This window comes from Hibiscus syriacus, unplaced genomic scaffold, assembly GCF_006381635.1.
Source record: "Hibiscus syriacus cultivar Baekdansim isolate YM2019G1 unplaced genomic scaffold, ASM638163v2 tig00110556_pilon, whole genome shotgun sequence".
Classification (NCBI taxonomy): domain Eukaryota; kingdom Viridiplantae; phylum Streptophyta; class Magnoliopsida; order Malvales; family Malvaceae; genus Hibiscus; species Hibiscus syriacus.
Window position 1 is genome coordinate 845,895 of NW_024062779.1, and position 127,011 is coordinate 972,905.

Here is a 127,011-nt window from a genome sequence, read left to right on the forward strand (position 1 = left end):
ATAAAATTAAATTTATAAATAGAATTTTAATAAAAAAACAAATAAAATAAATAAATGAATGAATATGACTAAATAATAATAATAACAATAATGATCAAAGTAATAATTTAAACATATTGAAATTGAAATGATAATAATATAAATTAAATTGCAATTAAACATATAAATAAATAAAACAATGACAAAATAAAGAAAACTAAAATTATAGGATTAAAATATAAGATATATAAATTAATAGACAAAATGAAAATTAAAAAAAAATGACAAACATATAAAATATAAAATCTAAAGATCCTAATTTGAATTATTAAAAAAGATATGTACTAACAATGTAATTTAGCCCAAATATTAATTATCCGGGTTAAAATAAATTTTATTAAAATTACCAGGGACTAAATAAAGTATTTACCATAAATATGTAAGTATAATAATAGTGACTAAATTATAAATTAAATAAAACTATAAAGCCGGATTGAAATAATTAGAAGTTGATTTTAGTGACTGAAATAGAAAGTTACAAAACTAGGATGGCTACACACGTGATTTTTCCCAGATGGAAATTACAAAGAAGTCCCTCCCCAAAACGACGTAGTTTTGAGGAGGGTATAAATAGACCTTAAATAGCCTAAAATTCCCAAAATTCATCGTTTCTTCATATAAGATATATAAATTAATAGACAAAATGAAAATTAAAAAAAACAATGACAAATATATAAAATACAAAACCTAAAGATCCTAATTTGAATTATTAAAAAAGATATGTACTAACAATGTAATTTAGCCTAAATATTAATTATTCGGGTTAAAATAAATTTTATTAAAATTACCAGGGACTAAATAAAGTATTTACCATAAATATGTAAGTATAATAATAGTGACTAAATTATGAATTAAATAAAACTATAAAGCCGAATTGAAATAATTAGAAGTTGATTTTAGTGAATGAAATAAAAAGTTACAAAACTAGGATGGCTACACACGTGATTTTTCCCAGATGAAAATTACACAGAAGTCCCTCCCCAAAACGACGTAGTTTTGAGGAGGGTATAAATAGACCTTAAATAGCCTAAAATTCCCAAAATTCCTCATTTATTCATTTTGCTTCTCTCTCTAAAGAGAGAGAAGCTCTCACTTCTCTCTAAACTTAACCACCGGTCGGCCACCGCCGATTACTATTCTGACCACCGCCGATCACTATTCCAACCACCGGTCACTATTCACGGTGGTTGAAAAATATAAAAATACCCCCAAATCGTAGATCAAAACACCCTAAAGCCGAATTCGACCTCCGTTTTTCCTAAAAACTCCTAGAATTTTCTAGATCTAAATTTATACCTTCGATATTTTGGTTTTCCGATGACTATGGTAAGCTCTCTCCTTCATTTTCCTTTCGATTTTTTACTGCTGGTGGTAGATTGGTTCTCTTGCTTCTTCTCTCTCTTTTTTTCTTTTTTGCATGTTAAATGGCCTTTTATAGGCCTTCAAAACACTGTTTGTTCGGTGAGTCACCGGATCTACGATGGTGACTCACCTTAGCTTCAATATGTGTGCGACCGTCTTCATCTCTTCTGGAATCTTCATTGTAGCTGTGGTGATGTGGCAGCAACTGATTGGGGAACATGACGGCGGAGCAGCTGGAGTAGAGGCGACGGAGCAGTTGGAGTAGAGGCGGCAGAGAAGATGCTAAAAATCCTAGATGGGTGTTGGGTCAGGTCTAGATCTGGGCCTTCGGGTTCTGGATCTGGGCCTCCGGGTTCTAGATCTAGGCCTCATTTGTAATTTGGGCTCTGGATTATTGTATTTGGCCTGTAATAATATTATTATTTATAGTAATAATAATAATAATAATAATAATTATTATAAAATAATTATAATAATAATAAAATGAAAAATTATTGTCTACACTACTATCGTTTTCCCTTTGACTTTGTACTACGTCCTTCGTTTTTATTTCGCTTTACTCTTGGTTACTGTAACACCCTACACCTGATTGGGGCTAAAGTGCCACATTAGGTTACTGAAGCAACCCTTGATTTTTGAAACATGTTCATTTTTTTTCCAAATCTACTTAATTGTATCATATTTAAAATATAAATAATTGTATTAAAACATTTTACAAAATTGAAGCTCAGTGACATATAATTTAAAACCAAAATAATACAGACTCTGAGTTTAAATAACTGAGTACATGAGTAAGGTTCTATTAATACATATGCCCACTAAGCTATAGTACAATACTTTGAAGGAGATGCTGGAAATCCTGTTGCGATGGTGCTCCACGAACTGCTTATGCTACAATCCTACCAACAGAAAACATCTGAAAGCTGATCTTACAAAGCCCAACAATATTGTTAGGATTTACGAAGCTCAATTGACAACCGAAAATATGCCAATATGGGTGAATTGACAAATTGTGTTTAGGAAGTGAGGAGAGAGAAAGGATTGACACTTTTGCACAATGATTTATAGTGGTTCGACTTCTCAACTAAGTCTACATCTACTACCTAATCTCCTCACTTAGGATTTCATTTTTAACACCTACAACGTGATTTGATCTTGAAATCAAGTTTAAAGCTTAATATGTTCAATTACTCAAATCTTTAGCAAAAACTTGTAATTTATGAAATCTAAATACTCCAAATGATTAGAAATACACTACCTTGTTGGTTGAATCCCGAAATTGAGCTCCTTTAGCTAGAAATCATTCCCCACCATGGATAATAAAACCCTCAACTTTCTCTTGCAAACAAAGAACCCATGGCTTGAATGGTTAAATCCATGTTGCTTGAGGGGTTAAGAACGAAAATAAAACTTGAAATGGGCTCAAGAGCTTACCCTTGCTAAGAAACTTGGAGAGTAGGGAAGAAGAGAAAATTAGAAGATAAGAAAATGAAGAGAAAATGGAGATGGAAAAGATAAAAAGTCTCCATCTTTCTAAAATGGGAAAATTATACTAAAAGTCCTTCCTCATATTTATGAAATTCACAAATCTTCTTTGTATGATTAATTAGGCTCAACTCTAACACAATTAAGCCCAACGACTTGATTTATAAATTATGCGGAGTCTACTTACCTCTCTACTCGAAACTAGTAGTCTGAAATTTGAGACATTACAATTACGATCATGATCTACACGTCAATCAATTTCCCATTTCAACAAAATCAGCATAAATTTAACAATAAAGGATTCAAATTTCATATACCACACCATTCTCATGGTTGCCATATCGTGAACTATGGGAGGTCTTATCATATCAACATATTATCATCAAAAGCAACTCCTTGAAACAACCAAATTAATTATAGTAAAAAAACGAATCCGGTTAGCCATACTACTAATGTCTAAATGCATCGAAATTAATTAATGCGCTCCAAACGAAGCAGGCTCACAACACTTGTTCACAATTAGAAACTTGAACGGTTGGAACACAAGTTTTATTTCAGAGACTAGCACGAAATGGAACAAAACAAAGTTAATAAATAGGATAACATTTACGCATATGTTAAACTGCAAACCACTACACCCCTATGGCCGAATCAAAAATATTTATTCATATTAAAACCACATTTCATGGTAAAACCACTACACCACATTTAAGCACATGTCTAAACAAATGAATTGGACTCGTGTTAAACTGCAACCCACTAAAGCCAAACTTAAAATTTCCAACTTCACCATTACCTTCATGTAATCCCTTGGCTGAATCACTAAACCAATCCCTCCAATAATTTTTATTGAACTTTATTGCTTAATTATAATTCCACAACACCCCTAACATCTTAATTCAACCTTATTTCTTTGAATTCTCATTTCCCCTTCATCTACTAAAATCACAACTTTCACAAATCAAGCATGAAATAATGAAATAATTATACCATCTTATAGAGAAAATAGTGTAGAATAATTTCCTATTTCTTAGTCCTAAATCTTACTAAAATTGATCAAAAAATGAAAAAGAAAAATTTGACTCACCTTAACTATGGGTTTCGGCAGCTTGCCGGAGGAGAGAGAAAAATTCTTGAGAATTCTAACAAAGTATCTCCCAACTTTGACTTTTAAAAGTTAATTAAAATGAATTTTTTAATTCAATTTAATTCAAAAGTCTAAATTTCCCTACCTCCATGTCACTCCTTTAATTCTATTTTAATATTCTTAAATAGTTGTAAAAATCTCATCTCTCAATTTCCCTTTTTGAACATCCAACTTTTTAAAATTTTATTTTAGTCACTAAATTGTACTATTTCACTTTATAGTGCATTTTTTTCAAATTTCACCATCCAACTTAAATTCCACTAATTAAAAATATCCATATAATTTTTCTACCCAAAAATACCTTCCTTCAAATTTTTGGATACTTCTGATTTGATCCGACTATTCAAGTACCCTACAGATCTTTATTTTTTAATAAATTATTATGCGAACTCCAAATTAAAATTCTGAACCCACTAAAATAAGTGTCTTGGGCTGAACTACTCGTTTACAACACAAAATATAACTTTTTAAAATTTATATTTTAGTCCCTAAACTTTTACAACTTTACACTTTAGTCCCAAACTTTCAAATTTTTACATTCCAGTCACTAGTCCAAAAATTGGGATATTACAACATTACTCTGGGAATATTGTATTAGCTTGTTTGGTTTGCTTAGCAAGCATATAAGATTACAGTGTTTGATTCGAGGAATATATGATTATTTGGATGCATATTTTACCAAATTATCCTTGTGATATATAGTTTTTAACAAATAAAACTTTAATATTAAATTATAAATATTTGAATGAAAATTTATAAAAATATTTTAATTATTGCACTATATAAGTTTAAATAAAAAATACATTTAACATATAATTAATACAATTAGTATTCCAAATTTATAATTATAAATAATTTTCATAAGTATCATATTTATTTATATAAAATACAATAAAACATGAAAAATAATATTGTGATCTTGAGTAGACAAACATTTTATTTTTTTAATGTATAAGAACTATTTTTTAAAAACTCAAAATTAAAAATTATTTTAAATATTTACATTTTTACGATAATAAAATTTTTATCTCATAAAATTATAAAATAATTAGTATATAAAATATTAAAATATAAAATAATTTTAAATACTCTAATTTATTAATATTTTATTAAATTAAACTCTTTGTATAATATTATTATTAAGTTTATAATTTAGAGGAAAACACGAAGAATAAAAATTGAGAATGATCCATATGAAAAAAGTTATTATTTCAAGGATATTTTTGTCCAAAATGGTAGGAATTGTTCATCACCTAAGAAATTGGAGATAATGGCATTCCCACCATTTTAACCAAAAAATGCTACTATTGGTAATTAGTTATGAGAAGTATAATGATCTTTTTCATGAACCAAACGCTCCCTTAAGATTTGCCGTTAAGGCAATTGAATTTTAATTTTAAAATAAAAAAATTAAAATCGCCAAAAGGTAGTTTCAATGCACGAAAAACAAATCAACGTAAAAAAGGTTGATATTTGGGAGGCACGTCGAAAAGGAATTGAGGTTCATCCATCCAACCTTTTTTTCTTCTTGAACAGAAACAAGTAGTTAATCTACCCAAAGTGGAAGCTGTCGTGTATTTACAGTCGTCATAATGGTGGGAACATATTTTTTTTAGAATATCAATCTGGGTACGATACTTTTGGAAATAGGTAAACCAACATGGAAGGAACTCTAGTCTCCAGCTGCTGGTTTTTTCCACATACGAGCTACTTATTCATAATATATCATGTTTAAGGTTACCTGCATTGTCAGATAATTAGGCTTCTTTGTATCATTGGATTTGTTTTATACTTGAAATACATGCATATATAACAAAATATTACTTGAAACGTTCTCTATGTAGTTAATATCGTAAAAATGTCTTTATTGCATAAATAAATAAATTTATGTTCGATATACAAATGCAATTACAAAACAGATTATATTTCTGTTTGATATAAAAATGCAATTACAAAACAGAATATAAGCATTCATAACAAATTATTTTCTAATCCCACAGAAACAGATATTTTTTTCTTCCAATTAGAGCTTGGGAATCCTAAAATCATTCCATTTTCTTTCCTAGCTTCAACTTAGCTTCATCATCTCCACTGTATGGGTTAACATGGTATGCATACTGCTGGAGAACAGCGAAAAAAACCATCTCCAGACACACCAATATGTTTTGAAAAGCTTCCTCAAGGTGCTCCACATCCAACCAGAAATGATGCGGCTTTATGATGCCCACCGCAACTAGTATGTCAAGCACCACTCCCTGCATGCAGTCAATTGATGCCATTAAATATAAGATAAAAACAGAATAATATTAGTTCAACAACAAACAACAGCAAACGAGGGCAAGGAAACATTGAGTTGGTTGTACTCCAGGATGCTATCCACAGCTTGCAATACAAAGCAATGTTTAGAATTTGACAACATTTATATCTAGTACCCCAGAACAGTCAAAATCTCCGCTTTAGCTTTAAATAATTGAATAATTCATAGTGCTCAAAGAAGAAAGTTCCACTCAACCAGCAATCCTGCAAACTTCTTCGAAGGAAGAAACAAAAGACATCCAGCCAGAGGACGGAAGAAAATTAATAAGAAACTGTCGTAACCGGTTTTCGTCCGGGCACGAAATATTACTTGGCGGGAAAATTTATGTGAATAAATGATTTTTAAAAATAATTTGGGAGTCGCCATCGGCCTTTTGGGTCAGGTAGGTCGAATACCTAAAAATTATTTTTTTTTTTAAAAGAGTTTTAAGAAAACATCAAAAAAAAATGAACTGATCTGCGTTTATAACCAAAAATTCGTTCTTTTTAATAATAAAAAGGGGATTCGTGGTCGGTTACGTTTAGGGAATGATTAGCACCCCTACAACGCCCAAAATTGGTACTTTTTAATTATAAATTGTCTCTATTATTAAAAATTCAAAATATATTTAATTTATAATCCTATTATTTCAAAATTATATATAAAAAATATTTAAAAATATCGGAAAAGGACTTCTAGGTGCCTTAAGACAGCTCTTTTCTTTCATATTAATAAATATTAATTTGAATAAAATTAAATAATAATTTTTTATAATATTTAATTTTAAAATACTAGAATAGGACATCCAGTTGTATTAAGACTGCCCTTTTCTTCGATTAAAATAATTTATTGAAAAAAATAAATTATTATTTATTATATATATATTTATGACTACATAATAATAATAAAAATATTTAAATATATAAACAAATAAAATTAAAACAATAAAAATATAATTATAACTATATGAAAATATTAAAAATTGGTGACTAGATTATAGTAAAATTAAAATTAAATATCCAATTCATAATTAATCAAAATTATAGGGATTAAACATGCTATTTTCTTATTTATTAATTCAGTGACTAAAATAAAATTTATCTAAAATTCGAATATCAGATTAAAATAAATTAAAAATATAAACTCGGGATTAAAATATTAATTATTAAAATTAAGGGATTAAATCTGTTATTTACCCTAAATATATTATTTTAATATAAAGGACTAAAATAAATAAAACTAAAATTTAAAGATCAGATTAAAAGGATTATAAATTGATTTAGTGACTAAAATGTAAAGTATACAAATTTGAGGGATGGCGGACGGGATTTAACAATTAAAAAATTACAAACAGATCCCTCCCCAAAACGGCGTCGTTTGGGGAGGGCTATTTAAGCCCCTTCATAGCTGGCCCTTCGGGCCAGCAGCTCATTCTTCTCCTTTCTTCTTCTCTCTCACAAACGAGAGAAGAAAAAACTCTCTCGGCTCTCTCTAGCTTCCCTCATCGGAGGGAAGCCGGTCACCGGGCGGCAGCTGTCTGCCGCCGTGATTCTCACCGCCGGCCACCGCATCCGGTGGCCGGAGAAAATTTTTTTTACACCATCATGTAGATCGGACCGTCCTAATGACGGTTCCGTTGTTCTTTTCTTTTAAAAAGCTCCCAATCGGAGCAAATCTAGGAAAATACCTTCGGTTTTTGAAGGTAGTTGGTGACGTTTGGAGGGGTCCGGTGGTCGTGGCTTCCTCGGTAAGCTTCTCTCCTCCCTTTTCTTCTGTTTTTGGTTGCTGGTTGTTGTGATTTGGTCTCTATTTTTGTATCTTTTGCTCTCGGTTTTGTCTCTCTGGGGTCTGTTGTTCTCTGTTTTGTTCGCAGATGGATAGCCATCACCGGTGTGGCCATCGGACCGGGTAAAAGAATACCCTTCGGTGAGTCACCGGACTCCCAATGGTGACTCACCCCATAGCCATAGCGTGGACGGCTGGCGTTGGAGCTTCTGGAGCCTTCGGTTGGGGCATGGCAGCGGTTGGAGCAACGTGGAGCGGCGGCAGCTGGTGTAGTCCCTAGGGTATCATAACCCTAGGGTTTTGTCTGGCGCCATCTGGACCGTTGGATCTTGCCAGATCCAACGGTGGCAAGCTGAGGCGGCTGGGAGAAGAGGGAAACCCTAATCTGGTTTAGGGTTTCCATTGGGCTTCTGGATTTGGGCCACCATTTGTAATTGGGCCTCCATTTTGGGTTTTGTAATATTAAATAATATATATTAATAATAATAATTATTATAAATATAATAATAATTATTATTATATAAATAACATTAAAATGAAAAAAATGAATATCTTCAGCTGCCCCTCTTTGCTTATTCTTAATAAGAATAGAGCAAAGACGAAAAGATAATAAGTTTTTTTTCATTTGACTTTACTTGATTAATATGGAGATGTTGAATAAATTCTTCTCTTTCTTCAGATGAGTTCTTCTTATTATGAACTTTCCATTGGGGATGATGTTGACCTCTTTCCTTCTATGATAGAGTCATTTAAAAGGTTGAATAAGCTCTTCTTATTATGAACTTTCTCTTCTTCAGATGAGTTCTTCTCATTATGAACTTTCTCTGGAAAAGCTGATCAATCGAGTGATGGATTTGAGCAAAAGGTTGAACAAGCTCTTCTCATTATGAACTTCTTCTTCCTTCTTCAGATGAGTTCTTCTTATTATGAACTTCTATGGAAAAGCTGATCCATCGAGTGATGGATTTGAGCAAAAGGTTGAACAAGCTCTTCTCATTATGAACTTCTTCTTTCTTCTTCAGATGAGTTCTTCTTATTATGAACTTCTCTGGAAAAGTTGATCCATCAAGTGATGGATTTGAGCAAAAGGTTGAACAAGCTCTTCTCATTATGAACTTCTTCTTCCTTCTTCAGATGAGTTCTTCTTATTATGAATTTCTCTGGAAAAGCTGATCCATCAAGTGATGGATTTGAGCAAAAGGTTGAACAAGCTCTTCTCATTATGAACTTCTTCTTCTTTCTTCAGATGAGTTCTTCTTATTATGAACTTCTCTGGAAAAGCTGATCCATCAAGTGATGGATTTGAGCAAAAGGTTGAACAAGCTCTTCTCATTACGAACTTCTTCTTCCTTCTTCAGGTAATGAGTTCTTCTTATTATGAACTTCTCTGGAAAATTTTAATCCATCACATGATGAATTCAAACAAAAGGTTAAACAAATTCTTCTCATTATGAACTTCTTCTTCCTTTTTCAGATGAATTCTTCTCATTATGAACTTTCTCTGGAAAATCTGATCCATCAAGTGATGGATTTAAATCTTTGCTAAAATCTTTGAAATTCCTGTCAAAATTCAACATGGATGAGAATGAATGAAAATGCACCTATTTTTGCAAACGCCTAAAATATGATGCATGAATGTTTATTTGATTTCAGATTGGTGAATTGAGTATTTCTTCAATTGTAAAAACCCAATAAATCTTTCTTCTTCAAATCAGAGAATCTATCATCTTTGACAAATGTAGATGTAGATATAATGTCACAAAACCTCTTGAGAATAAAACTCAATAGTATAGGCTCTTGAAAAGCTTGCATTCATGCAACATGTTGATTCTGATAACAACTCATCTGATTATGAAGTGACCTTTTCAGATGATTTCACATTCTGATAACAACTCATCTGATTATGAAGTGATCTTTCAAGATGATTTCACATTCTGATAACAACTCATCTGATTATGAAGTGATCTTTCAAGATGATTTCACAGATATCGATAGTTCTTTCAATACTGAGAAATCTTGAATTCTGATTCTGATGATGAGAATAAACTGTTTATACTTGACAAAAATGGGATTCTCAGAGGCTGAAGCTTCAATAGCTATGGAGAGATGTGGTCCAGATTCATCAATTGCAAAATTGACAAATTTTATATGTGTTGCTCAAATGGCTAAGGTTACTGACACATTTCTTCCGATAAAAGATGGGAAGCCATTATGCAATGATCCTAATTACAAGAAAAGGCGAAACCTGGCTATGATTTTTGGGAAAGAAATAAGCAAAAGAAGCTTTAAAAGAAACTTCTTAATGAAGACGATCATGCAATTCATCTTTTAATTCCAATGATTGTTTCTGGGTTTTATATCAAACCAAATCAGATAACTCAAAGAATACTTCCAGAAGATGCTATTGGGTCTCCTTATTTCTACTATGAGCAAATTCATCTTTCAAATTTAATGATTGGTTCTGTGGTTTCATATCAAACCAGATCAGATAACTCAAAGAACACTTCCAGAAGATGCTATTAGCACATTCCTCTTCCAAATTCAATAATTGGTTTTACCAAACCAGATCAGATAACTCAAAGAACACTTCTAGAAGATGCTATGAGCACATTCATCTTTCAAATTCAATGATTGGTTTTACCAAACCATATCAAATAACTCAAAGAACACTTCCAGAAGATGCTATGAGCACATTCATCTTTCAAATTCAATGATTGGTTTTACCAAACCAGATCAGATAACTCAAAGAACACTTCCAGAAGATGCTATGAGCACATTCATCTTTCAAATTCAATGATTGGTTTTACCAAACCAGATCAGATAACTCAAAGAACACTTCCAGAAGATGCTATGAGCACATTCATCTTTCAAATTCAATGATTGGTTTTACCAAACCAGATCAGATAACTCAAAGAACACTTCCAGAAGATGCTATGAGCACATTCATCTTTCCAGCTAATGTTTGGACTGGGATATCACAGTACTTATTAGATGTAAAGCCAGAATTTGTAGATTCGAAGCATTTTCATACTGCTACACTGAAAAGGGCTATATTCATAATTCTTCCAATTAAGAACATATTTTCTCTTTATTCTGCTTCCTCCATGTGCTGATGCTTTTCCATTGACAAAGAAATGATGGCCTTCATGAGATTCAAGAACAAAGTTGAACTGTTTATAAACATGTACAGGAAGTGCCAAATTGATAGAAAGGATCTGTAAGGCTCTTGAAGCTTATGACAATGAATCACATTCGAATGTCCAAAAGTATGTTCTCGATGAGTGCTGAAAATGGAATCTAGTATGGGTTGGAAGGAATAAAGTTGCTCCACTTGGATTTGATGAGGTGGAAATGCTTCTAGGTTTCTCTAAAAACCATACACAATAATCTGTATAGAGACATGTTCCATGGTGGTATCAATGTCCTGTCTCTTTTCTCTGGGATTAATCATGCAGAAGTTGCCTTTTACTGTCTTGGCATACTTTTGAAAGCATATGTGCAAGAACTGAATGATGATCGATTGGAGCAATTGATGAGTAGATTTGTCGAATTCGACCTTGTTGTCGGTTGTATCTAGCATAACAACCTTATTTTTCATGGCTTTAAGATGGTGATGATTTGCTTACTTTGTATTCCATGTATTTAAAAGTATTAACATAAAGTGATATTCAGAAATCTTTAACTTATTTCAAAATTATGTTAATTCATAGAAGAATAAATTGAATTTTCGAAAATAAATTGAATCTCAAATAAATTGAACTTGAAATAAATAGAATTGTATTCAAAGTTATGGCAAGCATAAGAATGATAAAAATTCAAATGTCTCAACAAATTATTAGCATAAGTATTTCTAAATTAATCAAGTTTACACAATTTAGAGAAATGATGTAAGCTTTTGTCTGGAAGATCTCAAACGTTGTCAAAATGCTTGTAGATGTGAAGTTTCTCCCAAACTGTCAAAATCTTAAGAGGGTTCAATTGCCAGATGCCTAATATCAACCTGCATTTGAGCCGCCTTTTCAGGTTTTCAACTCAAATCCTTCCTTTGGTTACAAGATGCCCTTTGCGGGTTTTCACCTTGACCCTTTTTTTTTCTTTTTCTTTTCTTTTTCTCTTTTTTTTCAAGCATAATATTTCTTGATAGAATATGAGTTTATTGGATTTCTCAGAATTTTTCCATCCATTTCTGCCAAGATCAACGCTCCTCCGGAAAAGGCCTTTTTCACAACGTATGGCCCTTCCCAATTAGGCATCCATTTCCCACGGAAATCTTTATGTATAGGCAAAATCTTTTTAGTACTAGATCACCCTCTTGGAATTCTCTTGGATGTACTTTTTTGTCATGAGACTTCATCATCCGTTTCTGATACATCTGTCCATGGCAAATAGCTTTCAATCTTTTCTCCTCAATAAGGTTCAATTGATCAAATCTAGCTTGGATCCATTCAGATTCATCCAATTTTATTTCTCTCAATATTCGAAGCGATGGAATCTCAACTTCAATTGGTAAGACTGCTTCCATCCCGTAGACTAAAGAAAAAGGCGTTGCCCCAGTAGATGTTCGAACAGTAGTTCGGTATGCATATAGAGCAAAAGGTAACTTCTCGTGCCAATCTTTGTAAGTTTCAGTGGTCTTTGTAATGATTCTCTTGATGTTCTTATTTGCTGCTTCAACTGCCCCATTCATCTTTGGACGATACGCCACTGAGTTTGCATGTTTGATCTTAAACTGTGCACAAAGTTCGGTCATCATTTTGTTGTTCAGGTTCAGAGCATTATCTGTAATGATCCTTTCTGGTAGGCCATACCGGCAAACTATCTCTTTCTTTATGAATTTGCAGACTGTGGACCTCTTAATATTGGCATATGAAGCAGCTTCAACCCATTTGGTAAAATAATCAATTGCCACAAGGATGAAACAATGTCCATTCGATGCTTTTGGTGTGATTGCACCAATGACATCTATTCCCCACATAGAAAATGGCCAGGGTGCTGTCATTACATGTAAAGGAGATGGGGGTACATGAATCTTGTCTGCATATATCTGGCATTTATGACATTTCCTTGCATAATCAATGCAATCAGTGTGCATGGTAGCCCAATAGTATCCATATCTCATTATTTTTCTGACCATGGAAAGACCATTTGCATGTGTTCCACATATTCCACTGTGTACTTCTTCAATGATGCTTCTAGCTTCGCTGGAATTTAAACATCTCAATAGCATTTGATCATTGCTTCTTTTATACATAATCTCTCCATCAAGAAAATATCCAGCAGCCATTCTTCTCAAGGTTCTTTTATCAATTTCCGATGCATTTGGTGGATAACTTTGATTTTTGATATATTGCAGAATATCATGATACCATGGTTTACCATCTACCTCTTCTTCCACACTATAACAATGTGCAGGAATTTCATATACTTGTATTTGGATTAGCATCATATCAACTTTCTTAGTTGCTTGAAACATAGCAGCTAATGTAGCCAAAGCATCTGCCATTTGATTTTCTTCTCGAGGGAGATAATTGAAGGTAACTCTCTCAAATTCTTTCACTAATTCGAGGGTAAAATTTTGATATTCTAACAATTTGGGATCTTTTGTTTCCCATTCTCCTCTCAATTGATACACCACTAACGATGAATCTCCATATATTTTGAGACATTTGATTTTTCTTTCTATAGCTGCTTTCAATCCCATGACACAAGCTTCATATTCCGCCATGTTATTGGTGCAAAAGAACTCCAGTCTACTTGTAAAGGGATAATAAATATTTTCTGGAGAAATTAACATTACCCCGATTCCTCGTCCCAAAGCATTAGATGCTCCGTCAAAGTAAAGCTTCCAAGTTGCAAATTCATCATTTGTTCTGACTTCTTCATTCATGGATATGCACAACAAATCTTCATCGGGAAAATTGAAACTCAAAGGCTGATAATCATTTGATACACGACTGGCCAGAAAATCAGCTATGACACTTCCTTTTATCGCTTTTTGGTTGACATATACAATATCAAACTCAGATAATAACATCTGCCATCTAGCCATTCTGCCTGTCAAAGCTGGTGATTCCATTAAGAATTTTAAAGGATCAAGTTTTGATATCAACCAAGTAGTATGGTATAACATATATTGTCTGAGTCTTCGAGTAGTCCACACCAAGGCACAACATAATTTTTGTATTGGTGGATATCGAATTTCACAATCAGTAAATTTCTTACTCAGATAATAAATAGCTTTTTCTTTCCTTCCAGATTCATCATGCTGTCCTAGTACACATCCCATCGAATTTTCGAAGACCGTCAAGTAGAGAATTAATGGTCTATCAGGCATTGGTGATACTAAAATGGGGGCATTGGATAAATATTTCTTAATAATATCCAAAGTTTCTTGACATTCTTCATTCCAAACCTCAGGATTGTTCTTTCGAAGTAATTTGAACACTGGATCACATTTGTCAGTTAATTGAGAAATGAACCGAGATATATAATTTAATCTTCCCAAAAAGCCTCGAACTTCTTTTTTTGTATTGGGTGGTGGAAGATCTTGAATTGCTTTTACTTTATCTGGATCAATCTCGATTCCTTTTTTACTGACCACAAATCCCAAAAGTTTCCCGGAAGTTACCCCAAAAGTGCATTTAGCGGGGTTAAGCTTTAATTGATACTTCCTCAATATCTGGAAAAGCTTTCTCAGATTTTGAATATGTTCTTCTTCAGTTCGGGATTTGGCAATCATGTCATCCACATATACTTCAATCTCTTTGTGCATCATGTCATGAAACAAAGTTACCATGGCTCTTTGATATGTTGCCCCTGCATTTTTCAATCCAAATGGCATCACTTTATAGCAGAATGTGCCCCACATAGTTACAAATGTTGTTTTTTCCATGTCTTCAGGATTCATTTTTATCTGATTATATCCTGAAAAGCTATCCATAAATGAAAACCATGCGTGTCCTGCAGTATTGTCTACCAATGTGTCTATGTGGGGTAATGGAAAGCTATCTTTTGGACTAGCTTTGTTGAGATCTCTGTAATCCACACACATTCGAACTTTCCCATTTTTCTTTGGTACGGGAACAATGTTGGCTACCCATTCTGGGTATTTAGATGCCTGTAGGAAACCTGCGTTGATCTGTTTCATCACTTCTTCTTTGATTTGCAACAACATTTCTGGCCTCATTCGTCTGAGCTTTTGTTGGACCGGTTTATATTCTGGATTAATTGGAAGCTTGTGTATCACTATATCTGTGCTTAAACCAGGCATATCTTGATAAGACCAGTCAAAGATATCTTTGAACTCTTGAAGGAGATTTATCAATTCTTGTTTTATCTGGATTGTCAGAGTAGTACCAATTTTCACCTCTTTCATTTCTTCATCTGTTCCCAAATTCACAGTCTCAATCTCTTCTTTGTGGGGTAGAATTTGTTTGTCTTCTTTTTTTACCAATCTTAATAGTTCAGTAGGAACATCACATTCCAGTTCATCCTCACACCCATTGATTTCTTCCAGACATATGGGTTGCTCTAAATTAATCTCTTGATTAAATTTAGGAATAAATATGCTATTATCATGGTGACATCTGCAAATTTAAGTCGGACATATTTCCGAAAGAATATAGTAAATTTATGAAATAAATGTAAAAATGTAGGAAAATGTAAAGAATGATTGCCATCTGAAAATTTTAAAGAAAATTTCTTATAATTAACATAATTTCCTTTACAAGATAACAAAAAGTTTTCATATTTTTGAGCTAAACATAAAGATTAGTTTTGAATATTACTCTGCGTTAATATTAAAAACTATAGGAAGATCTTCAGTAGTCCAATTGTTGAGTGTTTCTCCAGGAAAACATGGGCGAATCCTATCCAAGTATTTGCCAGTCTTGTTGTCATTCATGATCATGTTGATAAATAATCCATTCATAGCTTCTTCAACTATGTTTTGATCTTTCGTCAACTTTTCTTCTTTAAAGGCTTCAACAAGCTGCTGTTCTACATTAATTGTTCCCCCTGATCTGAAAGTGGTCTTCAACTGTGGGAAAAACATGTGTTCCCAAAAGATTTCTTTCCCTTTCAACCTTGCCTTTCTGTCCTCACATCTTCTTTTCATCTCTTTGTTCTTTTACTGAAAATTGGGCTTAAATCCAAGCCCAAAACGATCTTTCTTCATCTGTATATTTACAGGAACCGAAATCCCTTGAAGATTCTTTCCTAAACCTTTCCCAGCTTTAGCTCCGATGCCTAAAGTTTGTCGTACCGTCATCTTGGTGCAATCAGATAATCTGGGATATGGAATTTTGCTTCCTTCTGCAATAAAGGTTGCATTGACAAATTCAAGAGCTCGGAAAGAGCATTCAAGTGCATCATCATTGGTTTCAATATATGGAACATCACTTGTTATAGACGCAATGATTTCTTCTTCAGCTCCTACGCATATTAGTTGTCCATCAACAACAAATTTCAATTTCTGATGTAATGAAGAAGGAACGACTCCTGCTGAATGAATCCATGGCCTCCCTAATAAACAATTATATGTAGGGTGGATGTCCATCACCACAAAGTCAATATTGTACACAACTGGTCCAATTAACAACGATATTTCCATTTTCTCGAGCACCTCTTTTTGAGTACCATCAAAGGCTCGCACTACATTCTGATAACTCTTCATGTATGATTGATCCACAGGCATTCTTTGAAGTGTGACTAGAGGCATCAAGTTGAGAGCGGATCCATTGTCAATCAATACTCCTGGCAACACATGACCATGACAATGTGTCGTGATGTTCAAAGCTTTTACTGACCCCATTCCTCCTTCCGGTATTTCATCATCCGTGAACGTTATGTAATTGTCAGCGGCTATATGTCCCACAATTCTGTCAAGTTTATTGAGGGATATATCCTCAGGGATAAATGTTTGATTGAGCATTTTCATCAAAGCATTTCTATGTGCTTCTGAATTCATCAATAGATCAAGAATAGAAATTCTCGCTTGTTGTTTGTGTAGTTGTTCAACCACACTATACTCACTATGTTTCAGGAATTTCAAAAATTCTTGGGCTTGTTTTTCTGTCACAGGCTCATTGAATGCTGGAGGGGATTCATCATCAAATACCTTCTGAGGTATTGCCATGACTTTTCCTTTTGCTTTCACTTGTTCAGAAGCATTGGATGTTTCGGGAGAGTAACATCTCCCACTTCTTGTAAAGAAGCCGACTTCGCTTACTGCTTCAGACGTCGATGTTGTACTCAAACTCTGTATTTTCTCTTCTGTTTTTTCTAGAGAAACAGATTCTCCTACCATTGAAACATTGGTAGTATAATTCCAAGGTACCCTGCGAGTATCTTTGTATGGAAATGGTAGAGGAGTGGTGATAACTACTTTCGGCTTTATTGGTGCAGGAATCACCGTAGATGATTTCACATTAATGATCACAGGATCATTTATTCTTTGACTAGGTTTAGAATCCTCTGATGAGCAAACATCATCTTCTTTTTTCCCTGGTTCTTCTTCAAAGAATTCTATTTCTCTGTTGTTCATCAATTTTTGCACCAAATCCCTAAACTCAGGACATAGTTGAATTTTATGCCCCTTCTCTTGATGATATTCACAATAATTCTTGCCTTCATTCTGCTTTGGCCTAAATTGTTGTGGAATTATACCGGCTAAAGAGAGTTGTTGAAATACCCAAACAAAAGGAGATTTAATTTCAGAAATGTCAGTTTTTGCTTTCTTTCTGTTCTCTTCCTGAATTGCATTCACGTTTTTATCTCTATGATTTGGCAATGGATGATTTGATGTAGATGGTGTATTGAATTCCAACTTTCCAGTGTTGATCAAATTTTGAACCACCCTTTTGAATGCCAAACAGTTTTCAATAGAATGACCTGTAATTCCTTCATGGTAAACACAGTGTGCCTTTGTATCATACCAAGGAGGGAATGGTGGTTGCATGGGAACCAAAGGATAGGGCCGTATGACATCTGCTTTTTACAGCGAATCATAGATCTCCGCATATGGTACTGGTAAAGGTGTAAAAGACAACCTTTCATTTTCCTTTCGAGATCCTCTGGACTCTGCTCGATTAGTGTTTGTTTCCTCTTTCTTAACCCTTGGCTGGGTTATTGTAACACTTTTTGATGAATCCTTGTTGTAAGAATTTGCATTGTTGACTTCATTCTCTTTTTTCCGGTACATAGGTCTTTTGGAACTAGACCCCTCATTTGATTCAATTTTGCCACTTTTCAAGACATTTTCAATGAGTTCTCCAGAAATGACCAAATCTGCAAAATTTCTGGTTGCATTCCCCATTAGATGATTTAAATAAGGAGCTTTCAATGTATGGACAAATATTACTGTGGCCTCTTTTTCTGACAAAGGTGGTTGAACTTGGGCTGCTGTGTCACGCCATCTCTGAGCATACTGTCTGAATGTTTCATTATTCTTTTTCTCCAAATTTTGGAGAGTCCATCTATCAGGGACCATGTCTGTTACGTGGCGGTACTGCTCTAAGAATGCTTTAGCCAGATCTTTCCAGGATCTAATGTTGGCTTTGGTCAATTGAGTATACCATTTTAAAGCTGGTCCTGTCAAACTATCCTGAAAGCAGTGAATTAACAATTTCTCGTCTTTCACATATCCTGCCATTCTGCGACAAAACATAGTAATGTGGGATGAAGGGCATGTAGTACCGTCATATTTATCAAATTCGGGAGCTTTGAACTTGATGGGGAGGATTAGGTCTGGAACCAAACTCAACTCACTAGCGTCAAACCCATAAAATGATTCAGTTATTTCCACGGATTTCATTCGTTCTTCTAAGCTCTTGATCTGTCTGGTCAATTCTTCATTTACTTTTTCTTTCTCATTCAGCTCATTCAAATCTGGGATTAAATGCTCAGTATTAAAATCCCCTATTTTCACATCTGATATAAGCGGATTTTTGCTTGAAGATGCAGGATCCACTTGTCTATTTTCATGTGGTTTGGCTTCTTGAAATGCTGATGTACGAGCATTGATTTGTATAGGTGTAGTACCAGAGTGATAAATTGGTTCTGGTGGAAAACCTAGAGGATACATAGGTTCTTGGTCGAAAGATACAGGATTTTCATGCATTTTTCCAATGATAGCCTGCCTTTTAAACATGTCCTCTATTTTCTGCATCATGCTGTCTTGTGAATTTGCAATATTGGCTTCAATTTTTTCCAGCTTTATTCTCATTTCTTCTTGTTCTTTATGATGCTGTTCCTCAATACGTTGTATTTTATCCTCCATAATTCTCTTAGTAGCTTGTCTAGTACCGTAGTGATGTTGTATTTCTCTTTTGGCCAGAATAACTGCGATTGAAAAATCTTTTAATATTATTTTTTCCAAATTTTAATTAATGAATTTTATCTTAATAATAAAAATTATACATAAAGAAAATCATGAAATGAATAATGAATGTATGCATGTATGCAAAAAGGTATTGATCCCAAAAAGTTAACTATCATAGAACAACTTTCATCGGCATACAAAAATTTCTTTATAATAGTTCATAACTACAGATAAGGCATAGCTTTCCTATTAAGCTCTATAATTTCTTTCATTAACCATGACACCTTCTTTCCGTACTTAGAAACTGGATCAACGTGATGCTCAATTATTTTGGCTTCAACAGCTAGTTCCCCAACATATCTAGCAACTTCGCTCATTTGTACCATGGCCTCGAACACCATATTACTTCTTTCTTCACTTCTTTCAACATAGAAATCAGTTGACTTTTGCCAGTGTTCATTCGTTCCTTCAAGAGTTTGCTCTAACTCAGTGATTCTGACTTGACAATTGTGCAGAATTTTTTCAAGATCTAAAATGCGTCTTCGCAGTGAAGATCTTTCCTCATTACTTTCTTTTAGATCATTAGGTCCTAGACGAACCTTTTCTTGAAATAATGATTCTTCAAGTTGCAAAATGTAAGCGTTAAACTCTGAGTTTTTGTTTCTAGACTGATCCAGATCTTCTTCAAGTTTTGTTCGTGCTTCTTGCGTTCTTTGATTAATCTTCTGGATTTGAACATTCTTGTTTCTGCATCTTTGCATCCAATTGCTAGCCACTTCTTGCTCTACCTCAATTTTGGTGTTGAAATTCTTTCTTTCCAACTCCCATTTTTCTCTTTCAATATTGAACTCTTCAATCTTTTGGCCCCTGACTTCAAATTCAGCAATCAGCTGGTTCATTTCAGATTCAAATCCCTTGAACATGATATTTTTCTCACCTTCAAATTTATCAAAGATGTCATTCTTCATTTCTTCTAAATCTTTGGCTCGATCCCTTTCTCTTTGCATTTCATTCATGATCTCGCGGTGTTCAGCCTTGTGTTTTATAATTCGCTCTCTTCTGTCGACCTCAAAATCTTCCATTTTTTGCTTTCCTTTCTCAAGGCTTTTGAGTAGACGGCTATTCTTTCCTTTCGGATCTTCAACTCGACTTTTCTCGATGTTCAATTCTCTGCTTATCTGTATTGTTGATTGGCTTGGTCCTGATGCTTTCCGGGATTTATATAACTCTTGGTAATTTTTCTTTAATGCTCTAAATTCACCATCAACTTTTTCTTTGTTTTCTCTCAACATTGCACATTGTGATGAATGAAAGTCAATATCAACACCCAACATAGCTTTATCTCGTCTCACTTGCTCTAATTCTCTTGACCAGCCTTCTCTTTCTGCTTCAAACTCAACTCTCAGGATTTCAATCTCTGATGGAACCACTTTAATGCGATCTTCCATAGAGATATCCTCATTTTGATCTGGTAGAGGAATATTTTCATTTTTCCTGACATATCTCCATTCCTCATAATCAGGAGTTAGCATTTCTTTTGCTGCTTTAGCTCGGATACAAAAAGTTGTTTTCCAAGCTGTAACGGCTTCCATGATATTTCTTTTATAATTTTTGCTGTGGAATGTGAACTCAGATGAATGTAATCCAGCAATGACAGGTACAAATTGACGACCTTCATACTGTCTTATGACCAGAAGTGGTGCATATCCAATTCCTCCCCATAATCCGAGCAGCATTATCCAATTGTAATCACCACATTTGTAAAAGAATTCCCTTTGGATTTGCCACGGGGCTCGCCAAACAACGTCATTACTTTGCAGATTTCGAAAAGCATTAATCCACATATCTTTCTTAATTTCTTTTGGCCATTCTTGCTCCAGAAATTCTTTTAATGGTGAGTAATCCGTGTTAAAGCGTCGGTATGAAACCTTTTCTGTCTTCCAGAAATGGCTACGGACCCAAACATATAACAACTGGGTACACCCTGAGAATCGTCCACCTCCTAGCTTTCTACAAGCATTTAACGATCTGAAGGTCTCTGCTAGAATTGCAGAAGCAGGATTAATCTTTTTCGGTAGCTGTTCAAACAAATCTACCACTGCAGCTTCAACATATCCCAATACTTTTGGGAAGATGACCATACCATATATACCCAAAGCAAATAGATCGAATCGTACTTTAGTGTCTGGATGACTCTGAATAAGTTCTTTAATGTTGGTCCAAGCAATGCCTTTGCTTTCGCCTTTTTGTTTTGTACGGGATGTCACCCATTCTTCTCTTACCCTGGCAATCTTTGCTAATTTAACTCGAAAGGGTTGAGTTTTAATTGACTTTGAATAGATTCGATTCTCCAAAGCCCCTTCGATATGTAGCAAAGTTGTGTACTCTTCAATAGTAGGGACCAAGTCCTCCTTATTGAGAGTGAAGCAATTGTACCTTGGATTCCAGAATTGAATTAGGGCTCTGAGTAATTCATCATCAACTTCGACATAGAGCAAATATGGGATGTCTCCGTAAGTCTGATAAAACTGTAATTTTTTGTTTGAATCCCAACTTTCCCAAATGCTTCGCAAATCTTGCATATCATTTCTTTTTAGCGAAACTGGAGCATAACTGGCCAAGTCAGATACATAATCATCCTGCAAACTGTTTCCTTCTTGTTTTTGTAAGTCCTCAGCCCACTATCTTACTTCTGAGTTTAGAATTATTTGATTTGAACATTTTTTATTCATGGATGAAGGCTTTCCAATGAGACAATTAACACGAGGATCAATTCCTTTTTATCATGTATGATGCTATGCAAACAGAAAAGATAAAGAACACACAAAAAGAAATGAATTAGTTTACATAATAAAGAAATTTAATAATAACATTTACCTAAATATTTTTATTTAAACATGCTTTTTCATAATTTAAATAATTTAAATATACATGTAATTTAATCAGAAAAAAATAAATTAACAGGAAAATTAGAATTCATTTCTCCTGTGTGTATACCTATTTTGGACAAAATTTCGGCATGACTTCGGATCAGAAGAGTTTCTAAGGTTTATTATATGCAGGGTTTCAGATCTAAGAATAAAGATACCCGAATTGTCCTTGTTAGTGCCCCCTTGGGTTGCTAACCCTCAATCCTAGTCCATTACAGACTAAAATGGATCGAGTTCAATTCGAAGGGATACATTTCTCTATGCCTGACACGGAGAATAAATTCTCACGAAGACGTAGAGCATATGAACCCCGAAAGTTACTTGCTAGGTCTGACACGGAGAATAAATTCTCACGAAGACGTCACTTTCACTCCCACTTAAAAGGGACAAACTCAATTATAGAGCTTTATGTTATGCAATGCAAGTGTTGTGTGTGAGGAGAAATGTTCAAACCTTTGACAGAAAAATAAATAATGAAATAAAATACTTGCAAATAAAAATGAAATATTAATAAGAAAATATATACATACTATATAAAAAAAATTTTGAAAAGGAAAAATCATAAATTAAATATATAAATTTTAATTTATAATTAATAGAGACAATTTATAATTGATTTTAAAAGTTTGACCAGTCCCCAGCAGAGTCGCCAAGCTGTCGTAACCGGTTTTCGTCCGGGCACGAAATATTACTTGGCGGGAAAATTGATGTGAATAAATGGTTTTTAAAAATAATTTGGGAGTCGCCATCGGCCTTTTGGGTCAGGTAGGTCGAATACCTAAAAATTATTTTTTTTTAAAAGAGTTTTAAGAAAACATCAAAAAAAATGAACTGATCTGCGTTTATAACCAAAAATTCGTTCTTTTTAATAATAAAAAGGGATTCGTGGTCGGTTACGTTTAGGGAAGGATTAGCACCCCTACAACGCCCAAAATTGGTACTTTTTAATTATAAATTGTCTCTATTATTAAAAATTCAAAATATATTTAATTTATAATCCTATTATTTCAAAATTATATATAAAAAATATTTAAAAATATCGGAAAATGACTTCTAGGTGCCTTAAGACAGCTCTTTTCTTTCATATTAATAAATATTAATTTGAATAAAATTAAATAATAATTTTTTATAATATTTAATTTTAAAATACCAGAATAGGACATCCAGTTGTATTAAGACTGCCCTTTTCTTTGATTAAAATAATTTATTGAAAAAAATAAATTATTATTTATTATATATATATTTATGACTACATAATAATAATAAAAATATTTAAATATATATAAACAAATAAAATTAAAACAATAAAAATATAATTAGAACTATATGAAAATATTTAAAATTGGTGACTAGATTATAGTAAAATTAAAATTAAATATCCAATTCATAATTAATCAAAATTATAGGGATTAAACATGCTATTTTCTTATTTATTAATTCAGTGACTAAAATAAAACTTATCTAAAATTCGAATATCAGATTAAAATAAATTAAAAATATAAACTCAGGATTAAAATATTAATTATTAAAATTAAGGGATTAAATCTGTTATTTACCCTAAATATATTATTTTAATATAAAGGACTAAAATAAATAAAACTAAAATTTAAAGATCAGATTAAAAGGATTATAAATTGATTTAGTGACTAAAATGTAAAGTTTACAAATTTGAGGGATGGCGGACGGGATTTAACAATTAAAAATTACAAACAGATCCCTCCCCAAAATGGCGTCGTTTGGGGAGGGCTATTTAAGCCCCTTCATAGCTGGCCCTTCGGGCCAGCAGCTCATTCTTCTCCTTTCTTCTACTCTCTCGGCTCTCTCTAGCTTCCCTCATCGGAGGGAAGCCAGTCACCGGGCGGCAGCCGTCTGCCGCCGTGATTCTCACCGCCGGCCACCGCATCCGGTGGCCGGAGAAATTTTTTTTTACACCATCATGTAGATCGGACCGTCCTAATGACGGTTCCGTTGTTCTTTTCTTTTAAAAAGCTCCCAATCGGAGCAAATCTAGGAAAATACCTTCGGTTTTCGAAGGTAGTTGGTGACGTTTGGAGGGGTCCGGTGGTCGTGGCTTCCTCGGTAAGCTTCTCTCCTCCCTTTTCTTCTGTTTTTGGTTGCTGGTTGTTGTGATTTGGTCTCTATTTTTGTATCTTTTGCTCTCGGTTTTGTCTCTCTGGGGTCTGTTGTTCTCTGTTTTGTTCGCAGATGGGGTGATGGCTTTATAGCCATCACCGGTGTGGCCATCGGACCGGGTAAAAGAATACCCTTCGGTGAGTCACCGGACTCCCAGTGGTGACTCACCCCATAGCCATAGCGTGGACGGCTGGCGTTGGAGCTTCTGGAGCCTTCGGTTGGGGCATGGCAGCGGCTGGAGCAACGTGGAGCGGCGGCAGCTGGTGTAGTCCCTAGGGTATCATAACCCTAGGGTTTTGTCTGGCGCCATCTGGACCGTTGGATCTTGCCAGATCCAACGGTGGCAAGCTGAGGCGGCTGGGAGAAGAGGGAAACCCTAATCTGGTTTAGGGTTTCCATTGGGCTTCTGGATTTGGTCCACCATTTGTAATTGGGCCTCCATTTTGGGTTTTGTAATATTAAATAATATATATTAATAATAATTATTATTATAAATATAATAATAATTATTATTATATAAATAACATTAAAATGAAAAAAAAAATGAATATCTTCAGAAACCATATGGTTTATTATTCTCTGATGAGTTTCAATCTGATTTTCTATTCAGAGCAAGCATTTGATGTATATAGCCTTACCTAAATTAGGTTTAATCCTTACCTAGATTAGGCTTAATCATAAGATATATTTTCCCATACCCAGAGTGAGCTATGTTTCCTTAAAGGAGACAATGATTTTCTAGTTTCAAGTTACGGAAATATGTGTTAGCCAACCATCACACGAGTTAAGGGCCTATGTAACAGGCTTGGTTAGTTTTCCTATGGGCCATCACTGTTTATCCTCAAGGGTTTAGAGAAAACAAATGTATATTCCTTCATGATTCTATTGAGTGTAAACTAACGAGTGCTCCATAAAAAACTAAAGAATTAAGAAGGTTTTATTACCTGCAAAAAGCAGAAGAAAAAAATTCCCTTAATGCACATGAACTTTGCAAGTGGCTTGTGAGGTTCCAACTCTTTTGCAAAGACATGGTAAAAGGCTACCAAAGAGTATAATGCTAATGAAACAGACACAAAGAGGATGATTGTGAATGTCCAGCTCAACCAAGAAGGATAAAACTGAAGAAGTTGCAAAGTTATCATCAAGACAGAACACACTGGGCGGATGACAACAAATTGCCATGTCCAATACTTGAGAAGCTTTTAGTGTATTGTGGTTCAGCCTAACTGTTCGAGGCTGTAGTTTGAGCAACCACAATGCATCAAGAGATTTAATTAATAGTGCAACTACTAACTACGATTTCTTTTTAATTGAGATATATTGGTTTAAAATTCCATACCTGAAAAAGGGTCATTGGAAAGGAATGATGAATCTCTCTTCCTTTGATCTCATCAGGTACAACATTTTTGCTAACCGATATATTCAAATAACTATACATCAAAGCCATGAACTTAGCAATCACCCAGAACCAAAAACATCAAAAACCAGCAGTGAATAGCATTTAACATAGATAAACACAGCAAAGCCAAATCCAAAGATTGAGGAAAAGGGGCACTCACTAGTGCCTCATAACATTCCTTGATTGATTCCAGAAACATGAAGAACGTTTTGCTTCCTTTAACATCCAATAAACCCACGAAGGAGACAACAGCATAAGTAGGAGCCATAAGGATAATGAATAGTATAGCTTTCTGCTCCTTCGGTTTTTTTTCAGTAAAAAAGATGCTGTGACACAAGTTGCAGTGTGAAATGCAATGAAAGCACCACACAAAACGCCGATCCCAGCAGAGTCATCTGCGGACGATTTAAATTGCTAAAATCCATGATTTCTTTCCGCTAAGATATGAGAAAACCCAAAGCACGAATCTGCAAAAGACGCAACAAACATAAAATGAACAACAAATTCTCAAACATTAAAGCAAAATTTAAGAGCTACCCAGTTTGCAGTAACACAGATTTAAGGAAACGACCGCGAAAACGAACCTGATTAGTGATTAGTGAAATCTATGAGGGGAGTTCGCTGATCATGACAGTGATTTTAATAATAAAATCACAAGTTTCAGTATTTTTCCGACTACTGATTGACACGTTTCCAATTGAATCACAGAAAGAGGGCCTTGATTTTGCCGCTTGAGAGTTGTCTCCACAACGTGAAACAGGCGATATTTATTATATCTGCAGATCCGATGTCAATAATTTTTTAAAATCTTTAATCATGAATCTCTGCCCTTATTCTACTATAAAATTGAGATCTTAATTCTTATATCTTGTAAAAATTGAGAAGTATAAATTTTTTGTGATAATTATGTAATTAGTACCGAGGGAGAAGGACCAAAGCTATGGTTTGTCTTAGGCATCGCGGTTAAAATGAGATTAACGATAGATGAAGCGAATATATGTATAATATATTTTATATATATACATACATGAAGTGATTTTTTTTGGATCAATGGAATCAAAGGTATTCAATGATAATTAACTCTAAAGATACGAACAGGGTAATAACACATAAAAGTTATGGTTCCAAATTATTGTCAGAATAAAATTGCAGCTGCAAAGATTATGGAATGAGAAGAATTTTGCCAATGTGATTGCCACTTTCCATAAGCCGGTGAGCTTCCGCTGCCTCTCCGAGTGGGAATTGTTGGTAAATCACTGGCTTCACTTTACCTGATATGATTGCAGGCCAAACATTCTTCTCCACTTCGTTCACAATTGCTGCCTTCTCTTCTACACTTGTTCCCAAGGCAGTTCCTGCATCATGTTTGAGCTTCCAACCTTCTGTTGTCTTACAACATTATTATACAGTAAAGGGTCTGGCCTGGTCTGCTGGTGTTGAGGACATAATACCTTGGATTGAAAGCCGTTTTGCCAACATAGCTCCCATGTTTAATTCTGCCACAAATCCATTCATGGCGTCAGCCTGTCATCGAAGTTTAAGCTGTCAAGGTCTCGATGAAGGTAGGCTGCTCCGACAGTCTAGAATTACATTCACGCCTACCGTTAATGATGGCAAACAAAAGTTCAGCTCTTTTCAGTGTTGAACAACTCTAACAAGCTGATGATAAGTACATTTTGTTTATACCTTTGCCTCCTGATTCCTCCTTACTCGTGCTACAAAGTCGTTGGTCTTGTAATTGATGCAGACATCGGCTCCAAGATCCTTGCAAAAGGCTGATTTTACCTCATTCCCTGGTAGACCAGACTCAAATGAGTCCAAAGCTTACATTAATGGATGAATAATTGAAAACGACATTTCATACCTTAGACTATTACTGGTGCAAATGAATAATTAATCTGCTGTAACAAAAAACTTTTGCTCCTTTGCAATCTGAATGGCAAATGTACCAATTCCACTAGATCCCCCATGGATCTGTATCCAATCAATTCTTATCATTTATCAGCATAGATTATCATGCGTCATGACAACAAAAGGAAATTAAGTGATAATTTGTTACCAAAAGCGTTTCACCGGGACATAGCATAAAAACATTTGACCAGACTGTGCAAGCAACCTCTGGGAGAGAGGCAGTATCTGACAATGAAACTCATGATGGAATAGGCAGAACTTGTGCTGCTGGAACAGCCACTTTCTCGGCGTAGACTCGTCCACTTAGAAGAATACATACCTTTACCAAAATAACAGAAAATTAGAACAAAAAACCATTGAAGACAGTTGACTTTTGTGTTTCTTGCAGATCGATTTCAGAATTCTCCTTATCTCCTACTTTCCATCTAGAAACATTTTCTCCGACAGATTTGATGATGCCTGAGCATTCAAGACCTGGATAAGTACCGACACCTTCAGGTGGAGAGTAAAAACCTTGTCTTTGATAGATGTCACCCCGGTTCAGGGCCGCTGCCTCAATTTGTACAAGGACTTCATCATCTTTGAATTCGAGTTCTTCCACTTCTTGTACCTCCAATACTCCTGGATCACCTGGATTCGTTATCACTACAGCTTTCATAGCTGAGTTTCGAGTCTTTCAACAGTTATCGCTGTTCTGTGTGTCACAACTTATCGGTCGTGGATATTGGAAGTCTGAATTATATATATTTTTGTATTTATGATTGCCTGAAATGATTCTCCTAGCATGTGATTTCAAAAGAACAGCTGCTTGAACATTATAGCCCAGTATTATATTTTATTTGTACAACTTCCGGTGGGTCTGATCTCATATTTCATTAACTTTGTTTGATTCTGTTATATAGGCCTTAGGCCTTTCAAACAAAATATCAAATGCCACTGGCAAGTACTTGTTTATCTTTTCATCCAATACTAGCATTGGCAAGTATCAGAGATCTTTGACAACATATCAGTTTTGCACCATTTTCACTTGGTACAATGATTAAATCAGGTCACAAGGTACATCACAAAGCAAATTATTTATACACTGTCGCGAGTGTCTCCTTTGTGTCGTCAAAGGACACACCATTGTTATAATAAAAGATAAAAAAATCATTAGAAGTATCATGGAACAAGCAGTATCTTCCCAATATGCTCATTACTTTCCATCAGCTTATGACCCTCCCCAGCCTCGGATAAGGGAAAGGATTTGTAGACGATAGGCTTCAATTTGCCTGCCACAACTTCTGGCCAAACATTCTTCTCCACTTCATTAACAACCATTGCTTTGTTTTCTGGTTTCCTGCTCGCATCCCGGTCCCTAAATAAAAAAAATATCAAATTACAACTATATACTGGTTTATGATTTCCCACTAGCCCACTACAGAAGTAAGTTTTAAACTTTTTGACAAGAGATGCAAGATATGTGAATGTTCCAATTTAAGGAAAGCCAAAGCTTGTTGAAAGGTGGGTGCATAGGCTTGACGGTTTTTCTAAACAATGTGATGCTATATTCTATGTTATTTATGTACTATATTACGTTGCACTGTGAGGCGCCTTGGAAGTAAGGTATTGAGTTTAATTTCAGCGACTGCTCCACTCTGCAAGCCGATAATACAAAGCCTTACATCAAAATTTAAGCTGTCCACGTTTCGCTGAAGGTAGGCTGCCCCGATACAATCCAGAATTACATCAACACCTGCCGTTAAACATTTAAGAATTTAGATTGGTTGGTGGATTGCTGAAAAAAAGTGGGTACCCAGTACAAGAGCAAATATCCCTAGGATGTGAACCAAAGATGCAACAATTAAAACTAGAGAACATACCCTTCCCTCCGGTTTCTTCCTTAACACGTGCAACAAAGTCCTCTGTCTTGTAATTGATGCACACATCCGCTCCAAGTTTATCGCAGACGGCAAACTTTTCTTCAATCCCTGGATATCATCACTAGTTACACTACCACATCTAATATAAGAATAAATGAAAAAAAAAATACAAATTCTACAATGCAATCATTGTTGCAGGTAGACTTGCTGTAACAAACACTTGCACCTATACTATGGTATGCAATTGTTGTTTGCAAATTAGAACAGTAAGATATCTAATGGATATAATCTACTTTGACACGACAATTAACTTTAGGCTCTTCAGTTAAAGGGTGTGTTGAGGGTTATGGTTTAACTTAAATCATCTGAAGCATGAGTATGTATATATATATATCTGTGTATACATACAACTTGAAAACTGCTGCCACTTATTACAGCTTTTGTCAATGTGGTGAAAGGCTTTACTTCCTATTAATGCCTTCTCTGTTCGTTTACTAAAGATTCCATCTACTTCTATGTCCTTGGAACTGCAGAGGCTTCTGTAACTTTCTTCCATCAATAGTATCTCTTAGTACATACCAATGAAATATTGGGATTAATTCACCTGCTTACATATCCTTGGAATTATTTCTTAAATGTTCTTCTATTTGGAATGAACTTTCTTAAATTACTGTGATTCTAAACGCCATATGATTCATTTTCTCAAAAAAAAAAAAAAGGATTATTACTAGCAAAAAAAAAACCTGGTGTTTCTAACACCGTTGCTCCTTTGGCCTTGGCTTCCACTTGAACCACCATGAACCTGAAATTTTAATAGCAGTCATATTCGTTTCAAGCAATGGATCAGATATTCCGAGTAATGCTCTCTGCTGACGAATAGCAGGACAAATAACTCCTATAGTAACTTGAAAGATAACTTATTAAACAATGAAGAGGCCATACATATGTTATATTCACTAAGATAGACACGTAATCCCAATAATAACATGAACATGTAATAAAAATTGAAGTACTTGAATATAAACATGACACTTAAAGTGTACTGTAAGTCTAGGATGGAACTTCATATATGTAAGATCAGTCAACAGAGTAAATATTAGAGGAGAAAATTGGCACAAACAGCTCGATCGATAATGTCCAAAGATAATCAAGAAATTTCACACTAAAATTTAAACCATTTAATCATTTTTGTTAAATTGAGCTATACCCTAGCAACCCAAAGATTATGCAGAATCAAACTAGGTCAAAATTGGATGATACATAGAAAACATAGTGGAAATAGAGGTTACCAAGAACGTCTCCCCAACAGATAATCAAATCATAAAAACAGTGGACCAAACGGTACAAGCTACTTCAGGTAAACTAGCAGCGTCTTTAAGCGAAACCCCAAGTTGGACTGAAAGAACTTGACCAGCTGGAACTGCCACTTTCTCGGCATATCCACCTCCACTAAGAATACACACCTGCATATAACAAACAACAAGGCACAAACTACTCATTCAAGTTGCACCCCCCATGATCCAAAACCATCTAAAAATCTTACCTTTAGACCCGAGACCATCAAAAACAATGAATCGTTCATAAAAAGTTCACACCTTTTCGATCAAACCCATATGAAGTATACCTCCGAGAAGTTGAATTATCAATTACCTGATCACCAACCCTCCAACGAGAAACATTCTTGCCAACGGCTTGGACGGTACCAGAACATTCAAGACCAGGGTAAGGTCTAGCACCCTTTGGAGGATGGTGGGCACCTTTCCTTTGTAGAGTATCGGCCCGGTTAAGAGCGGTGACTTCTACCTTGATGAGAACCTCATCCTCTTTGAGCTCTGGGTCTTCCACCTGTTGCAATTGCAACACCTCCGGGCCTCTTGCAGTTGTTATAACTACTACCTTCATTTCTTTAGGTATTTCTGGCTCTATAGTCTGCAGTCTGATTGATAAAGAAGAATTTGGGCTATACCCCTTTGATTAAGATAGAGATAGACCTTCACCAATCTTCACATTCTACCTTCTTCAAAAAAGTGCCAAAATTTGCCACGGCATTGTTCGTTTGTTGACCCTCCAACTAAAAAAGGAGTTTAATCTTTTATATTTCTTTCCGTTGTCTTAGTGTCAAACTTTTATTTTATTATCTAACTAAACCGAATGACAAAAAAATGAAAGAGCTTAAAATATTGAAGTAAACTGAGCAGATCAATAATATGGTTTTATGTTCATGTCCTTTGAGTGTCTTGAATAATTCAGTATTTTTATTCAATTGGAACTTCTGACAAAGCACTCTGGTTTCATGTAATTAGGAATTTCCCGCCCCCACCCCTTCTTTCTCTCTCCCTTTTCCGGCTGTTTTGGGCTTTTCCACACTGTTTTGTGTATAGAGTTGTATGTACGTTTAAAACGGCCCGTGCAATTGCCATAAGTGTGATACTTGTGTTTCATATATAGGATGTTTGGTCCAACGATATATCATCATGGGAGAAATGTGTACATAATCAAACTGCTTTTCCTAATCTGCAGGTATTTATTGCACGACTTATTCTTTCAACTCTTTCTGATGCATATGCAGGGCTGCTTCAACTGTATTTACGATGATGTAAATTAATCTATTCACTTATATCAAATGTGATCCAGACAATATTTCGGTTTTTCATGCATGTCTAAGAGAGATGTCTCTCTTACTTTGCCACCGCATCAATGAATTGAATCAACAAGGCGAGGCTAGTCGAAGCTAAATTAAAGAATTTGGGTGAAAATGAATGGGAGGAGTTGAACTTAAATTTGTCCATTGATCTCAATTTGTGTTTTTAAACTTGAAGATCGCCTTCTTCGATCAAGAATCAAAACTAGGTACTGGGAAATGGTAGGTTATCAATCAGATGATAAGAAAAAACCAGAATGAAAATACATTCATCAACTCAGGAAGCCATTAAAACAAGCTCTGTACAAAACTGGTATGAACAACAAAAAAACAGCTCACATCTTGCCTAGAACAGGCAATATGCTCTTCCATTTGGTTCTTCAACTTTCTGGGAGAAATTAAACAAACTAGGACAAGTGAGAAGCAGCTGCTCTGCGACTACTTGGAGGAAAAATAGAAGCAAAAGAATGGGCAATCCCCAGCAATATAGCAACTTTGACTTGGCCCCTCCTTGGGATCGGACGTCCAGAAATCTTGGGCGAAAAGTTCCCACCGTTGATCATTTCCCTCCTTGCACCTGCCATTTCTTCTTAGCTTTCTTGCAAAGATCTAAAGGTTTTAAGAGAGTAGAAAATAAAAAAGAAACAGAGAGAATGCTTTTGTCGAAGAACTTGGGTTTGAGTTTTGCTGCTTTTGAACTTGATTTAGTTGTGTGATCCGCAGTCGCAGCTTGTCCCTCAGTATATATTAAGGACAAAACAAATGATTGCCCTTTGACTTTGCCTTATATTACAAGCTATTTGATATAACTGACACTATTTTTTTAAATTTTCCTTTTCTGACATCGTTTGACCAATATTTTCAGAAGTAGCACCCTTTCTGCTGAGTTGGCAAAGGCACGTCCCCGGGGACGCGCTTTACCCGTGTTTTCGCTGAGTTGGATGCCACGTGTGGAAGGCGCATCCCCGGGAACGCGCCTTTGCCAACTCAGCAGACACGTGTATTGTTTAATAATAAATAGTTTATTTTTATTATTATTATAAATTAATAATATATTATGTAAAATGTTTCGATTATAATGTAAGAATTATCAAATGTATTTTGTTAATGTGTGTTATAGGAAAAATGTATGAAATTATAATATTACACATATGGTTATATTATTATTTTTGATTTTGATTATCGATCTATTAATTTTATCAATTAATTATTTAAATGTAATCAATCTAGTCATATCATATCAATATTTAACGAAAATATTGATGTATAAGTTAATAAATTAGTATAATTACATATTTAATCTTCAAGACTTACATATTTTATAAAATTAGTCTTATTGAAAATTTAATTTAATAAATTTAATCCTCCAATCAGAACATGAAATGTGTCATCGTATACATAAATTTTTTAATAACTTTTAATTTGTTTAATTTAATATTTTTCTCTACTTAGAATGTGGAATTATTATTATATTTTTAAAAAAATTATAACTAATAATATTAATTATTATATTAAATAAATATATTAAATATATTTATGTATTTAAAAGTTAAAAAAATTATTTAGGTGTACATACATTGACAAATTATATAAATGCAATAACATTAAATTATTAGAAACAAAAACATTCATTTAAATACAATATTAATTACATAAGAGTTAACGGTTATATGATGATAACAGAGCTGTACATTTTTTTCTATTGTGCCCGATGTTTCTACAATGCCCACATCGTTTTTGTTCTGTTGACTTCTCCCGAATATCCATATCACAATGTATTCTAGTAGATTTTGGACGACCTGAGTCCCTCAATAGCAATGGATCTGGCACAATTGTAAGCCAAGTTTGAATCTCATTTGGGTCTCTTTCGTTTCCTATGGGCGGAAACTCAAATTCATATACCTTGAATACTTGTGAAAGTTGGTATACGGGGTCAACATAATTTTTGTAGTCCAAATGCGAATGTGAGCAAGCAGCAATGACATGAGAGCATGGATATTTGAGTGCTTGAAAGAAACCACAATCGCACCACCTCTCTTGCAGATTAACTCTGAAAGAGTTAGCTTCAATCCCTTGCAGGGGACGTGGCATTTCGGTTACACGAAACAATTCACGGGTGCGAGAAAAATTTGTAACTAACATCCCATTTGATGCAGCCACTTTTTTCTGTAAATCAACTACTAGTCTTGGGTGGTAAATATGTCCGTTTTGCATCCAAGTAAGAGCTTGTCCACCGAGCTTTGCAAAGAGTTGACCCAAACGAAAATAAGTCGTTTTAACCAACGCCGTGACTGGTAAATGACGCGCCCCCTTTAAGGTTGAATTTATTGCTTCAGCCAAGTTTGTTGTCATATGACCATAGCGATACCCCTCGTCATATGCATTTGTCCACATTTCTTTGCTGATGTCCATAATGTACTCGCACCCCTTCTTATTTTTGCCAAACAGCTCTTGTAGCATCGACTCAAACCTTTGAGGTAAGAGTTCGTAACCTAAGCCATTAGGAATATGTAATAGTTAATATGAAGTATAAATAAGTAATAATAAATTGATAGAAAAATTGGGAAAAAGTAACATACCCATCCGCATGACTAACTGACGTTCATCGTTCTTCTTGTATTTTCCGTAATAGTTTGCAGCAATATGACGGACACAATAACGATGTTGAACATGTGGAGGTCTATACATTGTACCCAAAGAGTCCATTGCTGCTTTTATCCCGGCTCCTCGGTCTGAAATAATGCATACTCGTTCCCTGGTGACAACATGTAAACGTAAATTTTTAAGGAAAAAAGCCCAAGACTCAGTGTCTTCTCCTTGAACGAGGGCAAACGCAACAGGAAGAATATTGCGGTTTCCATCTTGGACCACAGCCAATAATAAACTTGCTTGTATTTCCCATACAAGAAAGTACCATCAATTTGGAAAATTGGTTTACAGTACTTGACTGCATTAATACACTGAGGGTAAGTCCAAAAGACTCGGTAAAATTGGCAGCGATCGCGAACTATTCGATCATTCACGTAATGATGTTGAGTTTCGAACTCAACAATTGTCCCGAGATTAAGTCTTTGCACAACATGAAACCAACTGGGCAGCTCGTTGTAAGAGGAATCCCATTCGCCATGAAGTTTGCAAATGGCATTCTGTTTTGCCAACCACGCTTTTTTATATGAGACAGTGTACCCATATTGTGACTGTATAGCATAAATCAACACTGCAACAGCTATATGAGAGCTTTGCTTCACAATGGGCATGATTGCTTGACAAATAATGTTGGAGTCCAAGTTGGGATGATCCTGGTTTATACCTGTTGCACAACATGTATGAGGACCGTTGTATCTGGTTAGTTCCCATAAGTTGTTCTTCCTCTTCCTCTTTGATACACGGACCATCCATTGACATCCGTTGTCACGTTGGACGCAGTAGCAGACATATTTCTCCGTGTTAGATCGATCAACTCGGGACTGAACTGAGTTACGAATATTGTAACTCTTTATTGCCATCATTGCTTCCTCCTTCGATGCGAACTCCATTCCAATATGTAAATTACCGTCATTGACTGATGATTGAAGTCCATAGTTGCCAACATCAGGAAGATCTGGAAATTCAGGCTCATACATTGCATCATAATCAGCCTCATACATATGTGCAGGAAGTTCGGCTGGTGTTGTATTTATCGGAACGTCATCCTCGTCATCATTAGAATGTACGTTAAACTGTGGTGAGTCAGGTTCAACGAATAATCCTGTTTCAGCACCATCTGCACCTGGCTCCCGAAGAGGTTCTTCTGGTGGAGATGAGGGTTCCTCCGATAATCCAATGTTGAGGTCAAATAAGTTCCCGCTTGCGTGTCCTCCCCTTGAACTTGAGGCCATTGTATCATGTGGGATGTGAATATACTGTCGTCTCGTTGGCATTTCCATATGTAAGTCGAAAATATTGGCAGATGAATGTCTGCCACTTGAAGTAGAAGAGATGTTGCCATATGGATTATTGGTGAAGCCACGTGGGTTGAGATCATAAGCAGTTGCAGATGAATGCCTTCCTATTGAACTTGATGGCATGGTATATGGCGTTGGATCCGCCATTAATGATGTGAAATCATTACAGAGCAGTTGTGTCGGGCTATCAACTTGATCGGTTTGATATGCAATGCCAAAGTGAGAGGAATATGAGAGACCACGAGTTGCACGAACCTCAATAAAAGTGGCATACATTTCAATAAGAGATCGTGAACTCCCCATATGAGCATCAACCATCATAGAAACATCATCATCGTTTGAAAGCTGAAATGATGTATACGTGAGCGGAAAAAGTTCAGTAGGAAATTTGTACTGAAGTGAAGATAGTCTTCTCTGGCCTGCTACACGAATCTTTAACAAAATTTTTGTGATTAACTCCTCAATTGTGATGTTTCTCTTCAAGGTTAAGGGGATATAATGATCTGACTCAAAAACAACCCCCTCTTCAGCTTCCTTAATTTCTCCATCATACAAAACAACAGCAGAAAGACGACTCATTTTCAGAGAATTTGAGAATTTAGAGTTTGGGAATTTGAGAATTTGAAAGATTGTGAACTGAAGTTTGTTTTGAAAGTTTATAATACGTTGCATATAATAGTGTCTATAATCGGAGTATTATTCACATGAAGGCGCGTTCCCGGGGGCGCGCCTTCCATTATTTCGTCAGAGAATATGTTATCATTGCCCTATTATATCACTCATGTCCCTCGGGGACACTAGATATATCAGTACCTATTATTTCACTATTCACATAAAGGCGCGTTCCTGGGGGCGCGCCTTCCATTATTTCATCAGATAATATGTTATCATTGCCCTATTATGTCACTCATGTCCCTCAGGGACACTAGATATATCAGTACCTATTATTTCACTATTCACATGAAGGCGCGTTCCCGGGGGCGCGCCTTCCATATGTTATCATTGCCCTATTATGTCACCCATGTCCCTCGGGGACACTAGATATATCAGTACCTATTATTTCTCAGGGGACATGAAGGCGCGTTCCCGGGGGCGCGCCTTCCATTATTTTGTCATAGAATATGTTATCATTGCCCTATTATGTCACTCATGTCCCTCGGGGACACTAGATATATCAGTACCTATTATTTCTCAGGGGACATGAAGGCGCGTTCCCGGGGGCGCGCCTTCCATTATTTTGTCATAGAATATGTTATCATTGCCCTATTATGTCACTCATGTCCCTCGGGGACACTAGATATATCAGTAAATCAGGTAAATTATAACCAAAATTTAACTTCTTTTGAAAGTTCAACAAGTTAAGAATAACTTAAATTAAAACGTTATGTGAAGTTTGAATAAATTAGATAAAATGTTATGGATAAATTGAATAAATGTGAAGTGATAAGTTGATTGTGACATTGAAATTGTATGGAATGAGCATTGAAATGTGACATTGAATAAATTGCCAATTCAACCCCCTCTTGGCCGATTCCGTCGATCGATGAACTCAACATAAGTTGATTTTAATGTATACGTTTTAATATATATGTTAATGATAAAATCATATGTATGGATAAATTTAATTTCAATTTAAGTATTGTGAACTATAATTGGAATATAACTTTTAATTTCGAATACAATTGGAATATTAAGTTGAAATTTAATGTTAAATTTCGAATACTATAATTTATATTTTAAATTTAAATTTGAATAATATTATTTTTATTTTTATTTTAAATTTCGAATAATATAATTTGTATTTTAAAAACATTTATCAAACATTTAATGTTAAATGTGAATAAAAAATAACATTAAAAAATATGTATGTAACAACCATGAAACATTTAAATAACATAACCAAATTACATAAAATTCTGAAATATAATTATTTAAATAACATTAAATATAACTGGATCACCGATGTCGTCTTCTCGAATGAGTTCCACATGGCGGTGGTTGTCTATTTCGTGGAGGATTTCTTCGTAGAACTTGTTCTTCAGTCTCCTCATCTTCACTATCATCATCAGCAGCATTATCTTCATTTGGTGTAGATGACACTGAAGGGGCTGAAGGGCTTGTATAAAATAACGACCCTGGAGGAGTGCTAGTAACAATCCCACCGCTCCCCGGGAACTGTGAAAACTGTGGAAACATTGGCATCGATGTTTGTGATCCAGATGAAGATTGAGGTGTCTGCGGAGAAGCACCACCAGCTAAATAAGATGCATATGAACCATATGCTGGATCATTAAACATAGTCGTATATGCACATCCATATGGTATAAAACCCTGCGGGCTAGGCATGTAACCTGGCGGGCTAGGAATGTAACCCTGCGGGCTCGGAATGTAACCCTGCGGAGATGGCATATAAACTGGTGGGCTTGGCATATGAAGTGGAGGGCTGGGCATGTACCCCTGCGGCATCGACGAATAAGGATGTTGTGGTGGGACTGATGCAGAACCGATAGCGCCTTCTCTCCGTCCACGCGTCGGGGGACGATGATATTGAGACGGTTGACGTCTTTCTCGGCGCCTAGGAATGTTAACCCCTCGTGCTTCCGCCGAAAGTAGAAACATCTTCCCATTTTCATTAAACCAGTCCATATAGTTATCCGTAACCATATGACCAGTTTCAGTGTAATATTGTCGAGGGGCCACCAGTGTATATCGGTTCTCCCAAAGCACAATCCAATCTCTGTGTCTCACCACCCAGTTAACATCTTTCTTCCCTCGTCTATCTATGTTATGCACGTCGTCTAAATTCCTAGGAGCTCCAGGAATATATTGCGTACAACCATACTGACGGAGCACGCGATCAACTGGATGCCACTCAATAATATCATAACATATAAGAGGTATAACCGATATCCATACCTCTAATGACCCACTAAGGTGGGGTGGGATACAAGCTTTCACTTCATCGCTCGCATAAGGTATCCACTGAAACTGAAATATAAATATACAATTCAAATAAATAAAATATTCTAATTATATCTAACATTTTAAATTAAAATATTAATAATTAAACAAATTTAAAAACATACCTCAGACCCAGCTTTCGTATCAATAAGTAAACGAATTTCCTCTAACCCAGTAGGTATACTTTTATGGTCCTTTCTTTTCATCGACTACCTATGAAATATAATATAAACTAAATATCACCCTATTTAATTGAAAATATTTAAATCAAAATTTAGTTCGAAAATTACCTCAACAATAAGGGGAATACGTATGGTTCATTCACGATCGGGCATAAGAAAGGCATGCGGAACCACGCCCATGATTGTAGAAGCAGAAGACATCCACCGATAGCAGTTTTCTTATAATTCGTCGCCCGACACATTTCTCTAAAGAGAAATGCCAAAACTGCAGCACCCCAACTATATCTTCCAGCTTCATCAAAATCGATCAGATGCCGCAACCACATACAATGCACCTGGTTGCGAGATTTGTCGGGCATCAATATTCCTCCAATTATTCGTAGAATATATGCCCGAGCACATGCCTTTGCTTGATCCTCTGAAGCATTTTCATTTAAAACCTCAAAATTAGCTTTCAACCAAGATAAAGCTATTCTACCTCCATTAAACTCTAGCAGAGCAGCTCTAAGATAATCAATGCACATTGATTGTCAATCACCATCTGCCATACCACACATCATATTTCCGTCGACGGGAAGCCCCAGATGCATAAAGACATCCTCCAATGTAATTGTCGCCTCTCCACATGGAAGGTGAAAAGTGTGTGTCTCGGGCCTCCACCTCTCAATCAGTGCATAAATTAGGACAGGTTCGAGTTTGCAACCGCCTATAATTGTTGCAATATACCCGAACCCGGCAGAAGCCAAATATGACAAAATACGTTCCGGTGTCGGTATACGTGGATTTTTAATAAAAGTCTCTAAAATACGATCAGCATCCTAAATAATAAACATTATAAAAAATAAAAATTAATATAAATTCATAATAACTTTAAAATAAAAATAAATTTAAATATTAACATTAATTATAAAAAATATTACCGTATCGCTAAAATGTCTGGAGATATGATCAATATCCAATCGCAACAGCATTTCGTTTTCCATTATAACTGTAGACAAAACAATATAATTAGCAAAAAAATTAATAATTCTAAATAAATAATAATTATATAAATATTATTTTAATAAAAATATAATATTTACATAAATATTAATATAAATAATAATAACTATTTAAAAAATACTAACATAAAAATAAATTTCTTACCACTAATAACAAATTTAAAACTCAAATAGTTAGAGAATTTGAGTTATATAAGAGAGGAGAAGATGATTTTGGTGTGAAGAATGAGGGAGGGTTGAGGGGGTTTATATAGGGGAGGAGGAGGGGTAGTTAGGAAAAACGGATGGGGGCATTTATGACATTTAATGGAAGGCGCGTCCCCGGGAATGCGCTTTCCACACGTGTCTGCTGAATTGGCAAAGGCGCGTCCCCGGGGATGCGCCTTCCATACGTGGCATCCAACTTAGCGAAAACACGGGTAAAGCGCGTCCCCGGGGACGCGCCTTTGCCAACTCAGCAGAAAGGGTGCTACTTCTGGAAATATTGGTCAAACGGTGTCAGAAAGGAAAAATTTAAAAATGGTGTCAGTTATGTCAAATAGCCTTAAAATAATATCATCTTAACATTTTAGCATGTCTATAGCCTAACCATGGCAGGTTGCAATAAAAGCTGCTTAGAGTGAACCATGTGCACAAAAAATATAACTTAAAAGGGATGGCCAAACAGAAAATGATATGAAAGTTCATCGATGCCTTGTAAAAAAAACCCATGTGTTTAAGCTAGAAAAAATAATGATACACTAATACAATATGGAACTTTTTAAGGCATTTCGAAAATTCTCAAAACCCTGAAGAGTAATAATGCGATTCAAAATGATGATCATCTCAACGTACTAAGACTGTACAGCTGCCTACATGAAAAATAAACTACCCATAAACAGAATTGGGTTTGTAAATAAATCAAAGTTAGTGTTCTGAGAGGCCAAAATCCGGTGCTTTAATTCATTCAGAGAAGGAAGCACATCGGCCACTACTCCGACAGAAGATAGAAGCTAAAGAATGGGCGAAACACACGTAATTGGTTTTCGTCCGGGCACGAATTTTTACTTGGCAGAACAGTATGTGAATAAATAAATGGTTTTTATTAAAATGTTTTGATAGTCGCCATCGGCCTTTTTGAATAAGGTAGGTAGAATACCTAAAAATCAACTTTTAAAAGAGTTTTTAAAAAAAATTATTTAAAAGTTAAAATGGTATGCGTATAACAAAAAAAATTGATATATAGGTTTTGTAAATAGGATATTTATTTATTTAAAAATATCAGAAAATGTCATATAGTTGCTTTAAGACAATTCATTTCTTTGATATTAAAAATAAATAAATATTAAGAAGAATATAATTTTTCTTAAAAATAATAAAAATGAAGTATATATATATATATATATATATATATATATATATATAATATTTATTTATTTTTTTAAATACCAGAATAGGATGTCTAGTTATTTTAAGACCGCCATTTCTTAATATTTAGAAATAAATAAACATTATTATTTAATCAAATATATATATATATATGAATAAAATAATAATTAATAATTTGAACATATTGAAATTAAAAGGATAATAAAAAAATAAATTGCAATTAAATAATGACTAAAACAAATAAAATTAAAAACTATAGGATTAAAATGTAAAATATATAAATTAATGAACATAATTCGAATTATTATAAAAATATAAGTATTAACAGTGTAATTTAGCCATAAATATTAATACGGGATTAAAATAAAATTAACTAAAATTATAAGGGACTAAATATGGTATTTACCCTCTCTATATATATATATATACGGTGACTAAATTATAAATAAAATAAAATTCGAATACTGAATTAAAATATATGAAAATTTATTGTAGTGACTAAATTATAATAAAACAAAATTAAAACATATAATTAAACGTATAAAAATTGATTTTAATGACCAAATTGTAAAGTTAAAATATTGATGGATTGCAGAATTGTTTTCCCTTGAGGGAAATTACACAAACACCCCTCACCAAAACGACGTAGTTTTGGTAAGGGTATAAAAGCCCCAAAAATCGGCCCTAAGGGCCATTTCCTTTCATTTTTTCTTTTTAGCTTCTTTCTCTAGGAGAGAGAAGCTCCCCCATCTCTCTAAAAACCTCCCATCAGAGGTTGGCCGACCACTGGCCGACAGTCATGTTCCGACGTAATCGTCGAACAGTGGTCGGAATTCGAAAAAATAACTCTGAATGTCCCTCTTTCAACTCTAAGGTCGAATATGGCCTCCTCTCGTTCTAGATCTAAAATAAACCGGAGGTTTTACCTTTGGTTTTATAGCGATTCAGGCGGCGTTTGGGTTCTCCGAAGGTAAGCTGCTCGTTTTCCTCTGGTTTCTGTTCGTTTTGCTGGCTGTTGGTGGTTGTTTCCCGTATTTTTGCTTGTTGTTTTTGTTCCTCGTTCTTGCCCCGTTCTTGTTCTGTTGGTGTTGTTCTTTTGCAGGTTTGGTGGTGGCTTTTATAGCCACCACGATTCTCGCCGTGGACCGGTTCTAAGGGTGGATTTCGATGAGTCACCTAACTATGGTGGTGACTCACCATAGAGCTTCGACGTGGGTAGCCATCTGGCCTTCTGGAGACTTCAGCGAGAGTGGCGTTGTGGCAGTGGGGCGTCGACAGCGGATGGTGGCAGCAGAGGCGGCGGCCGCTTGTCCCAGGGTATCATAACCCTAGGGTTTCTTCTTGTTCATCGGTGGACCGTTGGATCTCAACAGATCCAACAGTTGATGGTGGATGGTGGATGGCTGCTGGAGAAGATGTTGTAACCCTAGGAGGGTTTAGGGTTATCATCTGGGCCTGAACCGTGTTATCTGGACCAGGTTGGGCTTGATGTAACCGAGTTGTAAATGGGCTCCGGGATTGATGTTTTTTGGGCCTATAATATTTATTTAATAATAATAATCATAATAATAATAATAATAATAATAATAATAATAATAAAATAAATGGGCAAAAAACTAGTGTCTACAGTACCGCTATCTTTACTTGACCCCTCCTGGGAATCCTACGGCCCACAATTCTCTTGGAGTAAATCCCACCGTTGATCCGTGCTCTCCTTGTACCACCCATATCTGTTATCTTCTAGTGTTTAGTGATATTGAAAATCTTTTTTTGGTTCGGAAAGTTTGAAGTAAGTAGTGAAGTGATGATTTTGTCTGATTCAGATTTAGGTTGGATTTAATTCGCAGACAGGAGAATTGGATTTATACAGTTTTTAGAGGTGACTGAGAAGGGCTGCTATTAGGACTATATTATTTTACGTCGGATTTTCAAGGGCGGCCAAGATAAGGGTGAATGGGAATCAACTGTTTTGCCCAAAAAAAGTATAGTTCTTGATGATAAAGTAAACTGCACATTGATCACATGTTTTTTTTTTCATTTTGTATTGCTTCAGGCCTTCAAGGAAGCATTATTATTATTATTATTCTTTTGAAAGGTGATGCTTTGATAACAGCTCAAAAGAGAAGGGAAGTAAATACTGCGATGATCAACAGAACAATCAGGTTGCTGTTTCCAGAGAACAAAATCAACTTAGCTACTTGTCGATCGTCTGACTAAACCTAGTGCAGTGACACCAATCCAAACGAGTCAAGGATACACTGGGTCATTTTGTTTACACAAACACAAACTTTGTGATAGAAAATTGGAAACACTTAAAAATATTCTTGAGGTAAACTTGTTTAATTCTTTTTCACAAATATAATATTGCTTATAAAAATGCAGGACAATCCGCGTCTTACTCTTTTCCCAACTAAAAAGGCTTCTTTTATGTTGCAAGTTTCACCAATCCTCAAAGACACCATTAATTCAATGTATAAATACATAAAATATCACTTTTTCCCGTTGAATAAAAAGAGTCGAAATGGGTTGAACACTGAAATTTGACATTGCGAACCGGCGGCTGACCATAAAGTGACACCTTTGTTTACAACATAGCAGACAAAATGTGAGTGAGGACAAACGAGATGAAAAGAAAGGTACATTGAACCCAAGATTTATGTTGTTGTTTTGTATTATATCGTTGAGGGTAGGTCTGGGTCGTTGTTGATTAAGATTGTTGATGACGATGATGAAAGGAATAAGGCAACCATCCCCCATCAAATCTATATTTATACCAAAAAATCATATATTTATGTCTAACACATCTAAACATGAATATAGAATATTATGTGCAATTTAAGAAAATAAATAAGCTAATGAATACAATGGCAAGTCGGTGGAATGCAACAAGGCCTTAAGGCAAACAAGATATGGAAGGTATTAAGACATAAACATGATAAGGTGCATGGGATTAGAATAATTTGGGGGAGTTTCTCTACTCCCAGGCACTCATTTATTGCCAAGGCTCTTCATATTCACCAAGGGTGCATTCTGTTTGAATCATTTTTTATATTTTCTGGTTTCTTTTATTGAACCCACTATTCACTAAGCCTACTTTCTGTTTTATAGAGAAAATTGGGTCAGTATATATGGCAACATATGCAGTAAACCAAATTGAATGAATGGAAACTTCTAACAAAGACTTTATAGATTGTCTAATGCAGTAAAAAATGTGTACTCTATTTTAGAGAAGGTAATGAATGTAGATGAAAGAAACTGATCGTACATCTTCAAGGAAATGCCCTAGAGATACAGCTTTATCTGATGATGCCTGTTCCGTTGTGTCGTTTAACTGTGACTCGACTACTTCCGACTTCTTTATTGAGCCCTTTCTTCTTCATTATATCCCTCAACTTATCAACAGAATCCCACTTTCCAACTGCTGCACATAAATTCGAAAGAAGCACGTAATTACTAGGCTTATCAGGTTCCAATTCCAGCAGATGCTTCGCCGCCAACTCACCTCTAGCAATATCTTGATTAAGATTACTAGCGTTTAGCAATGCTATCCATATTGCTGCTGTAGGCCTTGTGCCATTTTCAATCATATCATCCAAGAGAGACCATGCCTCATCTATTAAACCGGCTCGTCCTAGAACATCAATGAAGCAAGCATAATGTTCTTGATTCGGGACAAGACCATACTTCTCCCTAATCAAATTAAAACAGTTTCGGCCTTCTTCAACGAGCCCGGAATGCCCGCATACAGATAAAACAACAAGAAATGTTACAGAATTGGGCATAACTTCATTTCTGCTAACTTCCATCAGCTTGAACAGCTCAAGAGCTTCAATTCCATATCCATGCCTACCATACGCATCAATCATGCTTGTCCATGAAACCACACATTTCTTTGAAATACCATCAAACAATGTTCTTGCATACAAAATCTTCCCGCATTTTGCATACATATCCAATAAAGCATTGCATAATTGAGTATCATCAGTAAACCCAAAACGTAATGTCACACAGTGAATCTGCTTTCCGATCCACAAATCCAAATTTTCAGAGCAAGCTCCAAGAGCACTTGTAAGTGCAACTACATTGGGTCTCATTTTACTCATAATCGAAAATGCGTCTCTGTAATTTTGATTTTTAATGCAGCCACTGATCAAGGAATTGCAAATTATATTGCCTTTGATATCTTTTAAACTAGAGAAAACTTTCAGGGATTCACTAACACGCTCCATGTCGGAGTAAAAGTCGATGAGAGCAGTACTCAAAATCACTAAATCACGACCAAATACAACAATCAAACCATGAATCTGCTTTCCTAGTTCGGGAGCCTTCAAAAAGGAACAAGCTTTTAGCACAGAACACAATGTAAACTCGCTAAGCAGGACCTTTTCCCTCCTCATTGCTGCGAAAACATCAAGTGCTTCTTTAGCAAGACCACGCTTCAAATAGCTCGATATCAAAGCGTTCCAAGTCACAACATCCTTCAGCTCAATTTCTTCAAACGCCTTAACTGAGTCACCCAAGCATCCGTACTTCGAATACAGGTTCATTAGTGCAGTTTTGCATATCGTTCCGGCATCCACGCCCGTTTTAATCATTAGTCCATGTACTTGCTTTCCATGTTCCGTGCCCGGCAAAGCAGAGCAGGCACTCAAAACCGGCGTAAAAGTATGTGCATCAAGGTCACAGCCTGAAAAATGCATCCGACAAAAGAGAGCCCATGTTTCTTGAACGTTGCCATTGCGAACATACGAGGCAAGTTTAACATTCAATGAACTGACATCTGGAAGGGGCAATTCTTCAAGCGAGTGGTGGACATGGGCATGTCGTTTATGAAGCTTGAAAATCGGCACCTCGATTGAAGCAATCGCTCGAAGGTTTCTGGTTTGGTAATTAAGATAACGAAAGCAACGAGGAGACGCTGACATAAATCTGCTATTCCTCTAACGGCCAGACTATCAAATCGAATCAGGCAGAAGCTTTGAGAGGAGATGGAGGTAGGAGAAAAAGAAGAGAACTTTGCTGCTGTTGGAGCCTAACAAAATCCATCGATAATGAGCCCAGAATATCATGGATTCATTTCATTGAAGGTTTGGTCCAGTTTAGCAGTTTAGCTGCAATCAAGCTCGGCCCTTAACCTAGCTGCCTACTTTTTATAACCAAGTATTGAACTAAAATTACAAATACAATTAAATTATTTGATAAATATAATTTTTAGAAATTAATATAACGTTTAAAAATAAAATTTATTTTTTAGGCTCATCTCTATTCGAAATAATAATATTTATTAATAAAAATTTTCATTAACTGAAAAGTAAATATTTGTTTATTATTTTATATATTTTAGAATTGATAAAATTTTCATTCTGAATTATCAAATACATTTTAAAAAACAAATAACTGAAATATTATTATTTTTAATTAGTTGAATTTTTCAACAAATTTATTTTTCGAGGTTTTATATTTATATTCTCAAGACAATTTATGCATTGTTAATTTAGTACCGAGAATTAGGTGTAAACTGTAAAGTAGAATGATATATATACTCATTAGTTATGCTCTAATTGTATACTCATTAGCGGGGGGCAGGTTTATGTTGTGTGGAAAATGGCAGGGCCTGTCATTTGGAAGGATATATATACTCATTAGTTATGCTATAATCATGCCAAATAATGCTGTTAACATGAACTGCTTTGCAAGGGCAAGCCTAATGATTCATTGTTTCCTGTACTAGGAGGGTTATATTCAATGTCCTTGATGTTAGCTACAGTACAGTAGGTGAGAAAATTAACTATTGGATCGTATCTCAGACACGATACATATTATCATTATTATATGATACCCCTTGTCGGATTTCTTTCCCTTAAAACTTGCTGTGGTTATAGCAACTTGTCAATTATGCGTAAAGTTTCTTTATTGGCAAATCAGATTTTAGTGCACACGTACCTACAGATAGGTCCGAAATGAGCTGCCGATGTACTTAATGCTCTGCAAACAATTAATTCACTTGCAACAAGCTCCAATTGCTAAATCCATTTATTTCATATTCTTCTATTATCGGTACCGTGAATGTTAAGCTTATATATGCATGCTAAACCCATGGTTTACTATGCAAAAGATACGAAGCTTAGGCCTTGGTTCAATGCTTCTTTTTGCAAGCAATGCCAATGGGGATCCTTTCTCGTTCCGTCAGCATCTCTGCTTTCTTTCTTATAAGTTCAAACTAATATTCTCAACTTGTCTTAATCGCAAGGCTAAATCTTTTCCATTGTCAGAAAATCAAGCAATCAACCCATCTGCCACTAAAAATAAGATAGGGTCATAATTGAACCCCAACCTACTCGTTCATGGAGGGCCATCCTCCTCATTTATCACCAAGTCTATCTTTTATTCCTGCTTATATGACTTATTTTAATCATTCATCCCACCACTCGCCCACTAAAAATAATCCTTTATCTTAGCACTCTTTTATCTCCTCTCCATGCTCTGAAAAGAAAAAGAGAAAGCGATAGCTCCAAGCGAAACTCCTCCCATAAAATGAATCTCAAAAGCATCTTCATCTTGTCTGTTCTGCCAATTGCAGCGTCACTATCTGCAGCAACTAGGCCTGATTCATTCGATTCCTTATAATCTAAACAAAGAAAGCATAACCAAGGCAGCAGCAAACCGACCAACGAAGACAACAACAAACTCGGTGGTGAAAACAATGAAGGGAACGGCGGGTTCTTCGGTACAACACCCGAGTTTGGGTTGCCGGGGTTTGAAAATAGGTGGGAAATGGGATCGTAGGCGGTGGCTATGGAGCTGGTTTCGGAGGTCCCAAGGGAGGGTACTCAAAAGGTGGTGGTATTAAACCCACGGTTGTTTGTAAAGTGAAAGGCCCTTGCCATAACAAGAAGCTGCCCTTCCTGCTAGGTGCTTCACTTATTATAGGCGGTTTGTTGGTTTTTTTTTGGTAAAATTTGAATTTCACATTAGTTTTGTATAAGGAGGAGGAGAAATTATTTTATTATAAATAGAGCTCTCTTCCTCTTTAGGTTAGTATCCCACAAATATAAGTCTTCTTTTATATTAAAGGTTATTTGTACTCTTTCTCTCTCTTTGTAATATTTACTCTATTAGTGAAATATTATTTTAGTAGTGTTTAAGGACGTAGGTATAATTTTAGCATAACCTCGTTAAATTTTGGTGTTATATTTTATGTCTATTTAATAGCTATTGTCGGGTATAGTTATTAATTATTGTCCTATTAAAATTACTTATCTTGGTAGTTCTGTCTAAGGAGAGTGGGTTTTAAGAGGGACTATTGTGACCCCCTCCACTCTTTCTGAGAATCTACCTTGACGTGATTTTTAGTACAATCGTTTTCACACTAGTTACCTAGATAATAGTTTTCAAGGTGAATTTGTTATTATTGGTGGAAATTAACCGGATTATACAACAATTAATATCAGAGCTCTTGGTTTATTTTAGTATGCTCTATGGTTGTGGCTTAGGTTGATCTTCCACGTTAGAAAAAAATTTCCTTGGGCTAATTGACATTTCGCATTGACAGTTATTAAATAGATTTTGTAGCAGAATGGCAGACGACACAAAAAATCCACATCGTCGTCAACAGCTTCTTCATCTTCAATTTTGGCAAGAAATGCTGTGACAAATATTAGATTTGCAGTGGAGCTTTTTTATGGCACCGGTCATTTCGGCATGAGGCAAAGTGAGGTTCTAGATGCCCTATTTTAGCAGGGTCTAGACATTGCTATTGAAGGAGAGAAACTAGATGATGTTGAGGAGAAAGAATGGAAGAGGATCAATAGATTGACATGTGGTACTATTCGATCGTGTCTTTCTATAGAGCATAAGTATGTATTTTGTAAGAAAACTTCTGCAAGTAAATTGTGGAAGGCACTGGAGGAAAATTTTTTGAAGAAAAACGGTCAGAACAATCTCTACATAAAAAAGATATTGTTTTGCTTCAATTATGTACCAGATACCACTAAGAATGATCACATTACTAGCTTTAATCAGCTGTTGACTGATCTGATGAATATGGGCGTGAATTTTGAAGACGAAGATCTGGATCTGATGTTGATGGGATCACTTCCTGATGAGTTTGAGTATCTTAAAACTACTGTACTTCATGGGAAGGTTGATGTGTCTCTCAATGAAGTAACAGTTGCCTTGTATAGTTATAAATTGAGAAAGAAAGACAAACAAGAAAACAAAAGTGTCGAAGTAGAAACTCTTATTTTAGAGGTCGTTCGAAGAGTCAGAATAAAGGAAGGAGAGGGAGATCGAAGTCAAAGTCCAGATTGAGCAAAGATGAATGTGCCTTTTGTCGAGAAAAAGGGCACTGAAAGAAAGAATGTCCCAGGCTAAAGAATAAAGGCAAACATGAAAGGGGAAAGATTGTCTCAGAGTTAAATGTGGTTGGATATGATGATGCAGATTCAGATTTCGCATTCGCTGCAACGCCATCAACCAGCTGTTCCAGTTCATGGCTGTTAGATTCAGCTTGTAGCCACTATATGACCCACAATAGAGAATGGTTCTTTGATTTTAAAGAACTAAAAGGTGGAATTGTCTACACATCAAATAATGCCCCTCTTGACACACTTGGGATTGGTTCAATTCGCTTGAGGAATTAGGATGGATCAATCAGAACCTTAACAGGTGTCCATTATGTACCAGATTTAATGAGAAATCTCATCTCTATGGGAACCTTAGAGTCAAAAGGTTTAGAAATGAGGGTAAAAGATGAGATTATGATGATTATCTCTGGTGCACTGGTGATAATGAAGGGAATCCGGAAAAGAAACAATGTGTATTACTTTCTGGGTAGTACAATTGTTGGGACATCAGCAGTGACAACTTCTACTGATGAACATGAGTCAGAAGCAACCAAGTTATGACATATGCGCTTGGGGCATGTTGGTGAAAAATCCTTGAAATTGTTGATATATCAAGGATTATTGAAGGGTGCTCGGGCTTGCAAATTAGTTTTTTGTGAGCATTGCATCAAAGGGAAAAAGACGATGGTGAAATTTGGAACATCAATCCATGATACTAAAGGTATCTTGGATTATGTTCATTCAGATGTATGTGCCTTCCAATACAATTTTATTGGGAGGAACACACTATTATGTCACCTTTGTTGATGATTTTTCCCGGAGAGTTTGGGTGTATACAATGAAGACAAAGGATGAGGTGCTAGGATTTTCCCTTAAATGGAAAAAGATGGTGGAGACTCAAATAGGCAGAAAAATCAAATGTCTCCGTACAGACAATGGTGGAGAGTACAAAAATGATCCATTTCTGAAAGTCTGTGAAGAAGAAGGTATTGTCAGGCACTTAACTGTCAGATATACACCACAACAGAATGGGGGTGGCAGAGCGTATGAACCGGATATTAGTGGAGAAGGTTCGGTGTATGTTGTCTAATATTGGGTTAGGCAAAACACCATTAGAGAAAGGTTTGGAGAACCTGCTACAGATTATGATTCCTTACACGTGTTTGGTTACATTGCATACTACCATGTTAAGGAGTCAAAGCTGGATCCAAGAGCAAAGAAGACGATCTTTATGGGGATCACCTCTGGTGTGAAAGGCTATTGTCTTTGGTGTCTAGAGAAAATAATCTTCAGCAGGGATGTTACCTTTGATGAATCTACCATGTTGAGAAATGTGACTTCAGAAAAATTGGAGTAGACAGATGGAACTCCCAAACAGGTGGAGTTTGAAGGAAGCAGAATTATCCCAGCCAGTAAAGAAACTGATGTTGACTCTTCTATGGTAGAAGAAGAGTCAGATGAAGAAGAGGTTCAGACCCAAGAACCTCCATAGCAACATGAATCAATTGCACTCAGAAAGGGAAAGAGGACCATTAGACAACATGCTCGTTATGCTGATATGGTCTCTTTTGCATCACCAATTGAAATTGATGACGTTCTTTCCACTTTTAATGAAGCAGTCCAAAGTTCAGAACATAAAAAGTGGAGGATCGCCATGAATGAAGAAATGCAATCCCTTCAAAAGAATCAGACATGGAAACTAGCTAGTCTTCCGAATGGAAAGAAGGCAATTGGATACAAGTGGGTATATGCAAAGAAATATGGATTTCCTGATAAGAATAACATCCGCTACAAAGCAAGATTGATGGCTAAAGGATACGCTCAAACGGAGGGAGTTGATTATAATGAAATATTTTCTTCAGTTGTAAAACATTCCTCCATCAGAATTTTGTTGGTTTTGGTAGCGCAGTTGAATTTGGAACTAGTTCAGATGGATGTAAAAACTGCATTTTTACATGGAGACTTGGATGAGGAAATCTACATGACTCAGCCAGATGGATTCAAAGTTACTGAAAAAGAAGAGTTGGTGTGCAAATTAGAAAAATCGATGTACGGATTCAAGCAATCTCCAAGGAAGTGGTACAAGCGATTTGACAAGTTTATGATAAAGCAAAAATACACAAGAAGCAAATATGATCATTGTGTGTATTTACGCAAGCTACAAGACGGATCCTATATATATCTTCTTCTTTATGTTGATGATATGCTGACAACTTCCAGGAGTCAGACAGAAATTTCGAAACTAAAGACTCAATTGAATAGGGAGTTTGAGATGAAGGATCTTGGTGAAGCGAAGAAGATTCTAGGCATGGAGATATCAAGGGATAAGAAATTGGGGAGGCTTTGTTTGTCTCAGAAAGAATATATGAGGAAGGTACTAAAACGTTTTGGCATGAATGAGAAGTCAAAACCAGTTAGTACACCTCTTGCTCCTCATTTCAAGCTCGGTGCATCCATATCACCTAAGGATGATGCAGAACGGGAATACATGTCAAAGGTTCTGTATGTAAGTGATGTTGGTAGCTTGATGTATGCAATGGTGTGTACGAGACCCGATATTTCACAGGCAATTGGGGTTATGAGCAGGTATATGCATGATCCTGGAAAGGAGCATTGACAAGTTGTGAAATGGATTATGCGGTATATTCTGAACACCGTAGATGTTGGTTTGGTCTTTCAGCAGGACAAACAAGATGGTCAGTGTGTAGTTGGGTATTGTGATTCAGACTATGCAGGTGATTTGGACAAGCGTCGATCAACTACTGGTTATGTGTTTACATTTGCTAAAACACCAGTCAGTTGGAAGTCCACCTTACAGTCAACAGTGGCTTTGTCTACTACAGAGACAGAGTATATGGCAGTTACAGAGGTTGTGAATGAGGCAATTTGGCTTCAAGGGTTGCTTGGTGAATTGGGAATGAAATAGAAGCACATCAAAGTGCATTGTGACAGTCAGAGTGCTATTCATTTAGCAAAGAACCATGTTTACCATGCAAGGAAGAAGCACATCGATGTTCGATATCACTTTGTACGAGAGATTATAGAAGAAGGTGGAGTCATAATCCAGAAGATTCGAACCATTGAGAATCCTGCTGATATGTTGACAAAAGTGGTAACTGTGGTCAAGTTTAAACATTGTTTAGACTTGGTCAATATTGTTACAAATTGAAAGATGAATTTGCAGACACTACTGAAGATTGGATTTTTTGAGAGATGTGTGTGGAATTTGCCAAGGTGGAGATTTGTTGGTTTTTGGCAAATTTTGAATCCCACATTGGTTTTGTATAAGGAGGAGGAGAAATTCTTTTGTTATAAATAGAGTCATCCTCCTCCTTGGTTTAGCATCCCACAAATATAAGAATTCTTCTATATTAAAGGTTATTTGTACTCTTTCTCTCTCTTTGTAATATTTCTTCTATTAGTAAAATATTATTTTAGTAGTGTTCGAGGACGTAGGCATAATTTTGGCCTAACCTCGTTAAATTTTGGTGTTCTCTTTTATGTTTATTTAATAGCTATTGTCGGGTATAATTGTTGTTAATTATTGTCCTATTAAAATTACTTATCTTGATAGTTCTGTCTAAGGAGAGTGGGTTTTAAGAGGGACCATTGTGATCCCTCCACTCTTTCCTGAGAATCTACCTTGGGGTGATTTTTAGTAGATCGTTTTCACACTAGTCACCTAGATAATAATTTTTAAGGTGAATTTGTTATTATTAGTAGAAATTAACCCGTCTTCCACAACACGGTCAGGGAAAGGTTACGGCGGCGGTGTTGGCTTCACCATGGATTGTAAGAAGAAATGCAGAGCTTACCGTTAAAATGGGTAACAATATATAATAAAGTACTTGCTATGTCATTAAATCTATAGTGGCTTAACCACGTATGATTATTATAGATGAGTTGTACGGAGGTTTTTCTATTAAAAGTAACATAATATACATATCTAATGAGTATATTTGATCCGCGAAGTTTGGCTCTGATTATAACCAATGTTGCTAATATATAATGATTTGCAAGGGCAAGGTTGATGATTTAATGTTTCCTATATGGCTATACTATGAAAGTTCATATCCTTGGCACAAAGGGAGTAAAATTCTTGACACCGGCTATAGTTGAGCAGGTGAGTAGAATAAATATCGGATCATGTCTCACACAATAAATATGTATGTTATATAAGTAACTTGATTCGTCCGTTGTTGGTATGTAGAAACATGCTAAAAGGGATACCTTGTTTCAAGCAAATGGTAATCCCTTCTCGCATCAATTCCTCTTCTTTAGGGTCAAGCTAAAATTTCGAAGCATTCTAATGCATGGCTGAATCCTCGTTTCGAAGACCATTATGAAACCGTCAAGATGTTTTGTGGCTTATTGTGAGATGAACCATAATTGATCTGCAACTTTCAACCCCATCTGTCACTAAATTCATGGAACACCCTCCCCTCATCTGCCGCTATTTCTTGTTTTTCCGTGTATAAATCACCCTTCATCACTTATCCATTAAAAACAGTAAAAAAACACTTCGCTATCTCTTCTCCCTACTCTGAAAGGAGAAAAAAAAATATAAAGCATCTCAAAGCTGAAATCCTCCGGAAAGAGAAATAAAAACAACTGAAAATATGAACCTCAAAATCACCTTCATCTTGGCGGTTCTGCTAAGTACAACTTCGCTATCTGCAGTAGCTAGGCATGACTCATTCGAAGCCTCATCATCTGAGAAAAATAACGACAATGGTGACAGATCCTTTTATCGAAGACCTGAGTTTGGCGACCATGGTAGGATTGAGGGGATGTTTGATCCAGGATTTGAGATTGTCGAGCAAAACTTTGAGAGTGGTGGTGGAGACACCGAGTTAGGGTGGCCAGGGACTGAAAACTGGCGGAAAGATAGGATTATGGCAGATACCGACGGATCTTGGTTCCGAGATCCGAGCGGAGGTGAATATGGATCTTGGGCCGGAGGTTTTAACGGAGGGTACGATCTTAATAGTGAATCTTGGGCCAGAGGTTTTAGCGGAGGGTACGATTTTAATGGTGGTTCTGTCGTTTGTAATCAGAAAGGGCCTTGTTACAAGAAGAAGCTTACCTGCCCTGCTAAGTGCTACACCTCTGTTACCAAATCAGGGAAAGGTTTCCACGCCAGTGCAAGTGGCGGTGGTTGCACCATGGATTGTGAGAAGACATGCAAAGCATTCTGTTAGGAGGGTAATCTATAAGCCTTTTTTTATATACTAAATACTAGAGGGAGAAATTTTACCCCTTCTTATCTACCCAATTCAACAGTGTAAGTTTATAATTAAACGGATAAATTTGTAGTTTACTTAAATACAATAAAAATTCGAGATATATTTGATGTAGTAAGTGATCAATTATCATATTAAGTTACATCGATATTCATATTCGAACACATTAGATTTTCAAATGCAATAAAAACTTTACTGAAAGTAGCATTGAAAACAAGTTACAAAAGATATGTGCAACAAAAGCAAGGATAGACATATAGCAAGCTCAATTTTCTCCTTCCATGACAAAGTGCATATTACTAGAAGCAACATGTGAGGTTACTGATATCTCATTGCTGCCGAGTCTGTGAATGTGATTAGATGGCAGCCCTCATTGCTCCTCTCGCAGCTTCAGCTTCGCGTTTCAGCTTGGCAGCTTTACCGCTTCCATGGAAATACATGTATACTTGCTGGTAGGTCAACAGCCAACAAAGTTAGTGATAACGTACACCTTGTGGATGAGGGCTTTGCATTGAATCATGTTGGGAACAGAACAAATCTGGATAACCCAGATGCGTACAACTGATTCGAGGCAGAAAATTAAAAAACCAATAAAGTAGAAGATCTACACAAGCAAAAGGAATTTCATCAAAATGGAGAGAAATATCTCTCAACTTTTACGCAGACTTCAACTGCGATCACGACGTTCTCAAGCCTTCAGCAGTACAAACAACATTCCTTTGTTCCCATCTGACAGAAACAAAAGAATTGAAGGATGTTTTCTGCACTAACAGTGAAAATAGAGGATACTCAGAAAACAGTGGATAAACTTTCTGCTCTTTATTGATAAATAACCAGCCTATAAATAGGTAAGTACATAACTGAAAGCAACATGAAAATAGACACTATCCAACGTGCATCAACAAACTCCTGTTAACTAGGAAGCAAATTAAAACAAACTACTGAACTCCTAAAGACTAGGACAACCCAAATCATTTATTACGTGTGCTGCTACTAATTTATTTAACAATCCCTCTCTTAAACTGATGTTCCACACATAACATCAGTTTAATAAGACTAAAACTTTGAAGTGCCATCCCTCAAATAAAGTCCTTTGAACTGCAAAATCCAAGTAGCTCCCTGAGCTTTCGAAATGCTGGAAATTTGAGAGGTTTTGTTAGATTATCAGCAATACGATCTTCACTTCTGCAGTAAACCAAATTAATAACTCCATCATTCGTGAGATCCCTTAAGAAATGATACTTCACATCTATATGTTTGCTTCAACCATGTAGAACATGATTCTTTGAGAGCTTTATTGCTGAACTGTTGTCACAGTAAATAAGAGTAGGCCCATCTTCTTTGAACAGCAGTTTTTCAAGAATCTTCTTCAGCCAAATAGCTTGACAAGCATAAGCTGTTGCTGCAACAAATTCAGCTTCAGTGGTTGACAATGTGACGATTGGCTGCTTCTTTGATGACCATGAAATAGCTCCTGTTTCCAACATTAAAACATACTCAGATGTGCTTTTTCGATCATCAAAATCTCCTGCATAATCACTATTTGTAAAGCCAAACAAATCTGACTTTTCTCTATTTTTAAAGAATAGCCCAAACTCCTTAGTACCTTGTAAGTACCTAAGAATTCTTTTTGCAGCCAAAAGATGAATCTCTGTTGGACACTCCATGTATCTACTAATGACACTTATAACATGCATTATATCAGGCCTTGTTGCAGTTAAATACATTAAGCTCCCCACAATCTGCTTTTAAAATGTACTGTTAACCTTGTTTCCTCCCTCATCCTTGTTTAGTTTCAAACCAAACTCAGATGGTGTATTCACAAGATTACAATCCTTCATCTGAAACTTGTCCAAGATTTCTCCCACATACTTCTTTTGAAAAATAAAAATGCCAGTAGAGGATTGCAACACTTCTATGCGAAGAAAGTAATGCATCATGCCAAGATCAGACATTTCAAATTCAGCCATCATGGATTTCTTAAAGCTTTCAAACATGGTTGTATTACTTTCAGTGTAGATTAGATCATCCATATATAAGCAAACAATGAGCATATTTCCTCCATCTTCAATTTATATAAAAAGTGTATATTCATGAGGACATTTTTGAAATCCTTCCTTCAAAAAAATAAGTTTCTATATGATTATACCAAGCTCGTGGAGCTTATTTTAATCCATATAGAGCTTTCTTTAACTTATACACTTTATGCTCATTGCCAAGTTTTTCATAACCAAGAGGTTGATCGATAAATACCTCTTCTTTCAAATCTCCATGGAGGAATGTTGATTTCACGTCCAACTGGAAGATAGGCCATGAGTTTTGAGCTGCCATAGCAATCACCAACCTGATTGTATCATGCCTTGCAACCAAAGCATAAACTTCTTTATAATCAACACCAAACTCTTGCTTGTAACCCTTAGCTACCAAGCGTGCCTTGTGTTTGTCAATCTCACCATTCTCTTTCAGCTTTTTCTTATATACCCACTTTACGTCAATAGTCTTTTGCCCATTTGGAAGATCATATAGCTCCCATGTATCATTTTTTTCAATGGCTGTAATTTCAGCATCCATAGCCTTTCTCCATTTTGGTTCTGTGACAGCCACTTCAAAATTAGTAGGATCATAATCTGAAAACAGAGCAAAGTAGGTGAGTAGGTCTTCAGATTGATCAATTCCAGCTACCTCATAATCATGCATCCATGCTGGTCTTCTTCGAACACGTTGAGACCTTTGTGATTCAGCTATAAGTGGGTTTTGTTCAGCTATTGGAACATTTTGAGTGACTTCCTCTTCTTTCTCATCCTCCATAGGTTGTTGCCCTTTCTCTTCATCATCAAAATCTGCTGGAATACTTTTATTAACACCATTTTGATTCCATGACCAAGTGGCTTCTTCATCAAATACCACATCACGACTAATGACAATTTTCATGGTGCTAGGATTGTATAGTTTATAAGCTTTTGACTTATCACTAACACCAAGAAAAATACATTTTTCTCCTTGTTATCTAGTTTCTTCCTCTTCTTATCTGGAATATGGCATAGGCAATACACCCAAAAATACGAAAATGATCTACAACAGGTTTCCTTTCGCTCCATGCTTTCTCTGGTGTCATATTTTGAACAAAAATGTAGGACTTCTGTTCAATATATGAATGCTCCAATTCACTACTTCAAGCCATAAACTTTTTGGAATGCCACTTGTTGTCAAAAGGCTTCGCACCATATTCATAATAGTGTGGTTCTTCCTCTCACATACTCCATTCTGTTGGGTGTATAAGCTGTTGTAAGTTGTCTCTTGATTCCATGGTTCTCACAAAAAAATTAAAAATTCATGTGAGTTATATTCTCCACCATGATCTATGCGAAGAAACCAACTTCTTTCTCAACAAGTGCTTTATAGCTTTTAAAAGCTACAAAGGCTTCAAATTTTTCTTTCAAAAAATAAACCCATATCTTATGACTATAATCATCAATGAAAGTAATTATATATCTTTTACCTCCATTAGAATGTGGTGTTATTGGCCCACAAATATCGGAATGAACAAGCTCCAATGCTTTCTTCGCTCTCCAAGATTTTCCTTGTGGGAATTGATTACAATGTTATTTGCTAACAACACATTCTTCACAAACTTGAGAGGATACTGTAATTTGACGAAGCCCTGTCACCATGTTCTTTTGTTGTAGTGTCTTAGATCCGAAAAATTCAGATGCCCATAGCGAAAGTGCCATAGCCACGCCTCATCTTTTAATTTTGCTGAGAAGTACATATGAGTTGTATTGTGGAGATATAGTGGAAACAAACGATTCGCTGTCATGTTAACTTCAGTAATTAAGCCCAAATTTGTGTCTTGAATCTGACATACTCCATCTTTGATAAAAATCTTGTATCATTTTTCTTGTAACTGACCCACACTAAGCAAGTTGGTCTTTAGATCTGGCACAAAATAAACATTAGTGATAGTGTGAGTGGAATTTCCTTTGGTTTGGATTGTTATTTTTCATTTTCCCATAACATAAATTATGGAGTTGTCACCAAACTTAACAGAGCTGTGAAATGATTCATCCAAGTCAGAAAATGCCTCATTCTCTCCACACATGTGATTGCTGCAGCCAGTGTCTAAAAACCACATTTATTGTTGAGATTCTTTTTTCACGTGACAGACCATCAAAAGAGACACCTCTTTTTCATTTTCTGCAAAGTTAGTTTGATCTCCACTTTGTTTATTCAAATCAATTTGCCATTCTGATTTATAATGGCCATACCTATGACATCTGAAACATTCAACATTGGACTTGTCTGTTGACTTTGATCTGTAAGTTGTTGAGTGGTGGCCTCCATGTCCTCTGCCTCTTCTTTGAAATTTACTCTCCTTATGATGACTTTGTTGTTGGTTCCCACGTTCATTGTTGTTTCTGTCTCCTCGACCTCTACCTGTACCCCTTCCTCTTGAGCTTGAGAAATGAGTAAAGGTGGAAGCCTTTAAAGATTGCTCCTCTGAAGTTGAACTTCGGTTCATCTTCTGTTCATTGACCAGCAAGGAGCTCTGCAATTCATCAAGAGAAAATGTATCTATGTCTTTCGATTCTTCAATGGAACATAAGACATAATTAAACTTTGGTGTCAGGGAACGCAATATCTTTTCAACAATGGTGACATCTACTATCTTCTCACCATGAAAGCGTATTTTTTGCTAATCTCCATAGTCCTGGCACAGTAGCTGGTGACAGATTCTCCATCCTTCATTTGTACAGTCTCAAAATATCTTCTCAAAGCTTGAAGCTATGTACGCTTCACTCTAGCAGAGCCTTCATAATTTTTCTTCATGGAATCTCAAATATCTTTGGAAGTTTCTTTTCTAAGAATTGTTTTCAAAATGGGACGATCAATTGCCTTCAAATCTTTGAGCTTTCTCCCTTCCAACTCTGTTTTCTGGGCATCTGTCAAGATTGCATTAGGTGTTGGTGCTTGAATTCCAGATTCAAGAATCAACCAATACTCTTTGGACCGTAGAAAATTCTCCATTAGCATACTCCAATAGTCATAGTGACCATCAAAACGTGGTATCACCGCCTGCACAAAATTTGATTCTGAAGCCATCAATGTTGTTTGGCAACTCTTTCTCTCTTGCTTTTAACCTGGCTCTTATGCCACTGATAGAAACAGAAGAATTGAAGGATGTTTTCTGCACTAACAGTGAAAATAGAGGATACTCAAAAAATAGTGGATAAACTTTCTGCTCTTTATTGATAAATAACCAGCCTATAAATAGGCAAGTACATATATGAAAGCAACATGAAAATAGGCACTATCCAAAGTGCATCAACAAACTCCTGTTAACTAGGAAGCAAATTAAAACAAACTACTCAACTTCTAAAGACTAGGACAACCCAAATCCTTTATTAAGTGTGCTGCTACTAATTTATTTAACACCATCTGTCTCCCACTAAACTATCCACATATAATGAATCTATGGTACAAGTTAAGCGTAAACTAAGAAAATGCTCAACTATTTCAATGACCAAACTTTGTGGATAAAAATTTTCTCAGGTTTAAGCATATACTTACCCCAGCCAAAGCATTGCTAATAAGATCAATGCAGGTAGGATCCCGCTGTGTAAGGCCAAAAGAAACCCATCAGTAAAATTTTATGGATAGAAAAGAATTAAACTAGAATAATCATTTTGCATGTCAAGTACTTACATTATGTTTAAATTCCATCGAGATAACAGGCAATCCATTATCTTATGCTTGAAACATTATTATCCCAGAAAAAAATGATATTTTTTTGGAGGATGAGTGCATTATGACAACTCTGATGCACTGGTGTAGTTGTAAGTAAAAACAGAAAGATAGATGCAAGTCCCATCAGTATAACCCGAATATAGTTATAGAAGATCTATCAGGGGAAACATGAGATATTACTAAATAAAACAGGAAGAACCATTTAAACTTCAAAGCACTCTCATTCCTGCGTGATAGTTATAAGGTGAGAAAAAAGGAAATCAAATTTAAGGGTTGATTAGCAAGGGTAAGGAACATGAAAAACTGGATTTAAGAAACCAGCAATAGACGTTAGCACTGGAGAAAGCCAACATAGAGAAAAAAGAAGACGCAAAACAAGAACTTTTTATTCAGGAACAAACATGGAATATATTAAATACCTAAAAGCAAGATACAATAGACGATACCACAATACATAGGCTCCTCGTACTCCTGCTACAAAGTAGATGATAGACAATAAGAAAAATACAGCATAATCACAATGTTATATTAAGAAGAAAAACAAGACACATTGAAGTATATAACTAAACTAACCTTCCCCTTTGAATCATGTTGTAGTAATGGCTATGATGTTCCATAGAAGGCACAAATCACCATCAATCACTCAATTGTCTCCAGTCCTTGGCTTTACACCAAACCCATTTTCAACTAAATTCAACTAAAGAGTTAACAAAATAAAAGTATGGTACAAAAAATTACCCAATGCAATCTAGCAAAGAACTAACAGTATATAAAAAGCATGACATAAATAATTACCCGATGCAATTTAGCATGGTACAAATGAAATCATGATACCTAGATGTACCATGCATAGAATCCTAAAAAGGAAAATATATACATACCTAAAAATGTCGAAAATGCAACATACTCCAATCTTTGTAGATGAATTGGAATTTCAATAGTGACACATATCATCACATGATTAGAGAGTTTTTTTTTATAATTATTTTAATATTTAGTTCAACCAGTTTAAGAGAAAAGAAATGAGAAAAAATTTGTTATTCGGGGGAACTAAACTAAAGACCTTAAGTATGGGTGGCCAAAACTCCACCATTGGGCTAAAACCAACATTTGGTTTTAAGTTATACAATGTTTTATTTATCTATTTTAAATCATGACAAAAAAATTATTAAAACAAATCTAATAAATAAATTTTATATATATATATATATATATATATATATAAATTTTAGAATATATGAGGTTTAAAAATAAAAATAAAATTAATTTTAATTTTTTATATTTTAAATTAAATTATTATTTTTAAATAATTATATATGAATTATATTTAAAATATAATTATATTAAAAAATTTATTTAGAGAATCCAAAGCCAAAAAAATGATTTATTTATTATATTTGTTTTAATGATTTTTTATGTCATAATTTAAAACAGATAAATAAAACATTGTATAACTTAAAACTAAATGATGAGTTTAGCCCAGCTTGGTTGTTTAATTAGATTTAATATTAAAAAAAATTCTCCAATCAGGTGGTGACACGTTTCACTATTGAAGGTGTCAAATATTCGTTTGACACGTGACACTTCCTGGTTGGATGGTTTATTTTTTGAATTAAATTAAAACTAAGACTAGCTTGAAAGAATATGTAACTACTGAGGACCAAATGTATAATTATATCAATTTTATTAACTGTCACGTCAACACTTCTGTCAAATATTAACAACATGAGACTATATTGAAACCGATTAAATAGTTAAATGGTCAAATTGACAATTTTAAAAATGATGGTTATAGTGACACCCAATCCATAATTAATTGGTCATTCAAGTAGTTTACCCATAAATAAATACGGCAAAATACAAAGTAGAATAAGTACTCATTATCTAATCCAATAACAAAAATTAGTTTTTAATACATTAATATTCTTAGTAAGTTAATAATCTGTGTTATTATTTGATTAATACTGAAAATAGTTGATTGTAAATAAGACTAAACATAGATCTTTCGTATGAGAAATATGGCAACTACCGTAGTTTTTAATTACATAAATACGGCAAAACTGGGTTGTATATCAGACAAGGCTAAAAGCATGGGTTCAAATAACGAGGTAGTTATGAGAGGAAAGCTAAAATACAAGTACGGGTGATGATGAGATTAAACTAGTGTCTCTGTGACTGTGCATAAGAGCAACCATAGATGGCTTTGATTACCCATAAAGGTCAAAAACTTTGCTTTGACGTTTGTTTCTTCGCCTCGGTTGCCTCGGAAATGGATCCACCCAATGTTTGTCTTGTTCTACGGCTTTATTCCATCGCTCTTTGAAGACTTTAAGTTCCCATGTGGATTGCCTGCGAATCTGCAAGCAGTATCTATTTGTGTTTATAATTCGCTGTCGCTTAGATATTTCTTTCATCTGAAGAAGCAGGGTAAAATCTCCTGCTATTCGGCCATATTATCAAGTGCCAGATATCCATTGTTTAATTATATCATGCGAATTGAGCGAGTTTAAAAGAGAGGTCTTTGTTTGCCGAGGAACTAAAAATAATATACTATCCATAATCGCATAAATTTCTTACCTATTCAACGCAAAGTGAATTCAGGAATTATGGATCTCACCTCAGCTCGTGGATCGAAACGTGAAGCTCGACTCGAAGCCCTACTACTCTGCACATAAGCAGGAAAAACAGTTAAGAAACAAAGTTTATGATAACATATAGAGAGGATAAGAAATAACTACGAACTCCAATTCAGATAAATTACTGAAGGCTTCAAATTATTTGAAGACAAATTTTGGATGAAATTGAAATGTTACTTTGGCAAAATTTAAATTTGGCAGCAAAATCAAGAATTAGGTAATGTTTGGATGGTTCATATACAGAACTAGGGAGAGCAGGTAATTATATTAACCTTGTACTTTAAGCAAAATAAGATGAAAGATATGCTTTTTTATCCTTGTCAAATGTAAAGCTCAATTGACCCATAGAAGAACAAAACAGAAACCTTTCTGGATTTCCTCGATGGGAGCTCTCCTGTCCCACCCAAAGTTTGTATGCCCTTATGAACAATGCACTCTCTATCAATCACCCCCACGTTCTTTGTTCGATCACCCTGAATAATAGCACATTCATCCATAATAAACATAATGTTTTTTGGAATCATGCTGAAATATATGTCTACTAGAATAAAAGGAAATGAACTATAAAGAATGAATAGTCGAAAAGGGCTAAACAGTTCCGAAGTAGAATCAAGTGAAGTCTTACCTGTGCACAATACCCAAGTTTCATATCCATTCCCCATCCGTAAACAAGATCATTCTGAAAGAAAGATAAATGGCTTAGAGATCAACAGCAAAATAATACTATATGAAAATGAGAGATTTATGCGTTATGATAAATGTGTGCGCTAAAAATTTGTAGAAAAGGAAAGGATAGATCGTATGGAAATGTGAAGCGCAGAATGAAGCAGCTATCCTTAAGATTCTATGGAGACAAGGAAAGCATGCAAGGTTACCTGTATGAGATGCCATGCACAAAACCAGGCAGCTCTGGAGAACACGGGAGCCATTCCCTCCACAAATCTACAGAGATATTATGGATGATTAAAATCAACACCGACCAACCAAATCATGAAATTTGATTTTCTTAAATATTTCATCAATCCGCTCATTACCAGCTTGCAACAGAGTGATCTCAGGCGGAGTGCGGAAGTTGTGTATGGGGGGAAATCCTCTTAGGACTTAAATCCAAGCACAATTTCCCATGCCATTTTTAGAGTTATCAATATAGGGAAGGAATACGGATGAAATTATTCTAATTCAATTGCTTTAAAACATTATATCATGCTTCCGAGCAATGTGATGATAGAACAACTCACCCGGAGCATGGTGGCCCCTCCCTCATATTTGAACACCTTGTTCTATCTCTACGTCCATAGACTCTCCTATATTTTCCAAAAACGTTAAAGTATTATACAAATAATAATCTGTAAGCATTTTATGAATTGCCATAAACCATTTCATTCACCTATGAAACTTCTTCATTCTAGCACGTATAGTGATTCTGTGGTGTATTTCCATTGACTTTGGGTCTAAAGCAGGCTGAGAAATCTCTAACCCTTCTGACTTCACTATTTCTAGATACCTGGAGAAAGAAGACTCACCCATTTGATCATAATGTTTGGATTTCCCCCCGAAAGCCTCACAAAGCAGAAATAGTAGTAAACGAGAAAAAGATTGAACTAAATGTTGAGAAACCTGGGCAGAAGATTATATTATTATTGAAAAACACACAAGATTATGTTAAGGCAAGAAAATTTCAAGCTATTGCAGGTGAACGAATTGTCATAAAAGCCATTTACCTTCTTGGATCGAAATGCTCCACCCCAAAATCTTCATCCCAAAGAAATATGTAGTCATAAATTGACACAATATCTGGATGTAGAAAACGCTTCGCAAACCACCTAAAAGAGGGGAAGAGATCACCAAGCTTATCAAGAAATTTCAGTAGACAAAGTATGGATACACAAACCAGTCAATAAGATTCATCTAGGCCATCGCTTTACATTTTTCAAGCAGTCCAAAGTCCATGACCCAATTTATATAGCAGACCAAACTCTTAGAGCAGCACATGTAACCATTAGTTCATAATGTTACACGTTCACTCGACAGAAGCAAAAATATAAGAATTATAAAACTGATTAAGGCCTTGTTTGATTCCGCAATTCCTGACTGTTAAGCCAGACTACTGACTACAACTCAAAATGACTCGAGCCTCGTTAGAACGCTTTAGCAACAAACCTACAATATGAGCAGTTTGATAAACTCCAATATCATTATGAGTATACACATCCACCCACACGTTTCACAAGACATGAAAAAAGAAATCCTTTCACCAACAGTAGGTTTTACCACTTTGTTTGGTTATGAGCCACTATGTGAATGGCTTTGCCACACCAATCAAAATCCCACCATCCATCCACTTTACCATCGTAATGGAATAAAATAATGGTAAAATTCGCTGCAAAAAACTGAATTCAACAAAATTAGGTTAACATTGTGCAGTTCATCAATGTTGAAAGTCAACAGGAGAAGATTCAAATACCTTTCGCACAACACTGTCAACATTTTCCTTTTGTTTAATTCCAACTGGCATTGCCAGCAAGTTATTTGTGGTAACATTGACCTGCAATTGGATATCCATCCAATGGCATCAAATATTGTAAACAATCTTATTTTTTTCAGCAATAACAAATTTTTCAGAACAGTCATCACTGCTTTATTCATTGAAAGAAAGATACCAAGGAAAAGTCAAAAACAAAAAAGAAAGTGGCTATATTCATATCTTAGTATAAAAGTTTATGCTAAATTACAAGAATATTTGCATCTCACTTTAGATGGTGAATTCTTTGACGATTGAGGCTTTAGTTCCAAATCTGAATGAGATTGCATAATGCCACGAGGCAAATCTCTTGATATCCTGGAAGGCAATTCATTATCCTAGCCACAAGCATGATACACAACTTAGATGACATTGAAGGAAATGGATCAAAACAATGCAAATGCAAGAACCTAATGAATTATGTACACATTCACTTATACAAAAACATAGTCCAAAGAAAGACCAAGGCAAAAAAAATCCAATTTCTACAAGCTCAGGCATAAAAAGGAACTGAAAACTGACTTGGAATGGCAAATGCCGGCATTAACATGCTTACCTCTACTGTTTCGAAAGGGTGCAATTTGGTTTCAATCTGAAAATAAAAGAAAGCACAAGGTTGAACTTTTTTCTTCTTTGAATAACCAGACACCTTATCACAATGACAATGCCAGCATGAAATCAGTGGGGCTAACTGTAAAAGGAAATAAAAAGTACCCAGATTGACAAATAGAAAGACCAGGAAACAGAAACTGCATGTATCTCCTTACAATAAACCAAAATCAGTAAAATCTAGAGAATGAGGAGAGTTTTTATACCTCTGTCTCGTAGTATTGATAATTTGTGGTTCTATACACAATGTACAACATAACTGTAAAAATAACTCCCAAAAATGGAAGCTGCCTCATTTTAAATCCGACGTTTCCCTGCAACAATATCAGACATTTTACAAGCTTTGAAAGATAAAATTCTACTAAAACTTCAATGTTGGAAAACCTTCAAACTTGAAAAGAAAGGGCATTCCACGTCAGATGAAGCATTTCTTCTCTTATCAGTAACTGTCCTCATAGACAAAGCTTCTATGTTACACTCATAGAAAACTGCAGGAAATTGCATTGAAGTAAGAAAAAGGAAAAAAAAGCTACACCAACACCTTTTAGAAGTAAATGTTACAAACAAGAAGGTACTGAATTAGTTTATGCTGCTGAAAGACCAAAACTCATTATAACAAAAAAGACCCAGTGCTTGTTTTGCCTCTGCAACTAACGTAAGGAAATGGAAGTTGCAAAAGGATGATGAAGTTAAAACCCGAGAAACAGAGATGTCAAATACGTGATGCCGTTAAATCTTGAATTTAAGAACGTGTTTAAATGAGCTGAAGCATGTGCATGTTGCATGTAATGGCAGAATCTCAAAAGAAAGAAAACAAGAGACAAAATCAAGATTTTGTTAGATCTAAAAACGTAGTTATTACTATTTTATGCGTCTGATAGGAAATTCAAAAACAAAAAGAAGAAAATGAAATGAAAGAATAATCACTGTATAGAGCAAAGATTCAGATTTTGGATTGAAGTGAAAAATAAGAAAACGAAAAGTAATGAAAGATAACAACCTCTGTCAGCATGAATTCCCCAGATTTCTTCAATCCAGAAGAACTTACAAGGCTTAACCTTAAACTGAGAAACCATTCATTATTTAAAAATAAAACAAACGATAAAAAAGAATAAAGAACGAATATGTATAAGCAGAAACAAGAATCTCTTGAAAAACAAATCTTGATCAAACCACCATTGCTAGAAAATAAAAATTAAAAGAGAAGCATAAAATGAGGGACCTTGAAGATCAAAAGGAGGCTGAATTGATTAATCAGAGATGAAGGTAGAGAAAAAAAATGTAAAGCTTTTTTGTCTTGGGGTAAATTTGGGTCCGCTGATTCAAGAAAATCAAATTGCATGAATGAACCAGAACGGAAAGAAAAGGTTTTTAAAAGAAAGGGTAAATTACACGCTTACTTACTGAACTTTACTCTCTCTCCTGTTTTACTCACTATATTTTCAATTTTTTACAATTTACTCACTAAACTTTAGACATTTAATTTTTTTGCCACTTAACCGTTTACTCAGTAACAACGTGCTCATGTGACTTATTTTAATAATAAAACATGTCATGTGTTTACTCATTAAACTTTACTCTCTCCTATTTCACTTATTGTACTTTTAATTTTTTTTTCAATTTTAATTTAACGGTGTTAGAAATTTAACGACTAAAAAAGTTTAATGTCTAAAGTTTAGTGAGTAAATTAAAAAAAAAATTTAAAGTACGGTGAGTGAAATAAGAGAGAAAATAAAGTTAAGAGAGTAAACGTGATTTACCCTAAAAGAAAACAGAAAGAAGAGGACGTGGATTGTGGAAGAACTAAAGGCTAGTGATTTGGGGGGAAACTTTTTTTTCTTTTTTATTGGTTCGGCATGGGGAAGGGGTTTTGGTGTGGGGTTTATATGAATTGTCGAGGCCCGGATTCCCGACCTCTCCCCCTGCGACAGCTCCCGAGTACACATTCCCATTGTTTTGAATAAACTTCACCGTCTATCCTCTTGCATGGTGATTTTAAATTAAGAATTGGAACCCATGCGAAGCAATTAATGAATGAAATGAAACAAAACAACGGTTAAAGAGCGAAACTGTAAGCTAATAAGGCGAAATAGCTTCAACCCTTGTTGATGTCTCTGCTTAATCTCAGTTTTTTGGCTCATAATCTCAGGGAGAAGCAGAGAACAGAATGATCGACTGTTCGAATCAAATAAAAGGAAAAAAACACAGTTCTGGCGGAGTTATCAGCTGCCTTTTCTGCTACATTGTTAGTAACTCCTTAATTAATTATATGTTTATTTCTCCTATGTTCTGGAGATAAACCTGTAATGATGATTCACCCTTTATATATTTCAAACCCATTAGGGTTGGGGTGCACTTGCATGACGTGGGCACACAAATGTCTGGACCTTAAGTGAAGCTTATCCTTTTAATATTTTGAATTAAAAAGGATATTATATGATTTCCTTTTAATTTAAATATTAAAGATGATGATTTAAATACTGATTGTTTTTAAAGAAATATGGTGCTTTGATTGTAGAATTAAAGTTGAAGTCTATGTTGTTAGATGAGTAAAGGATATTCAAAGGAATGATGAAAAGTGCTTGTAAACGATATATTAAGTAGAAAAATGTGAAACTAAAGACCTGAAGTTAAGTTTGATGGATGCTTATAGTATCTAGAAAAAAGTTGATATTAATGGCAGTCATAAAAAGAATTATCACCAAGTTTGTTTCTAAATGCTTGTCATATCAACAAGTTAAAGTAAAGCATCAAGTGTCTTATGAATTATTGTAACCGATTTCCATCCCTTAGTGAAAATGGAAATGAATTACAATGGACTTTGATAATATGTAAAGATTATTTATGATAATTTCAAGACAACTACTGATCTACAAAAGTTTTATTCAGTTTTGAAAAGAAAGCAGATCTTTTATCAAGTTGGTGATAAGTGTTTCCTAATGTATTGATCAAATTCTTCTCATCACATTGAAGGATATTAAGATTCAATTAGAATTTGGCTTATGAAAAAGGAGAATACTTATTAAATTACGTTAAAAATTTAAAGGAGTATAAGGCATGAAAAAACAATGTTCTCATTTGTTTAAATCCAGTACGTATTGAAAATTTGAGGATGCATTTTTTTAAAGGAGAAGAATTGTAATATCCCATATTTTGGTTAGTGATTAAAATGTAAATTTTAAAAGTTTAGTTATCAAAATATAAAGTTTGGAAAATTTTAGGGACTAAAAGGGTAATTTTCCAAAAGTTTAGGGACCAAAATATAATTTTCAAAAATTAGGTGTTTTAACCCCATAAATGAATAGTTCAACCCCAATAATGACGTTTTGGTGAGAATTATATTTTTTATCCGAAATTTATGTTAAAAACTATAAAATGTTAAAGTCATGTAAAAATTCAGTAAATTGTATCGAATAGAAATTTTAGAAATTTTGAAGGATATTAAATTAAGCTTAGATAAATTATTTCCACATTTTAAAATGATGGAAAATAATATAGACCATTGGATTTGAGAATTTATTTCCATGTTCAATTTGGATCGTTGGATGAAAATGACAAGATTGAAATTATAGGAAAGTTGCATGGATAAAGTTGTCAAGGGTATAACATTTTTTCATCTTTGACTTTGGAAGATGATAACCAACATGTGACTTGATATGGATGTAATTATCAAGTTTCATTAATAGTAAAATTGTTATTTCCTAATTAAATGAATTTGAAATTCATTTAAGCTTAATAAATGACAAATTAACATGAAATTAACTAGAAATTTCATGAAAATAAGGTCTTCTTCAACCTCCACTGCGTTCTCTTCATAACATAGGTAAGAGAAATTTTATTTTCATTTTTGAGCAATTTCCTTTGGATTTTGGATCGAACAATGAAATAGAAAATCGTTATATTTGAAGAACTCTATCATTTGATACCATTATTGCATGCTAATATTGCTTGAATTTTAAGTTCCCAAATTTTAAGGTTTATGTTCATGTTAGAGTTTTATGAATTGATGATGGATTTGAGGTTGTTGAGGCTGTGGAATCATTTCCAAGCTTGTTTGATGATCAAAACCACCTAGAAACAATATATTAATTTTGGCCTAAACCCTAAATTTGGGAAAGTTTATGATTTGATGAAATTGAGTTAGGGTTTAATTGTATAGATTTTAAAATGTTGAATAGAGATTGATTTCATGCTCGATCAAATTGAAATTAAGTGAAATCATGAAACCTTACCCCTTAACATTCACCTAAGCTTTTGGAAGTGAGAAAAATATGGAAAATTATACAAGGGTGTAAATGATGAAAGAATGATCCTACAAGCTTTAGAAAAATATCTGGAACAATTTGTAATTTTGAAAAGTATAGGGTTGGTATGTAATTATTCAATAAATGAAGTAATATGCTGGAAATTAATGTTAGAGTAATTAATTTGGTGTTAGAATGTGAAATTTGACTATTTTGGGAAGTTGTCAAAGTTTGAGTAATAAATGACAAATATTAAGAAATTTAGTGATTTAAGTGGTAATAGTGGAAATTTTGAGGTATTGGACTGGAAATTAGATGCTGGAAATTTAATTAAGTTGTTTGAGACTTGAATTGAAATAAAAGGGCAAAGGACTATTTAGAATAAAATGGAAAAGTTGAGATGAATTCTAAAAGAATTCATAAGTAGTCGTTAAAATGAAAAGTTGAAAAAGGTTATGTGATGTTTGGGTGAATTTGTATAAAAGGGGACTTGAATTGTAACATCCTCAATATCGGGTTAGTGACTAGATTGAAAAATTTTAGAAATTGGTGATTAAAGTAGGATAATTGAATAGTTCAATGATTTATTGGAAATATATGATGAAGGTTATTTAGTAATTATAGAATGAATTAAAGGGTAAAATGGTTAATTGACAAGTAAGATTTTTATTCTTCCTTTATAAGAAAAGGGAACCACGTGGAAAGGGAGAGATTTCTCCAGAGTTCTCTTCTTCTCCTTTCTTCTTCTTCACGTGGAAGCCAAGAGCAAAGGTAAGTTTGATTTAGCTGTTGATTTCTTGAATATTTAAGTTGGATTTGAGTCTTTGGGGGTTATATAAGCTTAAGGAAAGCTTATATAAGTTTAAAACATCAAGAAGAGAGAATTAGAAAGGAATTTCTATTAAGAGTTTATAAATGAACTTTTATTATAAAAAGGTTTTTAAAGTTCTAAGGATGAATTTGACTTGTCAATGGTCTAATTAAGAAGTTAGAAGCAATAGAATTGAATTTGGAACATGTTGAAAATTTAGTGTAATTCTTGAATTACATATGGAGAATAGGATTTTGATGTTAAAGAGGTGATTAATGAATAAAAAATAGTTTGAATATGAGTATGTAAGTTAAGAATAAGAAAGGGGATGATATATGAAGTAATTAAGCTGAAAAAGAGTGGATTTTCGGGCATAAATTGGAATTTTGGGCTAGTGTGCATCGGTACACATTCATCATGTACCGATGCATCAAGGGTAAATTTCCAGAAATTGTTTAGTGTGTATCGATGCACCCCTTAAAAATGGAAACATCGAATGCAATTAGTGCATCGGTGCATAAGAAGTGCATCGGTGCACTTCAAGGGGAAATAGAAATAAACCTTTCTTTTGGTCTAAGAAATGATATATTAGAGTATATTAATTGGATACTAATATGTATAAAAGTATTATTATGTAGATATCGAACACGAACAAGTTCCGGTATGATCATCAAGTTAAGATTCGATCGAAAGAAAGGAAATCATAAAAGGGGATCGAAACTTAGTGAGGCCAAGGTGAGTGCATATTCGATAGTATATTATGGTTGATGGAAATAAGACTTGCGACAAGTCTATTTCCTATAGTATTGTGTATGAATTTATGAATAATAACTTGTGTTTAATATGAGTGTGTGTATACTTGTTTATATGAATTGATTTGTTCTTGTATGTGCTATGTGATTTATTTAAAGACACTATTAACTGATGATAAGAGAATATAAAATAAGTTAAGAAATTAAATGAGTATAAAGGATAAGTTAAGTGATAAGATCTATATGAATATGAAAATGATCTATGTGCATATGTGATATATATGATATATAGGAACATATGTGATTAAGAGATGAAAATGATATACATGTTATATGAACACATGGGAAGTGTTATAAGACAAGTGACATATGAATATGAAATCATATGAACAGTGATATGTACATGTGAATATGTGACATGATAGATTGCTAATGCCCATATTATGTGTAAAGAGAGCTAGAGGTATAGTTGGCATGCCAAGAGTCGAGGGTTCATAGGTCATTCGGGACATACAGTGGTCATTCGGGACATTTCATAGTGGTCATTCGGGATAAATTCATAGCCCCTAGTGGGATCCCATACGAGCTGTGGTGATAGCTTAGTGCACAACCTCAATAGACTCACATATCTACAGTTCTCACATGTATGCATGGGCTAAAATAAAAGATATAATATGAGAAAATTGTTATACGATACTATATGCTTGTTTGGTAAAATGATGTGTACGTATGTGAAAGTATGATAATAAGATGATAAAGTTATGAAGTGAGGGATGATATGTGTGTATATGGATAATTATTTTATAGATGAATATATTAAATGTGCATAGTATGAATTAGTATATGTATATGTGGGTGTGATGCTTGTATGTGATATGTTAGTAGAATTATTCAAGCATGATTACGAGTTAGAGTTTTATTATATGTTTTTATGCCTCATTAAGTCAACGACTTAGCGTGTGATTGTTTTCACACGTAGGTATGAGAAACGGAGTGGAATGGCGAGAAGCAAGACATGTCAGTATTTTCCTTACGAAGATCATATCAGAAACATATTGAACATATGTATTTTGTTTATAGAGTTAGTTGGCATGAAGTTACAAGATTTTAAATTGAATATGCTCTGATAATTTTAAAGAAACAATATGATTATAATTATTAATGTAAAATACTCATTTTCTTAAATGATGAAATTAAGATTTTAGTGGATTTGTAAAGAACGTAGTTTTGAAAAGTTAATGTGACACCTCGAACCCGGATACGGGTTGGTGATTTTACATTTAATGGTATCAGAGCTAATGTTTAGCCGATTCTAGGCTTAAACTGAAGTTAAATGAGGTTTAAAAATGTGTACATATCAACTAAAAGTGAAAATTTCTGATTTGATAGTGTAAGGAGTATGTTGTCTTGCTAATAAAATAAGATTTGTATGATATAGTAGGAATTGATTATAGAAATTGTCAAAGTAAAGTAAATCAATAGCTGACAAATCTGATGGTGATAGCAATTCACCTGCCCTGGCCAGGCAGGATGAAGAACGGAAACCTCAGAAAGTGACTTAGAAGATTAAAGGTTGATTTCAGAAAGTTGAAATCATATCTGAATAATGATAGAAAGTTTTTCACTGTTTTGAATCGAAAAAGTGATATGGAGTAGTTTTATTATTTCGTGGATAAGATAGAATATGGTGAACAAGTGTCACCATAAGAGCGTTAAAAAAATCAAATGATGCAGTGAGAATTGGTAAAGAGTTCAAGAATAAGTCTATCAGTGACAAGCGTATAAAATGTATAAAGTTAGAGCTTATGAGTTTGAAACGAAGGGATAACATTGCGTATAAGCAAGAGTGTTTATATTATAAGGGTTTGCAGTTAAGACGGAAAGAGTTACCGTTGGCTAACCAGAGTACGTGATAAAAATGTACTGGAATTATAAAATTATAAGATATTATCAGGATGTGATAAGAAAATATGAAATGGATCTGGATACAGTTGTATATTTGGATCATAGTAATGTGGTATAGTAAAGGAAAAGGAAGTAAGGATTTGTATATTTGAGTAAAATTGAGGATTGATATGAAGAGTTTAAGAATGAGTATATCGATGATCAGATTATAAGACAAAGGAAGTCAGAATGTTGAGTTTGAGCAACGAAAATTACAGGATATATGAGAATAGAGGTGAAATTGATAAGTTAAATAAACTAATTTTGAGATAATTTCGATTGGAAAGGATGCATATGATTGGTTGACGAGGGCTTGTGCCCTAGATTGAACAGATGTTATTGACTAGTTGTCAGTAAAGGTGATAGAGTTATAAGATTGGAGGAAAAGAAAGTTGAGTTAATTGATTATGCTGTGAATCTGAATATAGTTGTGTATTCTGATCAGATAGCTATGATGTAGAAAATGTGATAAGTATTTGCATGGAACCTTAAGGAAGGAAAATACAAGTATAAGAAATGATAAAGAATGAAGTTCTATATAAGTAAATGGGTTATCAAAGTTATGAGGATGCAATGAAGATTGGTACATAGAGATGAGCATAGGTGATAAGACAAGAGTATGTGAACATGAAAGGAAATATATGATTTGTGTAATAAGGAATAAATAAAGGAATAATTGAATAAAGAAATGAAAGAGATGAGTTAAAGGATCAGATACAATAAAGGTTATATGGAAGTGTAGATGATAATTTTGATATAGAAGTAAGAAAAGTGTGCAAGGTGATGTGAAAAGATTCTTTAAAGTGTATGTTGAATCATATTTAAAGAAGATTTAAGGTCGTGTTCTTGGTTAAATGATGATGGAAAAAGAGTTTGGTTATGGTTATAAGGTAATTAGAGATGGATGTTACTGTCTACGTGATGAATGACATTATATGGAATTTTAGAAAGGTCAGAGGAAAATGCAGCATCGAATGAGAGAAAAGACATGAATGAATTGAGGTTATTGATTACTATGTATATAATAAGTGACAGTAAATAAATGTATAAAGGAAAAAGGAAGGAAAGGTTAAGTACAAGAGGCAACATGAAAACATTAGAAGATATGTTCTTATTAATATGTTCAGTGAAAATTCGAGGACGAATTTTCTTAAAAGGATGGGAGATTTGTAACTCCTCAATATCGGGTTAGTGACTAGATTGAAAAATTTCAGAAATTGATGATTAAAGTAGGATAATTGAATAGTTCAATGATTTATTAGAAATATATTATGAAGGTTATTTAGTAATTATGGAATGAATTAAAGGGTAAAATGGTCAATTGACAAGTAAGGTTTTTATTCTTCCTTTATAAGAAAAGGGAACCACGTGGAAAGGGAGAGATTTCTCCAGAGTTCTCTTCTTCTCCTTTCTTCTTCTTCACGTGGAAGCGAAGAGAAAGGTAAGTTTAATTTAGCTGTTGATTTCTTGAATTTTTAAGTTAGATTTGAGTCTTTGGGGTTATATAAGCTTAAGGAAAGCTTATATAAGTTTAAAACACCAAGAAGAGAGAATTAGAAAGGAATTTCTATTAAGAGTTTATAAATGAACTTTTATTATAAAAAGGTTTTTGAAGTTCTAAGGATGAATTTGACTTGTCAAGGGTCTAATTAAGAAGTTAGAAGTAATAGAATTAAATTTGGAACATGTTGAAAATTTAGTGTAATTCTTGAATTACATATGGAGAACATGATTTTGATGTTAAAGAGGTGATTAATGAATAGAAATTAGTTTGAATATGAGTATGTAAGTTAAGAATAAGAAAGGAGATGATATATGAATTAATTAAGCTGAAAAGAGTGGATTTTCGGGCATAAATTGGAATTTTGAGATAGTGTGCATCGATACACATTCATCATGTACCGATGCATCAAGGGTAAATTTCCAGAAATTGTTCAGTATGTATAGATGCACAGGAAGTGCATCGATGCACCCCTTAAAAATGGAAACATCAAATGCAATTAGTGTATCGATGCATAAGGAGTGCATCGATGCACATGTTAAGGGATGCATCGATACACTATAGAATGCATCGATGAACTTCAAGGGGAAATAAAAATAAACTTTTCTTTTGGTCTAAGAAATGATAGATTAGAGTATATTAATTGGATACTAATATATATAAATGTATGATTATGTAGATATCGAACACGAACAAGTTCCGGTATGATCATCAAGTTAAGATTCGATCAAAAGAAAGGAAATCATAAAAGGGGATCGAAACTTAGTGAGGCCAAGGTGAGTGCATATTCGATAGTATATGATGGTTGATGGAAATAAGACTTGCGACAAGTCTATTTCCTATAGTATTGCGTATGAATTTATGAATAATAACTTGTGTTTAATATGAGTGTGTGTATACTTGTTTATATGAATTGATTTGTTCTTGTATGTGCTATGTGATTTCTTTAAAGACATTATTAAGTGATGATAAGAGAATATAAAATAAGTTAAGAAATTAAATGAGTATAAAGGATAAGTTAAGTGATAAGATCTTTGTGAATATGAAAATGATCTATGTGCATATGTGATATAAATGATATAGGAACTATGTGAACAAGAAATGAAAATGATATACATTTATGAACACATGGGAAGTGTTAAAGACAAGACATATGAATATGAAATCATATAACAGTGATATGTACATGTGAATATGTGACATGATAGATTGCTAATGCCCATTTATGTGTAAAGAGAGCTAGAGGTATAGTTTGGCATGCTAAGAGTCGAGGTATACGAGCTGTGGTGACAGCATAGTGCACATCCTCAATAGACTCACATATCTACAGTTCTCACATGTATGCATGGGCTAAAATAAAGGATATAATATGAGAAAAATGTTATGCGATAATATATGTTTGTTTGGTAAAATGATGTGTACGTATGTGAAAGTATGATAATAAGATGATAAAGTTATGAAGTGAGGGATGATATGTGCGCATATGGATAATTATTTTATAGATGAATATATGAAATGTGCATAGTAGGAATTAGTATATGTATATGTGGTGTGATGCTTGTATGTGATATGTTAGTAAAATTATTCAAGCATGATTACGAGTTAGAGTTTTAATATATGTTTTATGCCTCACTAAGTCAACGACTTAGCGTGTGATTATTTCACACGTAGGTATAAGAAACGAGAGTAGAATAGCGAGAAGCAAGACATGTCAGTATTTTCCTTACGATGATCAGATCAGAAACATATTGAACATATGTATTTTGTTTATAGAGTTAGTTGGCATGAAGTTACATGATTTTAAATTGAATATGCTCTGATAGTTTTAAAGAAACAATTTGATTGTAATTATTAATGTAAAATACTCATTTTCTTAAATGATGAAATTAAGATTTTAGTGGATTTGTAAAGAACAAAGTTTTGAAAAGTCAATGTGACACCTCGGACCCGGATACGGGTTGGGGTTGTTACATGAATGGTCAACATGAAAGTGTTAAAGTCAACAATTATGTTGTGATATGGAATTAGTATCGAATAAGCATCGAAAGATCTTTAGGAATTTATTTTATTTTGTGTGCCTATGTTAGTGAGATTCTAACATGTAGTTTGAAATGAACATATTTTGTAAATGATGTTCATTTAGATTGTGTGCTTGAAATCAAGATCAAACAATGTTAAAGCTAAGGAGAGCTTAAGGATAAAATGTGAATTTCTAAGGAAAGTTACAAGCTAAGGACTCCAGGTGAGTGCATATTTAATTTGTATTTATGATATCGTGCAAACATTGGCTTGCGATGAACCAGTAACGGAGTTACTATGGTAAGAAGTGAGTCCTAAATGTTATGAAAATTTGTGATTCATGCATATATGTTCATTTAGTATGCTAATAGAATTAGTGAATAAGTTGAAAAATATAAGTTAGTGAAATCTGCCCAGATTTATGTTTTGAACAGTAATTTTAGAAAATCACCACATATTATATAGAAATAATTAGGGGATGACTTTTATGTCGTTGGATTTTTATATCAATATAGTTTTGTTGAGAAGAAATGTCTACTGATTTCAATAAGTATACAAAAAAGATATGAATTTTTAATCGAGTATAGGTCAGAAAACAGTGCTGCAGATTCTGCTCAAAACATGTTTTGTAAGTCAACGTTAAAAATTCACTATAAATTGTACAAGATGAACTAGAAGAAGTGTTTTATATGGTTAGATTCTTATTTGAGTCTAGGTTTCATTGGTATAAAAGGAATAATTATTAAGTATGTATATTAATACATAATAATATTTCTCTGAAGGTAGTGCAAACTACCAGAATATGAAATAAAATTTATAATGTGGTAAACTATGAATGTTTGAAATGAGTTAATGTTATTACTTTGGCATGATAAATTATGATATTTATAATACAAGGAAATATGATATTTATATGTTTAAAAGAAAAAGTGAATAAGTAATGCAATTATTTATTTAATTATTATGATCACATACAACTTGGATAAGTCAACCTCATATTATTTTAAAGTATGTTTTTATTTTCATTATGGATTATTTCCATGAGGTTTCTATAAAGTTTTATGAATGATTTAGGGTATGAATTGCCTATCATGTTATAATATGAAAAGTTGGATATGTTGAGATATTAATATCTTTGATAATTCTATAACATATAAAAATTAATGGAAAATCTCATTGTATGCTACATTGAGATTTGTAGGTACAATTGGCGTGCCATGAGGTGGAGTGATTATGATTATGATCTGGTACATTTGTGTATGTTACGTATAGAACTTTTGGTACAAGTGATATGATTGCACTTGAAGTGCATAGTCTGATTTTGATGATAGCACTGAAGCGCTTATTGCGCACACTCGTCTGACTCACATACTTTGCATTCTCATAAATATGCATTGGGCTATGAACTTGAAAATAAACTATGAATATGAAATTAAGTTATGAATCCGAAATGAGTTATGAGTTTGGAAACAAGTTCTAAATCTGAGAATGAGTTTTGAAATGTGAAAGTATGAATTATGAAAATGAAAAGTGAAAGTGATTATGAAAGTGAAAGATGAAAATGAGATATGAAAGTTTTGTACTCTATATGAATGAAAAAGAATATAAGATGACTATTATGTATGATATTGTTTATCACGACTTTGATATGACTATTATGTATGCCATTGTTTATCATGGTTTGATAAAATTATGAGATGATGATTTTCAGGTCCTTGACGAGGAAAATGACTTGAATAAATCGATTTTGATATTTAGTGATTTTATTGAAATTTAAGTTAATGTTTTAAATCGTTATAATATTATTAAGTTTTATATAACTGAATATGTAGTTTAGATGTTGTTATGTTGTTTGATATTTATATCACTTTAGTTTGTTTATAATGTCTCACTAGGTGTATAGTTAGCGTGTAAAGATTTTCACGCGTAGGTAAAGAAAAACAAGTTAAGTAAGGAGCTGAGTGGTCATCAATCAATAAAGAAAAAATACAGATGTCAATAATAACATCATATTATTTTAAATTTACTAGATGACATTTATACGATTAAGAAATGTCTAAGATATGTCATTATAGATATAAATATGAATTAAGTTATTTGTTTAAATAAAGCTTATATTTTATTAGAGTATAGAAATATTTTAAATTATACAATTTATTTTATGATATGAAAAAATATAAAACTGTATATTTGATGCTTGAATTTGTTATGGATTTGGACGTTTAACTATTATACGATTATTTTACATGATTATATTATTTTATTAAAGTGATTAAATTTGGATAAATTTTAAAAGTTAAAATTTGTACTGAGTTTTCAACCATAGAATATATGTAAAACTATGTGACATTTTTACTCTATTTAGGTACGTATACGGGTTAAGGGTGTTACAAACTCGAACCGAATCAAAACCGACTTGAATTTTAGTCAAATCGAAAGTAAACCGAACCTAAAGCAACTCGAATCAAAAGCAATTGAACAGAAAATAACCTAAACCGAAAGTAATCGTAATTTAATTTATCAAAACTTGATTTGAACCGAACATTGACTCAATTTTAACTTGATAATTGAGTTAAAATATATAAAAAATACTAAAATCAATTATTAAATTGGTTTTCAATTTATTTAAATCAAATTATTAATTAGTTAATTGCATCTTATGTCCCTAATCTATGACCCACATTTCAATTAGTCCATAAAATTTTAAACATTTCAATCTCATCCTTAAACCATGACTATTATTTTATATTAGTCCTCAAACTTTTAAAATTCATTTTCATCCCCAAGCTACGATCTTCATCCTAAATTGGTCCCCATGCTTTTTGAATATTTCAATTTTATCCTAAACTATTTGTATATACTATTCACCTCTTGTTAATAAAATCATTACGCAATTTATATTATTATATGTTTGATAAAAAAATAAAATTTAATCCCCTAGACCCAACCTATGCGTTTCGACTAAGTCTATTGGATCACATCCATGATTTTTAAAGACTTTTCCGAAACCCTTATTCGATCAATGTAAAATCACATTATAAATTCATTTATAAAAGGATAAATAATTATGATAAACTAACTCATGAATATAAAACTAATATTTAAAAATTTAATTTTTAAAACATGTCGTAGAATTTGGATCACTAAAACCAATTATCAATAGCGAAATAAATTCATTTCTGAAATAAATACTTCAAATAAAGGCCCATGCTACCAAATAAAGTCAACTTGAAATATAAAAGCATTACAAATAGATGTACAAGATATATGTTGATTCTCCAAGTGCTCGATCTGGGGTATCTAACCAACAGTATCTGAAAGGGAAAAAAAACATTTTCGAAAAGTGAGCTAGGCTCAGTGTGTCCCAATAGTACAATAAAATCATAGTTGGTACAATAACCGAGTAATAGTTTAGTAAATCATCATAAAATCATAATGAAGTTTAACTTTTGAAACTCGTAGTTTAAATCCCTTCTCTTGTACACCAACAGCAGTTCCCCAGAACTGCGTCCGTAGGGCTACCTTAAGCACACAGCAAAAAGGAAACCTACCTAAGGATAAGCTTTTGGGCCTGTATCCTTAGGTCCGTAGGGCTTAAGCACACAGTAAAGAGGGCCAACCTAATAGAGTATCTTGGGGTTCGTGACCTACCCAAGAGTCTATTAAGTCCGTAAGGTTTACCAGCTTGATCAGAGCTATACCTCCGTAATTTAATCCAACCCAAAATTAGTATTTCAAAAATACTATTTATGCAGTAAGCATAATTTCCATAAATCAGTAAACATCGTTATCATATTAATGAAAACCAATAGTCATATATCATTGTCCATAAATATAAATAAACAATAAATCATAGCTTTCAATGTACCATATTTCAAAACCGATAAAATAATTAAATAGTACTTAGGGAACACACCTCGATAATAGGATCAAACTGTAGATCTACTGAGTACTGGCCTCGCCACGCTCTGCTACAGTTTTCGAACCTAATTCATAATAGCACTACATTACTAGAGGGTAATATAATCAATTTCTGAAATTATAAGATTTACGGGTCTTACGGGTGAATATTGGCACTCGTGGTTTAACTGATCTAGAAGAGCTAGGTCGAGTTGTCGAACGATCCGGAGAGTCTCTTGTACCTACAAATAATAATAATTTATTAACCCCAAGTCTTACTTAATTGATCAAAGCTAAAATTCTTAAGTATATAAGCATTTTCTGGGTTTGACTATAAATTTGGAGGATTTTGAGTCTAAATTTGACCAAACGGATTGCGGAATTGGAATCAGGACGTCGAAAAACATAAAGTATGACTTTTCAAAAATTCAAATTCTTGGTTAAAATCAAAGTCAATGGGTTTGACTGTTGATTTGGAGGCCTTCGGGTTCGAAGTTGGTGAAACGAACTTCGGAAACGGATTCGGCACGTCGAAAAATGTCAGAATAGGTATACTCGAACAAAATCAAAGGTCGTTTAAAGCCAGTCAAAGTTATGGTCAAAAGGGTTCAATAGTCCACATTCGAAAATTTTCAAAATGTCAACTTTTTCAAAATAATTCCCAGAATGTCACCTTTTTCAAAATATTTCCTAGAATGTCACTTTTTCAAAAATATTCCCCAAAGTTTCACATTTTTCAAAATATTTCCCAGAATATCACATTGTTCACAAAAAATTTCCAGAATGTCACCGGGTCGGGTCGGGTCACGGGTCGGGTCAACGGGTCGGGTCAGGTCAGACCGGTCAACCCGGTTCGGACCGGTCAAACCGGTTTGGACCGGTCAAGCCGGTCAACCAATTAACACCAAGTTCGAATCTTCCCCACGCGCAGGGGCGGCGCGTGGGGTGGCGTGAGACCGCTTCCGGCCTCCAAAAATTCATGCAAAAATTTCCAAAAATTCTTTTAAGCGATTTTGAGTCACTTACCAACCTCGGTTCAAATTTTTAAACGGTGGAGAGCTCGATTTCACTTCGATCGAAACTTTGATCGCTCCACCCCCTCACGTGCCGCCGGCCACGGAGACAAGGATGACACCGTCGGACTCAGAACGATACCAGGAACACGATGGTGCGGGAGGTATCGAAAACCGATCAACGATCGGAGATGAATTTAAGATTTTCCCCGCGATGGTGCTAAAAAAAACGTCGATACTTTAACTCGAAATTCAAGGCGTTTGGCAGCGTTTCGCTAAAATTGGTTTATTGGGTTTTGTTCACAGGTCGAAGATGAACACGATGGTGGTTTCAATTTGACAATCGGATGTCGAACTGCGTCGAAATCGGGCTTGAAAGTATATGTGCAGGAGAAAGGAAATATAAGCAAAACTTGTTTCTGATTTTTGAAATCAGAAACGCTTTTAAAACAATGCTGCCGACACTCTTTGGAGGAATTCAAGGCTTGGTCCTTGAATTTCCTTCAACTTCTAAAATGGACATCAAATTTTCAAAACTTTTAATTTAGTCACCAAATTTCACTAAAATACACCAATAAATATATATTATTTTTTTTCTCGATTTTCTGGGTTGTTACAATTCTCCCTCTTTACAAGAAATTTCGTCCTCGAAATTTACCTTATGAGAATAGTTGAGGAAATTGAACCTCCATTGACTCCAATGTCTCCCAAGTGGCTTCTGAGGGGCTTCGGTTACTCTATTGAACTCTGACCATTGGAATACGCCTATTCCGAAGAACTTGCTCATCTCTTTCTAAGATCTGAATGGGCTCCTCCTCATATGACAAATCAGGTCTTAGCTCTACCTCTTCAACCTCATAAGACATCATGAATACGATTGAGCTCAGGAGGCAACTCAAGCTGATATGCAACAGGTCCTATCCTCTTCAAAATACGAAATGGTCCAATAAATCTTGGGCTCAATTTACCCTTACGCCCGAATCTCATACTTTCTTCTAGGGTGATACTTTTAAAAAGACCTGATCTCCAACTTCAAACTGAATATCTTTCCTCATTTGATCTACATAAGACTTTTGTCTATCAAATACCTCTTTCAGACGGTCACGAATCAATTTGACTGTGTCCTCCGTCTCGCGTATTAACTCAGGTCCCAAAGTCTTCCGGTTACGCAACTCAGTCCAACATATCAGAGTGCGACATTTACGCCCATAGAGTGCTTCGTAGGGTGCCATACGAATGCGGTCTGATAACTATTATGCAAGAAATTCAGCAACGATAAAAAGTTCTCCCAGCTACCATGAAAATCAATTACGCAACCCCTCAAATATCCTCAGAATCTGAATCACCCTCTCCGATTGGCCATTTTGTGGATGAATGATGTACTATAATCCAATCTTGTTCCCAAAGCTGTATGTCGCCTTCCAAAATCTCGAAGTAAATCTCGGATCTCGATCAGAAATAATAGACAATGGAACACCATGCAATCTAACAATCTCTGAAATATACAATCTCGTCAGATTGTCCAAAGTATAATTTACCCTCACATGAATGAAGTGAGCTGACTTTCTAAGTCTGTCCACAATCACCCACACTGAATCTTTTTTCGAATGAGTCATAGGTAATCCGGTAACAAAATCCATAGTAATACGCTCTCATTTCCATCAGCTTAATAGGCTGTAACAAACTCTATGCTCTGCTTTAACTTTGACAAGTAAACACCTAGCCACAAAATCCGAGATGTCCTTCTTGCAACCCAATGATACCTCTCTTTCAAATTCCAGTACATCTTATCTCCACCGGGGTGCATAGCATATGGACTACTATGAGCCTCATTAAGAATAATCTGTCTCAATTCAGAATCATCAGGCACACAATATCGACCCTTAAAGCACAAAACTTTTATCCTTATCAAGGGCGTAATTTGAGCTTGTCCCCTGCTCTACTTGCTCAAAGATGGATAGCAAAGAGCTGCTTAACTTTAATTTCATCAACCAAAGTCGGCTTAATTTGTAATTCTTCTAACAAAGTGCCATCGTCATATAAATTTATCCTGGCCATTAAAGACCTCAACTCCGCTACCGCCTTTCGACTCAAAGCATCCGCCACAATGTTAGCTTTACCAGGGTGATAATCAATCACACAATCATAATCCTTTAGAAGCTCTAGCCAGCGCCGTTGTCTCAAATTAAGCTCCTTCGGGTCAAAGGTACTTTAAGCTCTTATGATCAGTGAAAATATAACACTTCTCTCCGTAAAGATAATGTCTCTAAATCTTCAAGGCAAAAATCACTGCTGCTAAACTCCAAATGAGTTGGATAATTACACTCATGTGGTCAGTGACGTGACGCATAAGCCACTACCTAGCCTCCTGCATTAGAACACAACCAAGTCCTGAATGAAGCATCACTATACACTGTAAAATCCTTCCCGGACTCTGGTTGAATCAACACTGGTGCTGAGTCAAAACCGCCTTTAATTTCTCAAATCTCATGTTGTCATCGCCCCAATCAAACGACACGTTCTTCCTTAAGCTTTATCAAAGGAGCAGCAATATCGAGAAGCCCTCGACAAAACGTCGATAATATCAGCCAAGCCCAAGAAACTACGATCTCAGAGACATTCTTGGGTCGTTTTTAATTCACATAGCCTCGATCTGCTTGGATCGACCTGAATACCACACAAAATAATGTTCCCCAAAAACGACACTTCCTGAAGCCAAAATTCACACTTGCTTAGTTTGGCATATAGACGATGCTCTCTCAAGGTTCGCAGAACGATCTTCAAATGCTCGGCATGCTCTGTTTGTCCGAGAATAACTAGAATCATCAATAAAGACAACCACAAATTGATCCAAATATGGCCAGAACACACGATTCATCAAATCCATGAAAGTTGCAGGCGTTCGTCAAACCAAAAGGCATTACTAAGAATTCATAATGACCATATCTAGCGAATGGCTGTTTGAAACATCTGACCCCTTAATTTTCAATTGATACCCAAACGAAGATCAATCTTAGAGAATACAGTAGCTCCTCGCACTGATCAAAAGTCTCAATCTGGGTAAGGGTACTTATTCTTGACTGTCATCTTGTTCAACTTCCGATAGTCAATACATAGCCTTAGCGACCCATCCTTCTTTTTCACAAACAAAACTGGAGCCCCAGGTGAGGTATTATGCCGAATAAATCCTCGATCGAATAATTCTTGCAATTGGACCTTCAACTCCTTAAGTTCCTTTGGAGCCATGCGATAAGGTGCCATAGAAATAGGTGAAGATCCGATAAGTCTCATCTCGAACTCTACCTGTCTATTAGGAGGTAACCCAGGCAGCTCCTCCGGGAAAACATCAGAAAACTCGCTAACTGTACGAATCTCTCGATCGTGGACAAGGAACCTTTAGTGTTCAGAATACAGGCAATGAAAGTCTCATACCCCTTCCGATCATACGATCAATTTCCATAGTTGAAACAATATTGGTGAGATAGCCACGCCGTTCACCAATTAACACAATAGTCCGACCATCTGAAGTCTTCAGAGTAGCAACGCTTGTATTGCAATCCAAATTTACCTTGTGTTTATTCAACCAATCCATCCCAAAATTAGATCGAACTCCTCTAAAGGAAGTTCCATAAGATCAGCGAGAAAAATTTCTCCCTGAACCTCCAGTGGATACGTCGAAGTACTTATTCACTAACATTGATGTCCTACTGGACTCGTAACCGTAACCGTATTATCAGTGTTCTCAATCGGAATATAAGGTTTCGAGATACTGAATCAATATATAGGAGTGTGAACCATTATCCAGTAATGCAAGTATGGAATAGAAGTAATGGGTACTTATTCTTGACCGTCATCTTGTTCAACTTCCGATAGTCAATACATAGCCTTAGCGACCCATCCTTCTTTTTCACAAACAAAACTGGAGCTCCCCAGGGTGAGGTATTATGCCGAATAAATCCTCGATCGAATAATTCTTGTAATTGGACCTTCAACTCCTTAAGTTCCTTTGGAGCCATGCGATAAGGTGCCATAGAAATAGGTGAAGATCCCGGATAAGTCTCAATCTCGAACTCTACCTGTCTATTAGGAGGTAACCCAGGCAGCTCCTCCGGGAAACATCAGAAAACTCGCTAACTGTACGAATCTCCTCGATCGTGGACAAGGAACCTTTAGTGTTCAGAATACAGGCAATGAAAGTCTCATACCCCTTCCTGATCATACGATCAATTTCCATAGTTGAAACAATATTGGTGAGATAGCCACGCCGTTCACCAATCCATCCCAAGAATTATATCGAACTCCTCTAAAGGAAGTTCCATAAGATCAGCGAGAAAATTTCTCCCTGAACCTCCAGTGGATAACGTCGAAGTACTTTATTCACTAACATTGATGTCCTACTGGACTCGTACCGTAACCGTATTATCAGTGTTCTCAATCGGAATATAAGGTTTCGAGATACTGAACTCAATATAGGAGTGTCGAACCATTATCCAGTAATGCAAAGTATGGAATAGAATAAATAGTAAATGTACCTGCAATAACCTCAGGCTCATCTCTATCATCCGCATCTGGTGGCATAAATCAAAGCCGGTTGTCTAGCCTCTGAAACTGTAGGCTCTCGACTCTGCTGGGGTCGAGCTTTACTATCGGCTCTGGATGCTGATCTATAAGGCTTTCTTTGATTACGACCTCTAGTTGGGGTCTGTACTGAAGTCTGAGAACGCACAGGAGTCTGGGTAGCGTCCCTCTGACGAAGCTAACTGTGGACAATCCCTCCGAAAATGATCACTGGATCCACACTGATAGCATACCCCATTTTCTTACGACACTCTTGTGTCGTTTACCATAATACTCACAAGGGGTCCATGAGACCACAATGAAGAACCACCTCGACTGACAACTGAGGGTGAATATGGTGCAGGCCTAGAACTGGTATTGCTTCAAAGGACCCGAAGTACGAGTCTCTTTCCAGGACGTGCGAGAACTCGTTTGGGCCAGAAAATCTCCCAGGCCGCTCTCGATCAACACGTCTCTTGCTGAGCCAAGGTCTCTACCTCCTCAGCATCCTTCGCTCTGCCTACCAGCACATCAAAATCTCATCCTGATGGGTCACAACCTGCCTACGCAGCTGTATCTGAGTCCAAGGGCAAATTTACGACATCGATCTCTCGGTAGGTACTATACTGACTCCATACTTTAGCAACTTCAAGAACTCGATCTCATACTCAGAAACAGTCATGTCTCCCTGAACCACCTGGAACTGCTGTCGTCTCAGAGCTAAATAGCGCTCTCCCAAAAACGGCTCTGAAAACGCTCCTTAAAGAACCCCAGGTCAAACGATCAGCCGAAACACTATGACCACTGACTTCACAGGTGTGAGCATTGCCATCTAACATCGCAACTACACCCATATATCTCTTAGTTGGGTCCAAACCCAACTGATCCATGCGTCTCTCAGTATCCTGAGCCAATCTTCAGCTTCAGTAGGAGCTCCACCAATCTGTCCCCCAAAAGTTCTGACTTTATTGGCAATTAGAGTCTGCAAAATAGGAACCTCGGATACAACACCAGCAGCTCTTACCACTCCCTGTATCAACTGTAGAAATTGTCTGCCAAAATTCTCATCCAAAGCAACTTCGGTAGACTCAGACTCAATATCGGTCGCTCCTATGATCGGTGTAGTCATGCCAGTAGCAGTATGAGGTAAATTCGTTGGGGTCGTAGGAGCAGGATCACCTGTCGGAGGTGGGGGATCTACTCGAATCTCATCAATTGGGTCCGCAAATCTAGTCATTCGACCTCGTCCACGGCTAGTTCGACGTCCACGGCTAGCACTCATTTTTGTAGATCTCTAGTTTACTACAGAAGGTAAAACTTAGGGTTAGATAAGCACTTGGAGTCTCAAACACAAAAAATCGTAAAACTTTGAGACATGGCCTTAGCACAGGTTTTGTAAAATATTTCAAAACCGTACTTTAAATTGGACATACACAGTCCGAGGTTTAAAAACCAAAAGCTTTATACCAATTAAATATAACCCCCTAGACCCAGCCTATGCGTTTCGACTAAGTCTATTGGATCACATCCATGATTTTAAAGACTTTTTCGAAACCCTTATTCGATCAATGTAAAATCACATTATAAATACATTTATAAAAGGATATAATAAATTACGAAAAAACCTAACTCATGAATATAAAACTAAATAGTTAAAAATTTAATTTTAAAACATGTCGTAGAATTTGGATCACTATAAACCAATTATCAATAGCGGAATAAAATTCATTTCTGAAACAAATACTTAAATAAAGGCACATGCTACCAAAATAAAGTCAACTTGAATATAAAAGCATTACAAATAGATGTACTTCAAGATATATGTTGATTCTCCAAGTGCTCGATCTGGGGTATCTAACCAACAGTATCTGAAAGGGAAAAAACATTTTCGAAAAGTGAGCTAGGCTCAGTGTGTCTCAATAGTACAATAAAATCATAGTTGGTACAATAACCGAGTAATAGTTCAGTAAATCATCGTAAAATCATAATGAAGTTTAACTTTTGAAACTCGTAGTTTAAATCCCTTCTCCTGTACACCAATCGAGTTCCCCAGAACTGCGTCCGTAGGGCTACCTTAAGCACACAAAAAAGGAAGCCTACCTAAGGATAAGCTTTTGGGCCTGTATCCTTAGGTCTGTAGGGCTTACTCTAACACAGCAAAGAGGCCAACCTAATAGAGCATCTTGGGGCTCGTGAGCGTACCCAAGAGTCCATTAAGTCCGTAAGGTTTACAGCTTGATCAGAGCTATACCTCCGTAATTCAATCCAACCCAAAATCAGTATTTCAAAATACTATTATGCAGTAAGCATAATTTCCATAAATCAGTAAACATCGTATCATATATTAATGAAAACCAATAGTCTATATCAGTCATTGTCCATAAACCATAAATAAACAATAAATCATAACTTTCAAGTACCATATTTCAAAACATAAAATAATTAAATAGTACTTAGGGAACACACCTCGATAATAGGATCAAACTGTAGATCTACTGAGTACTGGCCTCGCCACGCTCTGCTACAGTTTTCAAACCTAATTCATAGTAGCACTACATTACTAGAGGGTAACATAATCAATTTCTGAAATTATAAGATACGGTCTTACGGGTGAATACTGACACTCGGGTGATGTCGAGCTGTCGAACTGGAATTCTGTATTAACAATTTTATAACCCCAAATCTTACTTAATTAATCAAAGCTAAAATTCTTAAATATATAGCATTTTCTGGGTTTGACTATAAATTTGGAGGATTTTGAGTCTGAATTTGACCAAACGGATTGCGGAATCGGAATCAAGACGTCGAAAAACATAAAGTATGACTTTTCAAAAATTCAATTATTGGTCAAAATCAAAGCCAACGGGTTTGATGATGATTTGAGGCCTTCGGGTTCGAATTTGGGGAAACGGACTTCGGAAAATTCGGCACGTCGAAAAATGTCAGATAGGTATACTCGAACAAATCAAAGGTCGTTTATGGCCGTTTAAAGCTGGTCAAAGGGGTTCAATAGTCCACATTCGAAAATTTCCAAAATGTCAACTTTTTCAAAATAATTCCCAGAATGTCACCTTTTTTAAAATATTTCCTATATGTCACTTTTCAAAACATTTCCTGAGTGTCACCTTTGAAATATTTCCAGAATATCACCTTTTTCACAAAAATTCCCAGAATGTCACCGGGTCAGGTCGGGTCACGGTCGGGTCGGGTCAGACCGATCAAACCGGTTTGGACCGGTCAAGCCGATCAACCAATTAACACCAAGTTCAAATCTTCCCCACGCGCTGGGGCGGCGCGTGAGACCGCTTCCGGCCTCCAAAAATTCCTGCAAAAATTTCCAAAAATTCTTTTAAGCGATTTTGAGTCACTTACCAACCTCGTTCAAATTTTTAACGGTGGAGAACTCGATTTCACTTCGATCGGAACTTTGATCGCTCCACCCCCTCACGCGCCGCCGGCCACGGAGACAAGGATGACACCGTCGGACTCGGAACGACACCAGCAACACGATGGTGCGGGAGGTGTCGAAAACCGATCAACGATCGAAAATAATTTAAGATTTTCCCGTGGTGGTGCTAAAAAAAGTCGATACTTTGACTCGAAGATGAACACGATGGTGATTTCAATTTGACGATCAGATGTCGAACTGCGTCGAAATCGGGCTTGAAAGTATATGTGCGGGAGAAAGGAAATATAAGCAAAACTTGTTTCTGATTTTTGAAATGAGAAACGCTTTAAAACAATGTTGCCGACACTCTTTGGAGGAATCAAGGCTTGATCCTTGAATTTCCTTCAACTTCTAAAATGGACATCAAGTTTTCAAAACTTTAATTTAGTCACCAAATTCACCAAAATACACCAATAAATATATATTATTTTTTCTCGATTTTCCGGGTTGTTACAAAATTTAGGTTAAACTATGGTTGAAATGGACTACATATTTGGATGAGTTTGGGATGAGATTGAAAGATCTAAAATTTTAGGGACCAATTTAGAATGAGATTTATAGTTGAGGATGAAATTCAAATGTTTGAAAGTTTAATGAATAATTTAAAACGAGAGTCATAGTTTAATGAAGAATTAGAATATTTAAAAGTTTATCAACTAATGTGAAATGCGAATTATAGTTTTTGACATATAGTATAATTCATTATTAATCTAATATTTTACTTGGAACTAGTAAAATAATTTTCCAAAACTATTAAATTAATACAAATTCTTTTAATCTTTTATATACGAAAATAATATAGTTATTTAAATTTAATATAAAAATAACTTATTTTTATACTACACAAGTAACTTATTTTTACAATATAAAGATATCTATTTTTTTTTTAGTTTAAAATTAAAATATTATCGATGATATAATAATATAATATCATTTATAAATATACTTAGAATAATTTTCAAGCATAAATAGCATATTATTACTTTTAAGTTTAATAAAAATATTATATTTAATTAAACGTTAAGTGTCTAATTTAAAATTTTAATAGATAATAAAATTTATAATTAAAATTTGTGTTTTAATCGAATGAATCATACCATAAACTTTTCAGTCTGGATCAATAAAAAAATATCACAAACTTTAGCATATTTTATAGGTCGAACTTGAATTAAATTATAATCCGTAAATGTTAATTGAATTTGAATGAAATTAAACACAAATGATGAGATTTAAAAAAAAAGATACATTTTTTTACAAAAATTTATCATTAATTATAATTTATTGACTTATATCCAACCCAACTTGAATTGATTCGAAGATCCAAAGTTGACTCAAACCGAAATTAATTAATCGGATATTGATCCCACTTGAAAATCGATCGATCTGAATTGATCATACCCGAAATCAACTGTCGATATTGACCGATCTGATACCCGAACCGAAAAAACTTACAATAGACTGGAATAAAACTGAAACCTGAAATGACTAGATCCGACCTGAATCCAACCCGATTTACTATAGACTCGAACAAAATCGAAACCCAAAATATCCCGACCTAACCCTTTCTGACCCAAATTAAGTCTAAACCAATATCATCTGAACCGAAATGAATAGGATCCAAATACCCGTTGCGGGAGGCTCTTCCTCTACCCCGCATTATGATTAGATTTGACGGCATACATCGAAAGGTCGCACTAAAATCACATGCATCGACGGTTGTAAACATACAAAATACCCTCTCCACCTGCGCCGATTGCTATATATAAATATTTGTGCAAATCGCGAGACTATATTTTTATTAAAAGCAACAAAAAAAGAGAAAACTAGAAAAAGGGACTTGAACGAGAAATAATAAAAATGTGAAGGTCACGAACAGAAATTGCAACAAGTTAGCTTAGGGAGGTCAAACTGACGGGTGATGTTAGAGAATAAATGCCTTTCATTGACTCTCCGATCTCTATTATGACATCCTCAAATTACTAACCCCACTCCATCCTCTTGTCTTCTTCATTTCATAAGCCGGGAAAAAGCTTCGTTTTTGAGTTTAACAAACAATGCCACATTGTTTCTGAGTCAAACCGTAGCGTCCGTTTCTTCAAATGGGTTGCTGTGTAAGCACTAACAGAGGTTTTCTGGTGAAAAAGAAGCACATTTAGATGGGTCTTGATTTTAACCATAAACCAATTCTTGAAAGCAGAGCTCCACCGCCTTCCGCAGAAGAAGAAACCGTGAAAGAAGTTTTGTCTGAGACTCCAAAGCCCAAAGCTCCCATATTTATCCCACAAGAGGAAGAGAAGAAGAAAACCCAGATAAAAACTGGGCTGAAATCACCTGTCAATTTCATAGAAGAGTTGGCTTCAGAAGATGCTTCCGAGATCTGCAGTGTTAGTTTAAGTGAAAGCGTTCAACTATAACTGACAGGAGAGATGAAGAAGAAGTCACAAGGCACAAGAGTGTTCAGATCTCCAGCAAGGTCAGGGTCAAGGAACCAGGTCGTGGGAAGGTCTCCGACCCGAAACTTGAGCAATCACCCGGAAGAAGAAATGGGGTTGTCAATGGTGGATCATCAGTGAGGTTGGTCCAAACAGGGAACCCACGTGAGACGTGCGTCAAGGCCCGGCCCTCCAAGGAAGGATCCAGGTGAGAGTTCAGGGAGGAGGTCAAGGCCACCAGTGAATAAGTCTGTAATGGTCAGAGCCCGTCTGGAAGTAGGTCTATTCAATCCCTGGTAGGGCCAGACTTGACCCTCGAGAGTCTGGTAAACCAAAAAAGTGGAGCAGCAGCATGATACTACTACTACAACGACCACCGTAGAAGGAAAATGGCCAAGTAGCAATAATAATGGAGCCATCAAGTGCTCCGAATGAATCACTTGAAAACCCCCTTGTTTCCCTTGAATGTTCATCTTTCTCTAGAGAAGAAGAATGTACCTGAAAATGTTCAATAACTTGCTCGCTTTTGTTGGTATTGTTTAAGTTTGATATAGATTGAACATTGAAGTCAAATATCAGTCTAAACTAGAAGGGAAGTTTTGTTGTTCAAGTTTTTGGGATTTCAGAACTCAGAGTTGCAGTGGTAAGCTATTGTCCACTACTTGTCTTGCTTGCCACAGCTGGATTTGGAAACTTTGGGTGCTTGCTTGTTGGATACGGAATCTCTTAATTGAGCTGTGATTATCGTCCAAGTAACTTTAATTATGTTGTTGTATTGCCTACTCTTTTTGCTGCTATGGAAAAAGATTTGCATTTCTGCAAAAGACTGTAACAATGACTCAGTCTGGTACAAAATCATTGGCTCCTTTCCCTCTTTCTGTATTCAAAATTTCCAGGCTTGAATCATGATTGAATCCTAATATTTAAATAAAAGTAGGCACTTAAAGAATGATCCGTTATTTTTATGTTTGGTTGTTGGTTTGATTAAAGGAGTTGCTGGTAAGACAAAGTTTATTTTTTAACAATTCTTATCTTAGAGAGAGAGAAGAGAAAAGAGAAATTTGATTGAACACCCAATTTAGGGAGGAGAAAGAATGCCCCAACTGAAATTTTTTAATTATATGCTTTGGAAGAAATTAATTTATGAACCCTCCTCACCGTGTAGGATATAAATCCTACCAATAAAACTAAAACATGTCAGCATTTTTTCTTAATCATCATTAAATCTAGGTTTAATTTTTAATTGCTTATTTATTTCCAAATCAGCATTAAATTACCATCTTTTTCAACCTCTTAACTCTCTCTCTATTCTTTGGTTAAACCATTTCACCATGGCCACCGGCATTTTTCTTCCTTCTTATGCTTGCAACTTAAAATCATTTTATCTTCAAAACATATTAAGTTAAATCATAATTAATTTTGTAAAAAAAAATCATCACTTTTTAAGAATCTGATTGATACAAATTTTCAATCATAAGTTTTAAAATTGATGGCAGTTGGAGTTATTTTTAGGGTTTAATATATTTAAATTCAAACTTTGAAGTTTATTAAAGTTTTTATAGCAATTAAACTTAATATCATAGCGATTATAATTTTCAGCTTTATATCATAGGAATTAATTCTTTTTTCATCAAAGTTGATTACTTCATGGTTTTAGACAAAAGCCTTTAAGCTTATTTAAGTGACACATAGATCTCTCTTCGACAGTTTTCATTCTAGACTAAATCCTGGACAGATTTAGCCTTTCGAGTAAATATTTACCTTTGGGTTGAATTAACTCATTGCTGGAAGCTTTAATGGTTGATTCATGTTGGTCTGTGTTAGATGAATGATTGAGTTGGTCATGTTGCATGTGCATGGATGAAGAAAGTTCAAGAAGGTTCCAGTTGGTTTCGTGTGCAAAGATAAATTGTGCTGCAGAGAATTATAGCCTCAGGCTGTTAGGGAAGGTTGTTATGAATAGCTCAAGTTGTTAGGAGCAGTTATATTTGTAATTCATTTAATAATGTTGCTTGCAGGTTCAACAACTTTAGCTATATAAGCACTGTAAATCATATCAAGAAAGATGAGTTGGAAAATGCATTAGTCTTTGAATCACTTTCTTTGTAAGTTCTTAACATGGTATCTTTCGCTAAGGATCCTGAGGTCTTTATTTTCGTTGTTGCTTAGCTTCTTTCTTCTTCTTCAGCATCATGTTTACTAATAAAAAGGTCAATGTGGTGTTGGATGAATCGAATTACCTGCTTTGGAAGCAGCAGGTTTTTCTCACGGTGCGTAGTCATCGTTTGGAACGACTTCTCAATGGCACCATGCCTATTCCGCCTGAATTTGTTGTCAATACTGAAGGTGCATCTATTGTTAACGAGGCATATGAAGATTTTTTGGCACAAGACAGTGCCCTTGCTTCATGGCTTCTATCAACGATCAGTGCACCACTGCTACCTCAATTCATTGGTGCGGAGTTTGCCTCGGCTGTCTGGAGCACGGTTATTCAGTTTTTTGCTAACAAATCGACTACTGCAGTGATGAATCTACACTATAAACTACAATCGATAAGGAAGGGTGATGATTCCATGCGTGTGTATCTCACTCGCATCAAAGAGGTTTGTAATGCTCTTGCATCATGTGGAAGTCCAGTTTCGTAAGTTGAACACGTGGTAAGTATTCTCAAAGGGTTGCCAAGAGAGTATCAGTCCTTCATGGCTGTCATTACATCAAGTTCTGAGATGCTATCACTCGATCGGGTTTACTCAATGCTGGTTGACGCAGAAACATAGCTGGCTGATTTTGATGCACAGCCTGAGAACCTTCTTATGAGTGCAAGTGTGGCTCAAGGACAGCTCCATGGTGGATCTACTAGATCTGTAGCCTCCCATGAATTTAAACAACAATCCTCAATGATGTGTGGTGGTCGCGCTGGTGGTAGAGGTTGTGCACGCCTTCAATGTTAATTGTGTGGTAAAAATGGTCATTCGGTTGATAGGTGTTGGTATAGATTTGATCGTGATTTTAAAGGTGTTCTTGCCACGAGTGCTCGATCACAATATAAGGATGAATCCAGCAGTGTTAATTATGTTAATCTTAATAACGCTGCTTGCACGTGTTGTGTCAACAAGAATGGAGCAGGTGTTGTAACTACGCAAACAACCGTGGCTCCTGTTGCAGCTCTAAATTCATCTCATACTCAATGGATTGTGGACTCGGGTGCGACACATCATGTTACTCCTGATGCTACTCATATCAATCATTCGACTAATCTTGATGGACCAGGTAATCTTGTGGTTGGAAATAGCACTTATATTGCAGTTAAATCAGTAGGTCAATCTGTTTTAAGGTCATCTTGTCGTACTTTATGCCTTAATGATATACTACATGTCCCTAAAATTACTAAACATCTGTTCTCGGTTTAGAAGCTTGCTAGCGATAATCACGTCTACTTTGAATTTCATGCTGATGGTTTTAGTGTTCGAGATGAAGTAACATGCAAAGTCATTCTATGAGGGAGGCATACAGGAGGTCTTTATTCGTTTACTTTGGATAATCAGTTGAATGGTTGTAATAAGGCAGAAGCGTATGCAGTACATGACACTTGTAGTTCATTTGAACTCTGGCGTAGGCGATTAGGCCATCCAGCTTTTGCTACTTTAAAGTCAGTTTGTAATTCCATTCTGTTAATATTTTGAGTAATGAAAATCAGTTGTGTGTTGCTTGTTGTTTGGGTAAAAGTCATAAGTTTCCATATAGTGATTCAACTACAGTTTATGACATACCATTTTAGCTTGTGTTCACTGACCTTTGGGGGCCTTCACCTGAGCCTTCAGTTGGATTTCGCTACTACATCTCTTTTTTAGATGCATGTACAAGGCACACATGGGTGTATCTCTTGAGAAACAAGTCTCAAGCTATCACTGCATTTAGGCTGTTCAAAACAATGGTTCAGACTCAATTCTCATTGCCAATCAAAATAATTCAAAGCGATTGGGGTGGTGAATTCAGGAACTGGTCTGATGAGTTGGCTCATGAAGGTGTTTTGCATAGAGTCACCTACACCCATTCATCCAAGCAAAATGGGGTGGTGGAACGCAAACACAGGCATCTGATAGAGTTAGCTCTCGTGCTTCTGGCTCAAGCATCGCTTCCAATCAGGTTATGGTCTTATGCAGTTACAACAGTTGCATATTTGATAAACAGATTGCCAACTAAAGTACTGAAAAATGTCTCACCATTCGAGAAATTGTTTGCCAAGAAGCTTGATTATAACACCATGCGAGTGTTTGGTTGTAGATGTTTTCCACATTTGCGAGATTTCCAATCACATAAGTTGATGCCACGTTCTCAAGAAAGTGTTTTTCTGGGCTACAGTCCTCAACATCGAGGATTTCAATGTCTTGGTAAAAATGGTCGAATATTTATCAATAGACATGTGAAATTTGATGAAGTTGTTTTCCCTTTTGCAGTTGCGAAACAATGTACTGGTCAACAGGCAGTTCCTTTAACACGATCTGCAGCCCTCGAAATCACACCTAGAAGACATGCTGAATGTACACATGATGTGGTTCATTTTATGGGATCTAGCAGTTTACATTCTCAGACAAATAACAATGCGAATGATACGAGCTCTGTGAATGTTGTGCCTGCACATTCGGATCACTTGACTAATGCTCCTCTTCTCAATGCTACTCCAATGGTTGATACTGAAGAAAGTTCTAAACAACAGTCTCTTGAAGTAAACAATGTGCCTGATCAAGTACCCTTGGTTAATGCTCATCCAATGGTTACTAGAAGTAAGCATGGCATTTTTAAACCAAAGGTGTTTTTTTCTGAGGAAGATGCTGCTATTCCTGTTAATATTCAGCAGGCCTTGCAGTCCACTCAATGTACATCTGCAGTTCATGATAAACTTGCTGCTTTGCAACGAAATGGGACATGGTCTTTAGTTTCACCACCAACTGGAAGAACAACAGTTGGTTGTAAATGGTTATTCAGATTGAAAAAGAATCCTGATGGCACAATACAACGATACAAAGTAAGGCTTGTTGCTCAAGGGTTTTCGCAAGTTCCAGGACAAGATTTTACAGAGCCATTCAACCCAGTAGTTAAGTTTCCAACACTTAACGTTATTTTATCTGTTGCAGTGACAAACAACTAGCCACTACGACATGTAGATGTTAACAATGCATTCCTTCATGGTGAGTTGAGTGAGGAAGTTTTCATGAAACAACCACCAGGGTTTGAGAAGGTAGCTGAGGATGGGACTAAGCTAGTATGTAAGTTGCATAAGGCTCTATACGGGCTGCGTCAAGCTCCCAGAAACTGGAACAACAAATTAAAACAAAGCTTGTTGCATATGGGTTTTCGAATGTCAAAGGCAGATGCATCACTGTTTGTCTCTTTTGTTCAGGGGAAGTAACCTATGTGCTTGTCTATGTAGATGACATCTTAATTACTGGGCAGTCTACTGTTGCAATTGATCGTGTGGTTTGTGATTTACAAGCCAATTTCTCGTTGAAGGATCTTGGTGAATTGCGTTACTTCTTAGGCATTGAAGTTCAACGTACCAATAATGGTATAATGCTTTCTCAAAAGAAGTTTGTTTTAGAACTATTGGAAAAGGCAAGCATGTCAAAAGCAACACCTACCAGTACTCCTATGGTGGTTTCTAATAAGCTTCAAAAAGAGGCAGGGAAGCTTGTTGATGATGCTCGAGAATTTCGAAGTACAGTTGGAGCATTACTCTATGCATGTCATACGAGACCTGATATTGTTTTTAGTGTAAGCAAGATTGCTCAATACATGCATGATCCTCGTGAAAACTATCTATTGGCTGCCAAGCACATTCTACGATATCTAGATGGTACTATTGAATATGGATTAGTCTTTAAACCATCAAAGCAAGCAGAAAGTTGTGTCCAGATTGACCATAGAAGCTGAATATCGCAGCTTAGCAGATACTGTTGCAGAAGTTACCTGGATCGATGCGTTGTTAAATGATATTGAAATACTAAGGCAAGAAAGACCAATCATATAGTGTGATAATACAAGTGCAATATCTTTGAGTGCCAATCCTGTTCAACATTCACAATCTAAACATGTAGATTTAGATGTGCACTTTGTCAGGGAAAAGATTACTGGAAACCAGTTGATTATCAGTTATGTTCCAGCAGCACATCAGCTTGCAGATGGTTTCACAAAGCCTCTGTCAAAAACAGCTTTTGCATCATTTCAAGAGAAGGTACACATTTGTCTAGCAAAGGAAGGAAGAGAAGAAGAAGCATGAGGAATGTTAGATGAATGATTGAGTTGGTCATGTTGCATGTGCATGGATAAAGAAAGTTCAAGAAGGTTCCAGTTGGTTTCGTGTGCAAAGATAAATTATGCTGCAGAGAATTACAACCTCAGGCTGTTAGGTAAGGTTGTTATGAATAGCTCAAGTTGTTAGGAGCAGTTATATTTGTAATTCAGTTATAATGTTGCTTGCAGGTTCAACAACTTTAGCTATATAAGCACTGTAAATCATATCAAGAAAGATGAGTTAGAAAATGCATTAGTCTTTGAATCACTTTCTTTGTAAGTTCTTAACAGTCTGTTTTTCATGGTTAGAAAAGTGTTATTGAGTTAATTATGATGATTATGATAAAATGATTTAATTGCAAGTATAAGAAGGAAGAAAAGTGACGGTGGTTATGATGGTTATGATTTAATAAAGAAGAGGAAAAGGGAATTAAGAGGTTAAAGAAGAGATGAAAATTTAATGATGATATGAAAATAAATAAATAAATAAAAATTAACCTTAGTTTTAATGATGAGTAATAAAATATTGCTTACATGTTTTAATTTTATTGGTTGGGTGGTGAGGAAGGTTCATAAAACAATTTCTCAGGCTCTGGAGATTGTTTACTTGTAAAAGTTTATCTTAAATTATTAATCATGGTTATTTTAGATAAATGAGACATAATTATTTCTTTCAAACTGGGATCTTGAGGAATCTATTAACAATTTTGAGGTATGCCATTGCCTGTATTTGTAAATCATTTGGAGATCCAACCTTTTCTGCTCACAAGAGCACGAGAATATGCATGGGTTTTCATGCTTGGTCCCACATTCCCCTTTTATAACACCAAAAATGGGAGACACTAAAGGGAGGGAAGTAATGCACAACCAAAAGGGGAACATAGAACCCACTTTAATAATTCAACGATTTCTAAATTCCCCGTTGTAGTTGAATGTGTCGGAACAGTCTTTCGGTTGGGACCCGAATTAGGTTTCGACTTGGATTAAATGAATTGAAGTCGTCACCGACCATTTAAAACGAATTTAGGTAGGTCGGACACCATCTTACCTGATTTGCGTTGTACCAGAAACGTGTCGAGTTCGGGAGTCGTTACGGTCAATGAAGGATTAGCACCCTTGAACTGCCATTTCGGTACCAATTAATTCATCGGTTATCTTAATCACGAAAAATCAAAATTTAAATTGAAATTTAAAAATTCAATTTGAATTAATTATCTTTGATCGATTGAAAGTATCCTTAAAAAATCAAAAGTGTTGGATTATAAAAATGAAAATAAACATGAGAAAAGAATAATAAAAAATATTAATATAATAATATTAAGGAAAAATTGAAATCTGCAATTAGGAGGCCTTTGGGGGTGGTGCCTATATCCGAAAAATTGAGGGAGGGAAGACTACGGTGGTTTGGGCATGTTCTTAGGCGATAACCGTCAGATGCGCTCAGGAGGGTAGAGTCGATAACAGTCGACGGTGCCAGAAGGAGAGGACGACCAAGGAGGAAGTGGGTAGACTGCTTGAGATCTGATTTGAAGGATTTAGCCCTTACCAAGGACATGACCACCGATAGGAAAGTATGGAGACTTAAGACCAGGGTAGCTGAGTAGTGTGGGCATCTCAATCTTCTTTTTTTAATGCTTTTGTAGTAATTTCCATGAATTCTACTTTTTATATATTTCTGTCATTGGAATTTATGTAGGCTTAGAATTAGGGTGGCGGAGTAGTGTTACCTTAGTTTAGGTTTTAACCATTTTAACTTTATTCCTTATCGCAGCTTGCTATCGCTGACTTCTGTTTATCCTTCTCTTCATGTTTTCTCTTTTAAATTTAGCCGGGACTTACATTTCTGTCTATAAGCAGAAATTTTCACGCAGGGATTTATTTGCAGGGATTACTTCAAATTACAGACACGCATATGAAAATTGTTCAACTATTTCAACTATGTATTTATTGACTTATTTATCCATGCATTGTATTTTATCTTTATTTTTAATTTTCTTATTGCCGGAGGTCTTTTACAGAAACTGCTCTCAACCTGGCGTTGGGGGCAGCCTACTATCCCACCCCCTTACCCCATTGCATATGGGAATATGGTTTTGTTGTTGTTGTTGTTGATTAAGGAAAAATGAATAAATAAATATATATATATATATATATATATATATATAACAATGTAAAAGGAAATAAAAATATTAAAATTAGGAGAAAATGAAAAATATATATAAAGTAAATAAATTAAAAATGAAATAAAAAGAATAAGTCAAAAGTTGTAACATCTCCCATGTTTTGCGTGTAGAGAAACTAAATTTGCAATGAAAATGCTCTGTCACTCCTCGTACTTGTAGATACTGGCTTTGGATCATCCACGCTTATTTTTATCATTTTCTTCCCTAAGTTTTTCCAAATCGTTGTCCCTTCCTTTGATTTGGTTCCATGTTTTTCTCTGTGTCATTTCCTCTTAATGCATGAGTCTATTTATAGTCTAAAGAAACCTATTTTTAGCTCAGATTTAGAGTCCTACTTGGACTCAAAATGCTTCGGTTTTAGTGTTTTAATAGGACTCAAATACGTTGGTTTATTTTTTGAATCTCACTAAATCAGGTTGTTGAGTGTGGGCCTATAAAAATAATAATATAATAATAATAATATAATAAATAAATAAATAAATAATATAATAAAATGTTTTTGTAGACCAGGACAAAAACGGGTGTCACAGCTGCCCCTCTTTGCACATTTTTGTGTTAACAAGAATAGGGAAAAGATGAAAAAGACAACCAGTTTTTGTCTGGTTCTCTTTGATTTGAGACTTGATAGTGTTTTTTGTGACACTAAGTCTATCCATTGGGCACAATATCCTTCTTCTTGAAGTTGAAATCGTGGGGAATCAGAAAGTGACTCTTTGTTGCCAATCTTGGTCGACCTTGGTCTTCTTCTCGATTTAGAGACCTGGGTGTAAAAATTTGACCAGAAAGTAATTCATTACTGATGCAACGAGGTTGATATGACCTCAAGCTGAATGGAATCGAACTCGAAGGTCTTTGGTAGATAGCCCTTCTTGCCTTGAGCTATGCTGCAAATGATGGTGCCTTTGAGCTGAGTGGAGTCGAACTCGAAGGTCTTTGTTGACAATAACCCTTCTAGCCTTGAGTTATGCCGTAAATGATGTGCCCTCAAAGCTGAGTGTAATCGAACTCAAGGGTCTTTGGCAGATAGCCCTTCTCGACTTAGGTTATGCTGCAAATGATGTGCCTTGGAACTGAGAGTAGTCGAACTCGAAGGTCTTTGGTTGGCAGATAACCCTTATCGACTTAAGTTATGCTGCAAATGATATGCCTTGGAGCTGAGCGTAGTCAAATTCAAAGGCCTTTTGGTCACAAATAACCCTTCTAGCCTTGAGTTATGTTGTAAATGATGTGCCCTCGAAGCTGAATGTAATCGAACTCGAGGGTCTTTGGCAGATAGCCCTTCTCGACTTAAGCTATGCTGCAAATGATGTGCATTGGAGCTGAGCGTAGTCAAACTCGAAGGTCTTTGGTTGGTAGATAACCCTTCTCGACTTAAGTTATACTGCAAATGATATGCCTTGGAGCTGAGCGTAGTCGAACTCGAAGGTCTTTTGGTCACTGATAACCCTTCTAGCCTTGAGTTATGTTGTAAATAATGTGCCCTCGAAGCTGAGTGTAATCGAACTCGAGGGTCTTCAGTTGGCAGATAACCCTTCTTGACTTAAGTTATGTTACAAATGATGTGCCTTGGAGCTGAGTGTAGTCGAACTCGAAGGCCTTTGGTGGGCACGATTCCCTTCGTCGTGAAGTTGAAATCGTGGATGGCCCCTTCGTTGTGAAGTTGAGCCTCGAATTGGATATCTTTCATCGTGAAGTTGAAATCCAAATATTTGTGCTGTTTCGAGGCCAATATCCTTCACCGTGAAGTTGAAATTGACTCTAAAACTGGAAAGTTATTTGTTGACAGCCAGTCGCCCTTTCGCTGTGAAGTTGAGCTTGTGTTGTCTCGAGACCAATATCATTCGCTGTGAAGTGGAAATTGACTCTGAATGATACTGAAAAGTTGTTTGTTAACCGTCAGTCGCCCCTTCGCTGTGAATTTGAGCAACCACCATCAATTTCTGAATGCACTTTTTGAATCGATTATCTTTCATCTTGAAGTTGAAATTTGACTCTAAAAGCTGTAAAAAAAATATGTGTGCTAAAAATGATAAATGTGATGCTCTTAAGTGTGTCTAAGATGCATGCAACATGAATTAATTTTGTTTTATCTCTTGGATGGAGCCTCATTTTTGTTTGCTGGTATTGTCGTTGGAATCGACCATGCCCCATTTCAAGCTTTGGCTTTATAGACCTTTCATATTTGAGACTGTCCTGTTTGAAAATGTTTTTCTCTTTTTTCTTGTTTTAGGAGGGAAAAGGATAAAAATTATGTAAAATATTGTTCGCAATTGAATCAAATTATAAACATGAGTTCAAACTATATCAAAGGAATCAATAGCTCTTTTAATGCTTTCAGAGTTACAGCTCTTTGACAAATGTTTAAATGGATGAGTTGGCTTTAGGTTGACCTATGGTTTCAGCCATAAAAAGGTAATTCTTTTTTTGTTATTGCAACGTGCTTTTTTTGGTTTGGCATTTTAATTGGGTGCAGACAAAATGACGCAACTAGCATGATCAATTACTAGACCTTTTATTTCGGTCCTCTGAAATCTTCCAATTGTTCAAGCCTCGTAAGCTCCTCTAAAAATGAAATTTCTGAGTGCTCGTGTGAAGTTGACTATAACAAGTGTTCCTTAACTCCCTTAGTCCATCATTACCGAAAATTTCTTGCTTAGATAAATTTGATTTAATTCGTCGTTATCTGGCTAGCTGAATCCATAAAGTCAGGTCATTTAACCAATTACTTTAGAGAGACAACTTAACTTTATAATCAATTTTATCAAGTTAACTGAAGGGTTCATCTCATCACAAAGTCTTCAGCCAGACAATAGTAGTGGAGCAAACACCGAATTGCCAAGTGTTCGAGCAATGTCATGGTTTAAACGTAATCTACTCATAAGGCCAGGGCTTTCAAGTTTCCTCTATAACCAATTTCCTTAGCTTAAGTTTGTCAAGAAGAACCTGTTATAGTCTAGGCGTTGTTGAAAGTCAATGAATCTCATTTTTAGAGTTCAATTTCCAAGCAACTGACCTAAACTAGATTTATCTACTCGGACTATTCCATCTGTAAAGATAATGATCATCATTGAACGTCTTAAATAAAAAGTATACTAATGTCATATGCAAAAGGATGCCCCATGTTGTCCGCACCTTATGAAAGGAAAAGGTTATATTGGTTTATTGCAAGAGCAGGGTACGATGTTTGAGTGCATATTCTGGGTAAAGTCAAATTCATTGTTTTAAATCATGTTACTTCATCAAAGATCTGTAACTTTGAACCATTTACAGAGTTTCTTAATTCAGATGATATTCAAAGAATTGTAAGTTTGCAAATGTGATTCATTGCTTACGTCTTTAAAGTAACATAAATTTATTTAAAAGTCCTTACAAAAACTTGAGAAAAAAATGAAAAACAAATTCAAACAGAATGCCTCAAATGATGAAATGATCTTCCTCACTTGGATACCCCCAATTTGTTGAAGTAGATCCAGTTTTGGTTACGCATCTTCTGTATGACTCTCTTGAATGCGTAACAATTCTCAATTGTGTGCCTTGGGACACCGTCGTGATATTCACAATGAGCATTCTCGTCGTACCACTTGGGGTATGGGGACTTCATGGTTTCCACCAGGTATGGTGACACTACATGGGTGTCAAGAAGTTACTGGTAAAGCTCTTTGTAGGTCCTGGGAATAGAATCAAAATGTTCCCATTTTCGATGAGACATGTGAATGTAATAAAAAAAAAAATAATGCGAAATATGCAGGAATGCATGATGCATGCAATGTTCGAGGCATTGATCAAAAAATGTGTCTGTTATTAGAAATAATCCTTATTAGAGGCAAAAGTGTTTTATCTTTTAAGAGACAAAAATATCCTGACAGTTTTTCACATGTTGACTAGTCTTTTGCCTTCGTCTGTCACTGGTTGAATAACTTTTTAAACCACTCCGGCATCTCTGGATGAACCGTGTAAATGTTGAGTTACTTTTTGTACTGGCCCAAGAAGTCTCGAATGACTGCATCTCTGGCCAGGGGCGAACCCAGGACAAAAATTCAGGGGTTGCACAAAAATATTCTTATAAATTTTTTTAGGGGTTGCACAATATTAAAGGTGACACTTGTATTAATTAAAAAAATTAGAAAAAATTAACACTAAGTAGACAATTTTATTTTATAAATTTTTTTTTCTAGAAGAATTTAACTGAAATATAGGGATTCTACCTAAAAATCACAAAATATATATATATAAATACTAAAATAATAACATTTGATCAATGTTCCTCACAATTTGAGGGGTTGCCCGTGCTACCCCTGGCAACCCCCTGGGTCCGCCCCTGTCTCTGGCATTTATCTTTTGTTGAACCTGTTCCCAACGAATACATCATTGGAGCCCTCAATTGATAAGAACTATATAAAGTTCATTTGTCTGTTTCTTGAATTCGTCAGCAAGGATCTCCAATTTCAACTATCGTTTTGTCATTGTTGTCTTTGAAGGGACTCCTTTCATCTTGCCCCTGCAACCTCTGCCAGTCAGTTCTTCAAAGATAGACTTTCATTGTGCTTGATGTAGACCCGGTTCATTCTGAGTCCTTTATAATGCAGCAAAGTGATACACTCTTCAATTATGGGCACCACGTTTTCTGGATTGAATGCGACACATAGTCGCCTTGTAGACTGTCCTCTGTATTTTCATCTCTTGTATTATAACACTTTTGTTCATTAATGCAGATTATTCATGTTTAACAAACACATTTTTGTGGATCAACACCTCTTTTAAATGATGCACGTGATGAAAATAAAATAAAAATGAAAAAGAGTTAGTGATGTGAAAATAATAAAATATAATCATGAAAAATAAAAGTCCTACCCCACATGATGTTTACCCCACATGCTTTAATCCTACCCGGACATGATCTCTATCCTTCATGCTAATTTCAAACAAATCATAATCTCATATTTGTCTAGTTCGCATGCTTTGAACAGAAAGTAAGGCAGGAAACAAAGCAGCCTAGGATTTAGAATGAGGTTTTGGGGTGGGTTCTAATTCCCTGTACTCTCCCGGTTTAGGTTCTAAAAAAGGTACTCGAGTTTTTCTTGCTGGTGCCCCCTTGGGCTTGCCAGACCCTTAGTCCTAAGCTCATTACAAGCTTATGTGGACTAAGTTAAACTAGAGAGGATACATTCCCTTATGCCCATACAGAGAATAAATTCACACAAAAACATAAGGTATATGAATCCCGAATGTTACTTGCTAGGCCCATACGGAGAATAAATTTCCACGAATGCGTCGCTTTCGCCCCCACTTAAAAGAGTTTGGAGCTCAGGTATAGAGCTAGAGATGAAAATTTTGAAAAATATCTGAAATCATTAAAAAACGTTAGTACAACTATTTATTTGAAAAAAATAATTAAAGATAAATAATAAGAATCGAATAAATAAATTAAAATTTAAACTTGTAATTTTCGCTAAAAAAAACAACCGGAAATTAATTTCGGCCTGACTCACTTACCTGTCCCCAGCGGAGTCGCCAAGCTGTCGGAACCGTCTTTCGGTTGGGCCCCGAATTGGGCTTCAACTTGGATTAAATGAATTGGAGCCGCCACCGACCATTTAAAACGAATTTAGGTAGGTCAGACACCATCTTACCTGATCTACGTTGTACCAGAAACGTGTCGGGTTCGGGAGTCGGTTACGATCAAGGAAGGATTAGCACCCTTGAACCGGCCTTTCGGTACCAATTAATTCATCGGTTGTCTTAATCGCGAAAATCAAAATTTAAATTGAAATTTAAAAATTCAATTCGAATTAATTATCTTTGATCGATTGAAAGTATCCCTAAAAAGTCAAAAGTGTTGGATTGTAAAAATGAAAATAAACATAAGAAAAGAATAATAAAAATATTAATATAATAATATTAATAATAAATAAATATATAAAAATGTAAAAAGAAATAAAAATATTAAAATTAGGAAAAAAATGAAAAAAAATATATAAAGTAAATAAATAAATAATGAAATAAAAAGAATAAGTCAAAAGTTGTTACATCTCCTATGTTTTGCGTGTAGAGAAACTGGATTTGCAATGAAAATATTTTGCCACTCCTTGTGCTTTTAGATATTGGTTTTGGATCCTCCACGCTTATGTTTTGTCCTTTTATTCCCTCAGTTTTTCCAAATCGTTGCCCCTTCCTCTGATTTTGGTTCCACGTTTTTCTCTGTGTCATTTACTCTTGATGCATGAGTCTATTTATAGTCTAAAAAAACCTATTTTTAGCTCAAATTTAGAGTCCTACTTGGACTCAAAATGCTTCGGTTTTAGTGTTTCAATAGAACTCAAATACGTTGGTTTTAGTGTTTCAATAGAACTCAAATACGTTGGTTTATTTTCTAAATCTCACTAAATCGAAGTTGTTGAGTGAGGGCCTGCAAAAATAATAAAATAATATAATAATAATAATAATAATAATAATAATAATAAATAAATAAATATATAATATAATAAAATGTTTTTGTAGACCGGGACAAAAACGGGTGTCTACATAATGAGTAAAACACAGTGGAAGGGGTGGTCCTACATATATATATATATATTTAGAGAAAATAACCTCAATGACCAAAAATCCCATATAATATACGATTTTAACCAACTTTTTCCGGATTTGCCAAAATGACCAACAAAATCGCAATGCGATCGCTAATTCGCAACGCGATCTCCATTATCGCAAATCAGTTTCCAGATTCGCAACGCGATTATGACTATCGCAATGCGATTTTCCAATTTCGCGTTGCGATTTTCCCAATTCGCAATGCGAATAAGTAAATCGCAATGCGAATTTGGAAAATCGCAACGCGGTACTGACAATCGCAACGCGATAATACAAAATCGCAACGCGATACTGACTTTCGCAACTCGATACTTAATTTCGCAACTCAATACTGACTTTCGCAACGAGATAATACATAATCGCAATGTGATTTTCAAAGCGCCATTAGTATCGCAAAGCGTATTTTATTTTCAAATTCCAAACACGAATATTAATATATTGGAACACTGAACCGTCCACAGTATATCCCGTAATCGCAACTCATAACCTAAAACCTAAAATCACAACTCAGTCCCATCTCCATCTCTCACTCTCTCACCCATCTCCGACGAAATCCGTCCCCATCTCCGGTGAAATCCATCTATCTCCATCTCTCAGAGCCACCCTCACAATCAGAAATGGAAAATCAACCAAATCAACCACCGAGGATTAGTTTTTTTAATTATTTTCTTTTTGAAATTTTTGCATTATTATTAGGTTTTTCATATTGAAATTGATGATAAGTTTACTGGTAATTTCAATAATAGATTAACCATTTCACTTAGATTGCTTATTAAATCAACCGAGAATCGCAACGCGAAATGAAAATCGCAACGACAAAATCGGAACGCGATTTTATTCTCTCGTTGCGATAGTCAAATTCGCGTTGCGATTGTCATTTTCGTGTTGCGATTTTCATTTTCAGAAACTATTCTTCTTCTGCAAATTGAAACTTGAATGAATTACATTACTTCAACCAAAAAACAAAGACAAATAAGAAATTCACAGTGTTGCAAATTTAAGTTTGAAGAATAAACTACTACTCTTTATGTTTATTATTGTTTTTGGTATATCTTCACAGTGTAGTTTTTGGTATATCTAACTTAGTATGTTTATTGTTTTTGTAGAACTTTTATTCGGCTCAATTGACCTTAAGAAATAAAGTCAGCCTGGCCAAAACAATTGCGTCGAAGCTTTCACCTGCACAAAGAAAAATGTTTGAGGATACTTGCTTCGGGCCATGGCTGAAAGTACAACATCCCGGTGGAGATGCGATGTTGACACACCTGTTTCTTCAAACCATGACTAGGGATCTACCAGATACTATACAACGTCGTGATGAAGAGATATGGTTTGATTTTCCACTGGCGTATACGTGTTTTGGGCGGGAGGAGTTTTGCTTAATCACTGGTCTACGCTTCGGACACGATGATGTAGGTCGGTACACTAGACACATTACCCGCCCATCATGGTTATCCCGGGTTTTTCCTGAGCTGGAGAGGGCGAATCTAGATGTGGAAGACCTGACGATATTATTGAATAAGAAAGATGGTTTTACTCGGATGGATGACGTCGATGTTGTCCGAGTATGCCTTCTAATACTTTTGCATGCCGGCTTTTTAGACAGAGAGGCCAGACAACCTATTCCGAATGATCTAATCAAATTGGTAGAAGACCTAAATGCGTGGAACCTGTTTCTATGGGGCTCGTATTTATGGAAAGCTACATGGAATAAGTTATCGTCTGCCTTGGATGATCGAAAAAGTTTGCATGGCGATGGTTCCAAATACACTTTGACAGGCTTTATTTGGGCCTTTAAGGTAAGAATTTTTATATAATGTTTCCAAAATTATAAGTAATTATTTAACAATTACTAATGTTTGTTATTATATTGTTTGTAGATTTGGATATTTGAGGCCTTTCCCGCCATGAAGACATATGCAATAAAAACTTCAAATGATATTCCCAGGACTATTTCCTGGAAGAGGAAACGAACCTTGCAATGGGAAGATTTACTACGGTATACGACAATAAATAATGTAAGTTAACATAAATACTACCATATGTTTATAAACAAGTTATTACTAGTACAAGTTTAACTTTGTTTGAGCTTTTATATTGTTAGGAGGCCAACACTCCATTACAGAGGCTGACACCCACGGAAGCTGAGCTTGCCACTGATTGGTGGCAAGCAAGTAAGCGTTTTTTTGATGGCACGGATGATGAGCAACCTCCACTTCGGGAGCCATCACCTCACCCAGAGCTATCACCTCACCCAGAGCCATCACCTGATCGACCCGACTATACACCTCCACAACGACAGCCATCACCTATTTTATCACATCATCGAGCCTCTTCTCCACCATCACCGCAAGATAGGCGACCGGTAAAGATGCCATGACGTTTATCTCCCTGTTCTCCACCTCCACCTCCACGAGATGAGTTAGGAGAGTTACGTGATGAGGTCAATGCCTTGCGTGAGGAGGTCGGTACTTTACGCAAAGACGATGGTGCATGGCGTGTTGAGGTGTCTACTTTACGTGGTGAGGTAGCCGCTCTACGTGAGATGGTAGCATCGTTACAGAATGAGGTTCATACTCTACGCAACGAGGTAAGTTTAAGATTTTTCATATTTAACTGATGATAAATTTACTCGTAATTTCACTTAGATTAACCATTTCACTTAGATTGCTTAATAAATTCATTCGGTTGCTGCCAATACTGCTAAACTTTTTTGTTAGTATTTGTTTTTGGTTTTGTTTTTGTCTTTTGGTCGAAGTAATGCAATCCATTCAAGTTTCAATTTGCAGAAGAAGAATAGTTTACTTTCGCAACACGAAAATGACTATCGCAACGCGGAAATGGCTATCGCAATGCGAAATGAAAATCGCAACGACAAAATCGCAACGCGAAATGAAAATCGAAATATGATTTGTGTTTCGTGTTGCGATTTTCATTTCGCATTGCGATTTTGTCGTTGCGATTTTCATTTCGCATTGCGATAGCCATTTCCGCGTTGCGATAGTCATTTCCGCGTTGCGATAGTCATTTTCGCGTTGCGAAAGTAAGTTTCGTGTTGCGAAAGTAAACTATTCTTCTTCTTGAATGTTTATATATGTTGTCCTTTTAAATGTTTATATAAGTGCTTACTTCTGGAATGTTATCTGATGCATTTTGTGAGCTATGATAGAATAATGACTTGGGTGAATACAATGCAAGTTTGAAACATATTTGTCTTTGTTTAATATCATGTCTGTTTATTTACTGATTTATGTATTAATTTTTTTAGCGGCCCGATAAGGTGGATGCTTTACGTCGGGTTTTCCTTACACGACGGAGTTCACGCATCAGATGGCGTGCACGTGCTATTACGTCTCCGTTCACCCCAATGGTGCGAAGACTCCGCAAGAAGAAGCCCGACTCACCTGTCATTCCTCAAGAGTCCCCTCCAATCGTTCAAGAGCCCCCTATCATCCCTCAAGAGTCCCCCCACCGTTCAAGAGGCCACTGTCATCGTTAAAGAGGTCCCTCCCACCATTCCAGAGCTCGATTCACATGGGTAATATATCGAATTATTGAGAAACCCTCACCATTGCCGGACATGATGGATGAGAGCTGGCTCTCGTATGAGTTACCGGCTAGTACCCTTTCGATATCTGAAGTGGAGAGGAGACAACTACCGGAAACAATTCTAGATAATACCCTTTGGGCTAAGACCGCAATTGATTTTTATCTACATGAGCGGAGCCAAGGGTGTTACACTGACATAAGCAAACTCAACGATGAGATGTATTTGTTTCTTAATCGGTCTTGGTGGGGTGTGTTATTAGGGGTTGAAGACAGTGGCTATTTCGATGGGGAGGTAAGTCTTATATTTGACTTATATATGATTTTGATTAATTTTTTAAAAAATTAATGTAATTCACTAATATATGTCTTTTTTTTTTGTAAAACAACATATCGATGCGTGGGTGTCACGTCTTCTAATAATAAGGAAGCTTAGAAAAAATAAAAAAAATTCGCGATATACAATAATGCCGGCGGCTTTTCATGCAGTTCACTTGAAGAATCAACGAGATGAATCATTTTCGTTGGGCAATGGACAAGCTAAACTTTATCCTGCATGGTGGGAGGTCGATAAGGTTAGTGTTTATTTTTTAAATTTTTTAAAGGTGTTCATAAATAAGTGCGCAAATAAATGAATTATTACTTATGATTGCAGGTGTTTATCCCTGTTTTGGAACGTCGTCATTGGCTTCTCGTCCAACTTCAGCTCCCATCCCTGAAGATAATAGTATATGACAGCATGATAAATTACATATCACTGTCTGATTTGAGAGATATTATCAATGGATGGAGCTCTCATTTGGCTAAATTCTTGGATGGGATTAATTATTGAACTCATTCTGGACACAAGAAGCCAAAGAAGTTCAATGTCACAGTTTTCAGAGACGAGACCATGCCACAACAATCGCCGGGAGCCAGAGGGGATTGTGGTCCTCTCGTATGCATGTGCTTGGCGCGTTTGACGACGGGAAGCACAGAGTTTCTACCTCCCACCGATAGAGATAGAGCTGCAGTAGGCTTGTGGTTTCGGCATTATATGGCTAGAGCGATATATTCTAGATGCTGCCTACCTGCATCCGCGGTATGAAAGTATCCATTGTTAATTGGTAAGTCAAATGCAAGTTTTGTTAACATATATACTCCTTTTGGTTTGAAAATGTTTGGTTAAGTACCTATAATTCAATAATTTGCTGTTTGTAGGTTTTAGATGTGTAGGAAGTCTTGTTTGAGCAAATGTTTGGTTTTTGCAGGTTAATCCTTAAGTGAGCTGCGTGAAATGGATGTACGGGTGCAAACGTTGATTTATTGATTCAATAATTGATGAGGAAATAAGAATTATTATTATTTTTTGATTGTTTAATTGATTTGTAAAAAATGATTTGTAAATGTTGATTTGTTTAATTGGTGTGTACATAATTCTTATTTGTGCTTGTTTAATTGATTGAAATGTAATAGTTGATTTTCAATCTGCATTATGTTGAAGGCAAAACAGACTATCGCAACACGAAACTGACTATCGCAACGAGAAAATCGCAATGCGAAATGAAAATCGCAACGAGAAAATCGCAATGCGATTTTCATTTCGCATTGCGATTTTCTAGTTGCGATAGCCATTTTCACGTTGCGATTTTTCATTTCGAATTGCGATAGCCATTTTCGCGTTGCGATAGCCATTTTTGCGTTACGATTTTTCCCGTTGCGATAGTCAAATGAATGTCTAATAAGTGATAACAACTGAACAGATCATAGCAATGTTCAAACTCAAGTTACTAATACATGCCTAACTGAAAATGTTAAAAGTGCACACATAAAATACACATAATACAACGTTTTCATTTAAAAATCACCTAAGTTAACAGTCCCAAAAGGTGAAGCCGGTTGTGATTGGGATTTTGAAGATGATTGCGATTTTCAGAATCTCGTTGCGAAAGTCAGAATCTCGTTGCGATTTTGTATTATCTCGTTGCAATAGTCAGTATCGCAACGCGATACTTACTTTCGCAATGCGATAATACAGAATCGCAATGCGATTTCAAAGTTCGCAATAGGTTTTAGTTTCGCAACACAAATTTTTTTGTGTATATATCTACGCAGCAGCAACAACTCATAACCTAAATCCCTAAATCGCAACTCATTCCATCTCCATCTATCACTCTCTCTGGCGACATCCGTTCCTATATCCGTTCCTACATCCTTCCCCATCCGGCAACAGGTCTTAGTTTCGCAGCTCGTTTGTTTAGTAAATTAATTTACAACCATGAAATCATCTAATGTTGATCATGTTTGGATAGATTTGTGTTTTGGAGGGTCATGGGAGAATATTCATGGTGTTTTACAATATATGACTTTACCCATGAATCTTCAACTAAAACTGTCATTAAAAAAATTAACTTATAAAACTCTAATGTTACGTGTTTCAAAGAAATTGAATTTAGAGCCCCTAAGTGGATTTAGGCTACCTTATCAGAGAAATGGTAAAGTTTATTTGTTAACCGACAATGAAGATGTTGAACGATTCATTGCTTACATTAGTGTTTCAAGTGATGATGTTACATTGTATGTTGTTGAACCTAGAAGACATGTTTTGCCTTAGTGTGCTCAAACACTAGAAGATGTCGGGTTTGAAAGATGGTCAAGAGTACATCAACTTGGAGCAAGATATGGTTTCATGACGTCTAATAGTGCAGAATCAATCAACGCTCTAAGTCGTCATTCCCGGAAATTACCCATTACTATGTTAATGGAGTTTTTTCGAGCCTCTATTCAACAGTGGTACTACAAGAAAAGAAACCATGCAGGTATTATTTCTTTGAATTCGTAACTTATCATATATTTTACTAAGTATTATTTATTTAAATGTACAGGAACATTGGAACATCGTGTTACACCATGGACTGAAAAAAAGATAACGAAACGTGTTGTGAAGTCAACGTCATGGAGAGTTGAACCATGTTCAAACACTTTGTTTGAAGTACTGGATAATAACTTAAATGGGCTTGTCGATCTAAATGCAAGGACGTGTAGTTGTATGAAATTGCAAACATCTGGTTATCCGTGTGGCTATGTTATAAAAGTTGCTCTTCATCTAAACCAAGATGATTCAAGCACATACGCTATGGATTGCTACACTACAGAAGTATATCGACAGACTTATGCCGAGATTGTCTACCCTATTCCACATCCTTCTGAGTGGGACATACCAGATGACTTACAAACAGTTTTGCCACCAGCCATGGACATAAGGCTACCTGGCCGACCAAAAAGTCACGATCGTATACCGTCTAAGGGTGAACAGAAGAAGAGATCGACATGTAGTCAGTGCAAGGAAAGCGGTCATACAAGGTTGACATGTGGATCACTAGTGCCATCACAATCATCTTTTCCTCTACCAAAATATGGATCATCATCAAAATCCAAAGCTCATATGGTGTCAAGAAAAAGGCAATCAAAATCGCAATCATCTTTAAAATCCCAATCACAACTGGCTTCACCTTTTGGGACTGTTAACTTAGGTGATTTTTAAATGCAAACGTTGCATTATGTAGATTTTATGTGTGAACTTTTAACATTTTTAGTTAGGCATGTATTAGTAACTTGAGTTTGAAAATTGCTATGATTTGTTCAGTTGTTATCACTTAATAGGCAATCATCTTAATGTCTATCGCAACGCGGAAATTACTATCGCAATGCGAAATGAAAATCGCAACGAGAGAATCGCAATGCGAAATGAAAATCGCAACGCGAATTTCGCAATGCGAAATGAAAATCGCAACGAGGGAATCGCAATGCGAAATGAAAATCGCAACGCGAATTTAGTTTCGCGTTGCGATTTTGTCGTTGCTATTTTCATTTCGCGTTGCGATTCTCTCGTTGCGATTTTCATTTCGCATTGCGATAGTACTTTTTGCCTTCAACATAATGCAGATTGAAATCAACAAAATCAACCATTACATTTCAATCAATTAAACAAGCACAAATAAGAATTATGTTAACATCAATTAAACAAATCAACTTTTACAAATCACCTTTTACAAATCAATTAAACAATCAAAAAATAAGCAATAATTCTTATTTCCTCATCTACTATTGAATCAACTTTTGCAGCCATACATCATTTTCACGCAGCTCACTTCTGAGATTAACTTGCATAAATCAAACATTTGCTCAAACAACACTTTCTACACATCTAAAACCTACAAACAGCAAATTATTGAATTCTGGGTACTTAACCAAAATTTTCAAACCACAAGCCTATAAATATACCAATTGTTTATGGACATTTTTATAACGCGGATGCAGGTAGGCAGCGTCTCGTATATATCGATCTAGCCATATAATGCCGAAACCACAAGCCTACTGCAGCTCTATCTCTATCGGTGGGAGGTAGATACTTTATACTTCCTGTGATCAAATGGTCCAACGCCAAGCATACGAGAAGACCACAATCCCCTCTGGGTCCTTTCGTTTGTTGTGGTGCGGTCTCGTCTCTGCTAACTGTAATATTGAGCTTCTTTGGCTTCTTGTTTCCAGAACGAGTCCAATAATTTATCGCATCCAAGAATTTAGCCAAATGAGAGCTCCATCCCTTAATAATATCTCTTAAATCAGCCAATGATATGTAATTTATCATGCTGTCATATACTATTGCCTTAAGGGATGGGATCTGAAGCTCGACGAGAAGCCAGTGTTTACGTTCCAAAACAGGGATAAACACCTGCAATCATAAGTAATAATTCATTCATTTGCGCACTTATTTATGAATACCTTTAAACTCAATCTAAAATAAACACTAACCTTATCGACCTCCCACCATGCAGGATAAAGTTTAGCTTGTCCATTGCCCAACGCAAATGATTCATCTCGTTGATTCTTCAAGTGAACGGCTTTAAAAGACGTCGGCATAATTGTATATCGTGTATTTCTTTTATTTTCCTTAAGTTTCCTAATTATTAGAAGACGTGACACCCACGCATCGATATGCTGTTTTACAAAAAAAGACATATATTAGTAACTTACATAAATTTAAAAAAAATAATCAAATTAAAATATAAGAAAAATATAAGACTTACCCCTCCATTGAAATAGCCATTGTCTTCGACCCCTAATAATACGCTCCACCAAGACCGATCAAGCAACAAATAGATATCATCGTTGAGCTTGCATATGTCAGTGAAACACCCCTGGCTCCGCTCATGTAGATAAAAATCAACTACGGTCTTAGCCCAAAGGGTGTTATCCAGAATTGTGTCCGGTAGTTGTTTCCTCTCCACTTCAGATACCGGTATGGTACTGGCCGGTAACTCATACGAGAGCCAACTTGAATCCATCATGTCCGGCATGTCAGAGGGTTTCTCAAGAATCCTACATATGATGCCATGTGAATCGGGCTCTTGAATGGTGGGAGGGACCTCTTCAACGATGACAGTGGCCTCTTGAACGGTGGGAGGGGACTCTCGAGGAATGATAGGGGCCTCTTCAACGATAAGAGTGGACTCTTGAGGGATGGCAGGCGAGTCGGGCTTCTTCTTGCGGTGTCTTTGCACTATTGGGGTATACAGAGACTTAATAGCACGTGCACGCCGTCTGATGCGTGAACTCTGTCGTGCAAGAAAAACCCGACGTAAAGCATCCACCTTATCGGTCCGCTAAATAATTAAATACAAATATCAGTAAATAAACAAACATGATATTTAAACAGTGAAAACAAAGACAAATATATTTCAAACTTTCAACCAAAAGGCAAAACAAAGACAAATACTAACTTCACAGTGTTAAAGAATACACAGTTTAGCAGAATTGGCAACAACCGAATAAATTCACTTCAACCAAAAGACAAAACAAAAAGACAAATACTAACTTCACAGTGTTAATAAACAGTTTAGCAGTATTGGCAGCAACCGAATAAATTTACTAAGCAATCTAAGTGAAATGGTTAATTTAAGTGAAATTACGAGTAAATTTATCATCAAGTTAAATATGGAAAATCTTAAACTTACCTCGTTGCGTAGAGTATGAACCTCATTCTGCAGCGATACTACCATCTCACGTAGAGCGGCAACCTCACCACGTAAAGTAGACACCTCCACACGCCATGCACCATCGTTATCGCGTAGAGTACCGATCTCCTCATGCAATGCATTGACCTCATCACGTAACTCCCTTGACTCATCCCGTGGAGGTGGAGAACAGGGAGATAGAAGTCGTGGCATCTTTGCCGGTCGCCTATCATGAGGTGATGGTGGAGAAGAGGCTCGATGATGTGACGGGATAGGTGATGGCTCTCGTTGTAGAGGTGTATAGTCGGGTCAATCAGGTGATGGCTCTGGGTGAGGTGATGGCTCTCGAAGTGGAGGAAGTGGAGGCTGCTCATCATTTGTGCCATCAAGAAAACGCTGACTAGCTTGCCACCAATCAGTGGCAAGCTCAGCCTCCGTGGGTGTCAATCTCATTAATGGAATGTTGGCCTCCTAAAAATATAAAAACTCAAACAAAGTTAAACGTCTACTATTAATAACTTGTTTATATATGATAGTATTTGTGTTAACTTACATTATTTATTGTCGCATATGGTATTAAGTCTTCCCAATCCAACAGACGTTTCCTCTTCCAGGAAATAGCCTTGGGAATATCATTTGAAGTTTTTATTGCATATGTCTTCATGGTGGGAAAGGCCTCGAATATCCAAATCTACAAACAATATAATAACAAACATTAGTAATTGTTAAATAATTAATTATAATTTTGAAAACATTATATAGAAATTCTTACCTTAAAGGCCCAAACAAAGCCTGACAAAGTGTATTTCGACCCATCGCCCCGCAAACTTTTGCGGTCATCAAAGGCAGACGACAACTTAGTCCAGGTAGCTTTCCATATATACGAACCCCACGGAAACAGATTCCATGCATTTAGGTCCTCTACCAATAATATTAGCTCCTGAGGAATAGGTTGTCTGGCCTCTCTGCCTAAAAAGCCGGCATACAAAAGTAGTAGAAGGCATACTCGGACAACATCGACATCATTCATCCGAGTAAAACCATCTTTCTTATTAAACAATTTCTTCATGTCGTCGACGTGTAAGTTCGGCTTCTCTATTGACTCATCAGGAAAAACCCTGGATAACCATGATGGGCGGGTGATATGACGAGTGTACCGGCCTACATCATCGTGTCCGAATCGTAGACCAGTGATTAAGCAGAACTCCTTCCGCCCAAAACAAGTATACGCCGGTGGAAAATGAAACCATATCTCTTCCTCACCACGTTGTATACTGTCGGGTAGATCGCTAGTCATGGTCTGAAGCCACAAATGGGTCAAATTAGCATCTCCACCCGGATGCTGTACTCTCAGCCATGGCCCGAAGCAGGTTTCCTCAAACAATTTTCTTTGTGCAGGTGAAAGCTTCAAAGCAATTGTAGTGGCTAGGCTAACTTTATTCCTTAATGTCAATGAAGCCGAAAAAAATTTCTACAAAAATAATAAACATACCAAGTTAGATATACCAAAAACTACACTGAAGAAATACCAAAAACAATAAACATAAATAGTAGTTTATTCTTGAAACTAAAATTTGCAACACTGCTTTGTCTTTTGGTTGAAATGAAAATCGCAACGAGATAATGAGAATCGCAACGCGGAAATGACTATCGCAATGAGAGAATCGCAACGCGAAATGAAAATCGCAACGCGAAATGAAAATCGCAATGCGATTTTGGTTTCGCGTTGCGATTCTCTCGTTGCGATAGTTATTTTCGCGTTGCGATTTTCATTCTCGAAACTATTCTTCTTCTGCATTACTTCAACCAAAAGACAAAACAAAGACAAATACTAACTTCACAGGCTAAACAGTTTAGCAGTATTGGCAGCAATCGAATGAATTTAATAAGAAATCTAAGTGAAATGGTTAATCTATTATTGAAATTACCAGTAAACTTATCATCAATCTCAATATGAAAAACCTAAAATAATGCAAAAAAATTCAAAAAAAAACTAACCCTCGGAGGTTGATTTTCCATTTCTGAATGATTGTGAGGGATTTCTGACTGTGAATGGTTGTGAGGGATTTCACCGGCGATGGGGACGGAAATCTTCGGAGATGGGGACGGATTTCGCCGTAGAGAGTGAGAGATGGAGATGGGACTGAGTATTGTGATTTTAGGTTTGAGGTTATGAGTTGCGATTACTGTGGACGGTTCAGTTTCCGATATATTAAGAAAAAATTCGTGTTTGGAATTTGAAAAAAAAATACGCGTTAATACGAATGGCGCTATGTAAATCGCATTGCGATAGTAAGATTCGCATTGCGATTTACGTATTCGCATTGCGACGCGAATACGTAAATCGCAATGCGAATTAGGAAAATTGCATTGCGATAGTCAGTATCGCATTGCGATTTTCCAAATTCGCATTGCGATTTACTTATTCGCATTGCGAATTGGGAAAATCGCAACGCGAAATTGGAAAATCGCATTGCGATAGTCATAATCGCGTTGCGAATCTGGAAACTGATTTGCGATAATGGAGATCGCGTTGCGAATTAGCGATCACATTGCGATTTTGTTGGTCATTTTGGCAAATCCGGAAAAAGTTTGTTAAAATCGTATATTATATGGGATTTTTGGTCACTGAGGTTATTTTCTCATATATTTATTACTGATACGTTAATGGAATAGGCTGGTGGATGAAGAATATCAGATCAGTTACGTTGTCTGCTTCTTTTTAGCTTTCTGTAATGGTGTTTCTTTCATGAGAACAGACAAAGATAGAATGCACCCAAACTTCAAAAGTTGGAATTTCTTTCAAACAAATTGGCTTTTTATACTTTGATCCATTATAAGTGTCGATACAGGGGCAGAGGACCAGAGCTGGGTGCGCGATGAAAGTAGGAATCTCATCCCCGGGCATTAAAACTGAAACTCCGTTGGTCATCTGCACAAGTAAGTCGCCTTTATATGATCTTGCTACAGATGGTAAGATTGTTTTTCTAAGGAATTGGTAGAGCATTTTGTTTCATGAGTCCAAGAAATGGACAACATATAGAAATTATTACCGCCCATATCCATTAGAAGAACCAAATTACATAGAAAAGTCATATATCAGATGAACATTATCTTCTACTCGATCAAAAGCAACACAAACATCAAATAAAGGTCGCCACTGGCCAGCATGGCTGAACATTAACTGTAGTCCCGAATCCCGATCTCACTGAACCAATGATCTGTTTCTACACTATAGCATGGAATGCTTTTATGAGAACTGCCATTACGAGGGATAAGTGGATATAAAGCCACAGATGCAACTAACAACTAAATTCCAACGTCCCTCAACAGGTGCACTCAAAGCCCTACGTGGGACACTGTGTCGCAAGATGCCAGGGTGCGGACCTGGGTCCTTGAGACAAAAATCTGGTGTATCGTGTGAGGATTTAGGACTATGATCACCCCGGCAGGATCCCATGAACATTCTAATATGCCATACTTGGCTAGAATAAGATTGAACCAGTAAAACACAACTTCATTGCAAGGAGATTACCACATATAAGCATTGGATCACTATGAAAAGCTTCTTTAAGACTGAAAATTAGGGTTGCAATATTTCCTATGAGACCTGCGGAAAACTTACTAAGGGTTCCTACATTTTAACTGACTTCCTTTGACGTGCCACATCCACCTCATCTGTCACGTCGGATAACAAGTATGTCTCTTGAGAAAATATTACTCCTACAAAAGTTATTATGCTGTGAAACTTAACTGTTGATATTGGTGTCAAATAGGCTCATGTGAGGGATATTTGGTTCGTGAAAAAAAAATCATTACTAAGAGAAATAATATTTTTCTAAATTATATTTTTAGGTTTGGTTCACGAAAAAAGAGTATTATCATGAAATAATATTTTCCCTATAGTAGTATTTTTAGTTAAAAATGGTGGAAATGTCATTACCTTCAAGTTCTTAGGTATTATACAATTCTCACCATTTTAGACAAGAATACCCCTGAACTAATTAATTCTTTCTATAATGATCCTTCTCAAATCTTATTTTTGTGATTTACTCAAAATTATAAATATAATAATAATATATAAAGAGTTTGTTTTAGTAAAATATTAATAAATTTTAGTAGTTAAAATTATTTTTATTTTTAATAATTAATATATTATTTATTTGTATAAAGGTAATTATTTAATATAATATCTAACTTTGAGTTATTAAAAAATTAATCTTATACATCGAAAAACAATGTCTTTATTCACTCGAGAGTGTCGGAACCGCTTAGGAAAATGGATTAGGAGTCGCCACTGATCATTTATTTTATGAAAAATGGGTTGATCGGATATCTTACTTCTTACATGATCTTCGTCTTACCAAAGATGTGTCGGATTCGGGAGTCGGTTACAGTTAATGAATGGTTAGCACCCTTGAACTGCCCATTCAGTACTATGTAATTTCAGCTGTCTTAAATTAAGAAAGTTGCAAGTTTAATTAAAAAGGTAAAATAACGATCCCAAAACTTACCTCTTGATTGAAAATGTACCCTTTTAAAAGAGAAAAACGTTAGATTTGTAGTGAAGTACATAATCGAATTAAGACGGAAAATATAAACAAAACACAAAAAAAAGGATAAAATAAGTAAAAAAAATAAAAATAAACAAAAAAATGATAACAAAAAAAACAAAAAATAATAAATAAATAAAATAAAACAAATATGAAACGAAAATAAAACAAAATAAATGGAATTAAATAAAAAACACAAATAAGAAAATAAGAAAAATAAAAAAAAATAAAAAGAATAAAGTAAAAATAAGTACAAAAATATACAATACATATATTAAGCCAAAAATAATAATGATAACAATAATAATAAAAGGGTAATATATATATATATATAAGTAAATAAAAATAAATAAATAAATATTAATAATAAAAAATATTAAAAAAACAAAGAATGAATGAAGAATAAATAAAAAAATAAACGAAATATATATTATATTACTAATCAGAGGGTTAATTTGGAAAGAAATCAAGATTAGAGGGCTAAATTAAGAGAGAATCACAGTTTAAAAATCGATTTTGGGACCATAACGCATCTTTAAAGTGTGCAAGGGACTAAATGAGTGGTTTCACCGTTTCTGCTAAAAATGCACGGATGCTGGGGGCAAGGCATGTCGGGTCACAATGCAAACGGGTTGATATAAAGCCCAATAAACGTTTTAAAAATCTTATTTCTCTTCTTCACACTAAAAAACGCCCTCCCCCTCACATTTTTTCTCTCCATTGTTCTTCATAAACGAAGAACACAGGCCACCATTTCCAGAAACCGACCATTGGCCGCCCCTCTCCACCTCGACGCTGATTAACGGCGGCGAATGTTAAAAAAAATTCATTTTTCGAAAACTCATCCCCTTCACATTACGAAAACCAAAATATTTTCTTGAAAAAATAGGCCTCGGGGGTAGATCTAGCTTCGAAGTTTTGAAAAACTCCACCCGTAAAGTCCTCAACCGAAGGCTTTAAAACGAGAAACAAACAACATGCAAGTGCAAATGGAAGCCGAATAGGTAAAATACCTCTTTATTACTTTTCAAAATATTAAAAAAATGCTTTGATTTTTTGTATTTTCTCTTTGTATTTCTCTCGGGTATTGCTCGTGCGTAAATCGTAGTAATCTCTGTGTCCAATATGCGTGTGATTTACATAATATTTATAGCCCAAATAATGGCTATTTTTATAGTTTCAGTCTGAATAAAACACTGATGTTGGTTGCTCTTGTTTGTTGTCTTCGTGGGTTGTTGGTGAGTCCCGTTGAAGCACGGCGTTGAGGGCTGAAAAAATCGGCGGTGGACACGAGCTGTTGGGGCTACTGCGTAGCACTGTGGATGAGAGATAGGGCATGCGACGCTAGGGTTTCTAGAAACCCTGATCCTTGGGTTTGAACTAGTTCGTTAGATCCGGGTTGCCTTTCATTCGGGTCATTTTTTTATTTTTGCTGGGCCATCTGGGCTATCGAATACAGGCCACTGCAGCTGGGTTATGTGGGTTTCTACTGTGGTGTAATGGGTCACTGTTGTAGGCCACGAGGTTTGGGCCTGGACCTGTAAAATGAATGTAAATTATATTATATTAATAAAACTATATAATATATAATTTGTAGTATAAAAAACAAAATAAACATAAATATTATTATATAAAATAATTTGTAATTATACAATATAATAATGTTAATCGGTTAAAATTTGGTGTCTACAGCTGTCCCTCTTTGTCTTTTTTCGTGGAACAAAAAATAGGACAAAGATAAAAAGACACAAATTTCGTTCAGTGGAGTTGAAAATTGATTATGATATTTCAATTAAGAATAACTCCCTGTCGATTTGAGTTGCGGATGGCTCCTCCGTTGAGAAGTCGAGTCCATCTTGAAATGATGTGGAATTGAAGCCGTAGTTCAAAACTTGAATTGGAATGTGGCTTCTCGTTGCCAAATTGTAGTCCACTTCGGCCTTCTTCTTGATTTAAAGACCTTGGTTCAAAATTCGACTGAGAAATAGTTCCTTGACTCCACCATTTGGCTGACAGGCCCTAGAGCTGAATGAAATTGAACTCGAAAAGTCTTCGTTGATAGATAGCTTTTTCCCGACTTAAGTTATGCTGTCGGCAAACGATTTCTTGTCACTAAGGCACGGTTAACCCAGGTCTTTTTCTCGACTTGAAAACCTCGATTGTTGTCAGACAGTAGTGTAATTGAGGTGTTATCGAGCTGAATGGAATCGAACTCGACAATTTTATTGACATATAGCCCTTTCTTGCCTTGAGTTATGCTGTAAATTTGATTAGCCTCTGAGTTGAATATAATCGAACTCAAAGGTCTTTTGTTGGCAGATAGACTTTCTTGCCTTGAGCTATGCTGCAAATGATGCGTCTTTGAGCTGAGTGTAATCGAACTCGAAGGTATTTTGTTGGCAGATAACCCCTTCTCAACTTAAGTTATGCTGCAAATGGTGCACCTTTGAGCTGAGTGTAATCAAACTCGAAGGTCTTTGGTTGGCAGATAGCTCTTCTTGACTTAAGCTATACTGCAAATGATGCGCCTTTGAGTTGAGTGTAATTAAACTCTAAGGTCTTTGGCAGATAACACTTCTAGCCCTGAGTTATGCTATAAATGATGCACCCTCGAAGTTGAGTGTAGTCAAACTCAAAGGTCTTTGTGTTTCAAGAGAAACATTTTTAAAGGTTTTTTTTTCAAGAGAAACGATTTCAAAGATTTTTTTTGTGTTTCAAGAGAAATTGTCCCCAGGGAGGCAACATTTTGTTTCAAGAGAAACATATTCAAAGGTTGGTGTTTCAAGAGAAATTGTATCAAGAGAGACAAAACTTTGTTTCAAGGGAAACTGTCTCAATAGAGACAAAATTTGTTTAAAGGGAAACTGTCTCAAGAGAGATAAAATTTGTTTCAAGAGAAACTGTCTCAAGAGAGATGAAATTTGTTTCAAGGAAAACATATTCAAAGATTTTGTTTCAAGGAAAACTGTCTCAAGAGAGACAAAATTTGTTTCAAGGGAAACTGTCTCAAGAGAGACAAAATTTGTATCAAGAGAAACTGTCTCAAGAGAGACAAAGACAAAATTTGTTTCAAGAGAAACTGTCTCAAGAAAGACAAATCTTAGTTCCAAAAGAAACTGTCTCAAGGGAGACAAAATTTGTTTAATGTAAAACATATTCAAATATTTTGTTTCAAGGGAAACTGTCTCAAGAGAGACAAAATTTTTTTCAAAGGAAACTGTTTCAAGAGAAACTGTCTCAAGAGAGACAAAACTTTGTTTTGAGTAAATTAGTCTCAATTGAGACAACCCCTTGTTTCGAGAGAAACAATCTCAAAGGCGATCAATAATCTGCTTGTTCCTGGATGTTAAAGAAATCTTTTCAGAAGCTCTAATCGGTGACTTAAGGAAGTCAAATATGTGGATGACATGTTTGATGTGACACTAAAGCACTTCATCGGGCACGATATCCTTCTTCATGAAGTTGAAACCATGGATGGCCCCTTCATCGTGAAGTTGAGCCTTGACTTGAATATCATTCATCGTGAAGTTGAAATCCAGTTTGTATTGTTTCAAGTCCAATATCCTTCGCCGTGAAATTAAAATTGGCTCTAAATGAAACTGGGAAGCCCCTTCGTCGTGAAGTTGAGCTTTGAATTGGATATCATTCATCGTGAAGTTGAAATCCAATCTTGTATATTGCTTTGAGTAGGATATCCTTCGTCGTGGAGTTGAAATCCAATTTCAAACAAATTGTGTCGCTTTAAGTTCAATATCATTCGCTGTGAAGTTAAAATTGACTCTGAACGAGACTCGAAATGTTGTTTTTTCGTCAGACACTCATCCCTTCGCTGTGAGGTCAAGCAACCACCATCAACTTTTGAATGTTCTTTTGAATCGAGTATCTTTCGTCTTGAAGTTAAAACTTGACTCAAAAAGCTGCAAAAAATTATGTACGCTAAAAATGATAAATGTGATGCTCTTAAGTATGTCTAAGATGCATGCAACATGAATTAATTCTGGTTTATCACTTGGATGGAGCCTCATTTTCGTCTGATGTTCTTGTCCTTGGAATCGACCATGCCCCATTTTCTTATCAGATTATTGGTAATGTCACGAGTTCTATCTGATCTCTCGAACTGATTGTCTTGTGAAATGCTCAAAATTTGGCATTGTTCGTTCTTTCTTCAATAGAGGAAAAATGAGCCTTAGTACCTTCCAGGACCTTTCATATTTGAGATTGTCCTGTTTGAAAATGTTTTTTCCTTTCTCTTATTCAGGAGGAAAAAAAAGATATGAAAATAGAACAATTCTGTAAAACATTGCCTCTTAATTCAGGCTCGTAATCAAATCGAATCAAATTATAAATATGAGTTCAAATAATATCAAA

The 127,011-nt window shown here is 35.5% G+C and overlaps 5 protein-coding genes and 2 pseudogenes across 5 annotated transcripts; 1 reads left to right on the forward strand and 6 right to left on the reverse strand.

The window, feature by feature from the left end:
- Positions 1–6,003: 6,003 nt before the first annotated feature.
- Positions 6,004–25,895, reverse strand: LOC120131327 (transmembrane protein 184 homolog DDB_G0279555-like). Its single transcript, XM_039148336.1, has 2 exons — positions 25,442–25,895; positions 6,004–6,288 (listed from the first exon to the last, which is right to left on the reverse strand). Exons 1-2 carry the CDS (start codon positions 25,637–25,639, stop codon positions 6,079–6,081), a joined length of 408 nt encoding a protein of 135 aa, XP_039004267.1. The 5' UTR covers positions 25,640–25,895; the 3' UTR covers positions 6,004–6,078.
- Positions 25,896–27,000: 1,105 nt separating this feature from the next.
- Positions 27,001–28,664, reverse strand: LOC120131326 (annotated as a pseudogene).
- A 141-nt stretch (positions 28,665–28,805) lies between these two features.
- Positions 28,806–31,671, reverse strand: LOC120131325 (annotated as a pseudogene).
- A 13,238-nt stretch (positions 31,672–44,909) lies between these two features.
- On the reverse strand, positions 44,910–46,855 carry LOC120131577 (pentatricopeptide repeat-containing protein At5g66500, mitochondrial). The gene has a single exon (XM_039148533.1). The coding sequence runs from the start codon at positions 46,689–46,691 to the stop codon at positions 45,063–45,065; it is 1,629 nt and encodes a 542-aa protein (XP_039004464.1). The 5' UTR covers positions 46,692–46,855; the 3' UTR covers positions 44,910–45,062.
- A 7,875-nt stretch (positions 46,856–54,730) lies between these two features.
- LOC120131792 lies at positions 54,731–55,312 on the forward strand. Its single transcript, XM_039148702.1, has one exon. It carries the CDS (start codon positions 54,731–54,733, stop codon positions 55,310–55,312), a length of 582 nt encoding a protein of 193 aa, XP_039004633.1.
- Positions 55,313–55,710: 398 nt separating this feature from the next.
- On the reverse strand, positions 55,711–57,387 carry LOC120131793. Its single transcript, XM_039148703.1, has 3 exons — positions 57,114–57,387; positions 56,632–56,882; positions 55,711–55,803 (listed from the first exon to the last, which is right to left on the reverse strand). The coding sequence occupies exons 1-3, from the start codon at positions 57,385–57,387 to the stop codon at positions 55,711–55,713; spliced, it is 618 nt and encodes a 205-aa protein (XP_039004634.1).
- Positions 57,388–63,291: 5,904 nt separating this feature from the next.
- Positions 63,292–67,303, reverse strand: LOC120131386. Its single transcript, XM_039148391.1, has 14 exons — positions 67,277–67,303; positions 67,072–67,179; positions 66,813–66,848; positions 66,487–66,594; positions 66,200–66,280; positions 66,007–66,125; positions 65,457–65,558; positions 65,123–65,239; positions 64,974–65,039; positions 64,611–64,677; positions 64,361–64,414; positions 64,101–64,208; positions 63,717–63,764; positions 63,292–63,456 (listed from the first exon to the last, which is right to left on the reverse strand). The coding sequence occupies exons 2-14, from the start codon at positions 67,159–67,161 to the stop codon at positions 63,307–63,309; spliced, it is 1,146 nt and encodes a 381-aa protein (XP_039004322.1). The 5' UTR covers positions 67,162–67,179; positions 67,277–67,303; the 3' UTR covers positions 63,292–63,306.
- Between the last annotated feature and the right edge of the window lie 59,708 nt (positions 67,304–127,011).

What these genes read in the sequence shown, in the direction of transcription:
- LOC120131327 (XM_039148336.1), bottom strand. Translation starts at nt 25,639, where the DNA reads ATGATAACTTTGCAACTTCTTCAGTTTTATCCTTCTTGGTTGAGCTGG. An exon ending in TTTTCTTCTGCTTTTTGCAG is followed by an intron (nt 6,289 to 25,441) that starts GTAATAAAACCT and finishes GACTGCATGCAG; the next exon opens with GGAGTGGTGCTTGACATACT.
- LOC120131577 (XM_039148533.1), bottom strand. Translation starts at nt 46,691, where the DNA reads ATGTCAGCGTCTCCTCGTTGCTTTCGTTATCTTAATTACCAAACCAGA.
- LOC120131792 (XM_039148702.1), top strand. Translation starts at nt 54,731, where the DNA reads ATGAACCTCAAAATCACCTTCATCTTGGCGGTTCTGCTAAGTACAACT.
- LOC120131793 (XM_039148703.1), bottom strand. Translation starts at nt 57,387, where the DNA reads ATGGATGATCTAATCTACACTGAAAGTAATACAACCATGTTTGAAAGC. An exon ending in GGGAGGAAACAAGGTTAACA is followed by an intron (nt 56,883 to 57,113) that starts GTACATTTTAAA and finishes GTGATTATGCAG; the next exon opens with GAGATTTTGATGATCGAAAA. An exon ending in TAAAGCTCTCAAAGAATCAT is followed by an intron (nt 55,804 to 56,631) that starts GTTCTACATGGT and finishes TTGACCTACCAG; the next exon opens with CAAGTATACATGTATTTCCA.
- LOC120131386 (XM_039148391.1), bottom strand. Translation starts at nt 67,161, where the DNA reads ATGAGGCAGCTTCCATTTTTGGGAGTTATTTTTACAGTTATGTTGTAC. An exon ending in AACTTGGGTATTGTGCACAG is followed by an intron (nt 64,209 to 64,360) that starts GTAAGACTTCAC and finishes GCTATTATTCAG; the next exon opens with GGTGATCGAACAAAGAACGT. An exon ending in CATCGAGGAAATCCAGAAAG is followed by an intron (nt 63,765 to 64,100) that starts GTTTCTGTTTTG and finishes GCTTATGTGCAG; the next exon opens with AGTAGTAGGGCTTCGAGTCG.